Raw genomic sequence first — 121896 nt, 5'->3', positions numbered from 1 at the left:
GATGATGATGAAAACGTTTATTAAAGCCGCAATGCCTTAGTTGAAGGGAAGGCTGATTGGGTCCCTAGTCCGGGACGCCGTTTTAAGGCCGATTCACACGACGGACCGTTCGCCCGCGGCCCGCGCACTACGTGTTCATGCGTCAGCCCATTTAGAGGCGCGCTGCCAGCCGTGAGAGGCCGCGGCCGGCAGCGCGCCTCTAAATTTGCTGACGCGTGAATACGTAGTGCGCGGGCCGCGGGCGAACGGTCCGTCGTGTGAATCGGACTGCCCGTGCTCTGGCGACGAGGGCTCATTGTTCCTCGAGGTCCGAGCTGGACAGGGCCGCCTCCCAGCGCATAATTTCGACCACCTAGGGATCTTTAACGTGCACTGGTATCGCACAGCACACGGGCGCCTTTTGCGTTTCGCCTCCATCGAAACCGGGCCGCCGCAGTGGGGTTCGAACCAGGGCACTCCTGCTAAGTAGACGAGCGTGTACTGAACCAATTTTCAGTTTTCCGCGGAATCTGGAACTCTGTTAATGACCTGTAGCTAGCTCGTGGATTGATTGTTATAGCCGGTGTGCGGTTTGATTTGATGAAAATAACGACCTTTAATCCGACTCAATTTGGATTTCCATCCCCTCGTTATCCACACGATTATTCCACTTGGCCCCATGGAGACTGCAGCGGAGAGTGGCCCGAGCACGGTTCCGCGAGCGCACTGGTGTGCACAGGGGTCCAGTACAACTCCTCGTCCTTCACAGCGGCGTCGCCATCTGCTGGGTACGGCGGCGACACATCCGAGGCAGCGTACGGCGTGCTCTTGACGGACGGGGCGCTCATGCTTCTCGTGGCGACCGGAGAACATCGAAGGCCAAGCTCTGCAGCGCACGAGGGAAAACGTGTGTGTTTAGAAGCACAGGTGAAAGGGACTTTACTCGTGACAGCGGTGCAAGTTGATACGGACCAAAAAAAAAAAAAAAAAAAAAGAAACTTTGAGATCACTGCTGCGACCCGCATTGGAGCAATCGAAAGCAAATCGTCCACGTATTATACCGACGTTCGTGGCTATTCTGACGTCCATGTACTATATTGACGTTCATGGCTGTTTTGACGTCTAATTGTATTTTTCGTGTTTTTTCGTCATTAATTAATTGACTAATTACACCTCATGAACCAGATTTTTCCCACAGCAACATTTTATCACACACTTTCACACATTTATCATCTATGAACAAAGTAATTGTGCGGAAAAAATTGCGGACACTTTTCGCTGACGCGACAGAACCATATAATGCTCTCGCATTAAAAAAAAAAAAAGAAAACTGCCGGCATATGCTGGCACGGAATGCAACCGTCCCGGCTCATTTTTCCTGTTCTGATACTGAGACCGCACTTCGCGGTTCTGTTGTTTATCACCATGTAACTGCAGAAGGATATCTTGAAGCCACAATTCTGTATCACTAGGTGTCGCCCGTATACACGGGTCTCTATACGCAGCGGGGCTATCAGTTCGCTATCTCCGTCGAGAACGTTTACAGTCCTGCAGACCAGAAACCGCACAAGCTTCCACCACAGGCAACCAGCTGTTTAAACTCACTGTTGTAATACCAACGGTGGATCGGGGTGGCACCTGTTTGTTTAACCCAAGCGTGAGTATAGCAAGATATACACAAGGAAAAAAATTGGAGAGGACACTTAAGCTCAGCCGTAAGGGTGTGAGACGATAGCGTAACGGCCGCCGCGGTGGCTCAGCGGTTATGGTGCTCGGCTGCTGACCCGAAAGACGCGGGTTCGATCCCGGCCGCGGCGGCTGGAATTTCTTTGGAGGAGAAATTCTAGAGGCCCGTGTACTGTGCGATGTCAGTGCACGTTAAAGAACCCCAGGTGGTCGAAATTTCCGGAGCCCTCCACTACGGCGTCTCTCATAGCCTCAGTCGCGTTGGGACGTTAAACCCCATAAACCAAACCATAAACCAAACCGATAGCGTAACGGGTTAATTCCCGTATATGCAGAAGGTCCTTCTCTACTTTACATTCATATGTCCCTGGGAGTCCTCCTACCACTCTTGGCGCAGTGGTGCAGCGGTTAAACGATGCGCCACTGCCCTGCGACGGCAGGTGCTCGCAGCGGTGGGGTTTGTGCTTTCCAAATTGTTCTTCCCTAGGGACCAACCATTAATTTAGCTGCCACCTGCCACGGTTGGGAGTTTGCTCTCTATCGGCGGGAAGGTTGTGATGAGGCCGCAAGGTCACGTGACCCAAGTGTCCCACCTGCCTCCTAGGCTGCTCTCTGGGGACCACCTGCCAGAGCCATGCCCGTGTTTTCTCGCTCACAACGCCAACGCTGATGACACCGACACCGGATTTCCTGGGGAACGGGGACTTTAACGCTGTCGCGTTAATATAAATGTCCAACAAACAAAATCTAGTGCGCTGTTGAGTCTACTTTCTTTCCATTACTAGCTCCGCTTCTGACCGCTGACTGTTCTAGAGAGTCTACTTACTGGTGTGATATCGGCCGGGCTTTTTGGACTGACTGTATTCTCATGCATAACACTGCTAAAACATCCACGGATCCACCGTTGTTGAGAGTAGGAGGGACCAGATGGAATAGTGTGATGGAGGCACTAGACATGAGTAGCAGCACTGTCGGGAAAGCTGTGTTTATTTCTATTTTTTTTTAGGTGACTATTCTGTATCCGTGAAAAGATCCCCTAGACTAATAAGCGCATCTCGGTGAGGGAAACACTTGGAAATGGCGATACTGGGTCTTGCTGGGACCAAACCGTTGCCTAGTCTAGTGCAGAATAGCCCAATACAGCCTTTCCCATGGGGAATAAAACCAAAATTAAATAAACGAACTACTGAATGAAGAGAGTCGTTGCGTTCCAATTTTGACGAAAGGGAAAGATATATCTGACGTGAGAATCAGGAAAACCGTAGCTTGTGAAATCTGAATCACCGTAGTACACTTTGCGGTTAGTACGCGCTCCTAGGCGCGGGCTTACGCTTAATAAAATGCGTAATGAATAAAATGTATCACCGAGTGCATAAATTTTGCAAAAGAAGTTTTGACATTAGGCTAGCCATTAGTTTTAAGGCGACAGCCTTTATAAGCTCATGGATCAGCATGGTGCCCGCAGGATTTGTCCGTCCTCAGAAAGTGTCCGCGCAACCTGTCAATCACACTTAGCTAGGACTTAATTAGTTACGACTTAATTAGTAATTAGTTAGGCCTTAAGCTTCGTTTATAACGAAATTTCGAATATAGTGGAGACGTAGTGTGTCGTCGAAACTATCACGTGATCAGCAAATCTGTGTGACGTCATGAATGACGTCACAGGTGGCGCAACTGATGACGTTTCAGGTGGTGCCACTGCTCCCCAGCTGCTCGCGCACTCGTGTCTCCTCGGTCGACGCTTGGTCCCCGGACTGAACGGTCGCTCGATCGATGGCGCCGAAGCGAGTTCCTGTGTCTCCTGCTATATACCAAGCGCACTCAAAGCTGCCAGAAAAGGCTGTCGCCTAAACGCACGTAAGGCGACTTAAGTGATACCCTGAATTTTTGGCTCTATGATGTGTCCCCCTCTAGTAGTGTGTCTATGGCCAAAGGTGCGACCATGTGCACTACTTGGCAGCACTAATTGCGCTCGGTGCCTCACCTGTCCTGGAAGCACTGCCGCTGTCCATCACCGGGGTGTCGAGCGACTGGTTTCAGCCCGAGCTCGAAGGCACGAACCCCGAAGACGCGGAACAGCCCCCGGTAACTGTCGAAGTGGTGTCGTCGCTATCCCCGACCATCGCTGCCGCTTGAGCCCTGCGAGCGCGTTGCTGGAAGAAAAGGTTAGAAGCTGCGCTCTATGTTCGTAGCACCAGCGAAAACATGCCATAAAAACAAGCACCTGACTGCACGACTTACACGCCCAACAAGCCTAAGTCGGGCGCGCCCGGGCGGTGGCCACCACAAGCACTAGTGCTTGTAAGGATCAGTACCTTACAGGTTGATTCAGACATACCGTTCTTAATAAATATTTTTGCCACCACCACCACCACCACCACCACCGCAAGAATTCAAGGCGGGCTGAATGCCACGCCACTAGTAGCAGTTAAAAAATAACGACACTTGGCTGATTAAAGCGGTCACAAACACGGTGAACGAAAAGTTACAGGGTGCCGCCGCCGCGGTGGCGCAGTGGTTATGGTGCTCGGCTGCTGACCCGAAAGACGCGGGTTCGATAACGGGCGCGGTGGTCGAATTTCGATGAAGGCGAAATTATAGAAGACCGTATACTGTGTGATATCAGTGCACATTAAAGAACCCTAGGTAGTCTAAATTTCCGGAGCATACGGTGTCCCTCATAGCCTGATTCGCTTTGCGACGCTAAACCCCCATAAACCAAACCATAAACCAAACCAACAGTTGAAATTTGTTTTTTGAGGAAAAGAAATGACGCAGTTACTGTCTCAAATATCTTGGTGAACTCCGGAACCGCGTGTAAAGAAAGTTAAAAAGGAGGTAGTGAGAAGAGAAAGAGAGAAATAGCTGCCGTAGTAGAGGACTCCGGAGTAACTTGCACCAACTGGAGATCTTTCACGTGCTCTGACATCGCACAGTTCACGGGTGCCTTTGTGTTTCGCCTCCATCGAAGCGCGGCCTACTCCGCTGTTTTCAGCGCTAACTGTACCTACTCTGTTCTACTCCTGCATAATTCTGTTATCTGCCGACTAATCAGTTCCCCAACTTCTTGTTTCTTGTTTGTTTCCTTTCCCAGCTCGCCTCGCAGCTTTCAAAACATCTATTTCTCCTTGAAATCATATCGGAATCTATCGGGAAGGTAATACGCAGCCAGGGTACACAGTAGATAATTTATGTGCTGTCAGTTATTGATGTGAAGAAAAAGACAGAAAATTATTTTGAGGTAAGAACACGGACGGCGCACTTGCGCGTTGGGAAACGCAACGCTGCCAATCTATTCCTTCAAAAAAGCTATATGAATGACGTTTTTAATTGAGCTCTTATCCATTCTCAAATTTCTCCTGTTCGACGCGCCTAGCTGGAGCTAACCGGCAGTTGAGAGATTGTAGAGTTGTGAAGTGGCATCATGCTCCACTGACTTCCACAATCTCAGTAGAACGAGCCGCCGCGGTGGCTCAGCGGTTACGGTGCTCGGCTGCTGACCCAAAAGACGCGGGTTCGATCCCGGCCGCGGCGGCTAGAATTTCTTTGGAGGAGAAATTCTAGAGGCCCGTGTACTGTGCGATGTCAGTGCACGTTAAGAACCCCAGGTGGTCGAAATTTCCGGAGCCCTCCACTACGGCGTCTCTCATAGCCTTAGTCGCTTTGGGACGTTAAACCCCATAAAACCAAAACCAAACCTCAGTAGAACGGTGGCGACGGAGGCGACCACCCCTTGCTTTGTTTTCTTCGACTAGCACTTTCACTTCCTATACGTTTAGCCCTGGCGTCCTGGCGAGAAAAAAGTTGCTGTTGTGGACCAATTTTCGACGTGTGACCGGTCCTCTTTCCCCCACCACAAACCGGGTTACACTGAAGATGCAATTTCGCCCAGAGCATAAGTTAAAAAGCCTGGTGTGTTCCTTTATGCTGAGTTGACAATGTTTTGTTTGTTTTTTTTTGCAATAAAGGGCAACTGAGACAGAGATGCAGCTATGAGCAAGCGTTTTGCCTAAGCAGAAGGCATTGCTTAGATGAACTGTAGTGAATGCGTTCCTTAAGGTTTAAAGAGCAAACTGGAGCTATGAAAAAAAAAAAAATATGCGTGTTCCTGAGCCAATAAAGTGAATTCAAGACGTTCAGGTCCAATCAGAGATTGGCAAAGACGTGGCCTAGCAAAGTCAGCGCGGCGTGCAATTTCGGGGCGACAGATGTCGCTAGCAAGGACGGCCCTCTGGGAAAGCAGATGCTGAAGGCTGCTGGAGATGCATAAAGAAAGCCAACGGGACTTTCATTGTAATTTTTTTACGTGTCCGGTGTGGAATGTCTCTCCATAGTGGGAAGAAACTACAGCGCGATGTGAGATTAGGACTAAACAACCGCTTAAATGCTGAAATGAGTCGCCAATGGAGTCTTGAACTTGGGCATGTCTGAACACAGCGTCAATAGAGCCAGGAAGTCTGTCGCACTACTCTCTTGGCATGTTACCATTCTTTGGCCGCTATCTCAATTCGAGCAGTGATTCGGTTTTCGAGACACCAAGAGGCTTTCGAGAAAATATCTCCCCTCACGCTTTCTTCTGTTCACGGTGGGCTCCTAATGACGTTTCGCTCTTGCTGGCTTCTCTGCTTACGGCGATGCGACGGGTCAGCCATTGGAGAGCGCAAATGGTCAAGTAGATGGCAGTGCTGATGCTGAGAAATGCATACACTGGCGTCGTCGTCTCACGAATGTCCTGTGAAAGAAGAGCGGAATGGAATGCACACGAGGGGAATCTATTACGGAGTGATGCTGTCACAGATTTCCTACTAGCGAGGTCTGTTTGCTTATTGTTGTCACTGCAAAACGCTACGCGGGATGCTCGTAATCGGCAGCGCAGGACTCACCTGTGCATGCGTCCTATTAATCACACGCAGTCTTCCGTGTTATTACCCGGTCGCCTGACTGGGTTTGCACGTAGGCCGGCTTGTCCACTTAGCCTTTCTTGATTCTTGTGGATTTTCAAAGAAATCGCACCACAGGGATGATTTTTTTTTTTTTTTGCTAGTCCACACTCAAAAGTTAAAATCCGTGGATCCAATGATGCAATCCCACAGCTATGGCGGTACATTGTGCAGCCGTCTAAAAGTTAGCCGGAGTTTAATCCACTTAAACCGATTTGTGACGTGCGAAAGACCGGTGATGTATCTCATCCGCTGCATGGCAGCGCACACGCTTTGGTATCCGCTGCTTCGTTTTCTGACGCGTAATTTACCTTTTTATTTAGTGGCCTTCTGCCCTTCTTGGTTTTTCTTCATCTCGTTTGTGCGTCGACTTTTTTTGTCGTCTTAGCTGTGGCATGTAACCAATTGTACAACATTTGTGTCGCCAGTTCCTTATTGGGCAGACAGAGACACCGCATAGAAATATCAGGTGGAACCTTACGGCAGTGGTAGATTCAGGCAATAAAAAAAAGAACAAATACGTCAGTGACCGAGCGGCTAGCGTGTCACCCTATCACCGAAGAGACGTGGGTTCATATCTTACTGAAGGGCATCCTTTGTTGTGTATTCTATTATAGTGAGTTTCTGAGTGGTGTGCATGGAAGGAAACCGGGATGTCCAGTCTGCAAGAACAGAAATACTAAGGCCGACATTCGCCACCTGCTGTGGGTTTGCCCGGCGCTGAAGCCGACATGAATTCGGCACCTGGCGGCAAGGGGTCTCTCGCCGAACAATACTGATTCATCGTTCACTCCTCGACTTCATCGGATCAGCCAACCTTTTTTTTTTCATTTATTTGAGCGTCCTTGGCATCCAGCATTACATACCGTTTTATGCCCTAGAGGCTATAAACATTGCTTCAAAGAAAGGAACCGGAGGGGCAAAAATATCCGGGCAAGGCAGGTGAGAATGTAGGCATATATGCTATATATTCCTGCATTAAAACAGGGCAGAGTACATGGGCACTGCGAGCCCGCACCTGGAGTCATACAATGGCCGCATCTTAAGCTCGGTGCTCACCCGCACGTCCTCACCTTCAGAACCGGGACGACACCCGTGGGCCGTATCGAGTCCTTCCACCCGATCAAAACCACGCCCCGGGCTCCGAAGTACTTGGCGGCCTCCATCGCCTTCTCTGCGACCGGTGCGATTAGTACTGAGCACAGGACTGCTATGATGACCTCGACCAGCATTGTATCCTCTTCAGTCGCCGTTACAGAGGTTCGGCGTTGCGTTTACTCGTCTTCTTCTTTGACTCCTTCTTTTACTCTTCGGCTTCCTGGCTGCCTTATAGTACCCAATTACTCGCATTTAGGATGGTGATGTTGAGAACATATTAATTGGAACTAATATTTGTGGTCGGTCCTTCTGTTCCGGTAGTTCATTGCACCTTGCAACTGCTCTTCCCCTTTCGGTCAGCTCCTGCTGAACTGTCGGGCCCGATCTGGGCTGCATGTTGTTGCTGACCTCACTATACATGGCACATACCCAAACGAGGTGATTGGCCAAGGTGCGATGGTGAATTTCAAAGAAAATGATATAGTATTTGCGCGGAAAAGAAAGGCACGAGGTGCACGTTCTCTTAAAGTTCATTCGTCGCCGGTTCGTTTATCTTCTCTGTTACCGTGTTGTTCCGTTTCAGTGCGAGCCTCATCATAATGATGATAGTTACTTTCTTGATGATGGCTCTTCGTGGGTGCGGTCATGAACCGACGTCATTTCGACGTTTCTTCCGTTCTGTGGCTTTCCCCAAACGGTTTTCGTTGCGGTTCCGGGTGTGTCATTCAGCTTACCGAATCCGTGCATGACCTAACAAGTGCACAGGATAACATTTTTTCTATTGATTGTATATATCCACGCTTTAGAAAAGCTTTTGACGTTGTGCTACATCCATTATCAGTAGAAACGTTATACGGGTATATCATAAATGAGAAAGTTATGAGATGGGTAAAAGAATACTTAAGCCTTAATTAGGTGTGAGAGCGCTGTTATCAACGGGCAACGGGCAACAGTCGCATGAGGTTGATGTTGGTGCTCCAGGGATCCGTCCTCGGTCTATTACTGTTTGTAATTTACGTAAATGACATTTTTAGAGGCATTTCTTGATGCTCTTTGAAAACATAGCTCAAAAAAGACACGGACGACACAGAAGTGGACGGGACAGGCGCTTCTCAGTCGTCTATGTTCTTTTTGCGATATGTTTGCAAAGAACTGTTACCACCTAATCCAAACTAAGCTACTGTTCATCACGTTTCTTCTTGCGTGCGTCTTTTCGCGGATCAATTTGAGACCAATGGGTACGGATCCCACCGGCGGCATGTGGTTGTTTTTTCTTCTGATTTTATTAATCTCCGATTGATAAAAACTGTTAAAAATAAAAAAGGTCCCCTATGTTTCTTGGTTTCGATTACTCTTGGCTTCCGTCATGTATGTTATAACGAGCAGTTCTTAGAGGGTTCAAAATCCTGTGCAGGTGTTGAGGAAGCGGTCGGTTCTGCTCTTGATGCAATAAAACCTTTCGGATTTTAGTGATCTCCAGTGGCCGTGTCAAAATGTTAGCTGACGGCCTCTGACGCATTTTCTTTTTAAATAAGCGGCGGAGCAGCACACGCGCTGCACATTTTTTGGCACACCATCTGCTGAAAGCGGCTGCCCGAAAGTACCAGGATTGCGATCTGAACGGACTGTGAGGTGAAATTCGTGTTGGCTCGTCACTTTATTACCTCTTTATAATTACGTACAAAAATACCACTCCTATGAGAAACCATAACTTTTATAGACAGGGAAAAAAACAGCATCTCGGCTTTTGTAGAAAGTGTAAGCATTATATGCATTGGAGGTAAGGCGCAGAGCAATCTAGGACAGCGTAACTATGGTCGTGTTGCGGGGCTTCGGTCATCAGCTGTTTTTGCTTAGTTTTTCCGAGCGAGTGACAGCACCCTTGACTACCTGCGACACGCCGTGCTTTGAAGAAGCGATGACGTCAGCACGCGCCACAGGTCGCGGTCACGGTGAACTGCAAGACCGCTACCACGTTCAACGTGACAGTCAATGGAGGGGCGGCAGTCGCTTCAGTCTCTTTAGTAGTAGTAGTAAAAAGCATTTATTCACAAAAAGGTCGGATAAAGAGGAGAAGATGCAGATTTTGGGTGGAGTCCTTATTTCAGTGTCCACCGCTGTTGCTCTTGCTTGGGATATCAGATTACGCTGGGTCGCCAAATCAGAGCTGAGCAGGGCAGACTCCCACTGTTCCTCGGATTGATGATTGTCTAGTTGGGGGGACCGGAGCGTCCTCCCACCGCCACACCAGGGACAGATCCCGTCTAATCTATCGGGGAAGATGATATGTTGTTTGTGTTTGTTAGGAAAGGTATTTATCTGTAGTTGTCGCCAGTCCCTCTCCTCTGCCGCCGTTAGCTTACGGTGTGGTGGGGGATAGACTTGCCTTTGTGTTCGGAGAAGGAGGAGGCGTTCGCCGTAGGTAGAAGGGTGAGGTCGGGGAGGTTAGTCGCTAGTGTATCCTCGAGCTAGAGTGTCCGCGACCTCGTTTCCCTCGAGCCCCTCGTGCCCAGGAGTCTAAGTGATTTGGTGCTTGCATGTGGAATTTTGAACATATGAAGTAGTTAGAATGGGAGCGATGGAAAGTGGAAGTCTGCCAGAGAGTAAGAGCCGACACGCCGACTGGGAGTCAGTAACAATTTTTAGGTCATTTCCCGCATCGCCGTGCTGGATGGCAAGGCCGATTGCAGCAGTTTCTGCTACTGTGGGAGAGCAGTTTCATAGGGAGGCGCTGGCGATTTCTTTGAAATTGCTGTCCAAGATGACCCTTTAAGAGCTGCCTCCTTCAGGCGCTTTTCTTTTCATACTAAGCGGCGCTTCCAACGTCACGTAGCATTCATAAGTTCCCCTACGCTGTCTCAAGTGCCATAGGGTAGAAAACCCCAAGTGGCCAAAATTAATCGGAAACATTCCACTACGGCACTCTTTTCCCTTAAGCGTAGGCTACTTTTAGCTTAGAAGCCACAATTAGCTGTGGTTCTGAAAATTGTGAGGCAAAGGGGCTTGAAATAAGAGGTGAATTACAAAGGCTAGAGCGGCAAGAACTGTCGAACAGATCATTTCAGTGCACTTGGTTTGTGGTATAGCGGCGTGAGCCGCTGATGAATGAGGACTCGCCGGGAAACCGACACACCAAATTCTTTATTTAAACACACACTTGCTTATATACACAGGGCGACATTGGTGCCACTAGCGGCCGTGATCACAAAAACAAAACCAAATATACAACAGTTTTAGTAAGCTGTTAGTTTAAAAGCAGCCTCGTAGAAGATGGTAACACGTGTCACTAAGCAATAAGTCACTGGTGTTTTCATGCCTCAAAACTGCAAACAAAAAATCATGACGCACTTTATCAAAGGTCGCCGCCAGGTCAGTCCTGATGAGAAAAATTTACCCAGCCTTATTTTTTCTTGTCGCAAAAACCGAACTTGCGATATGTATGCGGGTTTGGATATTACGGCCTCGGATACGGCAAGGTTTATGCAAGCCTATTGTGTCCAACGCCACAAGCTGTAGACGGTAACAAACGACCTTTGTAAACTTCTTGTAATCCACATTACACAAGGATAACGACGGCCCCCTTCAATAGTGCTCAACCGGCTGGTACCTACGGTTCTCCGAATTAGTTTCATGTGCCCGGTATAGAAATAGAGCATAGATCATAAGCACCACTGAAAATTTCCGACAAGGGACTTCTCTTGTAAAGGCGAAAACTTTTTGCAGAAGTCGTTAACTGTCCAGACCAGGAGGTATTTCATGCTGTAGAGCGGAAACGTTCGGTTTTAACTTGTCTAAAGTATACATCAGATTACCGCAAGCTGCTCATTTTTAGGTCGAGGAAACGCTTCATGTAAGCGTGTGAGTCTTTCCCGCTACCATGTTCTTTTTTTTTTTTACCGCCAAAGACCCGCGCATATCAGCAAAAAAAAAGTGCTGAAAATATTGCGTTTTCCAGAATCACACAAAGAGGACTACTAATAGGCAGAGGTGCGGCGTAATGGCGGGTTCACACTGACGAGTCGCAAACGTCGGGCGTCCCATTTCGGTTAGTTAGTTACGGTTTCCGGAGCACTAGGAAAGCGGGGAGGGTGCGCAACAAATCAGTTTAAACCTGACGCGCGACCTCGGCAACTCGCCAGTGTGAACCCGCCTTAAAGGGCAAATGCATAGTTTTCAGAAATCGATGAGCTTAGAATTGTCGAATGTATGAAACTTGCAGGTAAAGCATGCGAAGTCCTTTTGGGCTAGCGTTTGAAATGGTGACGTAACCACGGATTAAAATCGCGAAGGCCTTCAAGCTTCTCTACAGCTCACAACGCAAAGTAGGGGTCGCATGATGACGTCATCGAAGGTATCGGTACATTTCCAATGCCTAAACGCTTGCTCTGGAGGAAAAAAAAAAAACACCGCCACTGTAGGCAAAGCCCGCCGAGCGTTGTTTGGCAGCATCTAAAAAAGCTCGGGAAGGTGTGGCTGACGGCAGCGGTAGTTTGAAATCATACCTTCCGTGACTTCACACAACTTCCCCGCACTCATCCGGTGCTTCGAGGAGAAGCGCAAAATTCAATCGTCGATTACATCACTATTGTAAATTCTAGGGTGAAAACGCTTGGCATGCTTCACCTACAGCCTGTATATACATGAATCCTTGAATATCACGAAATTCTCAAAGTGATGCAGTTGCAAGCCCTTTAAGAGAGACAAGCGACATGTGGGAAAAGGGAAATCTGACGGTACTGAAATATCCAGGGTATTTCTTAACGTGCTTGAGTGCCTCCCAGGAATCAGTGAAGACATCGACTTGTTAATACAAGGCATTTCACGTAGTGCTGCGATTATTTGCAGTTCCAAAGCGATCAAATTGGGTGTCTCGTCGGCAGGGTTGCCGTTGGGAATTTTTCAAAAAGAGCCAGAACTGAGGCTAAAAGTAGCCAAAAGTAGCCACGCCACCTGATCTTGGCGCCAAATTTGTAGCCAAGTAGAAAATAACCATTATTATAAGCCACTTTTATTAATGAACAATAAATAATATCATTTCGAATCAACACAAAAACACAGAGTAAATAAAGAGCACGGAATTTTGGGCCTCTTGCTCGGCCTTCAAGTATCAGGTACGTTGCAAATAAATAAAAGTTCAGTCCGCGTAGTTTATCTAGAGTAGATAGTGTTCTTTCCGGAGTAATTTTGGCACATTCTATTCAACAACTCAGCAGGAACGTTAAACGATGATGCTCTTTTTCTTGGAGTCGTAGCCCAAATTTGATTCGCAGAATTGCCATAAGCAAATCCAGCTTCATTTTGTTACGGATCTCTGTTTTCGTCAAGTTCACGCAAGAGAACACGCGCTCTGCATCAGCATGAGAAATTGGAAGGGTCAAAATTTTCAGTGCTCCTTGCGCCAGGTGTTGAAAAGGGCATTCGCTGCAAGTGTCCTTGTACGATGCCGCTGCGTGCCGGAAAGTCAAACATGATGCGCGATCAAGTGCACCGCTAATTCTCTGCTGCTGGCGTATTTCAGACTCCAGTTCGTTGGAGGAATATAAGCGTCGAGGACGCGCGCGCGCATCAAGGCGACCAGGACAGCGATGAGGACAGCAAAGCTTGGGAATAATTGTTCTTTTCTGTTCTTGCTTGCTATTGTATATGCAATTGCAAAAAAAAAATGGCTAGTAAATGCGCCAAAATAGAAGTTCAAAGTAGCCAGAAAGTAGCCAAGGAGCCAGGGTGAAATTTTCATCGCCAGACGGGGTCGAAAAGTAGCCAATTTGGCGCAAAGTAGCCACCAACGGCAACCCTGCTCGTCGGTGTCAGGTTAGCGGTCGTGTAGTGGATGGTTGTACTAAAAATGCTCGTTTTCTTAGCCGCTTCTTGTACATGATCTACGACATCATTATCACGGGCCCGCGTGTTCTCCCGCGATGCCAACGCCGCTGCACGAAAATCCTTTCCGAGTCCCCGCCTTTGCAATGATGCGCGTGCCACAGCAATTCGCACAGCAGCGCTACGGCCGACACGGAGCATCCCAGTGCGTACACAAACAGGTACACATGGAAGGGCTGCGGCGCATGGCTGTGGTCCCTGGGGCGCTTTGCCCTTGTCTTCCGATGTCGAGTGGCCAGGCCGGCTTCCGCAATTGCCCGCAGGGTGCGGCGGTGCTGGTACCTGCGGGACAGATCGCGGACATAAATGGCGCATCGAAACTGCGCAGGAACGAAGGGCCGCTGCTCGCCTCTATTTGCACGCTTCTGTACGGGCGAACTAACGCACGCAGGAACGAACAGATTGAAGAGAGACTTGATCGTTCTTGACAAAAGACCCTTATGTCCACGAAAGCTATTAGGCCTGTGGCCGACGTGTGCACTGCAAAAGAGAGCACTTGTGGCGTTGAAAGCATACATGAGGGCATAGGCATCCTTGGGTAATGCTAGTTTAGTGGAATTGGATTAGTCAATGTTAGAGCTGTTACCGGTCTGCGGGTGAGTACTTCAATATTTTCGTTATTTGCTTTTCTGTGTTTGCTGCAAACAAGCTTATTTTTGTTCTTGTTTTTTTGTTTTTTTTTTGTGAGTGAACGCATCAATAGCGTTGATATTTATACTTTGCTGTGTATAGAGCAAATAAGCTTACTTTTGTTCTTCTGTCCTTGTTTATTCATATCTATATTCATATCTATTATATATTTTGTATTGTGCACTATTGTGTTAGCATTCACAGCGTTTATGTTCGCTCATTAATATTACTTCTCCTGACGCTTTCACTTTGTTTTGTATTTCGTGTGCTGTTTGTATTGGGTTATGTTATGTTGAAATGTATATCTTCAGACCAAGTGTTCTCTATTAACTGGTGAAAAGGAGTAGCCTCTCCTTTCTTGTTCATGTAAATAAAAAAAAAGCCCCACCGCGGGGGCTCAGTGGTTATGGCACTCGGCTGCTGACCCGAAAGACGCGAATTCGATCCCGGCCGCCGCTGTCGCATTACGATGGAGGCGATATGCAAGTGGCCCGTGTACTGTGCGATGTCAGTGCACGTTGAAGAACCCCAGGTGGTCGAAATAATCCGGAGCCCTTCACTACGGCGCAGCTCATAGCCTTAGTAGCTTTGGGAGGTTAAACCCACAGAAACCAAACCAATCAGGAACGAACATATGTTTAACATCATGAAGATGTTGGGCGCGTCGGCGAAAAGAGAGTGAGCCCTACAGCTGGTGTAATTGCGTTTTGTAAAGGCATTTGATGCATCACTACTATGTCTAAAATGCTGCAGGGAGCAATGGGTCTGGTTTTTTTTATGTTTTAATTGAGGATACCCTTAAAGGTCGTCAAAGTAAGGGTTTTACATCAAGGGTAAATTGTAAACCGTTATTAGAAATGCGCCACAGACAAAGAGAAGTGGAAATAAAGTACACAATACAAATTAAGCTGCAGGGATATTCATGAAAAGCAACAACAGAAATTTCGGCAATGAAACAAGATGACTTTTACACAGGAAAATTAAAAAAAAGCACAAAAGAACATTGTATATTGCCAACTACTCCCATCCTTTCTTACTATCGCTCCTCTCTTTCTTTCCCTCTCTCTGTCCTCTTTTATCCTTTTATTGCCGCTAGCCGCAGCTCAGGTGCTTCAGGTTTCGATGGCAGATGCCGCGGCTAGCAACATCTGTTCCTTCTATATTTAGTTTTGTTATTTTTTTATTATTTCAACAATAATTAGCCACTACCAACAATAACAACCCTCTGGCGCATGCTCAAAACAGTTGCCAACCCTGGAGGAACGGAAAGCAGTCCATGGGAGAACCGAGTGGCCGAAAGGGCACCGATATAAGAGAGGAAAATCAGGAAATAAACGACGCGTTATCCCCGCTCTCCTCCAGCACAGGAATGAAAAGAATGACAAAGGAAGAGAAAAAAAAAGTGAAAAGAAGCGCTTAACCCGTCCTAGCGACGCGTCCTGACTACGTTTTTGATTGATTCCTTCTTATGTGCGCAGTTCAGGGCCTGATACGCCCTCTGTGATCTTTACTTCTCCTCACTACTTCGAATGATACACGCTTGTTGTGAAGTCCATGGAATATTAGATAAATCAAAGCAGACGGATGGCGTCCGCAACATACAGCATGTTGAACTGATTTCCAGCTACTGATGTAGCTAAAATTCATTGTTCCTAAAAAACACTTACTTTTTTGCACTATTTCATGCTACTCGTCACGATTTCATTCTGTTTGTATAAATTAACTAGGATCATAGGGCAGGAATTTGAATTTCGCTGCGCGCGCTCTGATTTCTCTGCGCTCTGTCATGGGTTTGAAGCAGGGGTGATCTCTGAGATAGGTGTGCTGCCATGACAATTCAGGCTGTATGTTAAAAGAAGGAGTTGAGAATCCGACGTCAATCTTTATTCAACGGATGAAAACCGGGTGAAGAAGGAACAACGCCTCAAGGACTAGTAAGAACTGGTCAGTCGTGCGTGACTTTAAAACAGACGGTACTGTAAACTCATGAAGACTGCCGTATTTAAGCCGAATGGTAGTTTTACGATGCCTGACTTTAAATTCAGGTGTCGTCCAGCGAAAGCTTTAAGACGCCAACTTGAATTTAAGCGATACGACACAGCGGGTCGCTTAACGCTGGGTTAGCAGCACCTCAGCAACCGTGTCACTGTAGAAAACGCTATATTTTTACCAGCGCAAATACGCGCAATATGCAGGAGGCATAAAGGTGTGCTTACTTATTAGCTCGTACCTGATTAGCACCTGAACGTCGGCATACGGGTTAAAAAGAAAGCTATGCAGTTTTCACGGGAACTCCGTATTTGAAAAAAAAAACATTCTCTCTCTATCGGGGATCGAGCAAACCTCAACGCCGTTTTCTAAAATCAGCTAATCAGGACTGCGAGCCCATAGAAGGGCGAAGCCGAATCGATCAACAGCTACAATGGGGAGCGGGCTTAGCTCAATGCCTTTGGGAGAGTTGAACTATGGGTCAGTTGATACATAGTCTTGGGTAAATAGACCAGCCAAAAGACAAAGGACAGGTAAGAGACGAGGCATCCACAGCGACTGTAACTAACAGGTAAGTTTGGGAGAATCCCCAAAGATGTAAGTTTAAGTAAGGCGTAACTAGTGACCAGCAGCACTGGTTAGCAGAATTTTTTGTGCAACTTCTAGGGAGAACGAATGACCCTGGATTCGATCATTGGACGAAAAGCAATCTTTGTTTAGCTGTGGTATTTCAGTAAAAGTTGTATTAATTTACTTCGTAGATACAGCTTGTCACAGCATAACATCACGTCATAAACATCATTATAATAAACATCCGCCTAAGCCTTGGCTAGGGCGTATGTTTATGATAATTGCTCCCGTAGCTGAAATATACTCCTCCTTTGTGTATTCTCCCAAAACATTTTAGGCGTACATGAGAGCCCTGTCGTTTAGAGCAGCCGTTTGTTTTCTGTTGCTGTTCTGTAGGTAGCCAAACTTGAATGTTTGAGCCCTGAGTTATGCCGTGCTTAAACGGAAGCAGTTTAGCGAACAACAAAGCGACGATAGCTCGACCGCTCTATCTGCGGGGTGACAGCAGGATGGGGCTCAGTGCTGATTGTCTCACCGGCCTTAGATTGGAGTCTGTACCATAACTGTCTTCAGAGCAGAGGGTCTCTGAAACTTGGATGCAGCCGCAGTGGTAGCAGTTTTCTTACTTTGCTAAATCCCGAAGGTAGCCGTAAGGAATGCTTTCAGCTCTACATTGATTGCATCCTTCTTTTCTGCGTTTCTGGCTGCGTTTGCTCATGTCAAGGCTGCGAGCTTTGCATTTATCAAAATTTATCGCTAGCCAAAAAAACTCGCACCATTTCGCTGACGGTTATTGATATTTTCTGAAAATTCTTCAAGTTCTGCTTTTCTCTATATTCGCAACCTCCGCCGCGAAACTTCTCTAAAAGAAACTCAGCGAATGGAACATCGTTTCTATACTCCGTTTCATACATAGCAGGCAACGCTGCCAAAGCTAGCGCGACTGTTCGCGCAGGCTAAGTCCGCGTGCAAAAAGTAGTTCTCCATAAAATCAAAGAGGACACAAGCATATTTCGTTGCGACAAATCTTACGCGCCGCGACTGGCACCTCTTGGATTCTATTGATCTCTTGCCACATTTTCGTCCTGCGACTCGTCGAGACTTCGGGAAGCAAAAAGTACACGTGGTGGTATGATACGCGGTTGATAGGGCGGATCGCTCCTACTCAATCCGCGCCCAAAAAGTAGTTCAAACTCCGTGAAAATTATGGCCAGAAAGCCAGCACACTGAGCGCCTGACAGCTTCGACCGTTATTTTCAATGCTACCACATCGTTTTATACCGCTCTTTATTTTCGTCCAAACACTGACCGGAGTTTCGAGAAGAACGAATAATACGTCGCGGAGTAATATGGTTTCTCTGGCGCACTACTTCAGCAACCTCCGCAACGTTGCCTGCTATGTATGAAACGGAGTATAGAAAAGTAATTCAGCGATATTTATTCCACACGAGCACGCAGATAGGAATGACAGGACCGTGCTTTTCTAGTATTTACTGTCTAGAAACAACGCATCACCAACTAGCCACGCAACGTGTTTTATTAAGTGAACAGAACATAACTGCGTTGTTTATATTCGACTACTTAGCCTAAGGACGCAGTATAACATCATCACCGTACCACGCCCATTTCAGCTTTTTAAGACTCGTACGGCGGAAACTGGGAAGCTGTGTACGCTTACCTAAGCGGGTGCATGTCGTAAAAGGCGAGCACCCGATGCTCCATGGCGATGTGCTCTGCCGGCACCAGATTCCACCACGACGCTTCGGCGACAGTGTCCTCATCGCACGTGGCGAGGACAGCGTGGGAGCCTTCGCTTCCCAAGCGGAAGCAGTAGTCCTTGCCTCGATTTCCTTGAATGCAGGGCGACCAGCACTTTCCAACTGCTTTCATGACCGTTTCTAAGTCGGATGCCATTTCTCCCCGATCATTGTAGAGATCCCACTTTCCGTCCCAATCGTTCGATACACAGGGCAATAGCGAGCCCTTCTCGATTAAAACTTTCAACTCGGCTACACTTTCTATCCCCTTCGAATAGCTTGGGACGCTGCGAATCGCCGTGATAGTGTTCTGAATGTAGTTACCCAAAAAGAACATTCCCAAGGACCACGTAAAAAGAACGAGGCTCTGTTGGCACAACATGCTTGAAGGGCTCTGACCTAGCAGGCAGCTAACTAGAAAGAGAAAAATGTCGGAATGTGAAACGACGTCTTGACTTGGAAAAAGCTTGCCTCCGATCTCCAATTTAAGGCAAACCAAGACTGCGAGAGCCGCTAAAGTAATCAATAGCCAGATAAACGAAATCCATGAATCAATCAAGGCTATTTGGAGAACACTGCCACGCTGAGTGAAGAAGCACAGCATAGCGGGAGCGTACTGCACGTCTCTGAACAAAATTGGAATCTGAAGGTAGGAGCTCCTAAAAGGAAGGAGCGTGGTTTCCACCTCTCCAGTTTGAAATTTTCTGTCATTGTATGTTCTCTGGAGGCGTAAAGTGTTGTTCAGTGCCCTGTACGCGTCCACAAGGGCGGCAGCTTCTGGCACTTTCGCGATGAACCAAATCGGGGCTCCATAAAAGTCAGTGCCTAGGTAGAGCTCTCTACCTTTTGGATATCAGTTATCCAGTTTCTCCGGAGTAAACAAACTCTCCGGAGCTTCGACTATCTCCCGGACGTGACACCTCCTGAACCGCTCTGCTGCAACGCTGGTATCCTTGGCAGTCACGCTTTTAACCCGGCACAACCCTCTGTTAACTTTAAGGAGAGCCTTTTCGTGTGATTCCGCAGAAACGAGCCAAGGTATGTACAGCAAAGTTTCGATGAAATGTAGGGACAGATTCTGCACACGGAGGCTTTGGCTCGAGTACCAGGGCGCAAATACGAGCCTTTTTTGAAAGGTGAACGAACGCGCATTTTCTCCCGAGAGAAAGCAAATTGGAGTACCTTTCGCCCGGTTAGGCACTAGTTCGCACATCATATCTTTATACGAAGCCTTTACAAATTTCAGTGGTATCGGCAGGTCGTTTAGACGCGTCCGTAGCTCTCTCAAGTTCTCCGGTGAGTATATAAGGGCAGTCCTCGCGAAGGAGGCCTTCGATGCTTGCATAACGCTGATCATGTTGGAACTTAAACCCGCTGACGCGGCTCGCGCAATGATGACGGAAAGAAGGCAGGCAATTGTGAAGGGAGACCCCGTCGAAAATTGAGTACTAAGCATCGCGGAGGGGGAGATGGTGGTCTTCTAAACGAGAATAACTATTTCTGACCGATTTTAGGGGGCTCTCTGCTCACGTGCTGTATATATCTCCTATAGCTTTCATAAATTAACGCGATACTTTACAGCTGCGCGGTGTGATAATGCTTTAAAGGAACACGTTGGCTATTTAAGGGGATGTGGAAGCCTTCCAACATTCTCTTCGGTGCACTCTGTTCTCACATAAAAGAAAGTTTATTTTAGTTTCAAGTAGAATTAAAGGCGGGGCATCATCAACTTTGCAGTATTCACAAAGGCCCTGCGTGGCTGGGAGTTAAGCTGCGGCAATCTGCGCTTAACTGGGCCGGTTGCCACGTTGCTCAAGAGTGAAAAACAGCGCAAGAAACGATGCACAAGGGAATGACGCCAGAGAGGGCTGTGTTTTTCCCTGCTCTTGTGTCGTGTCCTGCGCCTGTAACCGCCTCACGGCTCCTAGGAGAAACACGGTCGCGTGAATTTACTCCACATTTCAAGGGCTTGTTGATGGCGACAGTTGATCCAACAAAATGTTTGCCCCGCTGAAGGAGTGCGATAAGAATATGCTTGGCAGAAAATGGCGGATACGACTGAAGAACCGGTTGCAGCGAGTTGCGTATTCGCTTTGAAAAAGGTCTGGTAAAACGGCGGCAACTCCTGTGGGAAAAAAAAAATATGCAAGGTGCGTGTTTTATCCCGTTCGCAAAGAGATAAAACCAGCGTGGACAAAGCCCTTGCTGAACAAACAGTCATTGCGTGTCGCATGAATCGATCCTGGTTTGAGTGCCTCGTAATACAAGTCGAAAAAAAGAACGGTATCAGCGATAATACCAAAGCATGCTCAGCGTTATTCGGTACTTTTTCAGGGTACTAAATTGCTTCGTAACCGTGACAGGAAGCTTCAAATTCAGCTCAACAATGTCGAGCTTCGGCGGCTCTATGAGAAAGTAAGCATTGGAGTATCATCCAGACAGCTCAGTGCTGTCGCTGCCAGCGCGGAAATGCACGTAACACTGAGTTATGTGCACTGTGCAGAGCACTTGCTATCTGCACTGTGATGTGCGCACTGTGCACATTTCCCATTCACAGTCATCACGCTGCAGACATCCTTGCGATGACTCCGCAAATAGCAGCCCAGAGTCCTTCGAGTCCACTGGCCTCATGAAGACGATGCTGCGCCTGCCTTACTATGCGGCAAACGAGAAAAACTGCAAGGGCGGAGAGTCGGCGTTGTGGGATGGAACAACTTCGCCTTCCTTCCTCCAAAGTATCTCAAGCCAACCTAGCTGCCGCCATGGCCATTCCCGGACAATCGACAACCGTCGTCTGCTAAATGTGCAGTAACCAATGAATGGCGCGGAGACCGCTTTTGGCTTTTTTTTTTTGTACTAAGCCGTGCCTTAACCATTGCAGTTTTTTATTTAGATGGTACACTCGCCCTGAGAGAAAAAAAAAAAAAACTTGAATTCAGCAAGCAAAAGCAAACAACCACCCCTTGAGGGCCGGTCCAGCCTGAAATATCTGAAACAGTTTGGATGCTAACAAGAGTAGCTAGTAAGCCATGTTTTCTAGCGCAGTGATATCGAGTGCGATGCCGGCCTTTCTTATGCTCAAAGCACTGGCACATATGCTCTGGTTCATTTTAAAGATGGGGCTGTTTTCAGGCTTCCAGCAGCTCATGACCACACTCCGGAGCCGGCCAAGAGAGGAAGGCTATTGAGCAGGGCATGTTTAAAAAAAAAGAAACAAAAGGAAAAATGCGGAGGATCAATCTTCATCCGGGCTTGTCTGTTTTCTTTTACACGGATGTCATACTACATGGATGCATACTACTTGAAAGCGACTCAGGCTATGAGGGACGCCGTAGTGAAGGGCCCCGCAAATTTCGACCGCCTGGGGTTCTTTAACGTCCACTGACATCGCACAGTACACGGGCCTCTAGAATTCCTCCTCCATCAAAATTCGACCGCCGCGGTCGGGATCGAACCCGCGTCTTTCGGGTCAGCAGCAGAGCGCCATAACCACTGAGCCTAATCTGCTAGTCATTTTCCGGACACAGTTATAATGATTAATCAGTTGGACTGCTGAAAAGAATATTCCTCGCGTAATTTGGTTTGGTTTATTGGGGTTTAACGTCCCAGAGCGAGTGAGGCTATGAGAGACGCCTCATTAGAGGAGCTAATAATTAGCTTTTTGATGAACGGGAAAATAGAATGCTGGGATCGAGCCAGGAAGTTACCACGCGGATGTTGGCGAGCGCCAGCCACAGCAAAGCAACACTGAGATGATGATGATGATGAAAATATTTTAATTGGAACCAAAGTAGGTGGTCGGTTCCCCTATTACGGGCGTTCATTGGATCTTGCAGCCACTCCAGCCCTTTCGGTCAGCTCCCGCTGAACTTTCGGGTCTGAGCTGGACAGCATTTCCTCTCATCGGTCAGTCAACGGTTCTTTTACCCTTGCTATTTCTGTGTTCTTTTCGCAGGCCTACACCACGTGATGTAAGTCCGCGTCTATGCCACATTGGGCGCATTGTGGCTCATAGTCTTCTGGGTAGATTGCGTAAAGTCTTTTAAGGCGAAGCCTTTAATGCCTCATAATTGTCGACAGAAGGTTGTCAGCAGAGGTGTCACGCTTTTCTAGTCAGACCAGAAACAAAATCTTTGTGCACGATGGGATTCGAACCACCATCCCTTCCGTTCCGCAGCCGAGCGTGCTAATGGCTACGCCACTTCCTGCCAACGCATATGTTCTCGTCTAAGACGCTGGAGAGTGCTTGCAGAAAGGCGTCGAATCAGACGGATTCCTCCCAATAGACCCTTCAGTGTCTCCGGCACTTAAGATTCACAAACAGTGTTAACCACACGTCAGTGACACAAGCAGTAACACCGCGCTTAAGGCTTTCGCCTCACCGCACTTGAGTTCAATTAACAAAGTGCCCCCCTGAATTTTTGCTTTTATTTGGGCAACGCATATGTTGTTCTCGTCTAAGACGCTGGAGAGTGCTTGCAGAAAGGCGTCGAATCAGACGGATGCCTCCCAATAGACCCTTCAGTGTCTCCGGCACTTAAGATTCACAAACAGTGTTAACCACACGTCAGTGACACAAGCAGTAACACCGCGCTTAAGGCTTTCGCCTCACCGCACTTGAGTTCAATTAACAAAGTGCCCCCCTGAATTTTTGCTTTTATTTGGGCAACGCATATGTTGTTCTCGTCTAGGACGCTGGAGAGTGCTTGCAGAAAGGCGTCGAATCAGACGGATGCCTCCCAATAGACCCTTCAGTGTCTCCGGCACTTAAGATTCACAAACAGTGTTAACCACACGTCAGTGACACAAGCAGTAACACCGCGCTTAAGGCTTTCGCCTCACCGCACTTGAGTTCAATTAACAAAGTGCCCCCCTGAATTTTTGCTTTTATTTGGGCAACGCATATGTTGTTCTCGTCTAAGACGCTGGAGAGTGCTTGCAGAAAGGCGTCGAATCAGACGGATGCCTCCCAATAGACCCTTCAGTGTCTCCGGCACTTAAGATTCACAAACAGTGTTAACCACACGTCAGTGACACAAGCAGTAACACCGCGCTTAAGGCTTTCGCCTCACCGCACTTGAGTTCAATTAACAAAGTGCCCCCCTGAATTTTTGCTTTTATTTGGGCAACGCATATGTTGTTCTCGTCTAAGACGCTGGAGAGTGCTTGCAGAAAGGCGTCGAATCAGACGGATGCCTCCCAATAGACCCTTCAGTGTCTCCGGCACTTAAGATTCACAAACAGTGTTAACCACACGTCAGTGACACAAGCAGTAACACCGCGCTTAAGGCTTTCGCCTCACCGCACTTGAGTTCAATTAACAAAGTGCCCCCCTGAATTTTTGCTTTTATTTGGGCAACGCATATGTTGTTCTCGTCTAAGACGCTGGAGAGTGCTTGCAGAAAGGCGTCGAATCAGACGGATTCCTCCCAATACACCCTTCAGTGTCTCCGGCACTTAAGATTCACAAACAGTGTTAACCACACGTCAGTGACACAAGCAGTAACACCGCGCTTAAGGCTTTCGCCTCACCGCACTTGAGTTCAATTAACAAAGTGCCCCCCTGAATTTTTGCTTTTATTTGGGCAACGCATATGTTGTTCTCGTCTAGGACGCTGGAGAGTGCTTGCAGAAAGGCGTCGAATCAGACGGATGCCTCCCAATAGACCCTTCAGTGTCTCCGGCACTTAAGATTCACAAACAGTGTTAACCACACGTCAGTGACACAAGCAGTAACACCGCGCTTAAGGCTTTCGCCTCACCGCACTTGAGTTCAATTAACAAAGTGCCCCCCTGAATTTTTGCTTTTATTTGGGCAACGCATATGTTGTTCTCGTCTAAGACGCTGGAGAGTGCTTGCAGAAAGGCGTCGAATCAGACGGATGCCTCCCAATAGACCCTTCAGTGTCTCCGGCACTTAAGATTCACAAACAGTGTTAACCACACGTCAGTGACACAAGCAGTAACACCGCGCTTAAGGCTTTCGCCTCACCGCACTTGAGTTCAATTAACAAAGTGCCCCCCTGAATTTTTGCTTTTATTTGGGCAACGCATATGTTGTTCTCGTCTAGGACGCTGGAGAGTGCTTGCAGAAAGGCGTCGAATCAGACGGATGCCTCCCAATACACCCTTCAGTGTCTCCGGCACTTAAGATTCACAAACAGTGTTAACCACACGTCAGTGACACAAGCAGTAACACCGCGCTTAAGGCTTTCGCCTCACCGCACTTGAGTTCAATTAACAAAGTGCCCCCCTGAATTTTTGCTTTTATTTGGGCAACGCATATGTTGTTCTCGTCTAAGACGCTGGAGAGTGCTTGCAGAAAGGCGTCGAATCAGACGGATGCCTCCCAATAGACCCTTCAGTGTCTCCGGCACTTAAGATTCACAAACAGTGTTAACCACACGTCAGTGACACAAGCAGTAACACCGCGCTTAAGGCTTTCGCCTCACCGCACTTGAGTTCAATTAACAAAGTGCCCCCCTGAATTTTTGCTTTTATTTGGGCAACGCATATGTTGTTCTCGTCTAAGACGCTGGAGAGTGCTTGCAGAAAGGCGTCGAATCAGACGGATGCCTCCCAATAGACCCTTCAGTGTCTCCGGCACTTAAGATTCACAAACAGTGTTAACCACACGTCAGTGACACAAGCAGTAACACCGCGCTTAAGGCTTTCGCCTCACCGCACTTGAGTTCAATTAACAAAGTGCCCCCCTGAATTTTTGCTTTTATTTGGGCAACGCATATGTTGTTCTCGTCTAAGACGCTGGAGAGTGCTTGCAGAAAGGCGTCGAATCAGACGGATGCCTCCCAATAGACCCTTCAGTGTCTCCGGCACTTAAGATTCACAAACAGTGTTAACCACACGTCAGTGACACAAGCAGTAACACCGCGCTTAAGGCTTTCGCCTCACCGCACTTGAGTTCAATTAACAAAGTGCCCCCCTGAATTTTTGCTTTTATTTGGGCAACGCATATGTTGTTCTCGTCTAGGACGCTGGAGAGTGCTTGCAGAAAGGCGTCGAATCAGACGGATGCCTCCCAATACACCCTTCAGTGTCTCCGGCACTTAAGATTCACAAACAGTGTTAACCACACGTCAGTGACACAAGCAGTAACACCGCGCTTAAGGCTTTCGCCTCACCGCACTTGAGTTCAATTAACAAAGTGCCCCCCTGAATTTTTGCTTTTATTTGGGCAACGCATATGTTGTTCTCGTCTAGGACGCTGGAGAGTGCTTGCAGAAAGGCGTCGAATCAGACGGATGCCTCCCAATACACCCTTCAGTGTCTCCGGCACTTAAGATTCACAAACAGTGTTAACCACACGTCAGTGACACAAGCAGTAACACCGCGCTTAAGGCTTTCGCCTCACCGCACTTGAGTTCAATTAACAAAGTGCCCCCCTGAATTTTTGCTTTTATTTGGGCAACGCATATGTTGTTCTCGTCTAAGACGCTGGAGAGTGCTTGCAGAAAGGCGTCGAATCAGACGGATGCCTCCCAATAGACCCTTCAGTGTCTCCGGCACTTAAGATTCACAAACAGTGTTAACCACACGTCAGTGACACAAGCAGTAACACCGCGCTTAAGGCTTTCGCCTCACCGCACTTGAGTTCAATTAACAAAGTGCCCCCCTGAATTTTTGCTTTTATTTGGGCAACGCATATGTTGTTCTCGTCTAAGACGCTGGAGAGTGCTTGCAGAAAGGCGTCGAATCAGACGGATGCCTCCCAATACACCCTTCAGTGTCTCCGGCACTTAAGATTCACAAACAGTGTTAACCACACGTCAGTGACACAAGCAGTAACACCGCGCTTAAGGCTTTCGCCTCACCGCACTTGAGTTCAATTAACAAAGTGCCCCCCTGAATTTTTGCTTTTATTTGGGCAACGCATATGTTGTTCTCGTCTAAGACGCTGGAGAGTGCTTGCAGAAAGGCGTCGAATCAGACGGATGCCTCCCAATAGACCCTTCAGTGTCTCCGGCACTTAAGATTCACAAACAGTGTTAACCACACGTCAGTGACACAAGCAGTAACACCGCGCTTAAGGCTTTCGCCTCACCGCACTTGAGTTCAATTAACAAAGTGCCCCCCTGAATTTTTGCTTTTATTTGGGCAACGCATATGTTGTTCTCGTCTAGGACGCTGGAGAGTGCTTGCAGAAAGGCGTCGAATCAGACGGATGCCTCCCAATAGACCCTTCAGTGTCTCCGGCACTTAAGATTCACAAACAGTGTTAACCACACGTCAGTGACACAAGCAGTAACACCGCGCTTAAGGCTTTCGCCTCACCGCACTTGAGTTCAATTAACAAAGTGCCCCCCTGAATTTTTGCTTTTATTTGGGCAACGCATATGTTGTTCTCGTCTAAGACGCTGGAGAGTGCTTGCAGAAAGGCGTCGAATCAGACGGATTCCTCCCAATACACCCTTCAGTGTCTCCGGCACTTAAGATTCACAAACAGTGTTAACCACACGTCAGTGACACAAGCAGTAACACCGCGCTTAAGGCTTTCGCCTCACCGCACTTGAGTTCAATTAACAAAGTGCCCCCCTGAATTTTTGCTTTTATTTGGGCAACGCATATGTTGTTCTCGTCTAGGACGCTGGAGAGTGTTTGCAGAAAGGCGCCGAATCAGACGGATGCCTCCCAATAGACCCTTCAGTGTCTCCGGCACTTAAGATTCACAAACAGTGTTAACCACACGTCAGTGACACAAGCAGTAACACCGCGCTTAAGGCTTTCGCCTCACCGCACTTGAGTTCAATTAACAAAGTGCCCCCCTGAATTTTTGCTTTTATTTGGGCAACGCATATGTTGTTCTCGTCTAGGACGCTGGAGAGTGCTTGCAGAAAGGCGTCGAATCAGACGGATTCCTCCCAATACACCCTTCAGTGTCTCCGGCACTTAAGATTCACAAACAGTGTTAACCACACGTCAGTGACACAAGCAGTAACACCGCGCTTAAGGCTTTCGCCTCACCGCACTTGAGTTCAATTAACAAAGTGCCCCCCTGAATTTTTGCTTTTATTTGGGCAACGCATATGTTGTTCTCGTCTAGGACGCTGGAGAGTGTTTGCAGAAAGGCGCCGAATCAGACGGATGCCTCCCAATAGACCCTTCAGTGTCTCCGGCACTTAAGATTCACAAACAGTGTTAACCACACGTCAGTGACACAAGTAGTAACACCGCGCTTAAGGCTTTCGCCTCACTGCACTTGAGTTCAATTAACAAAGTGCCCGCTTGAATTTTTGCTTTTATTTGGGCAACACGAGAAGCAGCGGCGTAACCTTCGCGTGACAGTCTCAGTCGCGTGGCCATTATGTAAAGTAACTGCGTGTTCTCGCCCTGCAAAAATATTCTCCCGCCAAATGCGTCGCGCATAGCGTCACGTGTTGCGTCACTCCCCGTTCGGTCCAGTCTCGTGCCTAAACCGAATGTGGCGATGCTGACCAATGCAAAAATGTTCCGCAAACAACTCTCGCTGTAAAGCGTTGCAGGAATGCTGTGCGTAAATCTTAATTTCATTACAATAGCGGCCGGTTAAAACCACGTGATCTTGAAAGCCGGTTGTTGCCATGTTAGTACGCCTTGCATTCAGTCCGCAGAGTCACGGTTGGCTATCAATAGGCGTTGCCATAATGGAGGCCACTATGGTTAGCAAGTATATATGGGACATGACGTGCGCGGGAATTCGGGAACCGCTTTCCCCCTATAATGAGTACATTAGCTCTATGTTCCAAAGCGTATCGATTCTAAAACTGCCTTCGATCGCGACTAGCGATGCCGCGATTGTTGTCAGTCGCGCGGACGCCGAGGTGGTGTTTGAACCCAAGCAGTCCAGGTAACCGGTCCAGTATTGCAAATAGATGGTTTCACTCTTGCCCTTCGTTGGACAGGCCATTGCCAATACGTTTCCAATATTGGGTCGATTAGGCCTATGCTGCTTAGGAAGGCGCTGACTTCTGACCATCGTGGTGGATTTCGGACGCGGCACGTGACTCTTCCTTCAGCAGGAGCAGTCCTGGTAAGGCGCTGGCTTCACACCAATCCATGGCTCCCACAGGCATCGATGGCGGTCTGGAAACCCTCGCTCGTCGGTTTCGTTGTTCCCTGGTCGAGGATGGAAGGCCCTCCGGTACCTCTCCAGCTTCTTCAGCAGCTTGTCGCGCACCTGGGAACCAGCAGTGGTATCGGTTTTATTAAAAACGATAATAAAGAATAGTAAAAAAGCGGTTGCCGGCCACTAAAGCTGCTGCATGCTACTCGGACACCAGTTATACAGCCGACGGAAAAAAATTACGGACACTTAGGCAATGTCCAGCCTGGTTTAGCGATAGCACAAGGACCTTGCTAGGCGCGCCAAACATAACCTAGTACGGCCACATAAGCTTCACACATGAATCGAAATTTGATGAGTCATGTTTCACGTCTTGTCGTTTGAATTTGGCGCGTTCCGCTAGTTGACGGAGAGCCCACAAGCCTTCCATGGCCGCCACCACGCCTGCTAAATTTAGCGGCGGAACCCTGACGCAGCTTTGCGGGTTGCCAGACCAAGCGTTACAGCGCACATTGAAAAAAAAAATATGTTATGTTATGTTATGTTATGTTATGTTATGTTATGTTATGTTATGTTATGTTATGTTATGTTATGTTATGTTATGTTACGTTATCATTTGGGGGGTTTAAAGTCTGAAAGCGAGCCACGGGCTTGATAGCCGCCGTTGTGGAGTGGTTCGGGTTAATTTCGACCGCATGCGGTTCCTTAACAAAAAAAAAGGCACGAAATGACAGAATAAGGAAAGAAAATGGTAGAAGTAAAATTATATTCAAAATCCTATGCACGTGCATAGTCAAGTCACGCAACACTCGTACACACATATAGAAAGGAAAACAAAAGCGCAGTTGCAGGTGCCCTAACCCATGGAAAGAGACGAATATGTTCGGAGATACTACATTAATTGGTCCTGCTAGTGCTCCGCGAAACAGTCGCACAATTCAGGAGATCACTGTAGTGCTTTGTAACGTCTGTTTCTAAACACAGACTATTTATCGAGCCGCCCTAAGCAATTTTCTGACGCCAGAATAGAATGCAATGGTACCCGGGTGAGCGGTGGAAGAACAGGAATATACATTTTTTAAAGCGCTTCATAAATGTTTTCATTAGAATTTTCTTTGGGTCTGGTGCACTCGCCAATGCGGTAACTTAATCTGTGCTTGAATTTAAAAACTCTAGTAGGTGTAGTAGTAGTAGTAGTAAAATTAGTGCTATAAATAGTATTAGTAAAAACTCTAGTAAAACTGTAAGTAAGTAAAAACTCTAAAAAAACTCTAAAAGTAAATTTATTCTCTGCTTTGTGCCAGCCACCTTGCTAATATCATCACGCAGTGATTGGGATTTTTAGTAAATAAATAATGAGAACTGTGATGAATTTATTCGACATAAACGTTCCCTCAAGCCTTCTTCCCATACCCGAAACGGAAAAAAACTATGAGGACGCTAAGTGACAAGTGCGGAATGTGATAGCACTGTATTTAACATTTGTCGTGGCTTGTGTTGCAACTTTGTGTGCATTTGCGTCAGTTTCTTTGCAATTGCCGGTCCATCAACCAACACATTCGGACAGCTGGCTGCAGCATCAGGTGTCCGCTCTGCTGTGACGGTGCCGACATTTGCATATATCGCAGTTTTTTTCTCATTTTTTGATTCCGATTTTCTATCTAGGTTGCTGTCTAGAAACCGGGTTGCTCACAGCCCTGGCGGGCAGAGTGTGCTGACGTCACATGGTCACCTGACCTCTCTGGGCTAATTATAAATACATTTGCCGCCTGCAACGATGGGCAGGTTGTGATGACGTCGCAAGGTCACGTGACCGCTCTCGAACAATCACGGGAACCCCTCAGGAAAGATTTATTTGATTGTGTGTCGCCATCAAAACCTGCCCTCGACCACCTGTCGGCGAATTTCGTGACATGGGAGATGGGCGTGGTTTTGGCGCGACGATAACTCTCATGCTGTCGCATTGAAATTGACGACGGTACGTGACTCCCCAAGCCTCTTTCGAAAAAGCGCCTCGCATACCTGGTCGACCAAGCCGCTCAGCCGGATATTGTACATTGTCAGTTAATGGTTAACAAGCGGTTACGAAATGCGGAAATAGCGTCGTCATTGGGGTTACGACTGACATACTACCACTACGACGTAGGGCGGTGACAACGAAAGGGCAGTAAGCTCCAAAATTAATTCGTTTCTTGGCACCTTCTTTGAAAATCTCATATTTCGAAACTCCCATATTTGTCAATCACCATCTGCCTGGGACTCAGCACCAGACTATACTACCGTGGGCATAAGGCATTTTAATAGAGTGCAAAAAAATTCTAAGGACGATTACTGTTCTTCCTTGTGAGAAATTTGTGCACAGCTTTGTCGGTTTCTCAATCTCTATAGGCTCGTTATTTTGCTTTGCTGGGCCGTAGGCACGTATGGTGACGATATTAGTTCGATAGCAGTATTACTTGAAAAAGACGATTATACGCAGTGCTATAGCGCGCTAGAATGTGTATGTTAGTTCGATAGCAGTATTAGCAGAAGAAGATGATGTGCAATGCACAGCGCGACTGTAGTTTAACACGATGCGTGATCGGCTGCGGCGATAGTCTAGTGCTCTTATACAGTGGCCAGCGAAGCTGACCTGTTCGTGGCGCCGCGGGTTCGAATCCCGGTCGCGGCAACGTTTGTTCTGAAGCGGAAGCTTCACTAAGGGTCCTCGTGCTACGATCGCCGGGTGGCTAATTTTGACCTTCAACTGAGTTAGAGGTCAAACCATGAAAAAGAGAAAAAGAAATTGCATCAATATCCATGACCGGGAGTCGAACCCGCGGCTGCGCGAACCGATCTTTTTAAGGGCCGCTAAGCGAGACCACTATAGGCTATGGCCGCAGCCAACACTCCTCGTGTTCAAGCAGTACCACACACTCGCGCTGTGCATTGGACAGCGTCGTCTTCGACAATTCCATCTGCTCCGTCACGCGGCACTGCCTGCTCACCGTCGTCTTCTGCGTAGCACAAATCCCTGCTTTCGCTCTCCGATTATAATGCAGTAAACATTCTCTGTAGTTTTTAATTCATTTATATATGGTTTGGCTCGGTTACACCGACGGTGGCGACGCGGCTAAACCCACGAAGGGGCTCTCAACGGCTCCGCTCTAAAAAAGCCGTGTCCGGTGTTGCTAACCCAGAAGAAAAAAGTGCGAAGGGATGCCAAGTTCCATACCTGAGTTCTCGACGACGCCAGATTTTTCGTCTCGCAGGGGTCACTGAGGATGTCGAACACGAAGACGGTGTCGTACGGGTCGAAGTCGGTCGCGACTCTCTCGTCGTTCGCCGATTCGTTCCCTCTGGTGCAATGGAGGACCGCCTTTTGGCGCCAGTTAGGCAATGGCGCTGACGACGCGCCATGGGCACCGTCACTGGCAGCGCTCTGCAGCGCCTTCCAGGCCGCAGAGGACTTCGTCAGGGCGTCCAGGTCAAGGTCTTGGGGAGGTTGACCTCGCGGAGGTGGAATCCGCTCGTCCAGCTGCGGGTCTTCCGGTCCCTCGGGACGGTACACCAGCTTGTACCTGCAGAAAAGCATAGAGAGTGAGAGAGAGTAAACCTTATTTGGACAGAGTAATTTACAGGAGCAGATCTTCCCTTACAAAATTTAGACAATCCATAGAGCATCTATAAACTTCTCTCTATAAAGTCTGTAGACTTTGTATAGACAAATCCTATAGACTAGTTGATAGGCAATACAAATCCTAAGACAGCCTATAGACAATCTATAGATGTATGACCATACACTCTATAGACTTTTGCACATTTTCCCGAACGTCCTTTTTCAGCCTCTCACAGGGCGAGATGTAATTTTTGACGAAGAACTGGAAAGCTTTTTCGTCTGTGATGCGTCAAGTAGCCCCCTACTTTGTACATTCGCCGTGTTAGCGACTGCTTTATTTCACGCAATTCCATGTTCTACACGTTGGTAGTTATACGCGCACAATTCGTAGTGTTTGTCGAGGTATCGCGGTCCTGCCGTTCCCCCACCGTTGTCTTGCCATGCCGCCGGAGCGACGACGACGGCGGTGCCATTCACCTGCGGTTGCGGTGGCCAGCAGCTTCGTCGGGGCGACAGCCACCCATTCATGTCTTTATCCCACCATAGGACACAGCGACGCCAGAGGGGATCATCCCTTTTTGGCTTGACAAGGAGCGCCGACCAGCCGCCTTGAAAGAGGGTACTGAGGGCGGAACAAAGCCACTTCCTAGAACTGAGTAATGAAGGCCGCTAATCCCACTAGTGAAATGTCCGGGCAGGTGTTTTGACCTTCCTGGACATGCCATGGCGGGGTATCTCAGCCGTAGGCTTGTTTCCCCTGGTATCGGAATGAATATTGCTCGCGTAAATGTTAACATTCAAGGATTGAGTAATGGTATGACATATCTACACCGTTCGCTATTTATTTTTTAGCAATAAAACGCACAAAAATATTTTGTGTAAATAAAATAAATAAAAAAATCGTTGTTTCTATTTTTTCTTTTTTAATATACAAAAATCTGTCCCCCCCCCCCCTCCCCCCCCCCCCCCCCCCCTAAAACCACGGCATAGTGTCCTCGGCTTTCGCCTCTTCACACTTTAGTTGTCAAAGTGTCCTCGCAATTTTTTATGTGTTACGCTTGCAGTAGTACATCGAAGTACAGAGCAGTACACCCAAAGTGTAAGGACAGACACAGACTGCTAGCCGACAGGCTGGGTTATTTCTTCACAAGTTCAACACCAATGTGGAATTCCGCATTCAGCCTTTCCCTTCACTCAGTACTGCAACATTATTTCCCTGCTTTGACAGGGGTAAATGAATATACGCTTGCTCTCCAATCACAGACTGCGACATATTACTAGCGCTAAAATTCACGCAAAGGACAGCGAGCAGAAACACACAGAACAAACGTCAGACTTCAACTCAGAGTTGAAGTCTAGCGTATGTTCTGTGTGTTTCTGATCGCTGTCCTTTGTGTGTATTTTAGCGCTAGTAATATGTCGCAGTCTGTGAATCAAAAGCACCAACTAGCCCGGCTTTATTCTTTAATCACGCTGTCCAATCGTCCGCAGGCAGTTCAAAATCCGCCACTATAGTCAAGAAGGTTACAACGAGGATATATTTCCTAATCCCTTACCAATATCCAGCTTACCAATATCCCTTACCACCCTTACCAATATCCCTTACCAATATTGGTAGCTTACCAATATCCCTGAAGAGAAAAGTATAGACCTTTTTTCAGTTTTAGCCTCGCTCCCAGCGCGCCGATCACCACCATGTTGCTTTCCTCCTCTCTGGCTGGTTCGGAAAGGCGGTGTCCGTGCGTCCCGAGCGTTCTGTGCGGTTCTCCGTGTTTACTGTGTGCGGTTGCTTAGCTGTAGTAGCCCGATTTGGGTGTATGCGCGATTAAAGCTGAAACGAGGTCTCCGGGAAACCCCTGCGCAGTCGTCTGCTGTTCAAACAACTACAGGAAGCGAAGGCGGCTTGAAGCGGAGCAGTGTGAAGAACACAGAGAGCCACGGCGGCAGTGCGGTTGCGGGCTGTTTCAGCTACACTTACCTTACACGCGAGCACCTATACTGCTGACGTCGCTAAGATATTTGTCGTCTGTGACCCTTGCAAAACCAAACATCAGTAATAATTCGGGGAAATGATGCAGCAGCACTGCGGGTTACGTGAAACACTTCTGTTATAACTGCCGACACTGGGGACTGATTATTAACGACAACGGCACTGCAAGCATAGCTATTTGACAGTACTTGAAAGCCATGATGCATTGCGCAAATGCCACAATTTCCTCGCAGTAAATATCCGATAAACCAGCAGGACTTAAAAAACTGAAGGCTGCAGCTTTGACATGTCCACTTTGCATCGTGACACCTCATGCTTCGACCAAATACTATTTTCGACTGACGCCATAATGCAAAGTGCCGATTGTTCTATTAGGGACGTGCAATCAGCATGCACGCAGTGCCCACCCGACCACACGCACGCGCTTTCTCGCTCTTTCGGCATTAATCAGCGGCCGCATCCGAGACGGGCCAAGCAGATACGCCCCTCAGGAACTGCCACAGCAGGTGCACCAGTTTCAAGTGTATAAATTACATCGCGTTCGAAGGCCACATGCCTCTCTACTACATCTTTTTCCGAGTTTAGCGAAATGTCAGACGACGCGAAGCTCCACATCCAGTTTCCTCTATTCATGCGACACTTTGCTACGACGCGCGGCGCCGACGGATGCACTGGCGCTCCGAAGAGCGCGGCCACACACTCGCATGTTCACCCTGTAGGAGTGGACCCCCCTACATCTGCACGCTTCAGTTATTTTACCGTTAGTACGAAGTAATCAAGAAATTTATTTATTTATTTATTTATTTGGTAATACTCTAGCCCTCACTTGAGGGCCATCACAGGAGAGGTTTTTATTTTAATTATCGAAAAACAAAAACATCAGGCACCGACAAGACACAAAAAAACATAATCAAAACACGAATACTTAACAACTTAACAAACAAAAATGAGGGAAATCATAACAGCATGATCAGTTGTCAATTCCCCTGTTGCCTGTAATATAATTCCAAAAGGTTCTCAAACTCTTTGACATTTTGAGCTGTGACAATGAATTCTGCAAGACCATTCCACATATTAATACATGAGGGGAAAAAAAAGAGATTTGCAAAGCCAAAAGCCGCAACAGAATTCTGTGCGCTTATGCGCTCCAGCGATGACTTCTCCATGTAGCACTACAGAAAGTACCGTTTTTTAGGACAGTGCAGAGGGAAAATGTAGTGAAAGACGCGGTCGAACGCAGTTTCAATCTGTTCGTGTCACCGGCGCAACGCAGGGCAGACCGCTTGAGCGCTTGACAGCAACACTGCTGTTAGCTCGGAACGGAGCGGTTTTTCTTTTATAATTATAACTACAACGTAGAAGCGCTCAGCAAGTTTCGTGCTCGCATTAATAAATCTCTCCATTATAGATACCAGAAAACCTTTAAATGAATTGCGCACACTTGCGTAGAAGCGCACCTCCAATGCCGATTTTCGGCACAACTTGCACGGAAACATCCGCGTCGCCGCTCACCGAAGCACGGTCCATTTTGTTCACAGTTGCTCAGTGCATACAGTGCAACACTTTGCAGGTCAAAATCATGCAAAAATCAACACTCGGATAAGGTTGAACAGCGCGGCGAGTACTCGCTGCCTGTACTGCAGCGGCGACCACCCAAGCCAACATGGCGGAGAAATCGGCCAGACGCAAGACGGCGCTGCTGTCGAAAGATGGCCGCGCGCACCTGAAAAAGGTCTATACAACAGCTGTATCCTACCGGTACTCACCTATGGGGCAGAAACGTGGAGGCTAACAAAGAGGGTCCAGCTTAAGTTAAGAACAACGCAGCGAGCTATGGAAAGGAAAATGATAGGTGCAACGTTAAAAGATCGGAAGAGGGCGGCGTGGGTGAGGGAACAAACGCGGGTTAATGACATCTTAGTTGAAATCAAGAGGAAGAAATGGGCTTGGGCAAGGCATGTAATGCGAAGGCAAGATAACCGCTGGTCCTTAAGGGTAACGGAGTGGATTCCAAGAGAAAGCAAACGTAGCAGGGGACGGCAGAAAGTTAGGTGGGCGGATGAGATTAAGTTTGCGGGGATACAGTGGCGGCAACTGACAAAGGACAGGGTTAATTGGAGAGACATGGGAGAGGCCTTTGCCCTACAGTGGGTGTAGTCAGGCTGATGATGATGATGATGATATTTCCTAAGGTGGCAGTAGGGTATTGTTTATCTGAGAGAGAGAGGGAGGGATACTTTAATGAATATAGGACAGGTCTGCCTGGTTGTTAGCCTAGCATGCTACTCCAGGTGAGGGTGAACGAAGGAAGAAGATAAGAGGAGAAGATGAAAGTGAGGTGGAGATATCTTTCTATTAACTATCGGAATCCGAGTTCCTTACCTCCCAGAGATGATTGCTGAAGCTTTCTTGTGGCCTTCCAGCTCCACGATAACGTCTCCGCGGTCTTTTTCCTTCCCCGTCGATAGCGCTCGCCACAGGTCCTTGCCGTTGACGTCACCAAGCTTCGAAACGTCACCACCTTGGAGAGTCGTTAGAGAGGATGATAAAAAAATAACACGGCACGGTTTCTGTGTAACGCGAGATTCAGGGACAGGTATTGAGGTATCTATATTTGACAATATATTGAGGTAGAGAATATGAAGAGCGACTTCATATACGTATAGTAGTTATATAGCGCTCTTCTTAGTTCTCTACACGTACGCCTGCTTCGAGAAGCCCTCCTCTCCAGTCCGTCACCAGCGGAGTCAGTGGATAAGTTTTCAGAGTACAGCATTCCTCTTGCCTGCGCCGCCGGACTTGGAAGGAATATGATTGTGGCTACCCAGTGTTGCCATGACAGAGGACTTCCAAATTTTGGGCTTGCCTCTTGGACCCGCGTACATGCGCAAAAAAAAAAACAAGGTTGGTTTAGTTTTTAGTTTGGTTTATTGGGGTTTAACGTCCCAAAGCGACTAAGGCTATGAGAGACGCCGTAGTGGAGGGCTCCAGAAATTTCGACCTCCTGGGGTTCTTTAACGTGCACTGACATCGCACAGTACACGGGCCTCTAGAATTTCTCCTCCAAAGAAATTCAACCGCCGCGGCCGGGATCGAACCCGCGTCTTTCGGGTCAGCAGCCGAGCACCAAACCACTGAGCCACCCCGGCGGCAAAAAAAAACAAGGCTGACGAAATAAAGTTACAAAAATAATTGTTTCCCATTTAGTCTGAATTTCCGTTCACGTTACCTCCGAACTTGGCTGTTTCAAATAGGCAGAGGTTTAATTTGTCACTTATAATGACGACGTTGCACGGTTGAACAGGGAATACGGATGCGATTGCAGTGCTGGGAACGTCAGTCAGGGCCAGCCATGAAGCATACACATCCGGGGGAGAGGAGAGCCGCGGTACTCTGAAAACTTAACCAGTGAATCTGGTTGCTAGTAGAGTTACCGTATACGTACCTAGAGTTGCTCGTAGGTCTTGAAGGGTTGCCACAGAAAGCACCCAGGTTCGGCAAGGCCGCACTTCGTGTTTGCAGGAGACGAGGGGTAACCATCGGCAATCTCATTCCCCATATTTTACCGTGGACACTGCTGATTTATAAAATATATCGAGCAAAACAATCGGTAAGCTTGCCTCCTCTGCAGCTCTGCCGCATAACTTGGATGCTCTCTGCAGCAACTCGGCAGACCTACGCGAAATTCTAGGTACTTGTACAGTAACTAAAGTCGCTAGAGGCGCGCAGCGCCACCGCCGCTGACCCTCTCCTTGGGCGGCGCGTTTCCCAGAAGCCGCCGCAGAGGGGCCACGCTACATTTCTCTGTTCTCGCCACACTGTCCCTCCTCCTTCCATAGGAACCACCCTCCAAGTGGTTCCCATGGCAACCAGCCACCGGTTACGCCGACTGCTACTACACCGACGGGAGACCCAGAAACGGGCGCTTAACAGCTGTCGCTGTAAAAAGAATAAAAGAAAATATATTATTCCAAACTTCAGAAAGGCAGGAAGGAGCGGCTAAGACATATTTGAAAACTGGACATTTAGCACGTTTACTCATGCGATATATCTTGATAGTGCCGTGTTAAAGAAAAACTTGCAAAATCTGTTTCAAAAGAAAAAGAAACTCTAATTCCAGAGGTGATCGCGAACTACTGAAAACTTTGTTGCCGCTTGGAACTGCTGCTTGCTTCAGTCATGTTAATCATTTTCTTGTTTGTTCCTGCGTGTAATGCTCAATTCATGACGCTGTGGAAAGAACCCTTCTTGCATTTAAACTATAGCTAATCCAGGACTCATATTCACTCATGACACCCTGTGTGACAACTGCCTTCAGTTTCTTGGCCACGCCATTGAATTCGGTCCCCACTTGGTCCGACGATACAAAACAAGAAGCGAAAAGGGCCTCCGTCTGTATGACTCAGCACATTCGAAGCTAATAAAATGCAACTCTGTTGTTGCGCGTTTCAAGGCAGCTAGCTGCCCAAACACTTTCCTAGTATCAGTTGCTGAAAAGGTGGTTGAAAAGACCTTCATTAAAGGGGCTCGCAAGTGGTCTTAATTAAGTTGCGATACGCCTGTGATGTTAAAGGACTCCGCTTCACGAATTTCCTCCAGCAAGAATTTTTTTTGATGCTGTGACGATTCCCCAAGTCAGCGGACGCGAAGTACACCGCAGGCGCCGTCTCAGCGGCACCCAGCTGCACGGGGAAGAAGGAAAAGGGAAATAAACGCTCCCTCGCTTTTCAAGGAGAGGAGCCAGTTTGACTCCCGCCAGCAACGTGTACTCTCGCTTCACGGGCGCCCCTTCCCGCGCCCTCCTCAGGGCACGTCGGTGACCCGTTTCGGCATTCGCTTCCATGCTCGCCCCTTTACAATACTATAACAATTCTGGCGACGAGGTAAAAGTTTTCCGGCATCGCATCACCTGCAACCATGCCGACCTACGGAGCAATGGAGCCATTCCACGGGGAAGGAGGAGCCTGGACAGAGTACTTGGAGCGAGTCAAGCTCTTCTTCGACGCCAACAGTGTTCCAGAGGAGAAGAAAAGGTCCGTGTTCCTGACATGCTGCGGGTCCAGCACCTACTCCTTACTACGGAGCTTGCTGACGCCTAAGACTCCAGATCAAGTCTCCATCGACGAGATATTCACCGTGCTGTCGGGCCACTACATTCCTAAGCCTTCCGTGGTGGTCTGCCGCTTCAGATTCAACAGTCGCTCTCGCCAACCGGATGAATCGGTCAGCGACTACATCGCATCACTGAAAAAGCTTTCAGCAAACTGTGAGTACGGCACTTTCCTTCCTGACATGCTGCGGGACAGACTCGTTTGCGGCATTAATGACGCGCCAATGCAACGGCGCATGCTTGAAGAGCCAAACCTGACGTTCGAGTCTGCAGTCAAGGTCCTAATTGCAATCGAGACGGCGAAAAAAGACTCAAGCATGTTGATGCAAGTCCAGGGTATGGCCGAAGCGCAGCCAGTTCACAGTGCGATGCGAGCGCAAATGAAACAGACGATAAGTTGTTATCGCTGTGGAGAGCCGCACTACGCAACAGTATTCCAGCACGCCAAATCCCGGTGCAACGCATGCAGCAAGATCGGGCATCTGGCCAGAGTATGCCGCTCAAGGGCTACCGACACGAAGCAAAAGAACGTGTCAAGAAAGTACAATACGCAGAGGCAACAAAAGCAGCCAGTTCACAGCCTTGCAGAGAGTGGAAATCTTCCTGAAATCCAGTCACAGGTCTACGAGACATGGCAGATGAAAAGCGACCAAACAATTCCTTCGTTTTTTGCAGTTTTACAAGTCGCAGGCAGACCTCTTAGAATGGAGCTGGACACGGGGGCCAGTGTCTCCGTAATGGGGGAGACCGCATTCCAACAGCGGTTTCCTGAGCTCTCAGTAGATCCATCAGACGTTAGTCTGAAGAGTTATTGCGGAAGACTGACACCCGTTAAGGGCAAGGTTACCGTTCCAGTCCAATTCGGGCGAAGAGAGGCAACACTGCCTTTGTTTGTAGCTCCGGACCAGTGTCCAACTCTTCTCGGAAGAAACTGGATCAGTGCGCTGCAGCTGAACCTCAATGACGTCCGATCCGTTGACTCACTTACGAGCATTGACGAGCTGCTGACTTGCTACAAGGACGTATTTTCAGAGGGACTAGGCACATTCAAAGGCCAAGAACACCAGAGAATGGGAAGGAAAGCACAGTCTAATCCGTGGCCGTTTCCGAAGAAACCATGGTCTAGACTGCATGTCGACTTTGGTGGTCCATTTCAAGGACACTACTTTTTCGTCCTAGTCGATGCCTACTCTAAATGGGTAGAGGTGGTTCCCGTTCATGCACCATCAGCGGACGCCACAATTCGATGCCTGCGAAGCATATTTTCCACACATGGCATTCCAGACATCATTGTCTCCGACAACGGCACAGCATTCACCAGCGAGAAGTACGCTGACTTCTTGAGCAAGAACGGCATACGGCGTATTCTTATCCCGCCATACCACCCGGCATCGAACGGAGCAGCGGAACGCGTCGTGCAGACAATTGAGGGGAAACTCAAGAAGGCAGCGCCTGGAGATTTCCAAACAAACATCGACAGGATCCTGCTTTCCTACAGAACAACGCCGCACGCGTTTACTGGGTCCCCTCCCGCTGAGCTCCTTATGGGCAGGCAACTGCAAACACCCATTCAACGAGTGCACCCCGGCCTAAGGGCGCATGTGGACTTCAAGCAATTGAAGCAAAAGATGCGCTGCGACAGCAACGCACGCAAAAGCTCTTTGCCTTCGTCCGGCGAGCCCGTCTTTGTTCGAAACTTCCGACCAGGCCCAGCTTAGATTGCCGGAACGGTTCGCCATCCCACAAGTTCTTCGTCGCTTCAAATACAGCTCGAAGACGGAACGCTGTGGAACAGACATGCGGACCATGTGCGACCGCGAAGGACCCCCGGCGTTCTCTCCGACGACGAGGAGCCTCTTCCTGCACTGGCAGCGACAACGTACACGGAACAGCTGTGCCCACCTCGCTGCTCATTAAGCACCGAGCCGTCTACAACAGCCTCGGCGCCGCAACAGCAGTCAAGTGCGGCTCCTTTGCACCCCCAGCTTCGTCGGTCTTCCCGGGTCCGGATGCCTGTTATCTACTACGGACTGTAGAGGCGTAAACAAGCGCCGCTCGACACCAGTGCCGTGCAGCAGGCTTCATAACAAAGGGAGGAGTGTGACGATTCCCCAAGTCAGCGGACGCGAATTACACCGCAGGCGCCGTGCAGCGGCACCCAGCTGCACGGGGAAGAAGGAAAAGGGAAATAAACGCTCCCTCGCTTTTCAAGGAGAGGAGCCAGTTTGACTCCCGCCAGCAACGTGTACTGTCGGTTTACGGGCGCCCCTTCCCGCGCCCTCCTCAGGGCACGTCGGTGACCCGTTTCGGCATTCGCTTCCATGCTCGCCCCTTTACAATACTATAACAGATGCGCTTTGTGGAATCTGAGTTATATGTAGTCAAAATTTTAATTCCAGCGTCTTCACGCCATCCCCTCCCCTCTCATCGCTTTTTGCACGCTGAAAGCTCGGTGCTTTTTCCGCCTTAGCATTGTCAGCGGTGTAGTAGATCATAATACAGCTAAGACGTGCTAACTAGCAGGCTGGGTAACTAATATTGAATAGCTGAATTTTTAACTATTACTGTTAGACTCCTTAATTTTCGAAAGGCTTGTAGCCCGCCGTGATTAATAACCATATCAGTTTTTACAATTTCGAAAACATAGTTACCCTCGGAGCTCTGGGCAACAAATTGTGGCTATTTCGACGTGTTACGTGCACTGGAGGGGTTGCTTTGCCTGGAAGCTTCTCGAAAGCGCATGCATTTTGGCGCGATGTAGCCAAAATTAGTTGGGCCATAGCTCCGAGGAAAACCGCGTTTTCGAAATCGTAAAAACTGATATGGATATTAATTAGGGTGGGCTACACGCCCCTCAATAATTAAGGAGCTTAACAGTAATGGTTGAAAAGGTAACTATTCAGTATTAATTACCCAGTCTGCCAGACAGCACATCTTAGCTCTATATTATATTATAGCATATTAGCTCCATCATGGCCTGAGTTGCTTTGGGACGTTAAACCCCAATAAATCTATTCCGATGTACTACACCGTTGACAATGCTATGCCGAAAAAAAGCACTCTTCTAACTGAAAAGGCCTATTTTTTAAAATTGTGTGAAGCCTTAGGTGTAACACCCTGCATAACCGTTACAAACAAAGGCTGTACGCTAGATCAATATCCCCAAATTCGTCAACCAAAATAGTGACGGAGATTACTACAAGAGGCTCTCAGAGTACGAGGACAAGACAAGGACGGCACAGGAAAGCGCTGTCGTCCTCGTCTTGTCCTTCTGTTGCCTCGCGCTGCTACGAAAGTGAAGCCAGACATGAGTGTGATGCGAAATTAAAGGTATGTTTTCATTCAGTCTGCCCGAAATTAACGTTCACTTGAAACGGCACCTGCTGCCGCGTAGAACGTGGGCGCCCAGTCGACCAGGTGCACGAACTGTTGTGACGGGGCCCGCGGCAGGTTCTTGAGGGCCCTTCCGGACCAGAAGATGGCAGGCGTGCGCACCCCGCCCTCCCACTGGCCCTCCTTGGCCCCGCGCAGGGGCCAGTTGGAGCCGGCGTTGGGGAACTCGGCGGCTTGCGAGGCCAGCGGCCCGGCACCGTTGTCGCTGGCGAACACCACCACGCTGTCGGCGAGCATGCCACGCGACTGCAGCGCCTCCAGCACCTGCCCGATGGACTTGTCCATCACGTCGACGGCACCTGCGAAGCACCGCCCCACGCGAATGTGGACACCGAAATTAGGCATATACGGACACTGAAGGCGGGCACTATCTGGCATAGAAGCAAGTCATATGGGCTCACGAAGTGCTATGCTAACAGGGGGCGCCAGAAAGTTAGGTTGGCGGATGAGAATAAGAAGTTTACCGGGAGGTGGTGGCTGCAGCTGGTTAAGGAAAGGGTTAATTGGAGAGACATGGGAGAGGCCTTTGCCCTGCAGTGGGCACAGTCAGGCTGATGATGATGATGATGTGCTGTATATGTGAAAACTGGATGCGGGCGTTTGTGGGACCCTAAGTCTAGTCATATATGAACACTGAATCAAGGCTTGAGTGGTTCTAGAAGCCGGGCGTCTGTGGACACTCAAGCTGGTTATATCCCTGTACTGAAGCTGAAGCTGGAAGAAGTTTGCCGGGATAGGGTGGCCGCAGCTGCCACAGAACCGGGTTAATTGTAGAGATACGGGAGAGGCCTTTGTCCTGCAGTGGGCTTAGTAAAGCTGGTGATAATGATGATGAATGAAGCTGGTCATTCGTGGACGCTGAAGCGTGGTATGTATTCAGTGCAAGGAGATATCTATAATCACTGAGGACAGGCACCCTCGATCGCTAGAACAGGTCATGAGCGGGTCTAGAAGCCGGGGTTCTGTGTGTATCCAAGCCGTACAGTCGGGGTCAAAAGTCTCTGTGTCCCCTCCAAGTTCCGAACCTGCCGCACGGCATGCTGGAGACACCTGACGATGCACTCTTGGTGTGGACGACACTGACGCAGTGCAGTGCCGGCCTCGACCATCTCTATACAGAGTGCTTCATCAGGTGGTGCCTGCTATCGGTGAGGCAAGGCTCGGAACTTGAAAGAAACTCATCGCAAAAATCACTCGGAGCGTATTTATTACAACGATACGTGTGCAACGGGTGTTTTACGCGCATTATGTTATCGGTAACAGAAGCAGCAGAAAGTGCTATCAGAAGGCGAAAAACAGTGACGTCACAATACCATGTTGACACAACTCGCGTTACGGTACGTCGAAGTCAGTTGTATGCGACATCGAGCTAGTTCGAGATAGTCTTCTTTGGAACAACCAATGGACGGGACAAAAAAAAAAAAAAAACGTCGTGCATTGAAGACACCACCAAACCCAATCAATCAACCATCAATACCACAAGCGTCAGAGGCACCACAGTGCTTGTAGTATCTTTTTTTTCTTAGTCCAGTACGCCACACCGTTCCGAAGTTGCGAGCGAGACCACAAATCTTGCGCGCATAGAAGATGTTATGCCCATCAACAGTACTTCCATTGGTCAGTGCAGGGTTTTTAACAGGACGCCGCCACAGATCTTTCTGGAGAGTGGCAAATGGTGTGCCCTGCTCATTGCATCATTTGGTAGCTGAACCTAAGTTGCTACGCCAATGTAAAAGATTCGCAGGCAGTGGGGGGGGGGGGGGGGATTCACGAATAGGGGCAGTATGAAATATTCTGCTTCATTCAGCTCACCGGCGAAGAAAGTGCGGTTGGAGGCTTCGATGTACGCGAACTTGTCCACTACCTCCTGAGGTGCCTCCGTGGTGCAACCATCGCACGTGCTGTGAGCGGCCTCGTAGGCCACGTACAAGAACAGGGGCTGCGGAAAAAAAAAACACAAGGCCAGGTTCCATCATTACTCAAGCACTTGACGCTGTATAAAATATTCTGTGTATGTGCATAAGAGGTCCACTGAATGTCTGTGCTCTTCGCATACACACTGTCAGTGGCAAATAGCAAACTGCATGATATCATGGTTTGGTTTTTTGATGCTACGTAGATTCAATGACATTTATTTCACTCGCAAGTGTCGGAGCCATGGAGACGGTTAGTGTCTCTACTGCGCAGGAAATCAATATAAGCACCTCATATATGTCCAGCTGGAACATCTACTATATATACTCTACCAGGTACGTAGATTCTTGGTGGACGAGAATAAAACAGATGTACACTGGAGATGTCAAATGTTCTACGCAAATATCTAATGGACGTTCCAATAATGTTTTATAGTTTACTGGGTGTAGTAACCGTTGTACGATTGCCGCCGTAGGTCACCGCATGTTTCAGCGTATGAGCGCGAACTCTTACACTAGAGAGAAGGTGGTGCTAACCGCAGTGGCAGCCATTATGGCAACGCCTCTTGACAGCCTACAGCTCTATTGCGGACCAAATACAGGACGTACTAATAATTTGGTAAATACGGGGTGCGCAGTTGTTACATGTTCACACTGCGGGAATGCGGACATTACGCAGCTGCACGGCTGCTGCCAGCGTCTCGCGACGTTCACCTCTTTCGCGTTCCCCGCCTCAGGCATTCAGCCCGAGGACATCATCATCATCAACAGAGAGGTGGCTTGGTGACTAATCACTGTCATTAGGCTTCAAATCCGCCCCGCGGTGGCTCAATGCCGTTTTCCTATTTAAGCATTGCGGCATCCGCGCACTTCGCGACCGTCCAAGAGAGGACCACAGTCACTCCTCCGTGACAGCTAAAGGTATGGATCTTACTGCTCTTGCACGCCGGTCCATGTCCGTTCAGACCAGTGCATACTGGAGCTCTTCATAACCAAATGTAGGCAGGTCCTCTGACCTGCAGCGGCTCGAGGTCGTCTAACGAGTCTGCTCTATCTCCGTTGGTGTGTTTGGTACGCTTGAAACATGATTCAAAGTGTTACAAAACGCCAAATAGCCCAGCCGTCCATGCTTACTATGGTAAGGACCATAGTAGCACTGCTTAGCGGGGTCTAGCAACCGCCTCGGCTTCGGGAGGGAGTGGTTAGACTTCGACTACCGGCCGGCTGCCCAGCGGTTTCTTGAAATGGGGTCAGGGTCATCTCCCAGCCTGGTGCTCGGTTTTACAGGGTAGATGGCTTGGAAAAGGAGCCTATACGCCTTCAAATCCCGTCACTCTGGGCTTGAACAGGTACAGGAAAACAATATAAATCCGCCTTGTGCGATAAAGCCCATGGCTTTTTTTTCTCTCTCTCTTTTGCCACAGTGTCCCGAACGAGGGCGATTGCGCGCTTTGCGCGAGGCGCCACCTTTAGCAGGTTGCGCAGTAGTTCGAAACTGGGCTTGGCCCGCGAGCGACGCAGTGGGGTTTACGATGCTTCTGTTAAGCTCCCACTTCTGAAGAAAACCGTGGGCCTGGCCGCGGGGAACTTGCACTCATTGCTTAACCGGTGGGTGTTTGGCGGTGGGCTTCAAGCCATATACCTCCCGCAGCGAGACAGGCGTCCCGTGATCGCCGCGAGAGGTATCAGAGCTCTGCCGCGGGAACCTTTACTCCTGCAGCGGCGTGCTATAGCCGGATGCAGATCAAGAACGAAGCGACTTTTTCCCGTCAAAGGACCCCGTTCCACCCAAGGGCGTCGGCCGATTCTCATCAGCCTGTTAGCGTAACAATCTAAGGCGCGGACTATCCGTTCATGGAGGGGGGGGGGGGAGCATTCCCATTTCATCTACCACTCCCTGCATTGTCACCCTAGCAGGTTCATGAGAATCGACCGACGCCATTGGCTGGAAGGGGGGTCTTCTGACAGGGAAAAGTCCCTTCGTTCTTGAATTGTATCCGACTATAGCATTGCCTCGTGAGCGCATCACATCCTGATTCCTCGTGCGTCCCCGGTACGGGGTCTGAGCATGTGCATCGCTGTAAGACGCCGTGAATAAACGGCTCTTTCGTGAACTTGGAGGCCTGTTTCGTTGCGGCGAGTCGCTCTCCTCCCTGCGGAGGTTGAGTACGCCACAGCAGTGCGCCAGTGCGTATGTGAAGTGACGACTAATCGAGGCCTTGGGCTCCCGCTAAGATCGAACCCGTGGTGGTTGATGATCTATGTGCACCGTAGAAGCTGCAACATCCACCGAGTGACATGACTTTCCCATCTCGATCAGCCCCTTTCTGTGCCGTTGGATCGATGATGATGATTTGCTCTTAATGGCACAATGCACCTTGGACGAAGAGCAGCATAGTTGTCGTATTAATTTAGTGTATTTTTTTAGCACATCGTCCCACTTTACACAAACCTGCTGGGGTATGTTCTACCAACTTTTATGCGGTACTTGCGGCATTTAGGTTGACGTGGCCTATGTAGTGGAAGCTAGCAATTAGAAGCATAAACGAAGAAAGTTTTACATCGACGCGAAACATAATAATCATTTTCTTTGCTGCCACCGCTAAGCCAGTTCTCCTTTGCTGCGTCCTTAAGGTAACATAAAAAATATATTTCAGTGACTAAATAAACGAACCACAGTTTCAAAACGGTCCTCACGCTTGAAAAAGAATCAGATCTTTTTTTTTTTTAGCATCATCGGAACGGAACGGATATGCTTGAACGCTTAGGATCTCAGAGTCTAATCTGAAGTGACGTTAGCTTCATTTCTCCTCGGTCGATAACATTCTCGCGACTTCTGAGGCCATGCATTTATCTGCAAGTTACGATGAGCCGGTTCACCTTATCAGTGTCGTGGTCTGCGATGATCTTCTTTGCCTGGTTAGTGTATGCATACGTCGAGTAGACGCCGGTGAGGTTGGTGACAGGTTGCACCCTGTGGCCAATATTGTGCCACATATCCAAGCCGCACTGGCCTTGCTGTGAGTGCCAAGAAATAAAAAAAGATATAAAATTGATTTCATAGTTCGGCGGGGTAAGCCAGACAAGCGTGGTCAAAATCGTAGCTGTAGATTAAAGGGCAACTAAGGAAGTTTTAGAATTTGACCAGCTTAAATGGGTCGAATGTGTGAAGCTTGCCGAAAAGTGTGCGAAGTCTTTAGACACCTTTAGCATACCGTGCACCGTGTTGCTCTTACCGGTACCGGAGTACCGGGAGCCCGCGCGCAGCCAATGCGCATGCGCAAGTCATCTTGGCGGCTCCAGATGGCGCCAGGTGCCCGACAGTTGCGCGCGAGCCTGCAGCATAGGGACCAATCAGCGCGTGCTCACCGGCGGTAGGCGAGCTCCCGGTACTCCGGTAACGGTAACGGTAGCACGGTACACCGTAGTCTAAAGGTGTCTTTTATGTGGTAGCATCTGAAATGGTAACGTAATCTCCGAATGACGCCGCGATTGCACTCCGGTTTCTCCTCATCCCACAGCGTCGGGTAGGGATCATCTACGGCGGCGGTGCGTTTCCAAAGCTGAAACGTTTGCTCGAAGCAAGAACACGCCGAAGATAAAGCCCGCGAAGCGTTGTTTGGTGGCATCCGGCAACGCACAGCAGGATGTGGGCGAACGCAGCGCAGCGGAAATCTGAAACAATGACGTCGTCACTGAGCTTCTCCGTAATTCTTAGACGCGATGAGGAGAAGCTTGAAGATCATCGTGGCTACTTTAGGCGATAATGTCAGCATTTTAAGTGCTAGCCCGTATAAATGCGGTGCTTTACCTACAAGTTTTATACATTTAAATCCTTGAACCAAGCCGAATTCTCTAAAACGATTCCAGCTTCCCTTTTGTATATAATGCTTTGCGACCCTTTCTTTTACGACTCCTTCAGACCGTGCGATGTCAGTGCACGTTAAAGAACCCTAGGTGGTCGAAATTTCCGGAGCCCTTCACTACGGCGTCCCTCATAGCCTGAGTCGCTCTGGGACGTTAAATCCCAATAAACCAATAAACCAATAAACCAGACTATTTCAGAGAAAGACGAATAGTTGCATATCATGGCCCTGCTACGCGTGTTTGGTTTGGCACCTTCGAACGGTATGGACGGCCAGTACTGCTTCCTTGCTTCTCTAATCAAGCATACAAAACATGTAAATATTGTAATAAGGGAGTAATTACTCATTGACATCCACCAGCCTGAAAAACTTTTGTTCAACATTGGACCAAACATTTGTCCAACATGTGAATATTGTTTACCTCCGCCTTTTGCCTCTACATTACCCTTCACCATTCATTAGAAAGCTATTAGAGAAGAGCTACACCAGCGTGACCAATTCCTGGAGATTTCAAGATTACCCCTGCAGTGTGACTGCACGGTGATGGCCACAGCTTCGCCACACCATAGAGGCCTTTACTGGAATCCAACTGCACTGAAGGTCAGGGCTTCGATTCGTTAGCACTCGGTGCGCAGTGAAATAGCCTACCTGATATACTCCGTGACCACAACGGCATGTTGGCTGTTAGTTCTTACCCGAACATGCCGGGGCGGCTGCATTTCAGTGGAGGCTAAATACAAAACCCCGCGTGTTCTGTGCGATGTCAGCGTGCGCACATTAAAAGAGCCCCAGGTATAATCTAATTAGATTCGTAGACCAACACCATTGCCTTCCTCATAGCCTATGTGTCGCTTCGGGTCGTTAATTAAGCCACACAAATTACAATTTGTTAGCGCTTATCCATTTGCATAAGACGCAGGTGGCATGGGTAGCTTTGCTCACCCATCTGACGGTGTGGTTGAAGTAGTAGCCCTCGCCGTTGTAGTAGCCGAAGAAGGTGTCGAAACCACGCCAAGTTGGCGTGTACTCGATGCTCCTGTACCCCAGGTGCCACTGCACGTTTTGAGCGTATAAGCAAGGGGCTAGCGTTTGATCCTGAGAGGCTCGGTATCCACTCAACGACAAACCGAACTCACTCTAGGTGATTGATTGATTGATTGATGATTGATTGATTGATTGATGATTGATTGATTGATTGATTGATTGATTGATTGATTGATTGAATTTGGTGAGCTCGTCATTCGTGAGTCTCGAAACATGATCATAATTTGTAGAAAGGAAAGACGGCGCTATCTTTAGGCAGATGATTCTGGCGGGAAAAGGAACACACATCCAGTACAGAGGACAAAGGACGAGTAACCGCGCCCTTGTTCCTAAACATGTGGCGACTAGGAGTGCAGTCCTTCTGAGACCCTGTACCTTACTGTCACAAACTGCTCTGCTAACGGCTGCCAGTCGCAACTTACCTTGCAGTGCTCTAAAAGCGAACACTGGATAACGTTACATCTTTATTTTTCGAAGGCCAGTAAGCCCGTGCGGTGTGCACGTGTGTCGGTACGTCGGATACAGCGAAAGAAATTGGAAGCGAGGTTAGCAAGCAAGACTTATGTAATTCTGTACGATACTAAGAAAACAAGGTAAAAATCGCGAACTGGGAGCAAAGTAATGCGCAAATTTCATGCGCTTTCGAGAAGCTTGCAGGCCAGGCAAGCTCGCCAGTGCACGTAACTCGTCGAAATAACCAAAATTTGTTATGCCACTGCGCCGAGGGTAACCGCGTTTTCAAAATTATAAATGTTGACATGATTATTATTTACGATGGTCTACACATATCTCGATAATTAAGGCGCCTAACAGTAATAGTTATAAGGCTAACTATTCAATATTAGTTAACCAACCTGCTAGCTAGCACGTCTTAGCTGAATTCTGATGTACTGCACCGCTGACAATGCTATGCCGAAAAAAGCGCTCTTCTAACTCAAAAAGCCTATTTTTAAAAATTGTGTAAAATCTTAGATGAAACACCCTGTATACAGCCCCATATAGTGGCGCATAGGCATGTGTTTACTATTTAGGAAAACTTCACCAAAGAGTAAGATTTTTTTTTTTTAAGTCACGTGAAAACGCTTCTTAGCAGGGAAGTGTCTCACAACTAAAGTGGCTCTTTAGTTCTCTCGATATGTCAGTCCACAAACTAATCACGATTCCCACCTTGGATATCCCCCTGGCGGCCACCGCGACTGATGGTTCTTAGCCAATGACGAGGTAACACATGAGGCGTTTCCTCATTTGGGCCCTCATTTAGGGGACAGGAGCAGGTCGTTTGGTCACGTGTTTGGCTGACCTAGACGGGCAACAAAGGAGAGGTAGATGGGACTCCTCGGTCTGTGGAAGAACCGTATGATCCACCGACATGCCGAATCATTACGGTCATCAATATCTGCGTTCTGAGAGCAGCGCTCTTTGGTGTTGGGCGTGTATGCTGCGCTGGAAGAACATCAAAGCTAGCTACACCGTCTTGATGCCTGTGTGTGTCTTCCAGAATTTTTGCGCTTGTTTGGAGACCAGGTGTGAGGGTATTGGGGGGGGGGGCGGTATTACGCAGCCCTGTGATTTGAGGTGCAAGTTTGTTTGCTCGGGTCTTTCGTTTTAGGCAGTTTTTTCATTCAATAAAGGGAAACAAACAACTGCGTCGATGGCCGAGTGGTCTAAACAAGTGGCAAGCGAAGCTGATCTTTTCGCTTTGCCGCGGATTTGAATTCTGCTCCAGGCTGTAAGTATGTGTTGTGTCCCCTTATTGCTTTTGTGTGTGTGCGCCCCCTCCTAACGACCACTCGCATTCCCCTCCTAACGACAGTTCGCATCCTCCTCCTAACGACCACTCAATCCTCCTCCTAACGACCGCTTGCCCTTCGTCGCACGCTGTCGCCAGAGGCCCCCCCACGGTGCGCCCCCGCACCCTCCTCCTGTTCTGGGAAGCCACTCCCTCCCGTGGACGCTTCTCCACTCCCTCCTTTCTTCGGGCGGCCAGTTCGGCTCCTGCCTCGGTCGACGCTGGTCGCACCCTCATCGGCTTTAAATAAACGAAGTCTTAAAGTACCGTGTGCGTCTTTCGCTGCATTCAACACAGCGACCGGACACGACAGTGGCGACGAGAAAGTGGATTCGACCCGCGCTACGCAACGCTATTGACAAGCCATGGCTACGCGAGGGTTTCCCAATCAGATACCAGAATTCAACGGCTCATCGTGGTCATCGTGGGTTGGACGCCTTCAGTTCTACTTTGAAGCTAACAACATCACAGACCCAGCCTTGAAGAGGGCCAACCTGCTGACGCTGTGCGGGGAGCAGACCTACGATACTGTCTGCGCCCTTATTCAGCCAAGCACACCAGCGGCAGTGTCTTACGACGACATCGTAAAAGCGCTGCAAAAGCACTACGACCCAAGGCCATCCGAGGTCTACAGCCGGGCTCACTTCCAACGACGAGATCAACTGGAAGGAGAAACTGTGAGCGCCTACGTAGCCGCGCTCAAGAAGCTCGCTGCCGACTGCAATTTTGGAACGCTGTCGACAACAGCTACCGGGCAGGAGGGAGACGCAGCTTCTTCTGCTAACACCACCATGCTTCCCTTGGACGTGATGTTACGCGACAGATTTGTGTGCGGACTGAGTGACGAGTCACTGCAGCAGCGCCTGTTCGCTGAGAAGGACCTCACATTCAGCAAAGCTTACGACATCGCCGTTCGAGCGGAGAGCGCCGGTCACCAGCAGAGAGGGATTCGCCGGAACACCGAGCCGGTACACCAGACAAGCAACCAGGTGCGCAAGCCTTCTGTTGTTGTAAAATCGGTCAAAAAGGCACAACGCTGCTGGCGGTGTGACGACCAACACAACCCCCAGGGATGTCGATTCCAGTCAGCCACGTGTAATTTTTGCCACAAGCGAGGGCATATCGAAAGAGCATGCATTACGAAACGGAGACTTGCCAAGATAAAGTCACCTTCCCAGCCTAATCACAGCGTCAACGCCTCAGAGAATACGCCGCTATCTGATCTCCATGGAACAACATCAGCAACACCATCTGTGTTGTACGACCTGAACACCATGAATCTCGGCACGCGACCGAAGATTTTTACAGAAGTAAGCGTACATCACCAGCTGATTAAGTTCGAGGTGGACTCCGGCGCAGCCTGTACTCTGATCAGTGAGGACACGTTCCGAACTTCATGGCCATCTGACGCACCCGCCCTGCAACAAGACGACACGCACCTGCGAACGTGGTCAGGACAGAATCTGCCACTATTGGGCTCTGCCAACGTGCAGGTTAACTACAACGGCCAGACCCATACGCTACCTCTGCTTGTTGTGAAGGGCACAGGACCAAGCCTTCTAGGGAGAAACTGGTTTTCTCCACTAGGCGTGATGATATGCGGCATACACCAGACGCCGAGCCAGAACATGGTTGGTAAACATCAAAACGCCGATGCGCTAAGCCGTCTGCCACTAGACGCAACTGTTGACGAACCATTTCCACCAGGAGACGTTCTGATGTTCGAAGCACTGCCAGAACCTCCGCTTACAGCAGGCACAGTTGCAGCATCTACGCAGAAGTGCGCAGCTCTCCGGCTAGTTTACACAGCTGTTCAACAAGGCAATGTGCATAAACTCAAAGGGGACAACTTCGACGCTTACCGCAGGCGAGCTACAGAGTTGAGCACCCATCGCGGCTGCATCATATTTGGGTCCCGAGTTGTGATGCCGAGAGAACTACGCGCACAAGCTATGTCTCTCATCCACGCCGAACATCGGGGCATCGTTGCAATGAAAAAGTGTGCCAGAAGCTACATGTGGTGGCCTGGCATTGACAACGACATCGAAACAGTGGTGCGAGAATGCAAGCCTTGCCAGAGCAGCCGGAGCGCCCCGCCGAAAGCTCCTGTCCCAGAATGGGAAAAGCCAGACACACCATGGCACACATTGCACATTGATTTTGCAGGACCAATTGAGGGCTGCACTTTCCTTGTGGTCGTAGACGCCTACACAAAGTGGCTTGAGATAAGGCAAATGGGACAGACGACTTCGGCAGCAGTCATTGACAACCTCCGATCACTATTTGCAACGTTCGGCCTGCCGCGCAAGGTAGTGTCGGACAACGGAACACCGTTTGTGTCTGCGGAGATCCTCAAGTTTTATCGCGACAACGGGATCTCATCAGTTACATCGGCCCCCTACCACCCAGCGACAAACGGACAAGCCGAGCGCTACGTAGCCGAGCTAAAACGCGCCCTTGAAAGAGATCAGACAGGCTCGCTGCAGCGCCGCCTTGCGCGCTTTCTCTTCAAGCAGCACACGACGGTTCAGAGCACAACAGGCGAGACCCCCTCGAAAATGATGTTCGAGCGTGAAATGCGAACCCAGCTCACAGCCATCCTCCCCGAGCCAAAGGCAGAGACGTTCCGGGAAGAAAAAGCAATTCCGCGCTGCGGCACGCTTAATGAGGGGCAGCGCGTCCTCGCCCGACAGTTTCTGAAAAAGCCACGCTGGGAGGAAGCTACAATTGTCAGACGCATAGGCCTGCGCTCTTGGCTCGTCAACATACATGGCACAGTAGCACGCCGACATCTCAACCAGCTGCGTAGATTTACGACGCCGTCTGAGAGCTGTCCGCCAGCGGAGAGAACACGTGCACCATTTTCCCACATAGCCTGGCACCTCTTCCCGGAAGAAGAGACTTCGCCCAGGACAGACCCAGGAGACACAGCGAACAACAGCCAGCCTACAAGTGTTTCTCCCCCGAGCGCACAAAGCCAGCGCGCCTCCACGCGTGAGCGCCGACCCCCTGCACGATACCAGGCAACTTTCTAAGGGGGAAGGAAGTGTTGTGTCCCCTTATTGCTTTTGTGTGTGTGCGCCCCCTCCTAACGACCACTCGCATTCCCCTCCTAACGACAGTTCGCATCCTCCTCCTAACGACCACTCAATCCTCCTCCTAACGACCGCTTGCCCTTCGTCGCACACTGTCGCCAGAGGCCCCCCCACGGTGCGCCCCCGCACCCTCCTCCTGTTCTGGGAAGCCACTCCCTCCCGTGGACGCTTCTCCACTCCCTCCTTTCTTCGGGCGGCCAGTTCGGCTCCTGCCTCGGTCGACGCTGGTCGCACCCTCATCGGCTTTAAATAAACGAAGTCTTAAAGTACCGTGTGCGTCTTTCGCTGCATTCAACACAGCGACCGGACACGACAGTATGGTATTCCCTAAGTGCCACTTCTAACTGTGAGGCTTCACGCTTACGGCGGGGGAAATTTGCGCAAATGGGGGTTCTAATGCTAACGCATTAAAAGCTAACTTCTGCAGCCATCTTAGTCCCTCCTTGTAAGAGTGTAGGGGGCACCACCTGCGGGCAAACGTTCGCGTGCTTCTAAACGCAGCGGCTTCAGTTGTGGAAATCGTTCTCTTGCGTGACTCAAAGCACAGCGCACTCCACTCGTCTCACCTTGCCCAACATGTGCGTGCGGTATCCCAGGTCCTTCAGCCACTGCGGCAGCAGCTTGAAGCGAAGCTCCAGGGCCCCTTCCGAAGCCGGTGGATACACCATGTGGCCCACACCTGGTGGAAAGGAAAGGGGCAAGCGAATGCAAACAGGATGAGCATATTAAAGGGGCCCAAACACAATCTTAGTTAACTGTTTTGCCTGTTGATTGCATACAGTGAGTTATAATGGTGCTATTAGCGTCGGATAATACCGCGTACATTCCGTTTTTTAATATTTTAATGTCCTCCCAAAAACAACTTTATGGCTCTGATGGTGTCGCCACACAGTGGCGGGTTTTTAGCAGCGGATATGACATCACCTGGCGCGAGCATGATGACCGGACAAACAGTAAATATACTGCAAATTGTGTGAATAAATAGAGACACATTTTGTCACCTGTCTGCGTTTTATATTAGATCACCAAAAAAAATTGTCTTAGATAAAAGCCCTGCAAAGCAAGTAAAATAAAAATACACCACCAGGGGCGCTCTGGCATGGAAACAACGCTGCCAGTCTCGGCAAGAACGAGTTACAGAGAGCAGGCAACCATGGAGTACAAACTTCCGCGACGTGCTCTGGCTGGCTGTTTTGATTGGTTGCGCCAGGTGCCGTCTTTGGGAGAGCGAAATAGGAGTGGGAAGCCCCGCCAAAATCGAGTTGAGGGCAGCGTTTTGTTTGCTTGTATTTTCAAATTTCTTCACTGAATAACTCCCGTTTCTGTGCATCGGTTCCTGTAATTCTTTTTAAGTCAGCATCTGTGTGACATAAAGAACCCACCTGAAGTATAGCCGGTATTCCCCCGGGCAGTGTTTCGCAGCCCCTTTAACAATGATGCTGTTTAAGCCGGAGGTTGTTCCGTAAGTCGTGCGCAGCAGCATGTTCGTTGTGCGCAGCGGTGGCTGTGTTCGCAGTAATGAGCACGTACTTTAAGAATGAAAATTTCGCACGGCTGACGCAGCAACAAGAAAGACGCGTGCTTACTCGTGCGTGACGGGTAGTACGAGGTCATGAGGGCCGTTCTGGAAGGCGAGCATGTTGGCGTCGAGTAGTGTCTCTGCAGCACAACGCCCCATGCCGCCAGAGCGTCCAGGTTGGGCGTGGGGATCTGCCGCGAGCCGTGGAAGCTCACATCGTTCCAGCCCTGCGCGTTATAGACACGTCCGGAATAGAGGAATAGAGGCCCAATGAGACTGGCCCTCTGTCCACTACGGCCATCTGGCGGCAATCACTGTTACTCTGTTTGCGTTCATATTTCATACTGGCTTACAAAAAGTACTCTTCACTTGATCTCCGCTAGAGGGCTGGAGCAGTAAGCAGAGGCCCGAGCGGGAGAGAGAAGACGTATGACACGTGCGTCACCGGGTGACATGTTATCTTGGGTCTAGCTGCAGACGCGCTCTAGCCAAGCGGTCGAAGTTTGATGCGCCGAGCTGGCCAGAATTGGTTGCGAAAGAGCGCCGAGAAGATTAGCATTTTTGAAAGTCCAAAAACTGATTTGACTGCTACTAACGGCCGGGCGCAGATCTGTAACTACAAACAGGCGCATACAGCTGCAATAGATAAGATGGTAACAATTACAGCCTTTAACCAGTTTACTAATCAATACGATTCATATGATTCCTGACATCTGCTGTCTGACATCTGCCACTAACTCTGCCGATGTGCGAAAACCTTATCTATGCCCCAGAAGACCTATCTTTTGGATTACTTAAAGTCTTCGCTGCAAGTCTCGGTAGAAAAAATGGAAAGATGATTGCGATAGTCGGTAATGCGGAATTTGAGCGCAGCTCTTCACGGCTGACAGGAGGCATGTTACGCTCCTAGCCACCCCCTCCGGGATCTTCCCGTGGCAGCCACCTTCCCTTTGTCCACCCCTCCGCTCTCGCCGTGACAGGTGGCGTTTCGCTATGGAGGAACGTGCCACCTGACAACTGTGACATGTGGCGTTTCCCTATGGCGGAACATGCCACCTGACAACTGTGACAGGTGGCGTTTCGCTAGGACACGCCACCTGCAACGGTTGTCAGGTGGCGTGCTCCACCGACAACTCCAGCGAGTATGACGCGGAACGCACGAACGGGCGGTTAAGAGCTGCGCTCTAATGGGATTAAACGGTCGCATTAAGTCTTACTAGCAGTTATTTAAACAGAAAATACCTAGGGACCGACATTCTGGCTGTTCTACAAGCGAAACACAGGCATTGGATGGCCGCTACTTACAACGTCGTCCGCGAAGAGGAAGATAATGTGCGGAGGTCGAGACACCTTGCGCGAAGATGGCCGTCGAGACTCCACGAGACACGCGCAGACGACCACGCTGTTCGCACCCGAAAAAGGAGGAAAGCAGAATGAGACCAAGGCATGTGGGATAACAAGATTAAATCAACAAATATCTCTTTCAGATAGGAAGCAGTGGAGGTTGAGTTTTAACAAATGACTACTTTTTTTGTTGGGGAGGAATTCTGTGCGATGGGCCGAAATGTGGGCGGCGCTTCACTGCAGACCGTAGTTGTAATCGACTATTAGCATACCTTAGCTGTATTCTGATGGACTACACCGCTGACAATGGTATGTCGAAAAAAGTGCCTTTCTAACTCGAAAAGCTTATTTTTTTAAAATTGTCAACAGTCTGAGGTGAAACACCCTGCAGAAAGATGTTACTTGGCATGGCGTTCTCAGAACAAGGAACTACATCCCCTAGGCTCAGCAGGCCGTGAGGCAGGGCCCAGCTGGTCACGTGTTTCAGACCCTCGCTCCACGCAGACGAAACAATACAAGAGCAGAATGTGACGAGCAGCAAATACCTGAGCAAGACGCTTCTAAACATCGAACATCCAGGAACGGGATGCACTTGGAAAAGCTTACTCCGTGATCCAGGGGAGCGAACTTATGGGTTTGTGATCCGGTACTGCCTTCTGTTTACTTTCTGTATCGGATTTTTGTTTCGCCGACGGAAATGCGCACACTGCAGCAGAATACGCAGCCGCGTCGTTTCAGCCTGCTGGCATGAATCGGCGGATGCGACCCCTGCGGAAGTACGCCATTACAGCAGAATTGAAAATAAAAATTGTTAAAGCGAAGAGCCTGCGGTGGCGCTGACTCTGCTTCGTGTCCAATAATTCAAGGGCGCCTCAGGTGTTTTTATGCAACTGATACTTCCTTTTATCCTAGGCTCCGCGCAGCGTCACCATGTGTGAGGACTGGAATACAACGTGCAAACCTCGCTTGTTGTGCACCCAGCCCTGAATTCAGGAAAAAGTCGGCCAATCTTTTGACGTCACTGTTAATAGCGCCTGGAAACGAACCAGCTTTAGCGCACTTTTTATGATGAGAGGGGCGGTGTTTTGTTTTATTTCTTGTTTAGTAACTTCACCTCCACCGCTGCTTCACTGTACCGCGATGCCATAAAGAGAGCAACTTCATTCATATTGCTCGCTAGGAGAAATGTCTTCTACGAAAACGACCATGTATGCATAACTGGTCATCCTGTACCTTACTTTACCTGTCCCCCTGGACCGGTTGCTCACAGTCCGGTGGGCTGGTTGCCGCCTGCAATGGCGGACAGGTTGTAATGACGTCACAAGGTTACGGGGCCTCTCTCGCCCAATCGGGACGGCCGAGCAGGGCAGGTTGTGATCACTTCTAAAGGTCAGGCGACCTCTTTCGACCAATCGGTGGATTTCATGGCAGAGGACGGCGGGTTTTGCTCCTCACGTAAGTTATAATGCTGTCGCATTTAAAAAGTGCAGAACTTTCGAACGTGAACACACTCATACACACTCATGCACACTCACGCACGTGCTGGAACTAATAACTAAACACAGGGAAACCTGGAAATTCTGCTTGACGGGGACATTTCGTGGAGAACGCTACTATCGTGAGAGAAACTACCCCTTCAGCGCGTGTCGAACCTTGCCGCATGATGGCGCTACCTGACAAAGCATCCTGATGTCGATACCGGCACACTGCACGCGCCCTTACTTCTGCTCACGATAGACACACAGAAAAGTAACTATACTTTGCATACGATTAGAAAATAGCAGTAAATCAAAATGAAATACGTGTGTTTAAAAAATAAAGACCTCTCAGGCTCGAACTAAGATCCACGAAAGCAGTCGCTGACACGACGTGTAGACAGTTCTCTCTCTCTCTCTCTCTCTCTCTCTCCATCTACCTCTGTATACGTTGCTTTCTCTCTTCCAAGCAAACATTCCGAGCCGCGAAACACTAGAGTGATATGGGACTCCTCGATTCCTTCCCCCTTGGGGACCCTTGGGAACCTGTGGACTCCGAGGACTGGGGACTCTTGGGGACCGACTACATTGCCTTGACTCTGAGCCTTCCGGAAACCAACCGCTATCGCCCTTTCGAAAATGGACGGGCAAACCTCGCTTCACTCGTAATGATTCCGCATTATGAGTAACCTTTGATCTCGAGGACCAGGTGCACTGCAGTTACTCCCGACTTCCTCTCATTCTCTCTGAGTGTGCAGCATGTGGCACACGTGGCGCTCATCAGGGCCACAATTCTGCCCTACTCTCAAAGTACTGCTCTCGCTAAAGGCGCCAAGGACGCCCCGACACTCCGCTTGTTTACGATAAGCGTTGCGCTCTTCCACCGCAGGTGGTTAGTCGCAAAGCGCATTCCACTGTTAATGTCAGCGAGAGACGAACAGCAGCGGTGCAGGATATGAACTGGCAGCGCTGTTAACGCGCCACCTTCTCCATTGCAGAGCGAACCGACAGAGGTGCGTGGGTTAGCGGCTGTTGCGCTCTTCATAGCGCAAAGAGTCATGGGTTTGGTGTTTGTGGCCTCGGTGCTCGCTCTTCAATGTGAATGAAATGCACAAATTCGATGCAACTTACAGACATCGATGCAACATATCGAGAATTCCATTCACTACGACATTTTTTCGTTAGTATGTTACATAGAAATGGGAGCTTTAATAGTAGTAGTAGTAGTAGTAGTAGTAGTAGTAGTAGTAGTAGTAGTAGTAGTAGTAGTAGTAGTAGTAGTAGTAGTAGTATACAGTAGTAGTTGTAGTAGTAGTAGTAGTAGTAGTAGTAGTAAGTAGTAGTAGTAGTAGTAGTAGTAGTAGTAGTAGTAGTAGTAGTAGTAGTAGTAGTAGTAGCCTCCGCCTCGCATGTGGGAAGAGGGGGGGGGGCTTGATCCCGTATGCCGCCGTGCACCCAACGGTGACAAAACGGGTGCAAACTTTCCATTGGCCTGGTACTCTACTCTTCTGGGATGGAATGCTTGGAAGATGGGCCTCTTACCCCTCCTTGTGTAAGGAATACCTTGTGCCATGTCGCTCTTTGGCCAAATCTGCCCTTGCATCAATAAAATTCAAATTCATCATCATATTATGGTAGTAGTATAGCGGTAGTAGCAGTAGTAGTCAGCTATGTTGTACCAAAGTGTGCACTGCCTAGTCCACGGCATCACAGGTGGCATTGTCCATCAGCTGACCATTGGCCGTGTTGTTGGCCAGCCACTTTTTACGCGATTTGGGAGCGGTGTTAGGAATGAGAGATTGTAGGAATGGCTTGGAACTGGCCCGACCACGTGGAAAAGGGCTAGGCGGTCGCCGAGGTGCTCTCACTCCGGAGGGTCGAGGCAAAGGTGGACGTATGCGAGCAGAAGCCGGCAGCTGAAGAGTTGAAAAATTTTCGAGTTGACGCCACAGGAGAGCGTGTCGGCAAGAGAGATATTGAGGAAGCCAACAGTCACCGCAACCAAAGAAAGAATAGGGGAATGTTGCTATCGTTTTTATTGCACTAACACTTATAGTGGCCATTCCCCGCATTTAGCCAGTACGTGTTTGTCTGAAGCCTGATTTGCAGCAGGCTGCTCACCTGCCCACCTGGTAGTGAGGAACCTGCCCATGGCACACGAGGGGGTACCCAAAAGAAACCGGACTAAATTTTTTGGTCGGCAAAGCTTCTGTGGTACCGCGTTTTGCCACTAGGAGCGCATAGAACGAACATTCCAGAGTCAGTAAGCCGAGTGCCGTCGTTGAAGGAGGTCAGGCTAGTTTAGGCAGAATTTTAGAGTGACGACTGTTTTGTGTGAACGTCGTTTTTGCAATGGCTGATTTTCGTGCACAGCGTGCGCCGGTGAAATTCTGATTTTTGCTCGGAAAAAGTTGAATGGAAACTCTTGAAATATTAAGAAAGACGTACAAGGACGATGCTGTGGGGACAACTCAATTGTTCCTGAATCGAATCCTGAATCAAAGCAACAACCATGCCAATGGAAAACTTCAAGTTCACCTCGCCTCAAGAAAGCTCGTCAGGTGAAACCAAACCTCAAAACAATGCTGATTTGTTTTTTCGACGTGAGTTGAGTCGTTCATTGAGAATTTGTTCCGCAGGGTCAGACAGTTAGCTAGGCTTGCTACTTGGATGTTTTGAAAAGATTGGGCAGCAGTGTGCGGTGGAAGCGGCCAGATTTGTGGCGGTCGGGTGACTGGTTTTTCCATCATGGCAATGCCCCTGCTCACACAGCCCTGTCTCTACGACAATTTTGGACCAAAAATGGCGTGACCCCTGTTCCTCAACCCTCATACTCTCCCGACCTTGCCCCGTGCTACTTTCTTTGTTTCCTAGAATGAAAAAATAGGTGAATGGAAAGCGTTTCGCTGATGTTCCTGAGGTGAAGAAAAAAACGACGGAGGCACTGTCAAGCATCACAAAAGATGAATTTAAACAATGTTTTGAAAAATAGAATGAAAGATTCGACAAGCGTATCATTGCAAGTGGGGAATACTTCGAAGGAGAGTAAAGGTCTGTGCTTAAAATGTGAACAAATAAGTTCAAACAAAATCAAGTCCGGTTTCTTTTGGGTACCCCCTCGTGTGTATATATATATATATATATATATATATATATATATATATATATATATATATATATATATATATATATATATATATATATATATATCTGCCTAGGAACCTGCCCACCGGGTTACGTGGCAGCTCAATTAATGTGTAATGTGAGCGGCTGCTTGGGAGGAGCAACCTGAACCGCAACCCAACCTTAGCATCCCAAATCCCACCGTTGGCACCACCTGCCATAGTAGGGCAGTGGCGCATCTTAACTTGACCGCCACACCACTGCGCCAGAAGGGGTAGGAAGACTCCCAGGGATCTGTGAATGAAGAGTATGGCCAATTTCGCATATAAGTACATTAACCCATTGTCGCTATCCGAACAACTGCCATCCGGGAACTCTGGATATACTACTCAAATCGACCGTCTTTTTTTTTTCATTTGTGGTGGTAACCAATCAATAGGAGATAAGCAGTGCAATGATTTTATGACTAAACGTAATTCTTGCAAAGAGAAAACAGCCTCATGCCGCCAGTGAGATCCGAATCCACGAGAGCGGTTTGATATTGAGGTGTAGTGTTGCCGAATGAGGCGCACCATGCACGAAGTGACTACAAGTAGTTTCTGGAAGAAGTAACGGAAAGCTTACAAAGCGTATGAGAGCTCTAAATGCGATTTGCATTTAACCACTCACGCTGCTGCGTTGGCAAACACACATCGTGCCGTTCATGCACTGTTTTCGTTTTCTATTTGTGTATGTGCCTTGATCTTCACTGTTCGTCAAAGCTGCAAATGCATTATTAGAATAGTGCCTACTCCACCTCCATGATGAATTTCACATTTATTTTGTTTTTGTCTTAGGAAAGTTGAAAACATGCACGCAGCATGTGGGACCATATGCTGGCGACGCGGCGAAGTTGAAGACTAGCACGCGGACAGCTGGTGCGCGAACAACCAACACAGGCGGGCGCCTATAAAAGTTAGTGTTGTGAGCGATTCATCCTTGCGCCAGCTAACCGGGGTCATTCGCGCTTCTAGGTCTTTGTTTTCTTTTTCTCAGCGTTGGTTTGGTTTGGTCTATTGGGACTTAACGTCCCAAAGCGACTCCGGCTATGAGGGACGCCGTAGTGAAGAGCTCCAAAAATTTCGACCACCTGGGGTTCTTCAACGTTCTCAGCGTTGCATGCCATGTAGTCACCCCCCACACCCCATTTTAATCCTTCCCTTGAAAGGAGGTGTATTCTGAGTGGTTGTTTGGCAGAAAAGTCAAAGCTGCGCAATGTCCAGGTGTTGTCTTCAGTGTCGTAATTTTATAGCGGTTTTCTCGTTGTTTTTCAAGCGGTAGCTAAAAAAGAAATGTTAGTTAGTTATATGGAGTTTTATGGTGCATAAGCAACTGTGGCTATCATGCGCTAAACACACACACACACACACACACAAAAAAGAAATGCGCAGGCCTTCAGTGTGCTGTAAATGTCCTGCACTAATTCATTCGTCCAACTTCCCTACATGCAGCGACTTCGCTCAAACAGAGGTTCATATATATATCTTCGACGCTGTGTTGTCGTGGCTTTGAAGCACTGTGGTCGTTGACCAGTGCCAACCACGCCGTCGCTTTTCAATCGTCGGTCGGGTGTCCGTCAATGACGAAGCTGGCGCCGGGACATGGCGAACAGTATATTCAAACAAGAAAATCAGTCACCGGCTCCCTCGTTCCATAAGTAACGATCAAAATTTCGTCACTCGTTTGTTCACTTGTTCCCATCTGGTAAATGTATTTACAGATACTTGTATGCATTGTAACGATGAATAAAACGCGTGCGTCCAGTCTACAACAGGAATTACCCCGGCACTAGCGAATTTCGCAAAGCACGATTTAGCCCTTTCAAACGTCATGCATGTAGTTGTGAAGTATCAATGTCAAATGAACAGCGGACAGGATGACTCTGGTGTGAAATCATGGACTCAAAAATATTAGCCGCTGAAGAAGGAACAAAGGCAAGATCGCTTAACATTTCAACACAGTGGCCATCGCGCCATCGAAGTCAAAATCAACAACGCATTGAGCCTCCCTCAGCCATGATCTTGTCGTTTACCCTACATCTTGCAGTTGTCGTGTTGGCGTTTCATTCGACGCTGTTGGTACATATATCACCCGCCGCGGTGGTTAAGTGGTTAGGGCTCTCGGCTACTGAGCCCGAGTACCCTGGTTCAAACCCGACTGCGGTGGCTTCGTTTCGATGGAGGCGAAACGTGGCAGGTATGCTATACGGAGTCAGTACACGTTAAAGGTCCCCAGGTTGTGGTAACTATTCCGGAATCCGGAGCCTTCCGTTACGGCACCTTTTTCTCTCTTTATTTTTTCACTCCCACCTTCATCCCGTCCCTCATGGCGCGGTTGAGGTGTCCACTGAAAATTGACAGAGTTTCATTTCCTGATAACCAATTATTAACCAATTAATTAAAGACACTGTAATGGCATTGTAAGAGAAGAAGGAGGGAGCAAAAAGATTGAGAGGCCCCAACGTCCGGTTTTGTTTTGACGACCGAGGATTTTTTAACATGCTCGGAAATCGCACAGCATAGAGGCGCGCGTTTCTGGCTTTCAATAAAACGGGAAAGAAGGGCTAGTTAGTGCCGGGACACTGACTGCTTAGCTAGCGCGAATAAAACAGCGGACAGAGACAAAGAGAAATAGTCGGGACACACGCTAACTTTCAGTTCCATCAAAATAAGCCTTCGAGGGCGGGATTCGATTCCGCGATTTTTACGCTCGGTAGCTGAACGAAAATTCAAATGCTCGAGGAACGACGGTCAGTCGAAGCGCCCCTTCACCCAGAAACACGCCGTTGCAAAACCTGACGCACCTTGCGCGACAAGTGCTGGCGATAGTCCAGAAGGAACCAACACTCATTAAAAGCCAAGAAAAGTACGGCGAAATGTTATGATTATTATCTGCGGGACTGTTGGTTGCAGGCGGGAATTAAGGCGCACGGGAGTAATCAACTCAGGGAGGATATAATTTTACAGAAAGTAATAGAAGAAATGACAAGCGCATGAAACTGTCCGAACCGAACCCACTGCCCACGCAGACATTGTTCAGTGCTTTACCATATGATCTATGGCCACTGCGGCTCTCTTCAGTTCTCCATTTGCGCCGCCGCGGTGGCTCAGCGGTTATGGTGCTCGGCTGCTGACCCAAAAGACGCGGGTTCGATCCCGGCCGCGGCGGCTAGAATTTCTTTGGAGGAGAAATTCTAGAGGCCCGCGTACTGTGCGATTTCAGTGCACGTTAAAGAACCCCAGGTGGTCAAAATTTCCGGAGCCCTCCACTACGGCGTCTCTCATAGCCTTAGTCGCTTTGGGACGTTAAACCCCATAAACTAACTAACTAAGTTCTCCATTTGTCTGCACCCCCTGTACTTGCAACAAAAACCCACATCTTGACCTGCCTCGTTTGCACTAGCTTTGGCGCGGCGCGACGTCTCGTTATAGTCTCGTGCTGAGTTTGTTTGAAAAAGCCGCCTTTTTGTCGTTTTTTTTTTTTCTGCTGCCATCTGGCGTGGAATCACAAAGTTATTATCTGCTTTCTCCATTGATCTCCACTAGGTGGCTTTCTCCTGCCGTAATAAATAACTTGACTTAAAGTTTGTTGTGGTAAACTCAACTCTCGCTTGAAGAGCCTTTTGCGTACTTTAAGTAAACGGGATAAAAAAAAAAATGTGTGCGTACAGCGGCATCTAGCGTAGTCTAAGAAACGCGCAACACATTTACTTCGCCTGAATGTTTGTAGATGGCAGCAGGTTTCTGCGTTCACTTCGGCAGGTTCCGGAAATCTTCGCGTGGGGTTCGGGGACTGTAATGTCTGCCACGGGCAGTGGATATTTGAAGGTGCGTGAACTTGGTCATCGGAGACACCGCAGCAACTCGGACCCTCAAGCGACCGCCGAAGCCTTAGCCCAACTTCGCCTTGAAGATGGTGAGCCACTATTTGTCTGCCCCGCGCGGCCGCATCGCGCTGTGCTCCGTAGTTCGCCAGATTCGTCGGCTTAACGGTCTCGTCGGTGCTAGGCTTAACGAGTTTTGACAGGTGAATCGCGCCTCGGTGTTCAATGTTTCTGACGCGACCCCGGCGGCACAAGTGGTTTCTGGCGTCGAAACGTGACCCCCGTTTCGAGACGCACGTTTCTTCATTGTTCAGCAGACACCTGACGCCGGGAAGCAGACCGAGTAATGCGATGCCGATAACGTGTTTATGTGCATTGCCCCGGTGTTTACAACTCTTAACTCAAATCAACGCTCTTTTTTTTATTTGTGTATGCGCCGTGGTGTAAATTAGCCATCAAGAACAAACAAGCTTCCCACCTTATTTAGGAGTATTCGCTTTCTTATCGCATGCGGTAGACCTTCGTTTGTTTGGTGCTCCCGAAGAACTCTCTTGAGCGTCTGTTTATTGTGCTCTTGTTACACGCAACACGGATCCCAGAACACTAAAAGGCGGATATCAGGCAACCTTTTACTGGGCTCGGGGCTGTCCTGCTGAACGAAAACCGATTTCTTTTTCTTATTCTTACCTTACTAGCCTCAATACACGAGTTGCGCATCTGGACACTCAAGATAGCGGCTTGCGATCCGCTGCACTATCTTCGCCCTCCGAGATAAAAGGCGCGCGCTATCTTCTGCTGCGACCACTGAGCGAGAAAGTTTCCTTGATTTGGTGCGAGCACTCGGTCGTCATTGCAGTTCCGGCCGTGGAAGACAAAAAAACGTCCCTAGCGTTTTTGTGTGTTCGCGGTCTGTTGCCGGTTCATCGCTATGGATGGTCCACCGAACAAGCTGTTTCGAGGCGAAGTCGAGGAACCCGACGTTTCTTCCACACAGCGCTGTTTCTGGCGCATGTGGTCAGGTGAGCCGATTGACCGCCTCGGCGGTCGACGACAATTTGCAATCGGGGCGGATTCCTAATGTGCGTACGTGGGCTGGATTTGTTCTCTTTAGCTTCGAACGTAAACCGCACACTACGTCGTTTTTCTTTTTTTCACCCACAGTGCTCGCAGAAGGCTGTGCGCGTTGATAGGCTGGCGAGTCGCCAGCGGATATCGCGTGGCTTGCATCTACCTGGCGCGCCTTTGTCTCTCATGTATTCCTAGCGTCGTGCGTGGTCGCCGACGTTTGCAGACTGGACGTCGGCGTTGCCCAACGGGCGCTGCCTAGCCGCGTCGTTAACGTCTCGAGCACGGCTTCTTCTCTTTGAGCTCATCTGGTGGTGCAGCTTTGCACAAACAGAGATTTCGTTATTTCTTGACGCTGGTTTGTTGCGCCCTGCTGATTGCTGCAGCATTGTATGAACTGACTTTTGTGTTCTGTTTTTATTAAGGTCTACTTCTCCTTTAGTCGTCACTTTGAGATGCTCCGAGCTCGTGCACATTCTATTTAAGCTTTATTTTATTATTATAGGCTCACATATACCAGTTTGATGTTTGTCAATGCTGTAGTTTCCTGAAGTAGGGGAAATCTGGATAGGGGTTTTTTTGGCTTTGCATGTAATTGTCAAGTCTAGCACAGGATGATTTCCAACATGCAAAATGGGGCTAAAGCTTCCTTCGCATAGCAGTGTGACAGGGTACGAATCAAGGAACGTTTGATTGCTGCTATGTATGAAACACACTACAGTCACTATCCGTGTGTTGCAAGTTGCAGTTAATACTTGGTGCAACTGCATCTGGCTTTCGCACGTTTCGAAAAACCTGCTTCCCATTGTACTTGCGCTGTGATAACTATTCTTCTTGAATTCCGCTGCCGTGATCAGATAGCTTTGCTTCGAATTTACACCTGAAGTTTTGACATGCGCTTTGTCTAGGTGGTACATCTTCACTAGAACTTTTTCTTCGAAGCGCTGCATCTGACCGTGTTTTACCGTAATGGGTCCAACATTCGATTTGCTTACCCTCAGTTTCGGTTTACCTCGCCTTATCGGTTTAGGTTGCATCACCGACCAGATCAGAAACAGCACAGTCCCCATGTTATCTCTACGCCTAAATCTGGACTATTTCGCTGGAATTTGCTCAGCCTATATTTCTGCCTTCCATTTGTTTGCCTGCTCGCATTGTTCTTCTGCCAGTTGTACTGTGAAAACTGTTAATGCAGCAAGTGCACATGGAGTCACTTTAGCGTTTTGGACAGCTCCACGGGAAGGTACTATGTGAGTGGTTTAACCGTTGTGCAACTTGATTTAAAGATGTCCTTGTCATTTACCATCAGAGCTTTACATTAAAGGCTGTTGGTGTACTTTGCATTCAGGTTTGGTTATCTACAAGTACAGTTCATTTATTCGTTCGCTTTTTGTGCTGTACAGCGCAATTTCTTTTGTAGGCGGGAAACAGATTAGTTATTGTTTACGCTTGGTGTGTTTAGTGCACTGGAAGATTTGTGCTGCGGTAAACTGCATTTTCCTGTCAAACAAACTGAGTTCTGGTTTGTTCTCAGCTATCCGCTTGGTGAACAAGCCTTAAATGTACCATCGCCATGGCTTTTGTTTTTCTTCTGTGTATAAACATGTAAGTGTATTTAATCTTGACCATATTTCAAGGGAAGATATGCAAAAATGAGTGCGACTCTTGCATTATTGCACGGTTAAAACCCGAGGTGGTTTGAGTAAGCGTGGAGCTCTCTGCTACACCACGCCTCCCGGCCCACATTGTTGCTATTGCATGTGAAAAACCATTAACCTAACCGCCTGCTCTTCAGTTTTTCAAAAACCAAGGAGAAACCAGAATTCAGTGATGTTCTCATAGAAGTGCTCGTCTTCATTATTCGTTGCTAATTTTTAAAAGTGTGCGCGATTTTTGTCCTTGACATTTGCAAAAAAGCGCGTACCAGAAGAGAAAAACATTTTGCATATTCTCGTACAGCCCACGTCATCCCTGCTGTTCTTCACAAAAACAGGGATCGTTGCGTGTTGCCGTGAACTTCCTTTGCTTAGTGTAAACAGCCGGTGCTGGGAGGCGCTATATTTAGTTGGCTCAGTACGTTTGCCGGCCAAGTGTGCATAATGAGTTTGCAGAAAGCTAGCAGGGCGCCCAAAGTTAAACAAGAAACGCCTCTGAGCGGCTGCTATATACGGCCTCTGTTGTGAGCCTCTAATGAGCATCCTTGTTGAGTTTGGTTGTTGTTGAATAGCTGGGCTGCAGGTCACACTCATTGGGCTCTCTCCTCAGGTTTAACAGGGGTGGCATGTTTGCTGTGATAGCTCGGGTGTTTTCTTCCAATAGATTGCTGCTGTCATCAGTCTTCGTCTTGTGCTTGCTTGGCGCACGCAGTTGTGAAGTTGTGAGGGTTTTCTTGGTCTAATTTTGTGAATATCAAGCAAATTCAGCAACATTGATAAGTGTCTTCAAAGGGACTGTGAAACGGCTTCTGAGGAGGGTACATATTCTAACTTAATCTCTGCGATCACTTGTTATTAACACCTGAGCCAAATAACACACTTCTATACGCAGCAGAGAACCCATAGTTCGTGAAAGTAGGCCAGCCCTTTCCAGCAAATTTTCATGCTCACGTCTATTTCTGTCGCACGGTCCTGCGTAATTCTGTTCAGAGGTGGCTTTTGGTTAGATTCTTTTTGGCATCACACTGCTACCATGGCTGCGACCAGTCAGCAGCAACGCTCCGGCCGTTCAGGGAGCTCCGCCGTTTGTGGAATTTTTTTGCGAGGAGCGCCGACCTTTCAGCGTGCAAAAAAGTGACGAGAGGAGAAGGAAAGGCATAAAGACGCTGAAATTCAAATTTTGGTGACTGATAACTCAGCTTCTACAAAATGTGCTTAAAAAATTCTTCCTGGACGATATTCGTGACGCAGCATCCTTTAACGTTCCAGGAATACCGCCCCATCCAGAGCCCCTGTAATTGTGGAAGGTTTGCGCGGACAAGCATGAAATAGTTTTACACTACATTTCTGCTTAAAGGGACGTTGTGAACAAATTGAAGTTTGCTTGTATTGATTGGTTACCACAGTCTATTGACCAAGACTCTCTTTTCACGAAAATGGGGCTTTTATAAGCTGGAAAAAAAACAAAAAATGAAGTACAAGTGATGCCATCACTGGCTGATTTTGCAAATGCATTGAGATGTCTACTGGCACGGATCCCAGCGGCTAGGCTGCACCATCATTCACTTCACTGTTGTGTTCACAGATTCTTTTTGCTGTAGATGTTATGAGTCTTAATCAAGCGGCACGAAAGATTTTGGGTGCAATTTTTTCAGTTATAAATGCATCTTTTGCTGCTGGTCACACTTAAACTTACACAGAGCCAGCGAGTCAGTTTTGCAAAGAATAAAAATTAAATGGAGCAAGACAGCCTGAATAACATCAAGTTAAAACATGTACCTCGCTGCCCAGCTAGGCAATCGTGTAGTGTGTCAGGTCAGATTAAAGTTACGTGCACTCTTTCGGGTTTGAACTAAAACAAAATAAATAATTACGGGCACTTCTGGATGCATCAGCTTTCGCTTGGACGGCTCTGCCGTTACTCTACTTTGCTTCCTCCCCTCATCCATAGTACATTTAAAGCGCGTTCCACCACCGCTCTCAAGGGATTTGTCTGCGGCGAGTGCCCAGGCAGTTTTTTTCTTCTTTATTGATTCCTTCTCTCCTTCACTACAATCTGCAGGTGCTGTCTGTGGTGTGCAAAGTTAGGGACCGTCGCTTTTCTTTATCCTCACATGGGCCGAGCTTCGCCCGGATTAGCTGCGGTTTTCTGGGAGTTTAAAAAGGGCCTGAGCTTCGGTGTACAGCATTTCGATGTACCTCATACTGTTTTTTTTTTTTTCCTTTTCTGTGTGACTAAAGTTGCAAATTTAGGGCCATCTCTTTCTCTGAAGCTTTCTCTTTGTTGCTTGTTTGGTTCTTGCCTTCAATTTTTTTCTTTCCCACCTATGCTTGGAGATGAGATTGATTTGTTAAGCTGCATGGCCCTATATAAGTAGGGCATTTTCCCACTGTAATAATAAAATTATTTCAGCCGCTCAGAAGTAAGCTGTGGAACAGCCCTATGTTCATGTTATGCTATCTGAGACATAGTTTGATAAGGCTTTAAAGAAACGCCAGTTACAAATTGAAGTTTGTATTGGGAGAGCACTGCATTCTAATGACAGACTCTGACTCAAAATGGAGCTTTTATAAGTTGGAATAGATTTTTAAAAATTAGGTACATGTACGGCCACCACTGCCCGTTTTCGGAAGCAAATTGCGGTGTGTCAAGATAGTACATCTCTGTGCACTTTTAAACGACAGTCGCGGAGGCCTTTCCTTTCTGAAATCACTTCAAATTCAGTGTCGGGAAAAAATTTTTAACCCAGCTTTGCCAGCATTGATTGCATCTTTTGCTGCTGCACAGACCGCAGCAGGGTCAGTAATACATTGAAGAAGGATGGATAACTGGGCGAGTTTGTACTGATACATCGTGGGAGGGAACAGCGCGAACAAGACGACAGAGGAAGCAAGAGGACACAAAGACGAGCGCTGACTCGAAACTGAATTTTTTATTGAAAAACGAAAACATATATACATCACAATCACGTGAACAAACAGAGCAACGAGCATTGGTCTAGCGGAATCAAGACCATCAAACGCACAATATGCCACGTGGTGAACTCCGAACAAAAGGCACCCCTGAGAACCAAAATGAAGCAAGTCACGAATTATCCAAAAACGATACTTCTTTGTGAACTAATGCCAAAGAAGGCTGGCTGATACACTGTGATTCTTTCTTCCGTATGAAATAAGCTTCCATAATCTCTCTTGTCAATTTATCCCGGTGTCTAAATAAAATTTTAGTTTTTGTGACCAAAGGGCGGCACTTTTTCTGTTTTTTATCATTTTCCTTCCCACAATCGCGGCAATGATCTTTCAGATGAGAGTATCTGGTGTCTGATAGTGAATTAAGATGTTCCCTCAGGCGAACATTAATTTTTGTTTAGACACCAGGATAAATTGACAAGGGAGATTATGGAAGCTTATTTCATACGGAAGAAAGAATCACAGTGTATCAGCCAGCCTTCTTTGGCATTAGTTGACAAAGAAGTATCGTTTTTAGATAATTCGTGACTTGCTTCATTTCGGTTCTCAGGGGTGCATTTTGTTCGGAGTTCACCACATGGCATATTGTGCGTTTGATGGTCTTGATTCCGCTAGACCAATGCTCGTTGCTCTGTTTGTTCACGTGATTGTGATGTATATATGTTTTCGTTTTTCAATAAAAATTCAGTTTCGAGTCAGCGCTCGTCTTTGTGTCCTCTTGCTTCGTCTGTCGTTTTGTTCGCGCTGTTCCCTCCCACGATGAAGGGTCAGTAAGATTAGTGGAGTGGATTTTGTTCAGAATAAAAATTAGGTGGATTTGCCCCGAGTGTCCCTTCAGTTGGTCAGGTTGCCTCTTTCAACTATTTTTTAGTCCACTGTATCAGGCAACATTAGTTTAATACGGGTCGCTTATGGGTTCCCTTCGAGTCGTCAGTCAGTTCATCCTCTCCTTGATAGCATCTGTGACCATCCTGGGTTAGTTATTGCTATGGGAATCTGTATGTTAAACGTTGGCCACAAAGCATCAGCCCCTTGGTACATGGTACATGGTTTGTGCATGACACCGCCGTGAGTGCCAAAGTAAGCACCACTGTAAGAGCGGGTGCTGTGCATGTCTGTGCTAGCTGAAATGGCGACCACTGTAACATGTGGCTACCTTGGGTGTTACGAACTTTAGACCCAGGTTGGTCTTCCCGAGCAACTTGTCGGGACCACTCATTCATCTAACTGAAACCTGCCACAGCGGGCATTTTGCTCACAATCACTTGGGCAGGTTGCTGCCTACCTGGGAGCCCTGGTACTCGGGAAGATGAGCCTGGGTCTCACAGGCCCCACCCGTGGCTGTGTTTGAAAAAGCCCCCTTCCGGGGCAGTGACACATGGCTTAACCGCTGCACCACTGCGCCTGGAGTGGTTCGAGGACTCCCAGGGATCAGTGATTTTAAAGTTGAGAATGACCAGTGCTGCATATCTAGGCATTTGGTGCAACAGAATCCTCCAACGATCCAACGAAGATCGCCTGCAATTTTTTTATTCTTTGTCCTTGTTGCTTACCGCAGTGGGCGGAGAGTAGCTTGTCGACAGATGAAAACAGTTGGCAAGTGGCACTCGTTCTGCACGTTTACCGGATGGATGTTTCCTACTCTTCGCAAGCTTGGGGCAACATCGCGGCCACTTTTTCCCTAAGTTTAACCCTGTGCGTGACCACGCCAGGCGGGGCAGAACAATAGCCCCCTTTTCTCTTTTTGTTTTCAAGGATCTTGCTGTTTATTTTCGTCTGTGATCGTCTCTTGTCGTCACTGGCAGCGTTTCAGGATTGGGCTAGTCGTTGCGACAAAGTGGTACACGACCGAGAGAGAATAATCTTTTATCTTTTCATTGGCTGGCGTCCGGGGTTCTGCTGTTTCCTGCAGCGTCCGTCCGGTGGCATTCGCGCAAACAAAAGAGCACCGAGGGCTTCCCCTTATCGGAGTAGTTTTTTTTTTGTTGGTTTTTCTTCGCGACCTTGCTTTTTATTTTTTCCTCCTAAAGAGCAGTTTTTAGCGGGGTTCGCCTTCTTATCCGATCTGCTAGTACGTGCCTTCCCCGGGGCTCCCCCCTTTTGTTCCCTTATCTAGTTCCTCCTCTCGCCGTGTGTGGCGCATTTCGTCCGACGGCGCTACGAAGCCGAGTTGGCGGCGCAACATGTAGGCTCCCTAGACCGCGCCGCCGCCTACGCAAGTTGGTAAAGGCCTTAGGTGCCATATCCGAAGTGCACCCGAAGCGCGCGCTTCGGCGGTCCCTTTTGTCTGGGGAGAAGCGATGGGAAGGATCCCCTTTGCATAACAAGTTCACTCGCGAGTGCCCAGATGCGGTCTGTGTGCGTTGGCTGAGTGGGCTGTCTCGGCGCGCTGAGTGTGTGCGCGGGCGGGCGCGCCGGATTATAATACGACGCCTGGCGATGAGCTGGCTTGAAAGTTCACAAGTTTTTCGCTCAAGTAGTGGCGGTTAAAAGTTTTCGGGGATTCGTTTTTGCGTGGGCAGGACTTTGTGCCTGTTTTTTTTTTTTTTTTTTTGTTGGAGGCGCGCGCGCTCTTCTTCGGTCTTTAGTTTGAGCGGTTCGTGTGTGTTTGGTCTTTGACTAATACTTCGGAGGCAGCGTTGGCGTATTCATGGGACGTTGTGCGGTTCAAAAGGTGGTGGTTTGTGAATTGATTCAGTTCTGGCCTTCAGGCGATCACATCTGCGTGAAGAAAACAAAGCACAAAAGAGTACAGGTGCCGGTGTGCAAGCTCGAAAGAAAGTTTGGTACTCTTACGTAAGCACTGGTTTTTATATTTCGCAGTTTACAACTGCGTATGATCAGAGCTAGCCGGTGTGCTGTGAATGGTATAAGACGCACAAAAAATGCCGTCTAGAAACGCGCACTGTGACGCCCAAGAAACACGTCATGACGCAAGTTTGCTGAGGTCTTGATATTATATAACTATTTCTACTGTCGTTTAAATAAGGGAACCCGGAGCATTCATCGCTCATATGCTATTTAAAGGGCAATCTTCATCTTCTCGAAGTCGTAATCAACGCGTTTTTATATGGCAGTTGTTTTCAACCTTTGATTTGTCATCCTGTTGTGTATCACTGTGGTCTATAGCATTTATTTTCGTGTTTGTGAACGGCGTTGGCACAGTGGTCACGGTGCAGTTTCTGGGCGCTCACTAATCCATTGATTAATTATTATTACCAGTAATTAACATGAATTAGAGAAGAAATAGCGCCAAACCATGCACACCACGAGAAAGGAACGAGTACGAGACACAAGCGCTAGTCGCTTTTTGCCTCTGAATACAATTTTCTAGATTCTGCTATCGGGTAACTGTTCTTTTTATTTTTTGTGATTTTTGGCTGCCCGCCTGTTTCTGCGTTCCGAGATGGTTGCGTTTGTTCACCTTCTCATCCCTGTCACCCTTCTTTCCCCTTGAAACTTCACCTTATATAAGGTGCTTTCTGGCTTCAATAAAATTTCAGTTGTGAGTAAATAGCGCTTGTGTCTCGTCCTTGTTCTTTTCTTGTGGTGTGCATGGTTTGGCGCTATTTCTTCCTCTAATTCAAGTATGCACCAACTAGCCCAAAAAGAGGCGTCAGTGAAGTAATTAACAGCTTTAGCGGTAGCATTTCGATCTGGCAGGGGAGCAAATATGGTGCAAAGTTCGAATCGGGGGTCCGTGATCTGCACCTTGCTTATGTGCTAAATTAGGTATGGTTATGATATAATTGCGATCTGTTCGGGCCAAAGCGTCGGATCGAATAAACCGGAAGTTCGAATTAAGCGAGTCAACGAAATTTCGTTGCGGCTGTACTAGCTCGCGGCAAATAACGGCGGCACGGTCTCCTGTATATTGCGCATACTCCTTGTACTTGACGGAGAAAAGATCGCGAGGTTCGTGTTCTCTTTATATCTAAATATCTATATATTTTTCTTTATATTTTTTTTCTTTCTCTGCGGTGTTCGTTCGAAAGCCGTGCGCGCGCTCAGAGCTGCGCACTCAGCAACCCTGGCCAGCCACATCCTGGTGGTGAGGTGTCGCCGCCGCCTAGCCGTGCCTGCTTTTCCGTCCTTCCTTTCGACAAAGCCCGCGATTTCTCGCTTGTGAGGCAATGAGATGGGCGGGCGGTTGCGCTGCTCATCATCGCCATCTCGACTCGTGTTTCAAATCGGCGGTTTCGACATTGCACCTCCGGAAAAAAAAAATGTAAAGTGTGCTTTTGTGTGTGTGTGTGTGTGTGTGTGTGTGTGTGTGTGTGTGTGTGTGTGTGTGTGTGTGTGTGTGTGTGTGGTGGAGAGGAACGGTTGTTGTCTGTGTTGTCTTCTCACGTTGTCTTCGCTGTCGCTTTCTTTCTTACTCGCTCCGTACAGTCGTGCTTTTCCCGAAGACACGGAAAGCCTGCCCCCGTGCATGTGCTTTCGGCGAGCGGAAAAATGAAAGCGCATTAGTGCGCGAGGGTTGGGGCATTACGGTCCATCGCTGTTCGCATTTACCATACCCCATCCTTTTTTTTTTTTCTCGTTGAAGATTTTTTCACGCCGTATTTGCGCGGAAAATTTTCGCTCGCGTCTGTGCCTCCGTCGCGCGTTTCCATTGGGTGCGCGCCCCCCGCGGCCTTCTCTGCCTTTCGAGGTTGGTTTCCACGCTTTTTGCAGCCTTTCGAAACGCAGTTTCAGCGGCAAGCTTGGCTGTGACGCAGACAGTATGGGAAAGGAGCTTTTTCCGCTTTTATCTCATCCCGGAGCGTGGTTTAGTGCGGGAATGGGACGAGTGTGCCTGCAGTGTACCGCAGTCACACTCGCCCTTTTAAGGGATTTTTGTGGATGAATTGTGCTTCATTTCAAAAGGACACAATTGCAGTTGAAATCCATCTCAAGGCAGCCTCGTATGGCTACGGCCATCTCAAAAATATTCCCTGCCTTTAGGTCTTGGAGTTTGAATCGTACGCAGAGCTAGTGCCATGTCCGGGCGATCGCTGCCAAAGCTTGCTGAGCTACGAATGGTATGGGAGAGTGGGATTTAGGTCGAATGGATTGACGCCTCCACTCAATAGAATTCAATAGGTGGTTACGAACTCATCTTTCCCTCGAAAGGGCTGAACCACTCCCGAGACTTCATCGGAAAAGGCGGCCCGATCTAATGCATAATGTTAGACGCCGCCGTGGTGGCTCAGTGGCCGTGGTGCTCGGCTGCTGACCAGAAAGACGCGGGTTCGATCCCGGCTGCGGTGGTTGAGTTTCTATGGAGGCAAAATTCTAGAGGCCCGTGTACTGTGCGTTGTCAGCGCACATTAAAGAATCCCAGGTGGTCGAACCTTCATGAACCCTTCACTACCGCCGTCCCTCATAGTCTGAGTCACCTTGGGGCGTTAAACCCCATAAACCATAATGTTAGCGGAATTCAATAGTTGCTTTGGGATGTATGCCATGAAGCCTTCGTGGGTGTATGCACCACAACCCTTTGCAGTGACGGAAGCCTTTAGCACAAGAATTCATCAACACTCGGGTCAGGCGGTCATCGGTCGCATTGCCGTATTAATGGAAGCGGCGCTTATCGTACCGTTGTAACTTGCTACCTAGGCTTTTTTTTTTCTGATATCGTTTTCTGAACTTCGCTGATCATCGTCGCGCTTTTTTAAAATTCTTGTTGGTCTATTGGAATGCTTGCAGTTGGCGCCAACTCGGACTAACCGAGGGTCCCATCAGTTCTACGGCCTAGTCTAGCAAGATCGCATTGTCGCTAGTGGTCAAGTTACGAAGCGAGGGAAACTTTACCGCAGGTAGAGGCGGGAGTCGAACCAGGGACCACTCGGCTCTCTTGGAAGGGAAGGGCGGTGTAGCGCCCTTGAAGCCATGGCATCGCGTCGCAGTTCACGTGCGAAATCGGCCGATTTCATTTTGTTCCCGTTTCTAGGTTATAAAGGCTCACTTTACTGTGAAAGTAGCGTCTTTGTCAGCAGAGCGCGTTCATCTGTCGGTATACAGGCCTACTCAATTTTTCATCAGTAGCTCTCTAAAAAAGATATAGCGGGCACAGGCGAGGGTCGAAGGTTCCTGGCGCTGATGGTGTTCTGCAATCGAACCTTCGCCAGGAGGAGGTTCTCCGGAAGGAAAGGCATCATCCGGGTGGGTCGTAGTACGTCGTAACGAGAAAATGTCCTCCTTGTCGGGCACTCTCTCTTGAGGGTGCCTTCGAGAACTGGTCGTGTGTGATCCAGGGAATGGGTCGCAGACTGTGCTGTGTTTTCTTGTGTTTCTTATACTTTGTTTTATGTGGTACTGTTACTAGGCATATTCCCCGTCACTGTATTTCAAGGTTGTTTACGAGGGGGTACCCAAAAGAAACCGAACCTATTTTTGTTTGAACTTATTTGTTCACATTTTAAGCACAGACCTTCAGTCTCCTTCAAAGTATTCTCCACTTGCGATGATACGCTTGTCGAATCTTTCATTCCATTTTTCAAAACATTGTTTAAATTCATCTTTTGTGATGCTTGACAGTGCCTCCGTCGTTTTTGTTCTTCACCTCAGCAACATCAGCGAAACGCTTTCCATTCATCTGTCTTTTCATTCTAGGAAACAAAGAAAGTAGCACGGGGCAAGGTCGGATGGTGAGTATGAGGGTTGAGGAACAGGGGTAATGCGATTTTTGGTCCAAAATCGTCGTAGAGACTTGGTGAGCAGGGGTATTGTCATGATGGAAAAACCAGTCACCCGACTGCCACAAGTCAGGCCACTTCTGACTTCCACCGCACACTGTTGCCCAGTCTTTTCTAAACATCCAAGTAGAAAGCCTGGTTAGCTGTCTGACCCTGCGGAACAAGTTCTGAATGGACGACTCCTCTCACGTCGAAAAAACAAATCAGCATTGTTTTAAGGTTTGGTTGCACCTGACGAGCTTTCTTGAGGCGAGGTGAATTTGATGTTTTCCGTTGGCATGACTGATTCTTATTCAGGAACACTTGAGTTGTCCCCATAGCATCTTCCTTGTACGGCTTCCTTAATATTTCAAGAGTTTCCGTTCCACTTTTTCCGAACAAAAATCGGAATTTCACCGGCGCACGCTGTTCACAAAAATCAGCAATTTCAAAAACGGCATTCACACAAAACAGTCATCACTCTAAAACTCTGCCTAAACTAGTCTGACCTCCTTCAGCGACGGCACTCGGCTTACTCACTCTGGAATGTTCGTTCTATGCGCTCCTAGTGGCAAAACGCGGTACCACAGAAGCTTTGCCGACCAAAAAAATTAGTTCGGATTCTTTTGGGTACCCCCTCGTACCTGCTGTCAACTTCAGACGGGAGACAAGGTCGGGCTTCAGTCCTTTTGTCTTGTCTTGCACTTTAATTTGAAAGAAAAATAAAGTGAACTGAACTCAGGATTGGAGGTGGGAGATGTGGCTGTCAGTTCTGCACCTCTTAGATACGCTTACACGATTTCAAACAGTAGGGACCCGCAAACAGTTTTGTTCAGTCCCGGAAGCTCTGTCTATAAAGTAAAAAAAAATGCCTGGAAGCTTATTTATTTACAGAGGAAGTCTCGGTTCCGCTGGATGGATCTTCCGTCCTTTTGCACTGTTTGTGGCGCAGTGCGCATGTCCATAGTTTTGTTGTCGTCGTCACTGTCTCTCTCAGTAGCACGTGCCCGGAGCTGCGTGCCCCCCCCCCCCCCCCCCCCCCCCTTTGTTGCAGGCGGCAGGACGCCGGAAGAGCGCGCCTCTGCCTGGATCCGCAGTGGCAGGACGCTGAGTCAGAGGCGCTGGTTTCCACTCGGGTCCGCTTGCTCTCTCCCGGGAGCACAGGGGGTGAGATAGGAGAGGGCGAAAAACGGACATTGAGTCTTCCTTCTGGACTTTTTTTCTATTTCGGACTCGCGATGCGCCGTCCATCGCGGGCTGTCTCTACGTGACGGCAGCGCTCGCTCCCCCCCCCCCCCCCCCCTTTCTTCTCTACATTGTCTGCTGGTTTCGCATTGCGGCAGCTAAACGCGTTCTGGTGTGACACTTGCTTTCATTTCTGCCGCGCCGTGAACTGCGGAGCTGTCCGTGGAGCCGATCTCGTTTATTTTGTTTTGTTTTTCAGTGCAGTCGAATAGTTTGGCCTTTGGCTATGTACTTCTTTTTTTTTTTTCGCTGCTGCGTAGTCTTGTTTTGTTGCCCTTTCGTGCAGTCTGCCGAAGCGCGCTTGATTGGTCGAACTCGTCTTTCTCGCCACTTTCGGTTTCGGGCGTCATTGTGTCCGACGATTGATAGACGGAGCGCCGTGACTTCGCCGGCTGCCTGGCACGGCACCGCAGGGGAGGCTTTGTCGCTCTGTTCGTGTCCTTTCTGTTTTGTACTCTGTTGTTTCAACGTCAGTATGAATTGTAAAAAAAAAAAAAAAATAAGCTGCTCAGAGCCTTGAAGTAAGTCGCTTCACTGTGTTCTGGGTAAAGTTCTGGCTTGGGCTAGTTGGTTCATGTTGAACTGTTAGAAACCGCGCACAGAAGACGTGGATAACGAAACGGAACACTTGCAGACACGTCCAACTGACACCCTTGAAATGCAGTCTCTGACTTGTACTCATCTAGCAGTAAGGTTTAGTGGTCATCCTGGTTGAGCAAATTGGTATCGTCGCAAAGCGTGCTAACGGGAGCAGTCTTAGTTGAAAGTGTGCAAGGAGAACGCACTTGGCGCTCGTGTTTGCGTTTCTTGAAGTACCTATCTGTCGTCCAGTATTACTGGTCACTTTGGTTAATCAAGCAGTAGTTAACCGCGTCGAAAGCTGGAATTACAGTCTGTCCCAGGTACTTAGCGTTCACACTGTTTTCGGTCTTTACGAAACTATTATTTGGCATCCTTGAAATGCAGCGTATTAGCAGATAGATAGTTGTTGGTTCGATTCATGGTCAGGGCAGACTGTGTTTCCATGAGCGCAGTATGCAGCGGCAGGTATGCAGTGAAAATTCTGCTGGTGTTACACGTTACAACTATCTAGTCAGACTGACTCGGCAAAAATGGGTAAAAGAGGCGATTACGAATAGAAATTGAAAAAAGCATAGAGACAGAATCAGAATGGAATCGCAGTTGGAATAGATTGGCGAGTGAAATATAAATGCTCTCGCATTTGCTCCGCGTCAGTAGAACTGACCGCCCCTGAATTTGTTTCAACGAGATAGCGTTAAGGCTCCCGTTGTTCGAAACATCCCACGTGACCTTTTGACGTCATCACTACCTTCCCACCGGATTGTGAGCGGACTGCCCACCGTGGCAGTTCAATCAATGATTGGTCGGCCGCCGCGGTGTCTCAGTGGTTACGGCGTCCCTCATAGCCCGAGTCGCTTTGGGACGTTAAACCCCATAAACCAATGATTGGTCGCGAGAAGTCGTCCAGGAGGAGCGACCTGGGTCGCACAAGCACCACTGAGCCAGGAGTGGTGTGAGGACTCTCAAGCATTTAGACAGTAAAGTCGAGAATGACCAATTCCGCATATATGGACTGTAACTCATAAAAGCTATCACGTCACACCCTTAGGGCGGAGCTTAAGTGCCTCCTCCAATTTTTTTTCTTATGGAGTAGGAAGTGTTCCAAAGGCTCTCTCTCAAAAGTTTGCCTTCACGCAGTTAGGTGAGGTCAACGCCAAACCATTCGTTTTAATTGAACTGGGCATTGCAGCATAAATTTCTTTTTTTCCCGCGGTGAAGTGTCGAGTCCTATTTCCAGTGAACAAAACAGTAATATACACGCAGGGAGCGAAGCAAACGTTGAGCCCTTCGCCGGAGTACACTAGTTCAGAATGTGAAGAGACTGTCTGTCGTATTCATGTTCTTTAGCGCAGCGCTCATGTAACTTGTGAGAAAGCGTTTCAAGTGGAAATTTCGCATTCGATCGTTGGCGCTGTGATGTTCTCTTTTTTGAAAGGCTTGCTTCTTTTTTGCTTCCTTGAGTAACTTTGTCTTGCTACGGTCGATAAAAGTGTATGGAATGGCTTCTGTGGTTAGCTGACCCCATTTTTTGATCTGTGCGCCCTCTTCGAGAACAGTACTTTTTCCCTGGCGCCGCCCGTGCCGCAAGTGACTGTCTGGCTCCTTTCGTTATTGCTGACATTACAATTTGTAATCTCACGGAGCAGAACATTCGGTACGACTTCCCCAAGCCCGACATCCGTAGTTCTTCGTCTTCCACACATTTGTATGCTGGTGCGTGACGTTCATCCGTTATCCCTGAGCATTGAGCATTCACGTTTGGTCGTTTTCCTTTTTTTTTTTTCCTCTGCTTCACTCTTACTTTTTTAATAACTTCTTTCTATCGTGCGCACTCGGAAAATCAATAATGGCGTGCTTTTTTTTTTGTTTCATCGTTCTTTCAACTCTAGCTTAACCGTCTCGTTGATTGCACCCCGTAGCGTTCGGTTGAACTGGCGACACGCATTATTAATAGCGCCCGCCTCCTCCAATAAAGTCTGCTCGAATTCGCCGTTAGGGAGCGCTCATGCGTATGTGCGGGTCTGTGTGTGAGAGTGTGTAGCTGTAGTCTGCAGTCGTTACGCAGGAACGGCTTGGCTTCTGAAAACCGACCGTGATCAGCATTCGCCCGTCGTGCGCCGAATTTGGTCGTGAATGGGCGCCTCGTAGTCGTGGCCTGTTTTCAACTTTTCCAATATTCGGCGATGGGCGAGGTGGAGAGGAGCCACAGAAGGGAGGCTGTGAAGGGTGGCGAGGACGTGCGAAAGACCAGCTTCTTTGTTTGTTGTTTTTTTCCCCCACCACCCGATCGGGCCTCTTTAAAGAGTCTCTTCTCGTTGGCGCACCTCACTCGTCGTATTGGCACCATCCGCCACTCTCGTTTTTTTGTCGCTTTTTTTTTTTCGGGCTTCAACTCAGAAGGAGGTCAGGGTTGTTTTGGAAAGTGGACGTGAACGGCGTGCCGGCTTCGCTGCGTTTTGCTCGAAACAGATGGAGGAAACAGCGAATAAGGGACTTCGCGAAACGTTTCATTTTCGCTCTGCGTAGCAGGCGTGTATAATTCACGACTGATCGTGCGTCACCGCAGTTCCTGACGTCATGCCCCGGTGGTCGCCGGGGCATCTGTTCTCTCTCTCTCCCTCCTCTGCTGCCTCCTCGCCTGTGGGGAACTGTGCATTTTCGTATTTGCGGTCGTAGCTACGCCCATTTAGCTTTGAGGCATTGTCGTAGAGTGTTTTGTAATTTCTACGGTGCCGGCACTCCGCGGAGGCAAGTTGAAAGGGTGCGGTGTAATTTCCGTTCAGGCATTGGTTGGTTGCTTGAGTAACTTTTTTTCTTTATGTACAGTATAGTTCCGTTTACGTTTGAGGCGCATTTTTATTATGGTTGTGGCAGTATGCCTGTGCGGACAGGAAAATCAGTGGCATCGTCTTTCAGTGGGGTCACATGATCGCATTTTGAACAATCGCAGTGCAGCATCCCGAAGGGGCAGGATCCAGGTATGGCTATGACGACTTCGTCCGGGACTAGGGTAACAGGTGTGGAAGTTATTATGTATTTATTTATTTGAAATACCGCCAGTCTCTGGTTGAGTTGATTGTTTTGTGAGTGTGTGGAAATTCGTTGTGGCCATTTTTAATCGCCTGGACTTCAGTAGGGAGCCTTTCATACAATCCCCCCCCCCCCCCCCCCCACACACACACCCTTGATGTGTTGTTGGCGGCACCTACTGTTTGGCGATTTTAAAGGCACAAACATGGACCTTATGAACGCACTTATCGTGACTGTTTACTTTTTCTATAAATTAGTAGCGCAAATGTGAACAAAATGTTTGCTGCTGTTAATCGGTAGATGTGTCGGCTTCCTTCTCTGCGCGGGCTAACCTTCTTTCTTAATTCGAAGAATCTTCTGAGTTGTCGTGCGTGTTGTCTCGCTCTGTTCACAGAGTTCGAAAGTTGCGAAGAACGAGGAGAAACGGACCGTAAACTCGTCCAGGGAACGAAGCATCCGCTTACTGTCTCTAGCGAGCCGTCATCGCGATCGAAGAAACTGTAAAGTTGGCATTCCACCTCTGGTTGCCGTGGCCCGAGCGCAGTCTTCTTTTCTTGAGCCGTTGCGGCAGTATAGTTTTCCTGTTCTACCTTTAACTCACTGCTCGGTCGCTAGGCTGCGCTCGGCTTTCTGAGTCCGTCACCAGGTGGCGCAGTGATTCGGAGGGGTGGCTGTTTCACCGCTCTCGGCATCATCATACGATGGTGCTGCGGGCGTTTTATTGCGATTCTTTTTCCTGTTGTTACACGGATGTCGACACATTTCGCACTCATTTTTTCGCCTCTCTCAATGTCTCTTCCTCTCTCTCTTCTTGATCGTCTGAGCGTAGTTGCGCTCTTGTCGTTGCCGGCACCGGCCGCCGCTGACAGCGCTTCGCTGCACATGCCAGCGGACGGGGAACGCTCGTTGCGAGCGCTGGCGGCGTCGTGACGTCGTCGTTAGGGGGGCTGGTGACGCTGTTCACCGCTTTCTGCTTGCGCGAGTGCGCGCTTTTTGGGTGCGATTCTGTGCGCCCTCTTGGTCTTGAAACGGAAGCACGCTGTCAAGGTGACGACGGCTCGCCAAGATAGGCAAGAATGAGAAGTGAGGAGAGAGAGAAAAAAAGAAGTCCAAAACTGCGCGTGAACGGAATTGTTGCTCGCTGCGGTCGGCCGTCTGCTTCGGGCGTCCTGTGTGGCGGTGGGGGCGCGCGTCGTCTGCTAGCGGCGGCGCGCCGAGGGTCGTCTGCTCCCTCGCCTGCCAGCCTCCCGTTGCTGCGCGGCTCGCGCGGAGCGTGAACGTCGTCTGCTGCGTGCGTCTCGTCTGCTAGGACTGTCATCCGGCGGTGGTGCTTCGGCGTCGTCTGCTGCGAGCTTCGTTGTCGCCGTCGTCTGCTACTGTTGCGCGTGCGCAGTACGTCATCCGTCTTTAGCTTGACACACCTTCCCGACTCCGAGGAAGTAATTTTTTTTGTCTCTTGTTTTTGTCCGTACGTGTCTGCGGTGAACAGATTCCTGGTGCGGTCGCGATTTCTTCCTGTTTCGTGGTCGTCGGGCGCGGATGAAACCTCCATGGTGTGTGTGCCTGTGTGACCTGTGCTTTTACACCGAGGTGTAAAACTGCGAGACTTGGTGTGCGCTTTCGTGCTTGTGTTAGTGTATCGCTTGTCTTCGCACAGCGTCGCCTTGTGGGAGAGAACGAAACCGCCGGCACCATTTCCAAGATTGTGTTCAAGGGTTCCGCCTCGTCGCCCATGACCTGCATGCTGGTCGAACTGCAGTCGCCCCGTCCTGAACTGCCGGCGTTTACAAACGGCAAGTTGTGGCTCTTTTGGTCTCTTGACGCACGCGTCTTTAGACCGTGCGCGAAATTCTTAGATCTAGGAATCTGCATTATTAGGCGTTGAAAAGATGTCAAAACCGGCGAACGTCCTTAAAAGCCCTAACGGCATTTCATTTTTTGTGTTGTTTTGATCCTAGCGAGGAAGACGCAGGGTTCCCCGCTCTTAGGTTATGTGGTACGGAATGCGTATAGTACTGAAAGACTTATCGGGGAGGCTACTCAGGGTTCATTTTGATTGTGTCGTATGTGTGCCTGTTCTAAGTGGCGCTGGCGGGAAAAAAATCGATGCCAGGATTTTCGTCATCGAAGCATTTAAAAAGCTTTAGGATTGCGTCGTTTTTAACCAGCACTATATGACATTCAGCGCGTGCGACGTCGGGAATGGATGCGGCGCTCTGACCCGACCAGACCAGAGCAGTGACGAATCATGCGTTGTTTCGACTTTTCTCTCGGTTATTGCTGCGGCATTCGAACCGGTGCCCTTGGAATGGAAGCGGCACGGCTGTTTGCGCTTTACGCAATGCGGTTGCGCGACGGAGTAAGAAGGAGCCGCCTCTCAAGTGACGCGGTTGAACGAATTTGTAGCCTGTGTATCACCCAGCTACGACACCCGAGCGGCGGCGTAGTGGCGTGCGTCAAGGAACTCAGGCGCGACCAGCAGCTTCGAATCTGCATGGTTGCGATTTTCATAGGAGCGCCTTTGCCGACATCAGAGGAAAGGGAAGCCACTCAGCAACTAGAGAGAAGGCGACAGAGCGCATGCACTTTCTTTCTTTCTTTCTTTCTTTCTTTCTTTCTTTCTTTCTTTCTTTCTTTCTTTCTTTCTTTCTTTCTTTCTTTCTTTCTTTCTTTCTTTCTTTCTTTCTTTCTTTTTCTCTCTCTCTCTATTTCTTTCTTTCTTTATTTATTTCATCCATTTCCTGCCCGGTTGCCGTTGTTATCACAGGAGGTTTGCCTTTTAAACCCGGCTCGGAGGAAAACTTCCGCCATGTAGGCTGGCGCGTCACTTTGTGCTCTTCGGGATTGCGCAACGATTATGCAAGCTCTGGAGCGAGCGCGCGTACAAAGTGCGCGTCTGCGGCTTCGATTGCGCGCGAGAGGCTTCGGCGAGAACCACCGCCGACCCACTAACAGCGTGTGTGGTTCCCGCGCGCCGGTCCAAGTTTAATATCGCCCGCTCCATTACGCTGTACTATACACGGCGGTAGTACTCTGCACCGTTGCGAGGCTTGAGTGGGTTTCGAATGCGCGCTCTATATTTGGCCTCGTTGCGCATATCGGTTCCTGGTGCGCCCTTACGCAGCCCCACCGTGGTTAATTATACTGGGGCGGCGATTATTTCGGCCACTGGTGCTGCGCAGGGATTGCGTGGTAACGGCAAGAAGGACGGCACTCCTCTGAATAGACCGGTCTCCAGGCGAACGCTTTCTTCGGAGTTGAGTTTAACTTCGAACCAAACACATGGCTGGAGCAAAAGTTTCTACGTCTTCGCTGCTAATTCTTCGCTTTGCATTTCCTGGGTTTCGCCTCAGTCTGTCTGCTATTGGGTGCTCAAGCTTTCGGTCCGCAACAAAACTTGCCGGTTTGCATGCACAAGCGTGTCCCCCGGCCCCTGTTTTTAAGAGACTGGAAGAAATAGAACGGGCAGTTAATTCGACATTGTCCATTACGTGGCAGGTGTTAACGTTGCTATTTGCGCTAATTCCGTGCAACTTGCGTTGCGAACGGAAGAAACGATTCGGCCAGCGCTTGACGAAAAAGATAAATACAAATCTTACTCGAACGTGCGTACCGACGCGAGCGGTCGAAATGCCGCTGAAATGCCGATACTAATTGGTTAGTGCTAGTTGGGAGTACATGTTCCGAAACGGGATACTGTGAGAATTATTTTCAGTATTTTTGGGCGCCTGTCCTTTGGCTGTGTTCCTCGTTCCCTGTCGTTCGCGCTTAAAGGTGCCCTAAGGACTTCATCCAGTTACTGTTCTGAGTATAAATTGATTAGTTGGTTCTTTCTATAGTCGGACACAACTTAAGTCTGCAGTGAAGCTCCGCCCACATTCAGCCTCCGCGCGCAGAATTCCTCCGCGACGAAAACGTATTCCGCTGCTTAAACGTTTCTTGTTACCTAAACAAGAAGTTTTGTCACAAGAAAAAAATTATGATCTCTAGAACTTTAATACATGGATTGTCTGGTATAGTCAAACATTAAAAAGCTGATTTCGTTTGCAGTTGCGGTTGCCCAGCCGAGTAATACAGGACGCCGCGGACCGCGTCCCTGTGTTAGCAACTGCTGTTTCTTTAAGTTGTATCCTACTATAGCAATGTTTTTTTTTTCTACAGCAGAAGACGGATTTATCGACGAAGCAAAAAAAATTCATTAAAAAATCTTCCCGCCAGTCTATCCGAACTCGTGACGCCCTCACCGAAAAGAACGAGTCGCCGCCGTTTTGAAGTGAATAGGGATGTAGCCTAGCCTCAGGGATCCGCGAAAATATCTGCGTCGACGCACGCATATTAGTTGCGAAATCGGCCGGCGATGGCGACAGCTGTACTATTTCGTTTTTTTTTTTTTTTCTCTCGTCTTTTTCTAGCTTAAAAAGGTCCGTTTTCGGTCGAGAGTGGTCTATTTGTGATAGGAACGTGGCAGCGCATCGACACAGGCCAACTTCTGCTTGTCCTCAGCGGATCCCTTTCGCGTATTCCGTGTCGAAATAGTTTTTTTTTTTGCGCATTTCCACTTATTTCTTTGATTTTCGTCGTCTTCCGCTTACGGCGACTGACGACACAGGGCTATAAATGCGGTGCCGAACATAAAAAAAACACAAAAATAATGTTAATAAAAGAGCCATATCTCTGCTGAACCAAGCTGCTATACTCCAGCACTAGCGCGCTGCATCACGGCGGCAGTCAAGGCAGGCAGATAGATAAAAGCCCGGCGTTGGGGATGGGGGCGAGCCTCGTCCTACAGGTCCCACGGTAATTGCGCAACATCCGCCATATTTCCACAGCGCGTCGCCGTTATACTTCATCCCGCCAGGTCCCTGTCAGGCGCTCTCCCGCGCGCCGCCGCCACTGTGTCGTTTTTGGGATCGTCGCTGCGTCTGTGTGTATAGGAGGAGAACCTTGTTCCCGCGGCATCGCTGCAGTTCGGGCTGAGTGTTTTTATTTTTTTTCTCTTAGCGCCTCTTACGTGCGGCTTCGGAGGACCGGCGTCCGTCGCTCCGCTGATGGACGGTTCCCCTCGTTCCGCCAGCGCCTCGGGCGCCTCGGCTAGCAGCTTCCTCTGTCGCGATTTCCTCACGCCCCTGCCGTCGCGAGAGCAAGGTTTCCGCGCCATGCTATTGTAACTAATGGTGCGGTCGCTGCGCATACGTTGGCTGGGGCCGTATTCAGCTCCTCTTCTCCGTGGCCAGGATGACAGTGCGGTAGACTGCAAGGAAAGCCCTGCTTTCTTTGCTGCCGACGACCGCGTTCTGTCGTTTGCTTCTGGTTCTTACGTGCGCGTTCGTACTCTGCGGACGATAATACCAGACAGCATGGTCCATAAACCGGCGTGCGCCCAAAAACACAGCGCGCGCTCACTTCTGGGCGTACGCGTCCGAGCCCGACATCGCGTCGTCTGCTCTTCCTGAATGGATGCAGACGACGTTGTGTACTGCAGACTGCACCGCGAAGCCAGTGCGTTTTCTGAAGCTTGTCGAGCAGACAAATGCCCCGTGAAAGCGCTGTTGAAAACTGAGCGCTACTCTATGCCGCCTGTGTGGCCGCCCCAGTGTGCCTCGTAGCTTCAACAACGCTGCATGCTTCTGGCGGAAGAAAAGAAGAAAAAAAAAAAGGAAGTGCTAGCGTACGAGTCCATCCCGAAACGTGGTCGTCTGCTTCTCCCTCGGGACCTGTCATCGTCTGCTGTTATGCTAAGCAGCGCGCGGACGGCGCGATGATTTATACAGTGCGAGTTTTGAGCGCTGTTTTTGCGCCCAGAGACTGGTTCGATGACAAGCTGTGCGTGAAGGTCGATGGGAACATTTGCCTTTCGAGCTTCGGCCCTCTTATGTTGTTTCAGAATGGGGGTCAGCGGGTGGAGTGGTCCTTTGCTGCCTTTGGTGATGGATCGTTTCGTTTTGTTTAGTTGGAGCGTGGTTTATCGTGGTTGAAGGAAGTTTTCGACACCGCCTTTCGGTGTACCTGCAACCTGCCACATTCGTTGGAGCCTTCTGTTAGTATTGTGGCGGTTGTTAGTTGCTGGGCTAGTTGTGTTTATTTCTCCATGTGTAATGGTTTGGTTTTATGGCGGTTTAACGTCCCAAAGCGATTCGGGTTAAGAGGGACGCCGTAGTGAAGGGCTCCGGAAATTCCGACCACCTGGGGTTCTTTAACGTTCACTGACATTGCACAGCACACGGGCCTCTAGCCTTTCGCTCCATTCAAATGCGAACCGGCGTCTTTCGGGTCAGCAGCCGAGCATCGTAACCACTGAGCCACCGCGGCGACCCCGTGTATAATGACATTTTCTACTGTGAATAGACGACGTTCGGAAACCGTTGGAGACTCACGGCGAAATGGTTGTAGTTCACTTTGCATTATCCCCGGATCGTCGATGTAAATGCGAGATTTTTTTTTTCTTCGCAAGTTAAACGCTCCAATCTCTGGCACATTTTGCAGGAGCGCATTGAGAGACGAAGGATGGAAACTCGAAGCGACCTTTTTTTCGTAATGCACCATTTTGAAATATTACCTCGTTATGGCCGAGTGTCCGCGAGGGATTTAAAATTTTGAAGAGGGGATTCATCGAGTAGAAAATCTGCCGACATGTCAAGGCTCGTCGGATAGCTGTTGTAAACTTGGCGCGCTGATCGTACTGGACACCATTTACCCTCCCTCTCTCCTTCGATTGAAGAAATTAATGGAACGATTGGTTTGTCATCTGTAACCAATTGGTTGCACTCAATCAGATGTCGACAGCTACTCATTCAGTCACTCGCTCGCTGGTTGTCGTTTAGTGTCATTCACTCGCTGTCACTTACTCTTTCATTCGCTGTCACTCTCGCACTCGATTTCACTCACTGTCTTTTTACGCAGTCACTGTGTGGCGTTATCTCAGTAATAGTCATTACCTCTGTAGATCACTCAGCAGTTCTGTCATTTATACTCTGACGATCGTTCTCTAATTCTATCATTTACTCTGTCGTTCACTCTGTCATTTACTCCACCCTCATCTTAGTAACTGTCTTTCACTCACTCTATCACTCGTTCACTATCCTTCACTCTGTTACCCTCCGTCACTCAGCCGCTCACTCAGGGACTCGCTCGCACCCAGTTAGTCGTCCGCCTCTTACGCTTACGCTTATCTGAGGCGTCCCTGCATCTTTGCTGTTCAGTGCGCGCGTTGCGCCTAATCGTACAGCCAGCCCAGCGGGAGCTGTTAGCGAGACAAATTGCTGCGCGGCCTGGTTTTAATTTTCTTTCTCTTTTTTTTTTCCTCATTTCGAAGACAGAGTACTGCTGGTCGTTTTGTCTTCGTAATAGCCGAAAATCGCACCCGAACGGGGCTTTCTTCTTGGCTGTAATGACGACTCCGGTCGCTGCTGCTGCTGCTTCTAGCGCTGGGGGCCGGTTTCAGCCGTTTTCTTTTGTTCTGCCACCGCAGCGTCTCGTTGCGAAAGACCCCGAAACTAGTGCTAACGGCAGAGCGCGAGCCAATCTCCTGGTCGAATTCTGCAGTCTGCGCAGAAGCAAAGAAAGTGGGAAATGCCATCTACAGAACCCCGTCTTCCGCTTCCGTCTAATCGCACCGCGCGCGGAGATGGAGAACCTGCTTGGGAGACCTGGCTAGCTCTTGCGTTGTCTCGAAGAAATCTGCCTTCATTTCGTCGCCGATCTATCTTCCCGCGCAAGATCGTCGGGATTAACCAAATTGCTACTGTCTCCTCAATTTTCTTAACCCGGTGTTCTTCCCCTCGGGAGAGCGTCGTTAAGTATGTATACTTATTCTTCCAATGCGGGTTTGACCAGCGGCTTTTGCGCTTGAAATGCACGTGTACCCCGGGGATGTCGTCCGTCTCTGCCGTATTCTGCGGACTCCCATCTCCGAAACAGAAGAGAAAAAAAACTTCATACGGCAGGTCTAAAACAGCCGCCAGTCTGCTGGTGGTGGAGCGTGGGTCTCGAACCGTCGACCTTTCGTCTCTATTCTATACCGCAGCCACGTGACCTTCGTCAAAGCCAACTTACGCACGAATGAGAGCTAGTAGCTTTACGTAAGCCAACGTTCCCCGTAAGTGGCGCCACATCATGGCGGGTAAACGAACAAGATGCGTCCATAGTGATCTCACTGCGATTATGACAACGCTACGTCAGGCGTTGAATTCATGGGGGCGTCGCTTTGCCTCGGCGCGATCACTTGTTAGCGACATTTCTTCTAAACTTTGTGTTTTGGTTCGCGGTTGGGGATGAGGCTGTGTTTTTTTATTTTCCCGAAACAATACCCATCATGCGGCCATCGCTATTGGCGTGTATACGGATTGGTCTTGCGAGCGCGGTTGCGCGCGAAGTACGCATGAGTCGTCACTGGTCGTCACTCTCTTTCCGGCGGGGTTCGTTACGTACGCCTCTCCGCCGGCGCGGCTAATTTCCCTAATAGGCCGTCGAGGCGACGGAGTGGAAATGGCGCCGATAACGCGGCCAGGAGGAGCTGGCGAGATGACGGCGTTGGCGCGATTTTTGTCAATTAGCCTAATTAGCGGTCCCCGGCGCGTCGGGAACTTCGCGAGATTTGGCCGGACGGTCGGACGTACGGAGCCGAGCAGACTCCGCGCCTCTGGCGTTCGCGCTTGGCCGCGCCCTTTATTGGGCCTCTACGTGCGAGAAGAGCGGGACGATTGCAGTTCTGTTTTAAAAATTGGTGTCGGCGGGCCTGTACTTTTTCTAAAGTTGGATCGTGGCAGGTGTGCCCTGAAAAAATAGACGTCGAAAGTGCGACCGCGGCTTTAGCCACGTAAGGGCCTTTATTTCGCGACAGTAATGCGCCTTTGCTGGACTCTGGAAATGCCAGCTTGAATAATTGTACCAGATTGAATAACTGCCATTTCGAACTCTCTTACCCAGCCTACGTGGCTGCTCGCGACACGGCTTTCTCTGTTGGGTGCTCCGTAGCCGACTCTCCGTTCCGCTGGGCTGCCCCCAGTGTGTCACCGTGCAGCCAATCTATACGCATTTAAGTAATTCTGCCCTTAGCGTTAAGTTTACTCTGAAGTACCTTTCGCTCAAATAGCTATTTCAAAAGATTCTCTGAAGTGTTGTAGAGACTGCGAATGACAGCGTAGGCGTGGACGGGTTCTGTGGCCACAATCCGGTCGATCAAAGAACTCCGGTGACTACTCCCGAAACAACCTTCCCATCGGTTTTGACCTTCCAAGTTACAGCAGTTACTGAATCTCAACTAATATAGCCAAGTCCCCCCCCCCCCCCCCCTCCTCAATTAAAACATTTTGTCTGCATGAAATGACGCAGTGAGGTCACTTGCCCGATTTAACTCTCAGCGTTACGGGTACGACCTCGTATACGATCTCCCGAACATATTGACAAAAGCCTTTAGTGGCTCATACTGTCGTCCGTTAACAAAGCGTGTCACAAGCGTTTACCTCGTGAACTAAAAAAGATAGAAAACCAGTGGTTGCTTCATATAGAGGAGGAAAAAAATGAACCTAGAAGCCAAGTTTGATGACTGTAGATTAATCAGTTAATTATTTATGGGCAAAAATGTCGAAATTGCGTCGAAATACCGCTTAAGTCGATATAGCCACGGGAACGGTGGGACGTCACATCCATCGGAAGTCGTCACAGCATAGTGAAAATTGTCTCGGAATGGTCGGGAAAACGTCGGATTTGTGTGAGGTGGAAAAATGTGTAATTAAGCTTAATTAACACTTCAGATCCCCGAAAGTTGTATAATTCGGGTATCGATAGAGCCACGGGAACGGTGTGACGTCACATCCACCGGAAGTCCTCACGGCATACTGTCCTCGGCTTTCGCCTCTTAACGCTTTAGTTGCCAAAGTGTCCCCGCAATGTTTTTTCGCATCGGCCAGTGTTTTCGAAGACTTGACTGCGCGTGCTATCGGCAGACGTCGTTGAAGGACGAATACACTACGCATTCCGTTCGAAAACCTAGGATACCGATGGCACGCTGGCGGCACCCGTCGGCAGACTGTGCTTTCAACGCCGCTCCTTGTGTGTTGGCGTTGGCTCGGCTGCCTCGGTGCGCTAGCCTGTGGCTGCCTGCCCGTCTGTCGTCGTTCAGTTGCCGACCCCCCTTGCAACGCGGGGCTGATGAACCTGGCGGCGTTCCGGGAACCATTGTCTCTGCCGCCGACGCGTCCATTCCTTTTGTGCACCGACAACTGTTTCTGCTGCTGCTGCGTGCGGACGAGTTGTTCGCGTGACGGATGGCTTGTCGTTGCACCCCCCTCCCTTGAGGCGTTTCAAGCGCGGCGGCGGCGACGTTTCTGCACCGGCGCGGGAGCGGCTTCGTCCCACTGGCCGACTGCAGTGACGTTTCGCGAACCGTCGTTGTTCTCCGTGGTGTTTCTATTCCAGGTGACTCACTTCACAGCGCGACATATGGATAGATGGATGGATCGATGGATGGATGGATTGTGCTCCCCGTGTTGGCTATTTGTACTGGATCTATTGTACAACGCTCGCTTTTTATTGCATCCGAGCTTCCTCGTTCATTCGGCTCCTATCTTGGTCTTGGCGAGGACCGATACGAATGTTTTAAGGCTGTTTTTCTTTTTTTTTTTTTCTGCAGTGGTAGTGGCGGTTGTCTACTCTCCACTGAATGTACTTCGCGTCGTGACTTCGGGTCGGCGTACGTCTTGCCTCGTCCTACCTTCAGCCGCTAAGTTCGTTGCATTGTCTATTGCCTTTAGGGCCGCAACCGGTTCTGTGCTTTCCCTGGTCGTTCTTTCCCCAATGACAAGCGTCATCTTCGAATCGAGCGGCGCATGTATACGACAGTGCTCGCCGGCTCATTTGCCAGGACGGTGAGTTTCGCCGCTGATGGGTATACGCGAGTCTCGTAGGCCTTTTTCTTTTCTTCCTTTCTTTTTGTTTGTTTGTTTAACCTGATTCTCGTTCGCCCTGCCTGCCTTATTTTCGTATTTCGTGCGTTGAAGGCGACATTACGCTCCATGCGCTGACGGCATATTTTGCGCGGCCTTCACGTTATGTGCACGCTTTAGGCGCGGGAGCAGTGAAAACAATGGCGTGTTTGTTTTCTTTATCATTTGGTCTCCCGCTCAAGAGAGCGAGAGAGAGCGGTTGAAAGTGAAGTCCTCAGTGTGACGTATATTGCAGTGGCTGTTGTGCCTCCCCTAGATAGATAGGATAACTTTATTTGGCTCTAGCACAAGTGCTTTTTTTATGTGGTCAGATGAGTCCATCCGCAACGGTCGGTTGCCCCTATTCCAGGGCTCCGCTGGATGCTGCCGTCAGCTGAGCTCGCCGTATCAAACCGATCTGGTCATCGCGGCAGTCGCTGGAGAGCAGACCCTCCCATTGCTCCACACTGGGGTTTTGTATAACTGGGACGATGTCGACTTTCTGACATGCCCATGTGATGTGATACAGTGTAGGTTTTTCATGGCACCACGGACAATTGTGTGCGTAAAGTGTGGGGTGAATTTTACTTAGTGTGTTTAGATTTGGATATGACCCCGTTTGCAGTTGTCTCCATGTGACAGCCTCTTCTTTGTTTAAAGATTTGTGCGGTGGTGGGTACCGCATCCTGCTGCCTTTGTAGTTGTTGAGTATGGCCGAGTATTCCTGAGGTACTGGCAGGGATTCCTCAAGGTCGTTGACGTTGGATGCTCGGTAGTTAGTATATCCTCGAGCTATCCTGTCTGCCTCTTGGTTTCCTGCCACCCCCGTGTGCCCCGGTACCCAGATGATCTTATGTTTGATTGGCTTGTGTGGTTTTGCATGTGTTTGTTGCGTCTTGCAGTCTACAGAGCGGAGTATGCGGAGCGCTCTGTGACCTACTCTGCCGCAAAGATAGTTGCGGCAGGCTGCTTGTGAATCAGTAAGAATTGTCAGTGACCGCCCAGTCCGATAGCCCTCCGCTGCCGCTAGAGCGACGGCCGCTTCTTCAGCCTCAGCTATCGTGCAGTCTTGCAGGGAGGCGCTGGTAATCTCGTGTAATTCCGAGTTGACTACAGTTGCCACTGCGTTGTTGGTGCCTTGTCCCCTAGTCATGGCATATGTGGCAGCGTCGACATACACTGTTGTATCCTGGGATGCGTGTGTTTTCTGTAAGCGGTCGGCCCTTGCCTCTCTTCGGTCTTTGTGGAGGTTCGGGTCCATGTTTCTTGGTATTGGTGCCACCCTGAGCGTGCTGCGGTACTCATCGGGGTTCGTTTTAGTTCTCAATATTTCTCGAATTTGTTCGGTGTAGCCCAGTTTCTTTAAAAGAACTCTGCCTGTGGAGGTCTGCTGTAGTCTGCGCATTTGGGCAACATGCTGCGCTTCCCGTAATTCCTCGAACGTGTTGTGCAGTCCCAAGGCTAAGAGCTTTTCAGTTGAGGTGTTATGGGGTAGCCGAAGCGCGGTTTTCTTTTTTTCTTCTGTTGGATTGAGACCCACATAACAGCAGATGTAAACAAAGACAAACAGGAAGAACTGACAGCGCCCGAAGGTTTTTGTGCGCCGCTCATTGTTTACGACACAACACGAGGAGACGTTGGGGCGAAAACAAGTCTCGACAGCGGCGCGGACCTGTTTAGACCGAAAGGGGTATATTTTACTTTTTATGTATTTTGCTAGCAATATCCCCATAGGCATCCGCTCAGGATAGTGGGCACACAGAGGTGGGGCGGTGGCTCAGTTAGCGTTTGTATTCTGCACGAGATCTGGAGTGCAGAAAAAAATAAAACAGCAAAAACTAGTCCGAAAAAAGAAATTCAAAAATTAGCTGTTAAGGCTGTATAGAATACCGTCTTCTTACTTTTTCGTTCTTATTTTGTGGAAATGTATTCAGGCGAGCGCGGAGCAAACCACTTCTAGCTGTCACGGCGGCTTTCGTTTTCGCTCGCTACATTTTTCCGTCACATGCCATGAGAGAAACAATGTTATTTTCCTGTCAGATGAGGAACAATAAAAAAGATTCCGCGCTGACTTATTTTGTTACAGAAGCTCACTTGGTATCGAACATTGCTACTTTGACCCAGTTCTTTATAGAAGACTCCTGCGGCGCACGCATTTTTTTTTGTATGTGCTTACATTTTGGCGGTGCTTATGCTAACGGTATCGAAACTCACTTTTTTATGTACTTGTTTTACTTTGTATGTTGGTATAGTTTTAGGAAAAATTTTTAACTGCTACTCTCGGAGGCCATGTAATAGGAATCCATCGCAAGAGTTTGGAAGTATAGTTATTGTTCGAACTCTCCGCATTTCACGCGTGCTCTGTCCTGGACATATACACGCAGCGTTTGTTAATCTCTAGTCCGATTGCTGTCAGGAAATTTAACGTGGTCTGGGTAATCTTTAACTCTCCAGAAACCTCGTATTGTAATGTTACTCGAAAGGACCGAAAATTTGTTCGAATCGTGCGGAGTTCCAGTTAAAGGGAGCCAGATTGGGCTCACCCTATACACGTGCTGCTGATTGGTCCGAAGCGCGCCAGTTCGAATAAACCGGAAATTCGAATTAAGCGAGCTCGTCGAATTAACGAGTTCATTCAACTGTGTGCGGCTTTTTCGGCGCGGGCAAGCTCTCTGGACGTGGATCGGGCTCCGGATGGGTTTCATTTTCTTCCTGTTTGCCATTTTAGGAATGGCGGCGGGTCTCCTTTCAAAAGCGAGAATTTTTCCGATTAGGAGAGAGCTTGTAAGAGCTTGGATGACCCTTCCCGTGAGCATTTTACATTTATGAAGAGAGAGAGGTAGGGGCAAAAAGCAGAAGGGAGGGCAAATGGCGACGCGGAGCTGTGAGAAAAAGAAAAAAAGAGGGAAGGGGAGAGAAAAATCTAGATCGGGGAGGGATATCCTGCTTTTTTTATTTATATTTCACCCCACCGTCGGCGCTCGTGGCGAACTGGACCCCGGGCTTACAGCGCTGCATCGCTAATGCGCTTCTCGTTTGCCCTTTACGTGCGCTTCCTCGGCGGCTCCGCAATTTCGTCCCTCGGCCAGGGAACATCAGCGACGGAACCAGCAACTAACGCAAGTCGCGCGAAGAGGAAGGGAAAAGAGAAAAATGCGAATACCGTGTTTTCCGGAATGCAATCCACGGGTTGGGCGTTATTACGGAGTGCGGGGTGCATAGTGTACTTGGTGTTCTCGAAATTGGCGCTTAAAAAATGTGACGCCTCAGCATGCCTGGCACTATCGCGATGCTTGTTACTGTTACACACCTGCGCTGTGATTCCGTCGCCATCGCTGAGCTGTCTGGTTGTGCGCCTGTTTATTTATTTATGCACTTTACATCATCCATTTGGCTATTATTGCCGGTGTTTGTGTTCCCGAGAGAACGAGGACTTTGGCACTGAACATTAGCGACTAAAAAACGGTGGCGTCGGAAAATACATCTCTTGATAGTGTTCTACAAACTAAAGCTGCGCTTTAGTGATGATACATTACTGAGTGTCGTAATCGTCCCGAGTTTTTTTTTTTTTTTTTCAGCCAGAACTCATCCTTGCGGACTGTAGACCGGAAATTACGGTAAATGAAAACTGCTCAGCGTATAGTCTCCGGACCAGATTGCTTCGGGCGCCGGCCGAGGACGATGCTGTTAGCCCGCTTCCGCCGCCACCCGGCTTTGTGCTTCTCCTTCGCTCCGCCAGTGGGCGCGCGAAAATGCGCTAGTGCTTCTCTCTAATGCTTGCGGTATGTCTCTGCTCTGGAGGCAGTGGTTGCGTGCTCTTAGCAGCGGGCCTGGGCTCTACGGCGACGACGATGGCGAGCATTTTTCGTGTCCCTCTTTTTCGTAGGGCTCGCGTTTCGGTTTCGTCGTCTGTTTACTATTATTTTTTTTTTTGTTTTCTACTGGGAAGCGCTAGGGTTGTGGGATCTGAATCTAGACTGAGGAAACTAGAAAGGGCTGTGGGGAGGAGAGTTTGAAAGTACCCCGAGTTCGCTTGATGAGCTGCGCTAATGGTTTCGCTTTTCCTTGTTATTTAATTCGTGTGGAATGTCTTGTTTACGCACGCGGGGAGGAGGACGGGGTGGGGAGGGGTGCAGGGACTCTGTAATAAGGACTCTGCGAAGCTGAATGACTAAGTTGCGTAGGAGCGGCCGCGCGTTGAAGTTCGTTGGTGTAGCAGTCACGGCAGCGTTTGGGCTCATCGTTGTGGTTTGATTTAGAAGAACGTCAATTTGGGCTAGATGGTGCGTTATTTGAGACAGAAATGGTAATAGCGCTACAGCAAGGCGTACGCAAGAAAGGCTGACACAGGACATGCGCTATCTTCATCTGAGTTTATTTACTGCAAAGCCAGCAAATATGTAGAAAATTTGAGGCATGCGCAAAAAAAGGTACATTAAGGCATCAACAAAACCGTTCGAGAGAAAAGACCGAGATAACATATCTTGAACGGTTTTGTTGATGCCTTGTGCCGGTTTTTTGCGCATGCCTTAAATTTTGTATATATTTGCTGGCTTTGCAGCAAAGTACATAAACTCAGATGAAGTTAGCACATGTCCTGTGTCAGTCTTTCTTGTGTACGTCTTGCTGTAGTGCTATTACCATTTCTGTCTCAAGTTGTGGTCGAATTTCTTTGGAGGAGAAATTCTAGAGGCCCGTGTACTGTGCGATGTCAGTGCACTTTAAGGAACCCCAGGTGGTCGAAATTTCCGGAGCCCTCCACTACGGCGTCTCTCACAGCCTTAGTCGCTTTGGGACGTTAAACCCCATAAACTAAACCAAACCATCAAGTTGTGGTTTGAGATTGCACGATTAAGTCCCGAATGCGTTACGATTTCAGTTGATATACCCCCGTATTCACAAATGTTCCTTTCCTTAAAGCGTTAAGTGGGCCTTCGGCAAGGACGGCCTAAGTTGAAACGTAAGATAAGGCTGAAGTCAGCCTCAAAAACCAACCTTACGCGATTTTAAGGGCGCCTTACGAAAAGGGGCTCCTATCCGAAAATGTTGGTGATATGGGAGCGAGGCTACTCGCGTTTTTATGTTGGAATCATCTGGAGATACACGTATAATTTATTCCTACGACAAAAAGTGAATAAAAATTTCTCCTAGCACGCTTGCAAGTAAGCATCAGAGATTTTAGGCAAAAATTTTCCAATTTTGACATTTTTTCTTCTTTTGCAGGCCACCCTGTAGTGTAGCCGTCACAATAATGTGCTTGTTGATTTCACGTCGCCCGCCTCTTTTGCGAGTGTTTGCTTCTCGATGTCGGTTCGACAATCATGTTCGACAATCGAGTTACAATCCGGGAAACTGTCGGCTGGGACACGTTTACAAGGTCTCCGGACGCTGACCAATTCCGAAGCGCCCTCAGCTGCGGCATCGATGAAAAACAGTTAGGCTTAGCGACGACTACGGCAGCCAGGGAGAAACGTTTGCCGGGGGGCAGCGCAGTTCGTCGCTCGGCAGTTCGTAGCTCGGCGTGTCCGCGGGCGGCGTCGTTGCCGAAAGCTCGACTGTCTCGCTGATTGGTTCAGCGGCTTGCGTCTCGCAGTCGCAAGGCTGGAAAATCGAGCAGCGAGCAACTTGCCTGCGCGTCGTCCGCCACTTCTTTCGTGAACGGTAGGGACCGACTCACTGGCTCTCCGAAGACCGCGGCCGCATACTCGCGTGTTCACGGAGAGTGGACCATCCTGTACATACGCTTTGGTTTTGGTTTTACATTACGGCCTTCGTACTACCTCCTTTTTGTTTCGCCGAGACGGCGTCTGTCAACAACGTTTCTCGCGCAACTCCTGTCGCACTCGAACACGAAGCTAGCAGGGCGTCCGCTCCGGCGGCGCGCCTAGTTTCCGCGGCTCGCCGCTGCGGCGCTGGCATCGCGCTCCCGAGGGAGCACTGGCATTCCAATCGCAAAATGGGAGGTGGCAAATCTACGCGCTCCGACGCGCTCCGTATGCGATCCGACGGAGCGGTCTCGATCTGCCATTGGAATTCAGCATCACTGAAGTCGTCATCGTAGCACGCCGCCATGTTGAATTGTGGTAAGGAGCAGTTTAACCCCCGTATTCACAAATGTTCCTTTCCTTAAAGCGTTAAGTGGGCCTTCGGCAAGGACGGCCTAAGTTGAAACGTAAGATAAGGCTGAAGTCAGCCTCAAAAACCAACCTTACGCGATTTTAAGGGCGCCTTACGAAAAGGGGCTCCTATCCGAAAATGTTGGTGATATGGGAGCGAGGCTACTCGCGTTTTTATGTTGGAATCATCTGGAGATACACGTATAATTTATTCCTACGACAAAAAGTGAATAAAAATTTCTCCTAGCACGCTTGCAAGTAAGCATCAGAGATTTTAGGCCCACAATTTTCCAATTGTGACATTTTTTCTTCTTTTGCAGGCCACCCTGTAGTGTAGCCGTCACAATAATGTGCTTGTTGATTTCACGTCGCCCGCCTCTTTTGCGAGTGTTTGCTTCTCGACGTCGGTTCGACAATCATGTTCGACAGTCGAGTTACAATCCGGGAAACTGTCGGCTGGGACACGTTTACAAGGTCTCCGGACGCTGACCAATTCCGAAGCGCCCTCAGCTGCGGCATCGATGAAAAACAGTTAGGCTTAGCGACGACTACGGCAGCCAGGGAGAAACGTTTGCCGGGGGGCAGCGCAGTTCGTCGCTCGGCGTGTCCGCGGGCGGCGTCGTTGCCGAAAGCTCGACTGTCTCGCTGATTGGTCCAGCGGCTTGCGTCTCGCAGTCGCAAGGCTGGAAAATCGAGCAGCGAGCAGCTTGCCTGCGCGTCGTCCGCCACTTCTTTCGTGAACGGTAGGGACAGACTCACTGGCTCTCCGAAGACCGCGGCCGCATACCCGCGTGTTCACGGAGAGTGGACCATCCTGTACATACGCTTTGGTTTTGGTTTTACATTACGGCCTTCGTACTACCTCCTTTTTGTTTTGCCGAGACGGCGTCTGTCAACGCGGAGATCGCGCCTCGCGCAACTCCTGTCGCACTCGAACACGAAGCTAGCAGGGCGTCCGCTCCGGCGGCGCGCCTGGTTTCCGCGGCTCGCCGCTGCGGCGCTGGCATCGCGCTCCCGAGGAAGCACTGGCATTCCAATAGCAAAATGGGAGGTGGCAAATCTACGCGCTCCGACGCGCTCCGTATGCGATCCGACGGAGCGGTCTCGATCTGCCATTGGAATTCAGCATCACTGAAGCCGTCATCGTAGCACGCCGCCATGTTGAATTGTGGTAAGGAGCAGTTTAAGGTGCCTGGGTTGGCACCTTAAATGGCTCCCTTTACCTGAATTTTAAGTTGGGCTAAAGGGGACCGTTAAGGGTAAGGTCTGTTTCTGAAACGCGTTAAGGAGCAGAAAAGTGAAGGGGCGCTAAAGATAAGGGCAAGTGTGGTTTGTGAATACGGGGGATAGTCTTTTTTTTTTTTTTTCGCACCGTCTTTGGTCTAAGAACTTATTTCTGCCATCTTTGAAAATGGGGTTACTGCACTGACGGATAATGCGGACAGCAGAAGAGGAAGTAAACGGGATGGGCAGTGTCTGTTGGCTCAGTAAGCCCATTTTCAAACGTGCAAATGGGCTAACTAGCCCAGCTTGCCGCTCAGTTACGCGGGTAAGGGTGGGTCGATCGTGTCGCCGTATACGCCGAGAAGCTAGGCGGGTGTGCGAATTCGCAGTAGCACGCGTTTTTTGTTTGTTTGTTTGTTTCTCCGTCTACGAGCATTGCGTGCTTGCGTTATTATCGTTCAGCGTTATTATAGCTCAGTGAGTAGCACCGTGACATGAAGCTGTACTCAAAAAACGCAAAGTATCACGCGAAGAAAATAAATGGGTATTTTTTTTTTATTATTGTAGTATGGGGCACAAGCAACTCGGGTTTTTCGGGCGTCGAACACGGGATAAGGTGCATGTTTTGTCCTTGTTTAGACCAAAAAATGATTATCTGCTGTAAACATGTTACTTTCTCGAAAATGCTTGTTTTGATTAAGTATTGGTTGGTGCAGTGGTGTATGAGTTTCAGTGAGCGTCTCGAAGTGTGCTTTGAAAGACGTCGTACTGATGGGCTCCGTTTTCCCCACTCGGGGCGCCTCATCGTACACTGGCGTCGCTCACGGCACGCGGACGCCTTTTGCATTTTCCCTGCGCATAAATGGTGTTCGCCGCGGCTGCGATTCGATCCTCCTGCACCATTAGCGAGTGGTAGAGTTCAGAGGGAAAAATTTTCGGTGCGCAGACATTGAACCCCCACCCCTTTTTTTTTATTTCGGTGTGTGATGTCCAAAAAATGCTCTGCACAAACAGCCCCCCCCCCCCCCCCCCCCGCCCCCACCCCCTTTCCAATTCTCATCAGGGTTCTCCTGTCAGTCTTCCTCGGAGCCACCGCGGCGTGTAAGTAGAGGGACCCCATCGGTTAAGTTATTGCTCTGAGCACGCGCACTTGCTTCCCGCCCGCTATCCCCCCCCCCCCCCCCCTTTCTCTGTTCGAAAACTTCCTAATGTATAAAGGAGCAGCCGCCGCGGTGGCTCAGTGGTTATGGTGCTCGGCTGCTGACCCGAAAGACGCGGGTTCGATCCCAGCAGCGGCGGTTGAATTTCTTTGGAGGAGAAATTCTAGAGACTCGTGTAGTGTGCGATGTCAGTTCACGTTAACGAACCCCAGGTGGTCTAAATTTCCGGAGCCCTCCACTACGGCGTCTCTCGTGGCCTTAGTCGCTTTGGGACGTTAAACCCCATAAACCAAACCAACCAACCTCTAAAAGAGCAATAATGGAGTAATTACTCATTGGCATTGGCAAAAACAGTAAATATTGCTCCCTATTGCTCCCTTATTACAAATGTTCTCCACCTTGGGGGATTCCACTAAACGTTCTGACCAACATAAAGGCGTATGCCGAATTCCCCACGCTGGAAAGTATGCAAGGAAGCGGCGTTTGAGTGTAATTAGTCCGCCGACCGTCGCGTCAGGAGCTGAGTCGTCTCAGGAATGTTTCGAGCCATGCGCACGTGTGTTGTACGGTCCGCCTCGCGGGGAGTCTATTTCTGGGCCGGGAAGAAGGACGCGCAGATGCGCCCCCCCCCCCCCCCCCCCCCCCTCTTTTGGGAGCTGTTCCGTCGTCCTCCGTGGAAATGGGGCTCCTGTTTGGCGACACCCACGCCCGCGTGTGCGGACCTCACTGCGCGTGCCGTCCTTTATTGGCTCCTCCCGCGCTCCGTCCGTCCCTGTTTTTACGTCTTCGCCGCTATTCGCCCCGGCACAGCTTCCGTTTGTGGGCGTGGTACCGTGTTTGCCCGCGTACTATACGCCAACTCGCAAGAGAGAATCGGGACGCGGCTCGAGCCCACGTGAGACATTTTATATCGGAGGCCAAACTGACCTTATCCTTATTTTTGCGTATTAAGAAAAAAAAAAAAGACATTGTGCGTATGAACCCCTCATAAAGCCCTATTCAAGTTACCTTAAGTTCCCATAAATCTGCCCCTGTCGTTGTGGACGTCCTTTATTCCGGTAAAGCAACGAATTTTCATTAACGGAAAGGGATTGCCGGACATATTCCGACAGATTCCAATATTTTTGTTCCTTTCGAGTGACTTCGGATGAAATGTTATCCGTTGCATTTTCACTTCTTTTCGTAATAAGTTGAATTTGGATGCTAATTATTTTCGACTGGCCCATCATGGCTCCGTTAAAACCTTGCAGGCCATCTGTAGTTTATGATGATCATCATCATCTTTAACTTAACGTCAGCCTGGAGCGATCCACTCACTGTTTGCAGCTTTATAACCGGTTCTGGTTGTACGCGGGTGAATGCGGTACGCTTTCTGCTTTGTTTCATTTTTTTTTTTTCGCCATGTCGTCGCTAAGTGCAGAGTTTTATGCGTTGGATTGTCAAATACGGCAGCCGCTGATTTCAGGCTTTTATGCTTCTCTGTCCGCTCCCCTCATTCTCCTCCGCTGTTGCGTAGGTTTTTTCAAGTTGCGTCACTCCAGATTCCTTTTTTCTTTTTTTGTGCGAGCTTTATTTAAATGCTTCGCTTTTTGTTTTGTGTACAGTATTCACTGTGCGCAGTATTTATCTGGTGGGCCCATTAGGTGGGCGTAGGTGCTGTGGTGATAAAATGGAGCTGTGATTTGACACTTTTGTTCGTATTTTTATCCCCTTTCCACTCGGTGGGATAAAACTTTGATGCAATTTTTTTGACAGGTTGAGCGGGTGTATTTTCGTTCTTTTTTATACGCAGAGATCCCAGCTGCTTGTTCGGCAAATAAATGCCAGTGTTGATGACGTTTTACAGCAATAACAGCGAAATATAGAATTGCAGCAGCTTTGCAGCCTTTGCCTTTTTTTGTTAAGGCCGCGAATGGAGTGATTTCGCAGAATCATGTGCCACACACTCGTGGATTCGCTGTTGCGTAATATATATCCTCGTGTCACATTGCGTTCTCGAAAGAAATGGCGTGGGCGGGCGTTTTAAAGGTCCCGGGGATCCAGCAAGCGAGATGGGAACGAAAAGAGCGCCTTTGTTCTGAGGAAGCGCGAAGCGGGCTCGAATTTTAATACCACGCTTGGGTGCACAGCAAAGAACTCCGGAGGGGGGTCGAAATTAATCCGGAGATACTCCGCCATAAAATGCGGGTTACTTCGTGTAGTCGCCTTGACAAATAGACATTATTCACTGAGGTAATTTCATTCCTGATATTCGCGGTCCAAGGTGGCCGTGAGGTATGTTTCCAGACACTATGGGGATATGAGATTCATTTTATTGCGAAAGCAATACTACTTGCACTTTCCAGGGTGACCACCATCGTGCCGCGGCGGTGACCACCATTGACCTTCATTTGACCTTGATTGCATTGGATTGGATTAGATTACATTGGATTGGATTGGATTGTATAACCGGTGCACCACTACAAGTCTAACCACAAGCACCACCACCAGCTACACTACCAGCTGAACCATGGCGTAGGTACGGATATTGCTTTCGCAATTACCGGGCTTAACCAAGCTAAGCCACAGCGAATTTTTATTGCTTGTTTTTGATCATTTTTGTATAAGCAGCGAACCGTGATGCGTAGAACATTTGGAAACTGTTTGCGGGTTTTAACTCCTTATCGCGCCACAGCTTTGCCAAGTGTCCCCATCCCCATCTCCCCTACCCTTGCAGCCTGGCGCTGTTGCGGTGATACCACTTAGCTCAGTGAGCAGTTACGTGGGCCAGTCGATTTTCTCTTACCTTGCCAAACCACTTTCTCTCTGCGGAGTCTCGGCCTGGGTCGTTGCTATGCTATCCCCCTGCTATAGTGGGGATGAAACTCGGGAAGGAAACAGACGCCCTTTGAAGAAGGCTCTCCAGCGACCTGCGTCGGCCGATTTTCGTGACAGCGGGATTAATTCATTACACCGTGATTAATCCCCTTTCATCTTCCACCTCCTGCTATGTCACGCCATTGGCTGGAGGTCGTTGTATCAGACTATTCTCTAAATATCCGAAAATACCCTAAAACACACACACACACAATAAGGCATTTTACCGATCTGTGGTCTTTCAGAATGAGCTTTGCGTGTCAAAAAAATTATCGCAAGATGAAAATTGGAATGCTTGCTAACGCGAGACCCGCCGCGATGGCTCAGTGGTGAAGGCGCTCGTCTACTGAGCCGGGGTACCCGGGTTCGAACCCGACCGCGGCGGCCGCGTTTCGATGGAGGCGGAACGCAGGGGGCGGCCGCGTGCTGTGCGATGTCAGTGCAGGTTAATGATCCCCAGGTGGCGGAAATTAATCCAGTCACTACGGCTCCTCTTTCTTCCTTCTTCTTCCTTCTTTCAGTCCCTCCTTTATCCCTTCCTCCGTTTCCCTTCCTCAAAAGACAATTTTAATTTTTTTTTTAACGTGAGTTGGTGTTTTATGTGACCATCAGCGAGTCACGTGACCTTGATATATGATGACGCCATTGCACGCGGACTACGACTACGAAATGTCGAGGTGGGGGTGGAATATAACAGCTGACGTTCTAAAAATACCACAGAAATATTCGTTGTTCCATTTTAGCCCAGCCTCCATTCGGACGTGAAAGGGGAGGGGGTGTTCTTATCGGCCCCGATCTCGTGGTGCGCGTGAGCCGTCTTCGAAAAAAAAATCGGCCATTGTTGTTTTGCGTGCCGCTACTGTGTGCGTGTGCTGGCTCGCGCGCGGGTCGACGCGTCTTTTTTTGTTCTTTCCCAGGGCGGGCAGCAATCGTTCATTGTGCGGAGGAGCGTCGCGATATGGAAAGTCGTTATCGCGGGCCTCCGCCTAGCCTGCTGGCGTGGGCCTCCGCGATCCATTCTCTTCGCCCGCAACAGTGTGACGGGGACGCGGGGCCCCCGCCGCCGGTTTCGGAACGCTTGCGAAAGAATGGCGCGCACCACGTACTCCGAGATGCCTGGCAGAAAAGTTTCGACGTGCCCGACTATCTGCGTTGCTCTCCCGTCTTCGCTTTCATGCGTCCCAGTGGCCCTTCTCGTGGAGCAGTGTGCACTACAGATAGGAGACGCTGGGAGAAGGAAACGAGCTGAGGCACAGGCGGTGGCAGAGGGTACGTGGACCGGCGTGCGGGTCTGAGCTTGGTCACGCTGTGGGCTGCACATTGCGGACATGTATCCAGGTAGCAGCAGTGTTAAAGGGACAGTGAGGAGAAGTTGAAGTTTGCCTCTATCGACACTTTACCGCGTTCTAATCACAAAGAGGCTGCTCACGCTGGAAAGGTCTTAAAAGGACCAGGAATGTGAGGTACCGTAGCCGTTCTTCGTGATCACTCGCTACAGATCGTTTTAGCTGGCGTAAAATAACCTTGATCGTTTTCACTCGCGTCAAGTAATTCGTAAAGAAACAAGCCAGGATAGATTAAAGCACCTTCTCAAGCTGCTGGGTGAAAGCTGTCTTGGGCAGGCCTAGTAGTTGCTACGTAGTACGACGGATGTACTCGCTTTTCAATGAACGATACTTTTGAGCAGCGCAGCACTCCACCGAGGTTAACGTGCGGCGCAGACTTCCATTCACCGCTGCAGCGTGCGTAGCGGGCCAATACGGGAGATTACTTGCGCCGTTGTAACTGGTTGCTCGCGTGTTACGGCGAATTTCCTGCCTCGTTAACCCCGCTGCGTCTGTCTGTGTACGCGTGTGTGTGTGTGTCGAAGCCGCTGGCAGTGATTGCCGCTCACTTAGCGCCTTCCGACCTCCTCACCCTCGACCGTCCCTGCTGTTGTTTTTGCTTTCCTCTTCTTTGCGGCCAACCAGCAGCTTTCACCGAGCACCCCCTGTCCAAGCTTATAACAGGGCGTTCACCCCATGGCGTGCCTGCCTTCCATCGAACCGGTGACGTCACGCGCCGCGTTCGTGACATCATTGATTCCGTGCTCTGCCTTCCTTCCTCCCTCGCCGTATATTTTGAGCGACGATGAGCTGCTGCTTCTGCCTGCCTTGCACCTCCTCCCCCCCCCCCCCCCCTTCTATTGTCGTCCCACGCTAGCGCGAGGTCTCCCTTCTTTTGCGTGCGTTGCGGGGGCACCACTTGATGCAGCGCCAGAGATCACGCCTTAATACTCCCCCCCCCCCTCTTTCCCTAACTTGGCCCCTTCCGCCGCCGTCTGCCGAGCGCCCTTCCATCTTTATCGGGATCGATCGACTCATAACCGGAAGGACGACGGATTCATAGGCGGCGGCCACGATGATGATGATAGTTTGGCCGTCGTCCCCTCGCGGCGCGAAGCCGAAACGCACTCGTGCCGGCGCGCACGGAAGTTATGCGGACGACGCGTTTCCGGCACGCAAAGACTTTCCTTCGGTTGAAGTTATTCGCGCTTCTTACACGAATGAATCGAATACTAGTTATGGCGTGCTAGCTGCTGAACGTACTTCGTAACCTTAGGCGATTGGCGCGCCGTCTCGCGGCCTATGAACGCAACATTGGTTTGATCATGCACAGCCTAAAACTAATAGCGCAGGGAGCACGCTTAACTCTGCGAGTCCGGAACGAGCAAGATTGCGCCATCAAACCTGCACTACAGGGGTCTGATTATGGAACGCGCTCAATCTTGAGACAGTCTCAAAACCGCGCGTTCCTATTGGTCAGCCCTGACCACTCCCTGACCTATGCCAGGGCAGGCCCTAGGCCAGAGCTCCAGTTGTAGAAATGGAACTTATGAATAGAAAGGGGGGTTTTTCCATGCCTTTCAACGCAGTGCATTGGCGGTTACTCATCTCCTCGTGGTGCCCTGTAGTGGTTTAGGCATCAGCCTTTATGCGGTTGGAGCGGGCTTCGATCCCCGCTGCTTCGCGGTGCACGCCGGTGCTCCTAAAGGGCACCGGAAGCTTTCCCCCTTGCATGGCGCCAGTCCGCTTCCCCGGAGTGAAATCTCATTGGGGAAAATAGGTCTGACTCCCCCCCCACCTTGGGCGGACCAGACACGCTAGCCGTGGAGGTCTTTGGCCAAGTTGTCCTTGTGCATTTATAAAATCGTCGTCGTTTCTCAACTGCGACCATGCTTTGTGGTCTCCTTGACTGAGAGGGATGACTTGCGGCTGTATTTTCTTAGCGAATCACAGGTGTGTCCTTCTACCCCCCCCCCCCCCCCCCTTTCTTTTTCATCTTGCCAGTGCCTCTTTCCTACTGTGCCCGCCCGTGTGGTCGGAATGCGTGGCTTGGAAGAAGGATGAGAGAAGCCCATTTTGTCATTTGCTGGATTTGGACAATAATCTCACATGCTCACCTCTCAGCCGGTTTCGATGCGCCGTAAGTATGTGGTTCCTGCATTGGAAGAGTTGAAGCTAAAAATGTAAAACCTCCCGAAGCCTTCACCTTCCTCCAGGCCGTAAGATAATTGACAGGGAGCACTTTTACGGCCTGTTGCAATTCCATGAAAATGGCTGCCCCGATATCCACCCAACTTTCGTTACCACAGATAACGATATATCTTCTTAAGAGCGACCACCTTTACATTAAATTGGCAAAGCTATGATGCCTGTCTTCTAGACCACTCAGGTACGGTTCTCTTTGGCGTGCAGGTGGAAAGGAGGGAATTTTGGGGTTACGACGTACTACGCCGTTGAGGGCCATGTCGATCTTGAAAATTATAAGAAAAAATAAGGAGAGATGTCTCTTTGGCCTGCCGTGTGCAAAGGCAGGGAGAGTAGTTGGGCGTGCGGCGACTACGACGTGGGCGGTGCCCCGAGGAAACGGGCAGTTGGGAGAAGGGGGAAGGGAACTTCGCGATTCCTCCGCGGAAATGGGGAAGTAATGAGGAATCTCTCCCTTCCACTCCTCAGCCGCCGCTTGGCTCTCGCCAACCGGAAAAAGGATCCGCTGCGCCGAGTGCTGTCCCTTTTTTACCCATTTCCTCCCGCCATCTCTCTTCCTTCCTTTTTCCCCCATATAGGCGCACCTTGATTTCTTAGCTCTCTGACCCGGCGCGTCCAGTTCTCTGCGCTTCCCCTCATTTTCTTTATTATTATTTTTATTGCTGGCGATGCGACGGCTGAGGCTCGGTTTGCTGAGGCGGTTTGCTCCCTCCGGCCTTGGGAAATGAACGAGTTTCCCAAATTATATTGGCGCTGCCGGATTCCTGAAAAAAAAAAAAACACCAAGAGGGGAGGAGGGGCTTTCTGAGGCTGGGTTGCTCTCCGACTGGGTGCGTCTTTTGCTGCTATTCGTGAGGGGGCCGTGTCTCTGTAGAGGAATGGCAGCTTCTGTGCTTAATTACAGCGGTGTTTCCGAGGTGCCGTCTTCTTTTGCCGTTGTCTCCGAAGCTTTGAGAGGTCGGTTCTTCGCGTTTGGAAGTTCCTTTTAGAATATTGAACTAGTGAGACTGCCTGCTTGCCAGGCCACGCATAGCCGAGTGGAAAAAAGTGCACGCTCGTCGTCGTGGACGTCGAGTGGCTCGACGCAGTGTAGAACGGAGCTATGAATACGAAATGAAAATTATTTTCGTGGAGGAAAATCAATGCGGCGCTGTCAGTCTCCTATATAGGTGATTATCAGCATGCTCTTTGTATCGGGGATTGATTTCTAGCGTGCGCGGTATCTATGGATTAACTGCCAGTTTTCGTCCTCCCATTTTCAAACTACTTTCTCGACACTTTACACCAGTCCTCTAATCGTGTCTTGCTTGTTTCTATTTTTTTAAATTGGGCTTGCGCTGGCTCTTCCGGAAACAGTGCTCCCCGGATTCCCGCGGCGGCATCGTGCACTGAGGGTTGGAGGCGCGTATACACGTGATAAGAATGTTTTATCGTTTCTCCGTCTGGCAACGGCAAGTGTCGTCCGTGGTGTCAGATTTTTTTGCCGGTAACACTTGGCCCTCAACAACGCAGACCTACCCTCGAAAAGGAAACCGCTCCCTTTGGAGTGGTCAAAAAAAAGTTTTCCCTTTTAATGGTAGTTATAGCCGTATGTCAACTTTAACCGTCGTATGTGTAGCGATCGCTCTGCGTGCAGCCGAGAACTGACAGGCCCGTTGTCCAATACCCTTGGAAACGAAGAATCCTGCCGTTTTTTTTTTCGTTCCCGGCGACGATTCGCTCTCGCGTCGTAGTTCTTACGTGCGCGTGAACGGCGATATCATCGTCGCAAATACCTCCGGCAGCCGAGTGCGCCAGCGCACGCGCTATCCTCGTGAAAGTTGTCGGCGGCCGCGGCGCCCGAGCTCGTCCATTGCCAACCGTTCCTTGCGGCGCATTCCTTCCGGCTCTGCCCTCATCTGGTGCGTCCTTCGATCGAAGAGTCGTCCACTGCTGCTGTGTTTTGCCTGCCTCCGCTCTTTCTCTCCCCCTCGGAGATCCTCCCTACCCTCGCTCCCTCCACGTCCTCCGCCCACGTCTCTGTCGTTCTTGGCCCAGTGTTTGCGCTTGCTACAGTGGCGGCTCGTTCGGCCTGATTGGCGACTCGGGAAGTTGGATCTCGGCAACACGGAGAGAGCTGTTTGCGATTGGGAACCCTCTTGGCGGTCAAGGACGACACCCTGCGCCGGTTGTGGTGGCTATACTGTGTGGCCTTGCTTCAGAAAGACGATCCTTTTGGTCAAGTTGGTTGCAGTATTGAGCGGTAACTGTGGCGCAAGAACCACATTCACATTAGGATGACACACACACGGAGGAATTCTGCACTCACTAGCGGTTTATTGTAACATCGAGTCATGCTGAACATTAGGGCTGAGTCGTGCATGTGCGCACAGAGTACACGAAGCGATACGCAGGAAGAGATGGGCCAAAAGGCAAGCTTCTAGAGCAGACATACATCTTGTTGTTTTATAGGCCGTCTACCAAAAGCATTCGGGCCGCGCTGCATTTCTATGCTGCAAGTATGCAGTGGTGCTCTTTGCGCAGCTCTCTTTGACCGCCTAGATGAGGTGAATTTAGGGAATCCTCCTCGCCCTCGAGAGCTTTGGAAGCGCGGTGATGACAAAGCGAGCCGCACTGCATGTTAAATAAGCCCCGTGCGGTTTTTGGCAGAGGCTGTGCTACGCATGGATGTGGTGCGAATGAGCCCCCGCCATCTCGTTGAGCACCGACGGAGGTGCGCCGCTCGCCAATGGCGGTTTGGAATGTGCACATTTCCTTCTGGGGACATGGGAGAGGCATTTGCCCTGCAGTGGGCGTAGTCAGGCTGATGATGATGATGAAGACATTTCCTTCTGCTCGTCATTCCTATTCATGTAGTTCGTTGGATTGCTTTGGCGCGTAAAAATCCAACTGACCATGACATGAATTTTTTTTAGGCTGCTTTTAAATAAGTCTGTCAGCCTTTAGACAGACTTTTTAAACAACTTCTAGAGAATCTTTTTAGACTGTCTTTAAACAACTGTCCGAGAATCTTAGGCAACTTCCTGACCTTTAAACAACTTTTGTACATCCTTTAGACAACTATTAGGCAGCCTTTAGGCAGTCTTTAGACAGTATGTAGACAGCCTTTAGACAGCCTTAAAACATTTTTTTTTTCACAGCGTTTAAACACTATTAGGGTAGCCTACAGACAGTCTATGGACTGACTAAACATTTCGGCCCGTGCGATCGGCCCGGCGTTCATTTCATATCGGCCTGTACACTCGCTAAAGGCGCAGCTTAGTTGTACATGCCGCGAAACCCCTTCAAGCGGCGGCTTAACGACGCCTCTCTATTGTTTCAAACCGAGGCGTAATCCCAGCTTGCCGAGCGTCTTGCGATGAAGACTTTGTCGCTGCCGCAACGGCCTGCCAACCATTCTTCCCTTTCAGCTCTCTCTCTCGCTCTGCCTTCGCCTTCCCCCTCCGCGTGGCGGCATCATTCGGATCGTCGCTCGTAATGCGCCTTCGTCGATTGAGCCGCTTTATAGGGACTGCAGGCAGCAGCAGCAGTAGCGGTTTGGACGTCGCAAGAAGTAAAGCCCGTTTCGTAATGCGATACGGCCGCGGCAGCAGGAGTCGGGAAACAACGAGGCGCCGTGCGCATTCCGAGAGCAGCCCGTTGTTATTGTTGTTCATCGGAAGCTCCCCCCCCCCCCCCCCCCCCCACTCTCCTCCTTTTGTTCTCCGGACAGTTTTTGCAGGCGCCGGAAAGAGGGTGCCGGTGCTGCCGTAACCCTCGGGGGGCACCTGTGTGCATTCCTTTGTGCCGCGTCGCCTCTGGCCCCGCGGCGTCCCTCCTCTGACGTTAGCCCTTAATGGCTGCTGCCGGCCACGCGCGAAGTTCGTATTTCTTTCCAGGTGTCTGTCTTTTTCTTTTAAAGGGGGTTGCGGAAGTCTCCCCCCCCCCCCCCCCCCCCCGTGTGTGCGGCGCACAAAAGCCGAGAAAAGTGGCGGACAAAAGGAGGGGTGGGGGGGGGGGGGGGCACGTAACGCCCGCGACAGTCGTCGCGGGCACCAGCCATTCCCTCCGTCTTATCCAGCCTGGGTCCAAGGGACGCGGGGGTGGTATCAGTAGTGTGTGTGTGTGTTGTGCGTATTATGGCCGTCCGTCGGCCCGCGGCCGTCTGATCCTGTAGCACAATGGCTCGCTTTGTTTCCCACCGGGCACCTCCGGCTGCTTTCGTTTTCTCTGCCCATTTGACGTCGTCTTCCGTATCTTCGCAGCTCCTTTTGCGAGAAGAAAGGGGGGTGGGGTTTAGTTCTTGTGCGCCGATGGCTGTGTATGGGACCTTTTTCCAGGGCAGCTGACGTCGGAGTATCGTCTTAGCGTGGCGTGAACAAGAACTCCAGTGAGGCGCAATCGAACGTGTCCCGCCTGATTGTATGGCCCATATAGGGGGGGTTTCAAGTGGGCGTTCTCATCGGGTGGGAGGAAGGGGTGGCTCTCGGAGACGACACACTTGACGCGAGATCCATGGCTTCAGTCACAGGCATTTCTTTGTCTCGGGATAAATTGTTAACTTTCGGTCTCTGTTCCGACATTATGCCTCACTTAGGAAGCGGCGAAAACTTTCTCGGGCGTCCCCCGTGTAATCGCGCCGCCGCGTTGTCGCCGCCTGCCGTTATGCGGAACTTCTCCCGGTTATGCTTTCAGGAGCACGTGCGCAGAAGCTGCTTCCTAATGGCGCCGTCATCGTGCGAGTAATGGTTTCCCGCCGTGAGTGATCGGTGTTGTGCGCTGTCTGGCGCGCGCCACCAACGATCGGGGACCGTCGGCCCAGCGGCGACAACGCCCGTTGCTGCTTCATACCGCATAGCTCCGGTTATAACTGGCTCCCGTTGTGTATCCACACTGGAAGAAGATGACTCGGTTTGCCGCGTTATCTCTCATCCATCGTCAAAGCTTGGGAGGCGAGCTAACGAGGCCTCCGGGAGGCCTTCTTTTTTCTCTCGTTTTTCCCCAGGGGCATCATGCTAATCATTCACTTTGTGTGAAGGAGGCGAGAAGTCGCTTGCATTCACTGGGGGTGCACACATTGCTCGTCTAACGCAAAATCTCAGTAGCAGCTAGAGCAGATACCAAGCCTAGGTCCCAAGTGGCAGCTTCTCGCGGAATTAACCGCGTCGAGCTGTAGCTGGTGTGGCCAATATTTTTTTTGTTCTCATATCAGAAGTGCAATCGCGCTTCATTTACTTCTTTGTACAGCGACAGCTGTTGAGGGCACGTTTCTCGCTTCTGCGCGGCGTTGACGTAACATGGGGTGTGAGGAAGAAAGTGGAGAAGGGGAGATACCTGCGCAGGTGTATCGCGCTGCGTTGATAGGTTAGCCTGTTGTGACGTCACAGACGACATCACTGTAATGTGCCGTGGCAGCGCGCCACCCTGAGTCGCCCGAACACAGTGACGTATCAGAGAAGGCAAAAAATTAACCAGCCTGCAAGTTAGTTTTGTTTTTTTGTTTGTTGTTTTGTCTGAGCATCATTTCGGCAAACAGTTACTCCGTTACTTTTCCCCTTCCGTGCCCTCCATGGCGCGCTCCTGATTTGCTGACACGTGTAACCGTGTACTGGCATCAAGCTGTCGGACTGTTTGTTCTCCGCGTGCTGTATGTTTGGTAACTGCGCTGGAGCCCTCTGGTACTGGCGACACGCAAGAGTCCATCGATCAGCTATCTGCACCGCTGACGGGACCGTCCCCCGGGAATAAACATTCGCCTCGTCACCGGGAGTGCGTACCGCTGTGTTCTCTCACAAAGGTCGTCGTGTCTCGCTGCTACAGTAGTAACAGCGGCCGACCACTGAATTGCGCGCGATTGGGGATCGCGTCATTCTTTCTCTGGGGCATCGGCTTTCCGCTCCGCGAACCGCTTCCCGGAAGAGTTGGGGAAGATTGTGTTACTCCGGGCCCTCTTTGCCTGCGAGGCGAGACCTCCTCGCTCGTGACTTCGGGTCCCCTGTCGTTATCGGCTTCCTCGTACGCAAGCGACACCGTGTTGTGCAAACACGTGGCAAAAGAAAATATCGGGGGATGCAGGTTTGACTTTCCTGGTGTTTCCCTCACCTCTCTCTCTCTCTCGCTTCCCTGTTCTTTCTTGCTGGAACATTTGCGAAGAATGGGCGATTTGCTTGCATATTGCCTGCCCCGCGCACGACTTCTCCTAACGGATTGCGATCGATCATCTCGATTCGAGTCTGTTTTGTTTCATGTGCGGCTTCCTATTTCCTCGGTCGTGTTTATTGCATGGGTTTGCAGCTGTGCATTCATCATTTCGCTTGTAGCTTTGGCATGCATGTACCATCGTGGGCAAAAGTCAAGACCCCACTCCCCTGAACTTCCGGCCCGTGCCACTGTGTGTGGGTGCGCAATCTGCCGAAGCACTTCTGGTATCGAGAACGGCGCTGTGCTGTGGGGCCGTCTCGACACCTGAGGTTATTTGTCACGTGGCGCCCGCACGCAGGGTGGCACGGGTCGGAACTAGGAGGGGGAGCCCACGGCCACCTGGATCGGGCGCGCGGCGGAGTTCACGCGCTCGATCCAAGTGGCCGTGGGGAGCCTCAACTTTTGCTCACTATAGGACGTTTTAAATGAATGAACCCGAGTATTTCCTCGATTTGTTTATGAATTTTTTTTGCGAAACAGTGCTGTCTCGCTCAGTTTTTACGTGTGTGTGTGCGTGTGCGTGCGTGCGGGGTGGGGGGACGGTCGTCGTCCTACTTCTCTCAAGTTGTCCCAGAAATTCCTCTCGCTGCATTGAGAGAACGGATGGCTACTCATTTTGCATTTGTCTCATTTGCGGCTTTGTGCGTTAATGCAATGTCCCTGTACCTAATTATAGTTAGTAATTCTCCTCCGCTACCTTTCCTAATATTTCCTTACTTTATACCATGCTAGCTGTGTCTCCCTTGATGTCTCTCTCACTTCTGCAGGCTGCATCTATGAGGCGTTCAAGGAACAAGGGGCAGTTTTCGTTATTGTTTGGTAATGGTACAAACCACGAACTTCGCGCCGCGTTCGCGTTTGCTTCATTCCCCAGCCTTTTTCATTCCGATTCGTTCGAAGCGCTTTCATTCTTGCATTCTTCCCCCCCCCCCCCCCCGCTCTCTCTCTCTCTCTCTCATTTGCGAGTTGAAAGGTTGCCCGGCGGCTCTGCACGTGCCGTATGTTCTATTGTCACTCTTCCTTTTCACCTGTAACACCTTCCCCTTTTGTTATTTCTCCATTTCGGTGGCCTATCCTAATCCTTCCACCGGTTGAAGTTTTTTTTTTTTTTTTGGGGGGGGGGGGGGTTCTCCTTGGCTGGTAAATCGCCGATTGGTATCGCATATTCTACTCGGGCTTATCTCAGTCCTTTTCTTTGCCGCCGTGCAAACCTTCTCCGTTAGGCTAATTCTCTGCCTTCTCTTTTGTGTACTACTACGCCCGGCACTTCTTTTGGTGCCGCTCCTCAGCCGATAAGGCTGTGCTGGGGCTCCCCGATCTCTAGCCCCCCACCCTCTCTTCTCGGTCTTATCTTGGGGACCCATCGCTCCACATTCTGCTGTGCTGTGAGCTTCCTTTCATTGCGGAGCCCCCTCGCCTTTCTTTCTCGTCTTGGGCACCGTCACGAGGTGGAGAGGGCGAGGACGTCGGGCATCTCGGGGAGGAGGGTGTTGGCCCTTTCAGTACTGTGGGATTGTCATCTGGGCGCGTGGCTACTGCGCTCTCGCGTGCGTCGTCGACAATGGAAAGCACGTGACCAGCTCACGTGAAGAACTTGATAAAGACGTAGTTAACCATTGTTACGCGAGCAAGGCGTTTGTGCGCAGAGGAGGCCTTCGCTGGTGTTAGGTTCTGCGTCAAGCCAGTTATCCGCTCCATGCCTCCGTTCTGTTCCATTTTCAGTTTTGTTCATCTGTTTTGTTTTCATATTCCCTACGTTCTGTGTTCCTTCTCGGGACTTGCTTCTTGTGTTCCCTGCCGCGGGGCTCGGATGTCCACTGAAGGTTACGCAATTACCACGGCTTCTCTCTCTTCATAAGCTAACCTAACGTAATCTGACCTGTGCCAACTTAACCAACCCGGTGCGAAGCCTCCAGGTAGGCCTAGCCGTGCGCTGTGTTTGTAGCAAGCAAAGCTGACGACAGGGCGAATCGGTACCGGTTACTACGCATAGCGCAATAGTGCGAAAGGAACCGAATGAGTAATGACTCCCTTATTGCAAGACAGGAAGAGCGACACAGTGCCCGTTTTCGGGTTCACTGCAGCTCTTGTCGAAACAGAAATGGATGAGCAAATATGCCATTACGCTTTTGAAGTGTTATATAATATCTTCCTTCCCTTGGTGTCCTTAATTTTCATTTCGCCGTCCATATTCTGGACGCCTTAAATGTTACCTCTCCATGTGAGAAACTATCCTCTGAAGAGATCACTGCTCAAGCACTGAAAATGCGCTTTTTTTTACGTTTTTCCCCGAAGGCAGCTGCAGTGCTGTGGAAGCGCTGTAAGATGAGGGTCGACAGTATTGGACCTGGATATGGATATAGAGACGTTCAGAAACAGCGATGTCATTGCACTACGCATTGCGTTGGTTTTGTAAGGATTAAGGCTGTGGTTATGAAAGGCGACGCGGGTCAGTGGAATGGGATGCTATCCGGAACAAGCAGACACTACGTGCGGAAAACTCGTTTTTTTTTTGTTTTTTTACCGACTCGTTCACAGCGACTGCGGGCTCCCCTCCAAGCCCAGTTGGACATTCTATCGAACCGCTCACGCGCCAAATACTTCTCCTTAGTTTTCTCGGCTAAGAGCTGCCGCTCGTCTCGCCGTAGAGAGCTGCGTTTTCCTCAGCCCTGGGCGACTGGGAACGGCACGGGGATCTAGCCGAAGCACTCTCTGGAATGCCGGACTCCTTCGCGTCAGGAACGGTGGAAAAAGCTCTGGGGGGATATTGCGGCAGCCTTGACCCCGTCTTTTCCTCCTTGGATCACGAGAGGCGCAGCGTAAGAGTAGACAGGCCGCGGTGACGCAAGGAAGACTGGCGTGCCAAATTAGGGAGGGGGGAATGGTAGTTGCCAGACGCCCCAGCAGACCGTCGTCCTCTTATCCGGCTTCGCCTCGTTGCAGCCGCGCTCGCCCCTGAATGGCGGCCGGCATACGTGGGGGATGCGTAGTGGACGTTGTTGACGACGGGTCTTCGTTAGCCCCGAGTGGTGCGCGCGCCGGCGGGGCAGCCTTTGTGAGCTGCGAATGTGTGTCTCTCGGGTGTTTGTGAGCTGGTGCTGCTAGCGTGCCGACGACTGAACCGCGCATACCTGTCCCCCTGGTGGCATTTTAGTTGCGTGCAGTTCTGCCCAAAGTGGCGTCGTGTGTGACCGCCGTCTGCTGTCTAGATTATGTGGAAGAGGTAGGGACTGCCCCAAGCTTGCACGCTGGGAACGATTGCGACTGCTGTTAAACGCGGCAGAAATGAACGGGGTTGGTGGGGTGGTGTCTCATTAGGGCGGTGCCTGAAAAGGGCTTTAACGAATGGGTTGTTCATTGTCTTCATCGGACCAGTGGCGATGGTCGTTTTTTTTTTTTTGCTCCTACTTCTAAGAAGTTTTTGAAGGCGCACTGCTCTAGTTTTAAATGCAGTCGTCGTCACCCTAACTATGTCCTCTGCAGGGCAAGGGCCTCTCCCGTATCTCTTGATTAACCAGCTCCTGAGCTGGCTGCGGCCCCCTTATCTCCGCATACTTTCTAATCTCATCCGCCCACCTGACTTTCTGCTGCGTCCCGCTACGCTTGCTTCTCTCTGAAATGGACCCCATTACCCTTAACGATCCATCTGTTATCTTGCCTTACATGCCCTGTGTATTCCCATTCCTTCTTCTTGATCTTGACTGGGGATGTTGTCGACTCTCGTTGTAGTTCTCTAATGCCCGTTTCTTTTTTTCTGTTCTTCTCAAGGTTTATCCTGATCCCTCACCCTCCTGTGGCAACTTCGCGCTGTCCTTAGTCTGATTTCGAACTTTCGCTGGCGCCCACTCAGTGCCTTAGTTGCCCCCCCCCCCCCCCCCTCTCCCTCTCTCTCCAAAACGCTTGCGATCATCCATGCCGTAACCGAAAATTCCCTCATTTAGCCGCAAAATTTCCTACTTGAGACCCAGTTTTCCTGCAGCAGCTCTAAATCTCTGTTATTTTGGGAAAAAAATCGATGCGATTTCAGTTTTCTTGAAAATTCCCTGAAACTCCGTGGAAATTCTCTCTTCGCCAAATTTTACCGCTGGGATTCCCTGAAGGTGGGATCCTAGAATGGAACTTCGCGTCAAATTGCCTCCCTGCTCACTAACGGGAGGTTGAAACGACTCAGACTTGATAAAAATGTTGTGGTGGTGCTTTTCCGAAGGGCTTTGTTTGGGACTGGGAGCTTGTTTTTTTTTCTTTTGTTCTTTTTTTTGCTAGCCTCTGATCGAATCAACCAGTGGTTGAGTTTTGATTGCATAGGATGTAGGACTTCGTGCCTTCTTAATAGTTAGCTTGTAATGCTCAACTTTGCACATGGGGTGCGGTGGAGGTCTGCTTCCCTAGGCGTGCGTGCCCCGAATGCGGTAGGTAGGTTCTGCATGGAACTGCTGAGCGGTGCGCCTGCGTCGGAGTGTGACCGATCGGCGCGCCGCCGGTGGCATTGGCGCGCCGCACGTGTCTCGCTAATTGCAGGCTATACGCTTCCACCGTGTGTGATACTATAGGCACGCTTCGTGCGTGTGCGGGAAAGGAATTTCCCGAGGCGTAGTTGGATGTTTCGCCGCTGATGCAGTTCGATGATTGCTTCGGCGAATCTGCGAACGGGGCTCTTTGTTTGAATCGACATTTGAGTGCAGCGCCGCATCGAAGCTACCGCCCCCTCTCTGCACGACGCCCTGAGGCTTGCGTGTTATCGCTCTCTTCTACTTTTGAAGGCGGTGGTCGTGTAGCCGCGTATGTGTGTGCTACCACAGAAATTGTGCGAACGTGTGCGGCTGATGCGTGTGCTGTTTTGACTTTGGGGGTAGGCAAAGGTGTGTGCCTTGTAAGAAAGCGAGCAATGCTTTGGCATCACCGGCTTTTGTGTAGTTGAGACTCCAGGCTCTTTTTTTTTTATTGCCGACAACTATGGCGAAGCGATTGCAGTAGAAGTATTTCACCCGATGTCTTATGCATGCTGTGCAGTGCGCAAGCCTTTGCGCGATCCCGTTTCCTGCGAATCACGACGCTCGGGTAGAACAGTACTGGCGCGACTTCAGGCCATGCTGTACTACATTCAGGTTTGGTTTGGTTTGGTTTACGGGGTTTGACGTCCCAAAGCGACTGAGGCTATGAGCGACGCCGTAGTACGAAGCATTTCTGGTATGTATTTTATATACCACGTGCTCGATGCCTGTCTGAAATTAGGTGCAACGGAATGGCTGTAAGCCGATCCTCTTTCGGGGCGCTCAGTTCGGATAGCCTTGGCGGCGTGCGCGCGCCTTCGCCACGCATGACTGGGCGCCTAACCACGGAGTGGCCTGCGCCTCGTTCGGCAAGCACCCGTTCTATACTCCACACGTATTGGAAACTTGGGTTTGCCGGCGTCGGCGCATCGAGGTTCGATCGGGGAGCAGGCCGAAGGCTCCGCAAGGGCCGCAGCGTCGAATTAACAGCAGCTGTGTTGCTCTACATCTGCACGGCAACAACAGCTGGGAGCGGCGCCCCCCCCCCCCCCCCCCTTTTTTTTTACGTTGCGCATGCCACATGCATTCGCGTCTTAGCGGCAGACTACGGAGCGCCGACGAAACTGGGGCAGCGTGGGTCACCCGAATAATGATCGGGTAACGATAGGGTCAAGGTATGGTTAATAGGAGATTAAGACGATTGGGTTTGGAGGCGGAAACGGAATCTCGCGCATATTATTCAACGAAGTCGAGCTTGTGCTATCCTTGCTGGAATGGAAAGGAGGAAATTGAGTTGCTCAGCTTGGGGAGCGGGAGAGAAGCCGGGCCGTATGGGATTGTGAAGTTCGGTGGGATACGCATTTTCCTTTGAATGGCCAGAAAAGTCAAGGAGATACGGAACTGTGAAATGCACTGAACAGCCAAGAAGGCAATGTGGCGAACCTAGCGGGAGCGTGCTGCATAGTGGGGGCATATACCTGTGGGCCGTATCATTGCGCACTCGTGCGATGGGCGCGTCATGTATGCCGGAAAACGCGGTGCACGCACTCTGTTGCCCCTGTTCAGACTGTGTGCTGTGAGGGCCATTTGGCCTACCCGTTCGGCGCACTTTTTCCCGAGGCGGCTGAGCGCGCTCTCGCATCGCGAGTCAGCAGCAGGGGGGCGTGGTCGGCTGGACCTGGAACCCAAGAAATCGCTCCGCTCTCTGTGGGTCGTCTCGCCCGTTTCGTTCGCCGGATGGCAGGCACGCTGTGCTCGGACGCACTGAAGTTCCGAAAATACTCGCGTATATCTGCCAGTTCCTTCGTTGGACAGTATTGCGCAAGAAAGCGTATAGCAGGCGTCTGTAAAAAGTTACGACACCGTGCTGGACATGAGCAACAGAGTGCATGTACCGTGTTTGCCGGCATGTATGCGGACTCTCTGCAAAAGTTCGCTACGGTATGGACCAGAGGTCTGCGCCGCTGTGCACCGGCTGGTTTACCCACTGGTTGATATCTTTCTTGGCTGTTTTCTTTAAAACAACGTCCCAGCGAATTTCCCAGTCCCGCCTGACTTCATGACTATCTTCCTGTACCCCGCTAATTTTCTAATCTCGCTAGTACAGTTGAACCTCGTTATAACGAAATTGAAGTGGCCCGACGATTACTTCGTTATGCACGGCGTTGACCGAGCTACCAATAGCAGTCATCATTCATTCGTTATATCCATTATTGTATTCGTTATATTTCGTTTTATACAGTTTAGTTATAACGGGGTTGCACTATATCATTCCTTCTCGTGTAGTTGGGGATGGTAATATGGGCGCAGCTGGCATAGGGCAGGGTTAATTGGGGGGAAATTGATGTGACCTTTGGCGTACAGTGGACGTAGTCAAGCTGATGACTGATGATAATACCCAAGATTTTTAAACTTCTATACTTTTTGCTGGAAAAACAATAACCGAAACGAGCTAGGATGCTTAATCGGCCCGGATCTTACTGTTATAAGCGAATAGCTTCT

General features: G+C 49.6%; 2 protein-coding genes and 1 pseudogene across 10 annotated transcripts in view; 1 reads left to right on the top strand and 2 right to left on the bottom strand.

The window, feature by feature from the left end:
• Positions 1 to 641: 641 nt before the first annotated feature.
• Positions 642 to 7837, bottom strand: LOC149334987 (uncharacterized; annotated as a pseudogene).
• Positions 7838 to 28470: 20633 nt separating this feature from the next.
• Positions 28471 to 57897, bottom strand: LOC149334986 (arylsulfatase B-like). 3 transcript variants are annotated; one of them, XM_089553710.1, is made up of 11 exons: positions 57796 to 57897; positions 57212 to 57308; positions 55974 to 56133; positions 54954 to 55066; positions 49402 to 49512; positions 47474 to 47611; positions 44493 to 44619; positions 42668 to 42979; positions 36560 to 36698; positions 31804 to 32149; positions 28471 to 28703 (listed from the first exon to the last, which is right to left on the bottom strand). In XM_089553710.1, the coding sequence occupies exons 1-11, from the start codon at positions 57816 to 57818 to the stop codon at positions 28539 to 28541; spliced, it is 1731 nt and encodes a 576-aa protein (XP_089409836.1). In that variant the 5' UTR covers positions 57819 to 57897; the 3' UTR covers positions 28471 to 28538. The 3 variants fall into 3 exon arrangements, with proteins under 3 accessions (XP_089409836.1, XP_089409837.1, XP_089409838.1); XM_089553711.1 differs by having other exon boundaries at positions 57257 to 57308; XM_089553712.1 differs by lacking the exon at positions 57212 to 57308 and having other exon boundaries at positions 57796 to 57888.
• Positions 57898 to 65648: 7751 nt separating this feature from the next.
• LOC149334985 (phosphatase and actin regulator 2) overlaps positions 65649 to 121896 on the top strand; it is a 133736-nt gene continuing 77488 nt past the window's right edge. For 5 of the 7 annotated variants that reach the window (XM_089551683.1, XM_089551682.1, XM_089551681.1 and 2 more), the window contains exon 1: positions 65649 to 65802. In XM_089551683.1, the coding sequence (XP_089407809.1) occupies positions 65685 to 65802 (118 nt within the window). In that variant the 5' untranslated portion in view covers positions 65649 to 65684. Of the gene's footprint in view, positions 65803 to 66517; positions 66730 to 83177; positions 84710 to 121896 lie in introns of those variants that run through there. The other 2 variants (XM_089551678.1, XM_089551679.1) reach the window with 2 other exon arrangements.

The sequence above is a fragment of the Amblyomma mixtum genome, chromosome 7 (genome assembly GCF_055824585.1).
Source record: "Amblyomma mixtum isolate Tamu chromosome 7, ASM5582458v1, whole genome shotgun sequence".
NCBI classification, from domain to species: domain Eukaryota; kingdom Metazoa; phylum Arthropoda; class Arachnida; order Ixodida; family Ixodidae; genus Amblyomma; species Amblyomma mixtum.
The sequence above is the reverse complement of the archived record's forward strand: the minus strand, read 5'-3'. Positions and strand labels throughout refer to the sequence as shown.

Excerpts from the sequence above, each read along its gene's own strand:
- LOC149334986 (XM_089553710.1), bottom strand. The coding sequence starts at position 57,818 with ATGTTTAGAAGCGTCTTGCTCAG. Across the intron at positions 36,699-42,667 it reads CACGTTCTACGCGGCAGCAG|GTGGTGACGTTTCGAAGCTT; the intron begins GTGCCGTTTCAA and ends CGACTCTCCAAG. Across the intron at positions 32,150-36,559 it reads TCAGCAATCATCTCTGGGAG|GTACAAGCTGGTGTACCGTC; the intron begins GTAAGGAACTCG and ends GCTTTTCTGCAG.